The 120,718-nt window shown below is 43.5% G+C and overlaps 74 non-coding genes across 74 annotated transcripts; 30 read left to right on the forward strand and 44 right to left on the reverse strand.

The window, feature by feature from the left end:
* Positions 1–1,352: 1,352 nt before the first annotated feature.
* On the reverse strand, positions 1,353–1,424 carry TRNAA-AGC (transfer RNA alanine (anticodon AGC)). Its single transcript has one exon. It is a non-coding gene; the product is annotated as a tRNA-Ala (tRNA).
* Positions 1,425–3,490: 2,066 nt separating this feature from the next.
* Positions 3,491–3,562, reverse strand: TRNAA-AGC (transfer RNA alanine (anticodon AGC)). The gene has a single exon. It is a non-coding gene; the product is annotated as a tRNA-Ala (tRNA).
* Positions 3,563–4,236: 674 nt separating this feature from the next.
* TRNAM-CAU (transfer RNA methionine (anticodon CAU)) lies at positions 4,237–4,309 on the forward strand. Its single transcript has one exon. It is a non-coding gene; the product is annotated as a tRNA-Met (tRNA).
* A 1,317-nt stretch (positions 4,310–5,626) lies between these two features.
* TRNAA-AGC (transfer RNA alanine (anticodon AGC)) lies at positions 5,627–5,698 on the reverse strand. The gene has a single exon. It is a non-coding gene; the product is annotated as a tRNA-Ala (tRNA).
* Positions 5,699–6,372: 674 nt separating this feature from the next.
* Positions 6,373–6,445, forward strand: TRNAM-CAU (transfer RNA methionine (anticodon CAU)). The gene has a single exon. It is a non-coding gene; the product is annotated as a tRNA-Met (tRNA).
* A 1,317-nt stretch (positions 6,446–7,762) lies between these two features.
* Positions 7,763–7,834, reverse strand: TRNAA-AGC (transfer RNA alanine (anticodon AGC)). Its single transcript has one exon. It is a non-coding gene; the product is annotated as a tRNA-Ala (tRNA).
* A 674-nt stretch (positions 7,835–8,508) lies between these two features.
* TRNAM-CAU (transfer RNA methionine (anticodon CAU)) lies at positions 8,509–8,581 on the forward strand. Its single transcript has one exon. It is a non-coding gene; the product is annotated as a tRNA-Met (tRNA).
* A 1,317-nt stretch (positions 8,582–9,898) lies between these two features.
* Positions 9,899–9,970, reverse strand: TRNAA-AGC (transfer RNA alanine (anticodon AGC)). The gene has a single exon. It is a non-coding gene; the product is annotated as a tRNA-Ala (tRNA).
* Positions 9,971–12,036: 2,066 nt separating this feature from the next.
* On the reverse strand, positions 12,037–12,108 carry TRNAA-AGC (transfer RNA alanine (anticodon AGC)). The gene has a single exon. It is a non-coding gene; the product is annotated as a tRNA-Ala (tRNA).
* A 674-nt stretch (positions 12,109–12,782) lies between these two features.
* TRNAM-CAU (transfer RNA methionine (anticodon CAU)) lies at positions 12,783–12,855 on the forward strand. Its single transcript has one exon. It is a non-coding gene; the product is annotated as a tRNA-Met (tRNA).
* A 1,317-nt stretch (positions 12,856–14,172) lies between these two features.
* TRNAA-AGC (transfer RNA alanine (anticodon AGC)) lies at positions 14,173–14,244 on the reverse strand. Its single transcript has one exon. It is a non-coding gene; the product is annotated as a tRNA-Ala (tRNA).
* Positions 14,245–16,310: 2,066 nt separating this feature from the next.
* Positions 16,311–16,382, reverse strand: TRNAA-AGC (transfer RNA alanine (anticodon AGC)). The gene has a single exon. It is a non-coding gene; the product is annotated as a tRNA-Ala (tRNA).
* A 2,066-nt stretch (positions 16,383–18,448) lies between these two features.
* Positions 18,449–18,520, reverse strand: TRNAA-AGC (transfer RNA alanine (anticodon AGC)). The gene has a single exon. It is a non-coding gene; the product is annotated as a tRNA-Ala (tRNA).
* A 2,065-nt stretch (positions 18,521–20,585) lies between these two features.
* Positions 20,586–20,657, reverse strand: TRNAA-AGC (transfer RNA alanine (anticodon AGC)). Its single transcript has one exon. It is a non-coding gene; the product is annotated as a tRNA-Ala (tRNA).
* A 2,066-nt stretch (positions 20,658–22,723) lies between these two features.
* Positions 22,724–22,795, reverse strand: TRNAA-AGC (transfer RNA alanine (anticodon AGC)). The gene has a single exon. It is a non-coding gene; the product is annotated as a tRNA-Ala (tRNA).
* A 2,064-nt stretch (positions 22,796–24,859) lies between these two features.
* TRNAA-AGC (transfer RNA alanine (anticodon AGC)) lies at positions 24,860–24,931 on the reverse strand. Its single transcript has one exon. It is a non-coding gene; the product is annotated as a tRNA-Ala (tRNA).
* A 674-nt stretch (positions 24,932–25,605) lies between these two features.
* On the forward strand, positions 25,606–25,678 carry TRNAM-CAU (transfer RNA methionine (anticodon CAU)). Its single transcript has one exon. It is a non-coding gene; the product is annotated as a tRNA-Met (tRNA).
* Positions 25,679–27,741: 2,063 nt separating this feature from the next.
* On the forward strand, positions 27,742–27,814 carry TRNAM-CAU (transfer RNA methionine (anticodon CAU)). The gene has a single exon. It is a non-coding gene; the product is annotated as a tRNA-Met (tRNA).
* Positions 27,815–29,131: 1,317 nt separating this feature from the next.
* TRNAA-AGC (transfer RNA alanine (anticodon AGC)) lies at positions 29,132–29,203 on the reverse strand. Its single transcript has one exon. It is a non-coding gene; the product is annotated as a tRNA-Ala (tRNA).
* A 674-nt stretch (positions 29,204–29,877) lies between these two features.
* TRNAM-CAU (transfer RNA methionine (anticodon CAU)) lies at positions 29,878–29,950 on the forward strand. The gene has a single exon. It is a non-coding gene; the product is annotated as a tRNA-Met (tRNA).
* Positions 29,951–32,013: 2,063 nt separating this feature from the next.
* Positions 32,014–32,086, forward strand: TRNAM-CAU (transfer RNA methionine (anticodon CAU)). Its single transcript has one exon. It is a non-coding gene; the product is annotated as a tRNA-Met (tRNA).
* A 1,317-nt stretch (positions 32,087–33,403) lies between these two features.
* On the reverse strand, positions 33,404–33,475 carry TRNAA-AGC (transfer RNA alanine (anticodon AGC)). Its single transcript has one exon. It is a non-coding gene; the product is annotated as a tRNA-Ala (tRNA).
* Positions 33,476–34,149: 674 nt separating this feature from the next.
* On the forward strand, positions 34,150–34,222 carry TRNAM-CAU (transfer RNA methionine (anticodon CAU)). The gene has a single exon. It is a non-coding gene; the product is annotated as a tRNA-Met (tRNA).
* A 1,317-nt stretch (positions 34,223–35,539) lies between these two features.
* On the reverse strand, positions 35,540–35,611 carry TRNAA-AGC (transfer RNA alanine (anticodon AGC)). Its single transcript has one exon. It is a non-coding gene; the product is annotated as a tRNA-Ala (tRNA).
* Positions 35,612–36,285: 674 nt separating this feature from the next.
* TRNAM-CAU (transfer RNA methionine (anticodon CAU)) lies at positions 36,286–36,358 on the forward strand. The gene has a single exon. It is a non-coding gene; the product is annotated as a tRNA-Met (tRNA).
* A 1,317-nt stretch (positions 36,359–37,675) lies between these two features.
* On the reverse strand, positions 37,676–37,747 carry TRNAA-AGC (transfer RNA alanine (anticodon AGC)). Its single transcript has one exon. It is a non-coding gene; the product is annotated as a tRNA-Ala (tRNA).
* A 2,066-nt stretch (positions 37,748–39,813) lies between these two features.
* TRNAA-AGC (transfer RNA alanine (anticodon AGC)) lies at positions 39,814–39,885 on the reverse strand. Its single transcript has one exon. It is a non-coding gene; the product is annotated as a tRNA-Ala (tRNA).
* A 2,064-nt stretch (positions 39,886–41,949) lies between these two features.
* On the reverse strand, positions 41,950–42,021 carry TRNAA-AGC (transfer RNA alanine (anticodon AGC)). The gene has a single exon. It is a non-coding gene; the product is annotated as a tRNA-Ala (tRNA).
* A 2,064-nt stretch (positions 42,022–44,085) lies between these two features.
* Positions 44,086–44,157, reverse strand: TRNAA-AGC (transfer RNA alanine (anticodon AGC)). Its single transcript has one exon. It is a non-coding gene; the product is annotated as a tRNA-Ala (tRNA).
* Positions 44,158–44,831: 674 nt separating this feature from the next.
* Positions 44,832–44,904, forward strand: TRNAM-CAU (transfer RNA methionine (anticodon CAU)). Its single transcript has one exon. It is a non-coding gene; the product is annotated as a tRNA-Met (tRNA).
* Positions 44,905–46,967: 2,063 nt separating this feature from the next.
* On the forward strand, positions 46,968–47,040 carry TRNAM-CAU (transfer RNA methionine (anticodon CAU)). The gene has a single exon. It is a non-coding gene; the product is annotated as a tRNA-Met (tRNA).
* A 1,317-nt stretch (positions 47,041–48,357) lies between these two features.
* TRNAA-AGC (transfer RNA alanine (anticodon AGC)) lies at positions 48,358–48,429 on the reverse strand. Its single transcript has one exon. It is a non-coding gene; the product is annotated as a tRNA-Ala (tRNA).
* A 674-nt stretch (positions 48,430–49,103) lies between these two features.
* TRNAM-CAU (transfer RNA methionine (anticodon CAU)) lies at positions 49,104–49,176 on the forward strand. Its single transcript has one exon. It is a non-coding gene; the product is annotated as a tRNA-Met (tRNA).
* A 1,317-nt stretch (positions 49,177–50,493) lies between these two features.
* TRNAA-AGC (transfer RNA alanine (anticodon AGC)) lies at positions 50,494–50,565 on the reverse strand. Its single transcript has one exon. It is a non-coding gene; the product is annotated as a tRNA-Ala (tRNA).
* A 2,066-nt stretch (positions 50,566–52,631) lies between these two features.
* TRNAA-AGC (transfer RNA alanine (anticodon AGC)) lies at positions 52,632–52,703 on the reverse strand. The gene has a single exon. It is a non-coding gene; the product is annotated as a tRNA-Ala (tRNA).
* A 2,064-nt stretch (positions 52,704–54,767) lies between these two features.
* Positions 54,768–54,839, reverse strand: TRNAA-AGC (transfer RNA alanine (anticodon AGC)). Its single transcript has one exon. It is a non-coding gene; the product is annotated as a tRNA-Ala (tRNA).
* A 2,064-nt stretch (positions 54,840–56,903) lies between these two features.
* On the reverse strand, positions 56,904–56,975 carry TRNAA-AGC (transfer RNA alanine (anticodon AGC)). Its single transcript has one exon. It is a non-coding gene; the product is annotated as a tRNA-Ala (tRNA).
* Positions 56,976–57,649: 674 nt separating this feature from the next.
* TRNAM-CAU (transfer RNA methionine (anticodon CAU)) lies at positions 57,650–57,722 on the forward strand. Its single transcript has one exon. It is a non-coding gene; the product is annotated as a tRNA-Met (tRNA).
* A 1,317-nt stretch (positions 57,723–59,039) lies between these two features.
* Positions 59,040–59,111, reverse strand: TRNAA-AGC (transfer RNA alanine (anticodon AGC)). The gene has a single exon. It is a non-coding gene; the product is annotated as a tRNA-Ala (tRNA).
* A 2,064-nt stretch (positions 59,112–61,175) lies between these two features.
* Positions 61,176–61,247, reverse strand: TRNAA-AGC (transfer RNA alanine (anticodon AGC)). The gene has a single exon. It is a non-coding gene; the product is annotated as a tRNA-Ala (tRNA).
* Positions 61,248–63,311: 2,064 nt separating this feature from the next.
* Positions 63,312–63,383, reverse strand: TRNAA-AGC (transfer RNA alanine (anticodon AGC)). The gene has a single exon. It is a non-coding gene; the product is annotated as a tRNA-Ala (tRNA).
* Positions 63,384–64,057: 674 nt separating this feature from the next.
* Positions 64,058–64,130, forward strand: TRNAM-CAU (transfer RNA methionine (anticodon CAU)). Its single transcript has one exon. It is a non-coding gene; the product is annotated as a tRNA-Met (tRNA).
* A 3,453-nt stretch (positions 64,131–67,583) lies between these two features.
* TRNAA-AGC (transfer RNA alanine (anticodon AGC)) lies at positions 67,584–67,655 on the reverse strand. Its single transcript has one exon. It is a non-coding gene; the product is annotated as a tRNA-Ala (tRNA).
* Positions 67,656–69,719: 2,064 nt separating this feature from the next.
* Positions 69,720–69,791, reverse strand: TRNAA-AGC (transfer RNA alanine (anticodon AGC)). Its single transcript has one exon. It is a non-coding gene; the product is annotated as a tRNA-Ala (tRNA).
* Positions 69,792–70,465: 674 nt separating this feature from the next.
* On the forward strand, positions 70,466–70,538 carry TRNAM-CAU (transfer RNA methionine (anticodon CAU)). Its single transcript has one exon. It is a non-coding gene; the product is annotated as a tRNA-Met (tRNA).
* Positions 70,539–72,601: 2,063 nt separating this feature from the next.
* TRNAM-CAU (transfer RNA methionine (anticodon CAU)) lies at positions 72,602–72,674 on the forward strand. Its single transcript has one exon. It is a non-coding gene; the product is annotated as a tRNA-Met (tRNA).
* A 1,317-nt stretch (positions 72,675–73,991) lies between these two features.
* TRNAA-AGC (transfer RNA alanine (anticodon AGC)) lies at positions 73,992–74,063 on the reverse strand. The gene has a single exon. It is a non-coding gene; the product is annotated as a tRNA-Ala (tRNA).
* A 674-nt stretch (positions 74,064–74,737) lies between these two features.
* TRNAM-CAU (transfer RNA methionine (anticodon CAU)) lies at positions 74,738–74,810 on the forward strand. The gene has a single exon. It is a non-coding gene; the product is annotated as a tRNA-Met (tRNA).
* Positions 74,811–76,873: 2,063 nt separating this feature from the next.
* Positions 76,874–76,946, forward strand: TRNAM-CAU (transfer RNA methionine (anticodon CAU)). The gene has a single exon. It is a non-coding gene; the product is annotated as a tRNA-Met (tRNA).
* A 1,317-nt stretch (positions 76,947–78,263) lies between these two features.
* Positions 78,264–78,335, reverse strand: TRNAA-AGC (transfer RNA alanine (anticodon AGC)). Its single transcript has one exon. It is a non-coding gene; the product is annotated as a tRNA-Ala (tRNA).
* A 674-nt stretch (positions 78,336–79,009) lies between these two features.
* TRNAM-CAU (transfer RNA methionine (anticodon CAU)) lies at positions 79,010–79,082 on the forward strand. Its single transcript has one exon. It is a non-coding gene; the product is annotated as a tRNA-Met (tRNA).
* Positions 79,083–80,399: 1,317 nt separating this feature from the next.
* Positions 80,400–80,471, reverse strand: TRNAA-AGC (transfer RNA alanine (anticodon AGC)). The gene has a single exon. It is a non-coding gene; the product is annotated as a tRNA-Ala (tRNA).
* Positions 80,472–81,145: 674 nt separating this feature from the next.
* On the forward strand, positions 81,146–81,218 carry TRNAM-CAU (transfer RNA methionine (anticodon CAU)). Its single transcript has one exon. It is a non-coding gene; the product is annotated as a tRNA-Met (tRNA).
* A 1,317-nt stretch (positions 81,219–82,535) lies between these two features.
* Positions 82,536–82,607, reverse strand: TRNAA-AGC (transfer RNA alanine (anticodon AGC)). The gene has a single exon. It is a non-coding gene; the product is annotated as a tRNA-Ala (tRNA).
* Positions 82,608–83,281: 674 nt separating this feature from the next.
* TRNAM-CAU (transfer RNA methionine (anticodon CAU)) lies at positions 83,282–83,354 on the forward strand. The gene has a single exon. It is a non-coding gene; the product is annotated as a tRNA-Met (tRNA).
* Positions 83,355–85,417: 2,063 nt separating this feature from the next.
* On the forward strand, positions 85,418–85,490 carry TRNAM-CAU (transfer RNA methionine (anticodon CAU)). The gene has a single exon. It is a non-coding gene; the product is annotated as a tRNA-Met (tRNA).
* A 1,317-nt stretch (positions 85,491–86,807) lies between these two features.
* TRNAA-AGC (transfer RNA alanine (anticodon AGC)) lies at positions 86,808–86,879 on the reverse strand. The gene has a single exon. It is a non-coding gene; the product is annotated as a tRNA-Ala (tRNA).
* A 674-nt stretch (positions 86,880–87,553) lies between these two features.
* On the forward strand, positions 87,554–87,626 carry TRNAM-CAU (transfer RNA methionine (anticodon CAU)). Its single transcript has one exon. It is a non-coding gene; the product is annotated as a tRNA-Met (tRNA).
* Positions 87,627–89,689: 2,063 nt separating this feature from the next.
* TRNAM-CAU (transfer RNA methionine (anticodon CAU)) lies at positions 89,690–89,762 on the forward strand. Its single transcript has one exon. It is a non-coding gene; the product is annotated as a tRNA-Met (tRNA).
* A 1,317-nt stretch (positions 89,763–91,079) lies between these two features.
* Positions 91,080–91,151, reverse strand: TRNAA-AGC (transfer RNA alanine (anticodon AGC)). Its single transcript has one exon. It is a non-coding gene; the product is annotated as a tRNA-Ala (tRNA).
* A 674-nt stretch (positions 91,152–91,825) lies between these two features.
* Positions 91,826–91,898, forward strand: TRNAM-CAU (transfer RNA methionine (anticodon CAU)). Its single transcript has one exon. It is a non-coding gene; the product is annotated as a tRNA-Met (tRNA).
* Positions 91,899–93,215: 1,317 nt separating this feature from the next.
* On the reverse strand, positions 93,216–93,287 carry TRNAA-AGC (transfer RNA alanine (anticodon AGC)). The gene has a single exon. It is a non-coding gene; the product is annotated as a tRNA-Ala (tRNA).
* A 674-nt stretch (positions 93,288–93,961) lies between these two features.
* On the forward strand, positions 93,962–94,034 carry TRNAM-CAU (transfer RNA methionine (anticodon CAU)). The gene has a single exon. It is a non-coding gene; the product is annotated as a tRNA-Met (tRNA).
* Positions 94,035–95,351: 1,317 nt separating this feature from the next.
* Positions 95,352–95,423, reverse strand: TRNAA-AGC (transfer RNA alanine (anticodon AGC)). Its single transcript has one exon. It is a non-coding gene; the product is annotated as a tRNA-Ala (tRNA).
* Positions 95,424–96,097: 674 nt separating this feature from the next.
* Positions 96,098–96,170, forward strand: TRNAM-CAU (transfer RNA methionine (anticodon CAU)). Its single transcript has one exon. It is a non-coding gene; the product is annotated as a tRNA-Met (tRNA).
* A 1,317-nt stretch (positions 96,171–97,487) lies between these two features.
* On the reverse strand, positions 97,488–97,559 carry TRNAA-AGC (transfer RNA alanine (anticodon AGC)). Its single transcript has one exon. It is a non-coding gene; the product is annotated as a tRNA-Ala (tRNA).
* Positions 97,560–98,233: 674 nt separating this feature from the next.
* Positions 98,234–98,306, forward strand: TRNAM-CAU (transfer RNA methionine (anticodon CAU)). The gene has a single exon. It is a non-coding gene; the product is annotated as a tRNA-Met (tRNA).
* Positions 98,307–99,623: 1,317 nt separating this feature from the next.
* On the reverse strand, positions 99,624–99,695 carry TRNAA-AGC (transfer RNA alanine (anticodon AGC)). The gene has a single exon. It is a non-coding gene; the product is annotated as a tRNA-Ala (tRNA).
* A 674-nt stretch (positions 99,696–100,369) lies between these two features.
* Positions 100,370–100,442, forward strand: TRNAM-CAU (transfer RNA methionine (anticodon CAU)). The gene has a single exon. It is a non-coding gene; the product is annotated as a tRNA-Met (tRNA).
* Positions 100,443–101,758: 1,316 nt separating this feature from the next.
* On the reverse strand, positions 101,759–101,830 carry TRNAA-AGC (transfer RNA alanine (anticodon AGC)). Its single transcript has one exon. It is a non-coding gene; the product is annotated as a tRNA-Ala (tRNA).
* Positions 101,831–103,896: 2,066 nt separating this feature from the next.
* On the reverse strand, positions 103,897–103,968 carry TRNAA-AGC (transfer RNA alanine (anticodon AGC)). The gene has a single exon. It is a non-coding gene; the product is annotated as a tRNA-Ala (tRNA).
* Positions 103,969–106,033: 2,065 nt separating this feature from the next.
* On the reverse strand, positions 106,034–106,105 carry TRNAA-AGC (transfer RNA alanine (anticodon AGC)). The gene has a single exon. It is a non-coding gene; the product is annotated as a tRNA-Ala (tRNA).
* A 2,066-nt stretch (positions 106,106–108,171) lies between these two features.
* TRNAA-AGC (transfer RNA alanine (anticodon AGC)) lies at positions 108,172–108,243 on the reverse strand. Its single transcript has one exon. It is a non-coding gene; the product is annotated as a tRNA-Ala (tRNA).
* Positions 108,244–110,309: 2,066 nt separating this feature from the next.
* TRNAA-AGC (transfer RNA alanine (anticodon AGC)) lies at positions 110,310–110,381 on the reverse strand. The gene has a single exon. It is a non-coding gene; the product is annotated as a tRNA-Ala (tRNA).
* Positions 110,382–120,718: the final 10,337 nt, after the last annotated feature.

Genomic DNA, 120,718 nt, shown 5'->3' on the forward strand with positions numbered 1-120,718 from the left:
TCTGAAGGTCCTGAGTTCGATCCTCAGAGAGAGCATTGCAGTGTTTCTTTTGTCAAGAGAAACATCTCAGATTTTCTCCAAATCTGTAAACTATTCCTCCACATTGCATCTTGCTCAGTTTTAAGGAGTTGGTGTCTTTGTAGATTCCCTCTTTCATATCCATGGCCACTCATTGTAGGTGAGTTTTAGCTGGTTCGGCTGCCGAAACATCTACCTTGGTACAATGAAACTGGAAGTCTTCCAAGTGCCTTCATATATTTAGTCAAGGCTTTGGAATGAATTCTGATCTGCAGGTCCTTGTTTATTTCTCTTCCAACATCCCTCAGAAATGACTATGTGGTCAATTTCATTGGAAAGCAGAAGAAGTCTACCCTTCTGTCCTAGCATTTATTTGGAGCTAGGGAAATGTTTCTCAATCAGAGGGGCACATAATGTTTTAACAAGAGAGAAAGCAGCTATGGAAAACAAAAAAGGGGAAACTCCTCCGAGCCGGATTTGAACCAGCGACCTAAGGATTTCTGTTTCTCCACTACAGTCCTCCGCTCTCCCAACTGAGCTATCGGAGGATTGGGCAGTACAGCTTTCCATGCTGGTTTCATCTTTCTTTCAATAATGGTTGCGGCGGGAGTGGGCTGGGAGTACTGCAGTCTAATCTTGAAAATCATGAATATGACCTGCAGCTTGCTCTACAAATTGCCACTTCCTAGAGTGCATTCTCAGCTACATCTTATCACCATAAAGGGGGACTGCTTACCTACCTGAATGTGCTGTGCTGGCGTGAAGGAAAGCAGGGGACCTAGAATTAGAAATCCTACAGAAAGGAGTTTTCCTGAAAGGGCATGGGGCCGAGGAATCCACAGCCCTTTGGAAGCATTTCTGGCAAAAGGATGACAGCATGGGAACATGAAGGAAAGGACAGAAAGTTAGGAGAGTCATTACTCCGTACGGAGCATGAAGAACATGCATTTTTAATGCTTCTGTGAAAGGAACTGGAAAAGCAAAACCAGTAGATTAATGGACCATTCAGAAGGGATTAGGATGAAGAAAACATTTTGTTTTTCTTAAACCTTCTGGTAAGAGTCTCTGGTTTAGAGGAAGAATTCAAATAAATGACCAAGACAGCTGTGCCCGTTTTCTATACTAAGAATGCCAAGATAAATCACCACTTTGGTTTCTTATGGAAGCAAGATTATTTTTTTCTATAAACACGGGAAATGAGATAGCCCCATTTCAAAAGGTTTTGCAAGGCGAAGAAAGTGGTGTTCTGACACCAACTGCATGACATCTCACTTCCTTACTCATGATGCCAGCCTAGCTATCTGTCAAAAGGCAAGATTAGCATGGCGAAAAGCTGGAGATGCCGGGGATTGAACCCGGGGCCTCATACATGCTAAGCATGCGCTCTACCACTGAGCTACATCCCCACATCCTGTAGAGGGAGACCTTGCTCCACGCATGGAAACCTGGAATTCTATTGAATGTACATTCACCACATAGGACACTGGAATGGGAAGCGTCAGGTGTGGAATTCCATATGATTTACAGCTGGATTTTCTAGCACCGTTTTTTATGGAATAAGGTTGACTCTAGAATGAATAATTCCCCACACACAACAGCTAGATGCAATCGAAAAAAGCCAGAGTATTCAAGGCAACTGGTTCAGGATACATCAAAGAAGGATATGGTTGAGTGCTGTTTCCACATCTTGTGAGATGACTTAAGGTACCCCTGCTCTTTTTGCAGGACACACAGCTATGTTACATTAGCATGTAAAGTGTTGAGATCTAGATGCATCTACGGCTAGGGGCGGCATGTTAATTCTGGGTTTTAGTCCATTTCATTCTCAGTTATGAGGAGGAAAAAATGGCACGATCTTTCTTAGAGAGGTGAATGGTATGCCCTGATTTCTTTTGCATGGCTAAATGTATGGGGTGTGGGTTTAAGCACTGGGAAAGAGCAGTCTTCTGACCATTATAACTGCAGACGATTTTAATCCAGCGAGGCAACCGAAGTGTATTGATATTCCAACATGAGAACAGCATTTTTGCTACCTTCCCTCTTCATGGTGTGTAGACGCATTTGTTAGCGGTTTCAAGCAGCCTTCTTAGCGCAGTAGGCAGCGCGTCAGTCTCATAATCTGAAGGTCCTGAGTTCCATCCTCAGTAGAGGGCATTGCAGTGTTTCTTTTGTCAAGAGAAACATCTCAGATTTTCTCCAAATCTGTAAGCTATTACTCCACATCGCATCTTGCTCAGTTTTAAGGAGTTGGTGTCTTTCTAGATTCCCTCTTTCATATCCATGGCCACTCTCATTGTAGGTGAGTTTTAGCTGGGTCGGCTGCCGAAACATCTACCTTGGTACAATGAAACTGGAAGTCTTCCAAGTGCCTTCATATATTTAGTCAAGGCTTTGGAATGAATTCTGATCTGCAGGTCCTTGTTTACTTCTCTTCCAACATCCCTCCGAAATGACTATGTGGTCAATTTCATTGGAAAGCAGAAGAAGTCTTCCCTTCTGTCCTAGCATTTATTTGGAGCTAGGGAAATGTTTCTCAATCAGAGGGGCACATAATGTTTTAACAAGAGGTAAAGCAGCTATGGAAAACAAAAAAGGGGAAACTCCTCCAAGCTGGATTTGAACCAGCGACCTAAGGATTTCTGTTTCTCCACTACAGTCCTCCGCTCTCCCAACTGAGCTATCGGAGGATTGGGCAGTACAGCTTTCCATGCTGCAGTCATCTTTCTTTCAATAATGGTTGCGGCGGGAGTGGGGTGGGAGTACTGCAGTCTAATCTTGAAAATCATGAATATGACCTGCAGCTTGCTCTACAAATTGCCACTTCCTAGAGTGCATTCTCAGCTACATCTTATCACCATAAAGGGGGATTGCTTACCTACCTAAATGTGCTGTGCTGGCGTGAAGGAAAGCAGGGGACCTAGAATTAGAAATCCTACAGAAAGGAGTTTTCCTGAAAGGGCATGGGGCCGAAGAATCCACAGCCCTTTGGAGGCATTTCTGGCAAAAGGATGACAGCATGGGAACATGAAGGAAAGGACAGAAAGTTAGGAGAGTCATTACTCCGTACGGAGCATGAAGAACATGCATTTTTAATGCTTCTGTGAAAGGAACTGGAAAAGCAAAACCAGTAGATTAATGGACCATTCAGAAGTGATTAGGATGAAGAAAACATTCAGTTTTTCTTAAACCTTCTGGTAAGAGTCTCGGGTTTAGAGGAAGAATTCAAATAAATGACCAAGACAGCTGTGCCCGTTTTCTATACTAAGAATGCCAAGATAAATCACCACTTTGGTTTCTTATGGAAGCAAGATTATTTTTTTCTATAAACACGGGAAATGAGATAGCCCCATTTCAAAAGGTTTTGCAAGGCGAAGAAAGTGGTGTTCTGACACCAACTGCATGACATCTCACTTCCTTACTCATGATGCCAGCCTAGCTATCTGTCAAAGGCAAGATTAGCATGGCGAAAAGCTGGAGATGCCGGGGATTGAACCCGGGGCCTCATACATGCTAAGCATGCGCTCTACCACTGAGCTACATCCCCACATCCTGTAGAGGGAGACCTTGCTCCACGCATGGAAACCTGGAATTCTATTGAATGTACATTCACCACATAGGACACTGGAATGGGAAGCGTCAGGTGTGGAATTCCATATGATTTACAGCTGGATTTTCTAGCACCGTTTTTTATGGAATAAGGTTGACTCTAGAATGAATAATTCCCCACACACAACAGCTAGATGCAATCGAAAAAAGCCAGAGTATTCAAGGCAACTGGTTCAGGATACATCAAAGAAGGATATGGTTGAGTGCTGTTTCCACATCTTGTGAGATGACTTAAGGTACCCCTGCTCTTTTTGCAGGACACACAGCTATGTTACATTAGCATGTAAAGTGTTGAGATCTAGATGCATCTACGGCTAGGGGCGGCATGTTAATTCTGGGTTTTAGTCCATTTCATTCTCAGTTATGAGGAGGAAAAAATGGCACGATCTTTCTTAGAGAGGTGAATGGTATGCCCTGATTTCTTTTGCATGGCTAAATGTATGGGGTGTGGGTTTAAGCACTGGGAAAGAGCAGTCTTCTGACCATTATAACTGCAGACGATTTTAATCCAGCGAGGCAACCGAAGTGTATTGATATTCCAACATGAGAACAGCATTTTTGCTACCTTCCCTCTTCATGGTGTGTAGACGCATTTGTTAGCGGTTTCAAGCAGCCTTCTTAGCGCAGTAGGCAGCGCGTCAGTCTCATAATCTGAAGGTCCTGAGTTCGATCCTCAGAGAGAGCATTGCAGTGTTTCTTTTGTCAAGAGAAACATCTCAGATTTTCTCCAAATCTGTAAACTATTCCTCCACATTGCATCTTGCTCAGTTTTAAGGAGTTGGTGTCTTTGTAGATTCCCTCTTTCATATCCATGGCCACTCATTGTAGGTGAGTTTTAGCTGGTTCGGCTGCCGAAACATCTACCTTGGTACAATGAAACTGGAAGTCTTCCAAGTGCCTTCATATATTTAGTCAAGGCTTTGGAATGAATTCTGATCTGCAGGTCCTTGTTTATTTCTCTTCCAACATCCCTCAGAAATGACTATGTGGTCAATTTCATTGGAAAGCAGAAGAAGTCTACCCTTCTGTCCTAGCATTTATTTGGAGCTAGGGAAATGTTTCTCAATCAGAGGGGCACATAATGTTTTAACAAGAGAGAAAGCAGCTATGGAAAACAAAAAAGGGGAAACTCCTCCGAGCCGGATTTGAACCAGCGACCTAAGGATTTCTGTTTCTCCACTACAGTCCTCCGCTCTCCCAACTGAGCTATCGGAGGATTGGGCAGTACAGCTTTCCATGCTGCATTCATCTTTCTTTCAATAATGGTTGCGGCGGGAGTGGGCTGGGAGTACTGCAGTCTAATCTTGAAAATCATGAATATGACCTGCAGCTTGCTCTACAAATTGCCACTTCCTAGAGTGCATTCTCAGCTACATCTTATCACCATAAAGGGGGACTGCTTACCTACCTGAATGTGCTGTGCTGGCGTGAAGGAAAGCAGGGGACCTAGAATTAGAAATCCTACAGAAAGGAGTTTTCCTGAAAGGGCATGGGGCCGAGGAATCCACAGCCCTTTGGAAGCATTTCTGGCAAAAGGATGACAGCATGGGAACATGAAGGAAAGGACAGAAAGTTAGGAGAGTCATTACTCCGTACGGAGCATGAAGAACATGCATTTTTAATGCTTCTGTGAAAGGAACTGGAAAAGCAAAACCAGTAGATTAATGGACCATTCAGAAGGGATTAGGATGAAGAAAACATTTTGTTTTTCTTAAACCTTCTGGTAAGAGTCTCTGGTTTAGAGGAAGAATTCAAATAAATGACCAAGACAGCTGTGCCCGTTTTCTATACTAAGAATGCCAAGATAAATCACCACTTTGGTTTCTTATGGAAGCAAGATTATTTTTTTCTATAAACACGGGAAATGAGATAGCCCCATTTCAAAAGGTTTTGCAAGGCGAAGAAAGTGGGGTTCTGGCACCAGCTGCATGACATCTCACTTCCTTACTCATGATGCCAGCCTAGCTATCTGTCAAAAGGCAAGATTAGCATGGCGAAAAGCTGGAGATGCCGGGGATTGAACCCGGGGCCTCATACATGCTAAGCATGCGCTCTACCACTGAGCTACATCCCCACATCCTGTAGAGGGAGACCTTGCTCCACGCATGGAAACCTGGAATTCTATTGAATGTACATTCACCACATAGGACACTGGAATGGGAAGCGTCAGGTGTGGAATTCCATATGATTTACAGCTGGATTTTCTAGCACCGTTTTTTATGGAATAAGGTTGACTCTAGAATGAATAATTCCCCACACACAACAGCTAGATGCAATCGAAAAAAGCCAGAGTATTCAAGGCAACTGGTTCAGGATACATCAAAGAAGGATATGGTTGAGTGCTGTTTCCACATCTTGTGAGATGACTTAAGGTACCCCTGCTCTTTTTGCAGGACACACAGCTATGTTACATTAGCATGTAAAGTGTTGAGATCTAGATGCATCTACGGCTAGGGGCGGCATGTTAATTCTGGGTTTTAGTCCATTTCATTCTCAGTTATGAGGAGGAAAAAATGGCACGATCTTTCTTAGAGAGGTGAATGGTATGCCCTGATTTCTTTTGCATGGCTAAATGTATGGGGTGTGGGTTTAAGCACTGGGAAAGAGCAGTCTTCTGACCATTATAACTGCAGACGATTTTAATCCAGCGAGGCAACCGAAGTGTATTGATATTCCAACATGAGAACAGCATTTTTGCTACCTTCCCTCTTCATGGTGTGTAGACGCATTTGTTAGCGGTTTCAAGCAGCCTTCTTAGCGCAGTAGGCAGCGCGTCAGTCTCATAATCTGAAGGTCCTGAGTTCGATCCTCAGAGAGAGCATTGCAGTGTTTCTTTTGTCAAGAGAAACATCTCAGATTTTCTCCAAATCTGTAAACTATTCCTCCACATTGCATCTTGCTCAGTTTTAAGGAGTTGGTGTCTTTGTAGATTCCCTCTTTCATATCCATGGCCACTCATTGTAGGTGAGTTTTAGCTGGTTCGGCTGCCGAAACATCTACCTTGGTACAATGAAACTGGAAGTCTTCCAAGTGCCTTCATATATTTAGTCAAGGCTTTGGAATGAATTCTGATCTGCAGGTCCTTGTTTATTTCTCTTCCAACATCCCTCAGAAATGACTATGTGGTCAATTTCATTGGAAAGCAGAAGAAGTCTACCCTTCTGTCCTAGCATTTATTTGGAGCTAGGGAAATGTTTCTCAATCAGAGGGGCACATAATGTTTTAACAAGAGAGAAAGCAGCTATGGAAAACAAAAAAGGGGAAACTCCTCCGAGCCGGATTTGAACCAGCGACCTAAGGATTTCTGTTTCTCCACTACAGTCCTCCGCTCTCCCAACTGAGCTATCGGAGGATTGGGCAGTACAGCTTTCCATGCTGCATTCATCTTTCTTTCAATAATGGTTGCGGCGGGAGTGGGCTGGGAGTACTGCAGTCTAATCTTGAAAATCATGAATATGACCTGCAGCTTGCTCTACAAATTGCCACTTCCTAGAGTGCATTCTCAGCTACATCTTATCACCATAAAGGGGGACTGCTTACCTACCTGAATGTGCTGTGCTGGCGTGAAGGAAAGCAGGGGACCTAGAATTAGAAATCCTACAGAAAGGAGTTTTCCTGAAAGGGCATGGGGCCGAGGAATCCACAGCCCTTTGGAAGCATTTCTGGCAAAAGGATGACAGCATGGGAACATGAAGGAAAGGACAGAAAGTTAGGAGAGTCATTACTCCGTACGGAGCATGAAGAACATGCATTTTTAATGCTTCTGTGAAAGGAACTGGAAAAGCAAAACCAGTAGATTAATGGACCATTCAGAAGGGATTAGGATGAAGAAAACATTTTGTTTTTCTTAAACCTTCTGGTAAGAGTCTCTGGTTTAGAGGAAGAATTCAAATAAATGACCAAGACAGCTGTGCCCGTTTTCTATACTAAGAATGCCAAGATAAATCACCACTTTGGTTTCTTATGGAAGCAAGATTATTTTTTTCTATAAACACGGGAAATGAGATAGCCCCATTTCAAAAGGTTTTGCAAGGCGAAGAAAGTGGGGTTCTGGCACCAGCTGCATGACATCTCACTTCCTTACTCATGATGCCAGCCTAGCTATCTGTCAAAAGGCAAGATTAGCATGGCGAAAAGCTGGAGATGCCGGGGATTGAACCCGGGGCCTCATACATGCTAAGCATGCGCTCTACCACTGAGCTACATCCCCACATCCTGTAGAGGGAGACCTTGCTCCACGCATGGAAACCTGGAATTCTATTGAATGTACATTCACCACATAGGACACTGGAATGGGAAGCGTCAGGTGTGGAATTCCATATGATTTACAGCTGGATTTTCTAGCACCGTTTTTTATGGAATAAGGTTGACTCTAGAATGAATAATTCCCCACACACAACAGCTAGATGCAATCGAAAAAAGCCAGAGTATTCAAGGCAACTGGTTCAGGATACATCAAAGAAGGATATGGTTGAGTGCTGTTTCCACATCTTGTGAGATGACTTAAGGTACCCCTGCTCTTTTTGCAGGACACACAGCTATGTTACATTAGCATGTAAAGTGTTGAGATCTAGATGCATCTACGGCTAGGGGCGGCATGTTAATTCTGGGTTTTAGTCCATTTCATTCTCAGTTATGAGGAGGAAAAAATGGCACGATCTTTCTTAGAGAGGTGAATGGTATGCCCTGATTTCTTTTGCATGGCTAAATGTATGGGGTGTGGGTTTAAGCACTGGGAAAGAGCAGTCTTCTGACCATTATAACTGCAGACGATTTTAATCCAGCGAGGCAACCGAAGTGTATTGATATTCCAACATGAGAACAGCATTTTTGCTACCTTCCCTCTTCATGGTGTGTAGACGCATTTGTTAGCGGTTTCAAGCAGCCTTCTTAGCGCAGTAGGCAGCGCGTCAGTCTCATAATCTGAAGGTCCTGAGTTCGATCCTCAGAGAGAGCATTGCAGTGTTTCTTTTGTCAAGAGAAACATCTCAGATTTTCTCCAAATCTGTAAACTATTCCTCCACATTGCATCTTGCTCAGTTTTAAGGAGTTGGTGTCTTTGTAGATTCCCTCTTTCATATCCATGGCCACTCATTGTAGGTGAGTTTTAGCTGGTTCGGCTGCCGAAACATCTACCTTGGTACAATGAAACTGGAAGTCTTCCAAGTGCCTTCATATATTTAGTCAAGGCTTTGGAATGAATTCTGATCTGCAGGTCCTTGTTTATTTCTCTTCCAACATCCCTCAGAAATGACTATGTGGTCAATTTCATTGGAAAGCAGAAGAAGTCTACCCTTCTGTCCTAGCATTTATTTGGAGCTAGGGAAATGTTTCTCAATCAGAGGGGCACATAATGTTTTAACAAGAGAGAAAGCAGCTATGGAAAACAAAAAAGGGGAAACTCCTCCGAGCCGGATTTGAACCAGCGACCTAAGGATTTCTGTTTCTCCACTACAGTCCTCCGCTCTCCCAACTGAGCTATCGGAGGATTGGGCAGTACAGCTTTCCATGCTGGTTTCATCTTTCTTTCAATAATGGTTGCGGCGGGAGTGGGCTGGGAGTACTGCAGTCTAATCTTGAAAATCATGAATATGACCTGCAGCTTGCTCTACAAATTGCCACTTCCTAGAGTGCATTCTCAGCTACATCTTATCACCATAAAGGGGGACTGCTTACCTACCTGAATGTGCTGTGCTGGCGTGAAGGAAAGCAGGGGACCTAGAATTAGAAATCCTACAGAAAGGAGTTTTCCTGAAAGGGCATGGGGCCGAGGAATCCACAGCCCTTTGGAAGCATTTCTGGCAAAAGGATGACAGCATGGGAACATGAAGGAAAGGACAGAAAGTTAGGAGAGTCATTACTCCGTACGGAGCATGAAGAACATGCATTTTTAATGCTTCTGTGAAAGGAACTGGAAAAGCAAAACCAGTAGATTAATGGACCATTCAGAAGGGATTAGGATGAAGAAAACATTTTGTTTTTCTTAAACCTTCTGGTAAGAGTCTCTGGTTTAGAGGAAGAATTCAAATAAATGACCAAGACAGCTGTGCCCGTTTTCTATACTAAGAATGCCAAGATAAATCAACACTTTGGTTTCTTATGGAAGCAAGATTATTTTTTTCTATAAACACGGGAAATGAGATAGCCCCATTTCAAAAGGTTTTGCAAGGCGAAGAAAGTGGTGTTCTGACACCAACTGCATGACATCTCACTTCCTTACTCATGATGCCAGCCTAGCTATCTGTCAAAAGGCAAGATTAGCATGGCGAAAAGCTGGAGATGCCGGGGATTGAACCCGGGGCCTCATACATGCTAAGCATGCGCTCTACCACTGAGCTACATCCCCACATCCTGTAGAGGGAGACCTTGCTCCACGCATGGAAACCTGGAATTCTATTGAATGTACATTCACCACATAGGACACTGGAATGGGAAGCGTCAGGTGTGGAATTCCATATGATTTACAGCTGGATTTTCTAGCACCGTTTTTTATGGAATAAGGTTGACTCTAGAATGAATAATTCCCCACACACAACAGCTAGATGCAATCGAAAAAAGCCAGAGTATTCAAGGCAACTGGTTCAGGATACATCAAAGAAGGATATGGTTGAGTGCTGTTTCCACATCTTGTGAGATGACTTAAGGTACCCCTGCTCTTTTTGCAGGACACACAGCTATGTTACATTAGCATGTAAAGTGTTGAGATCTAGATGCATCTACGGCTAGGGGCGGCATGTTAATTCTGGGTTTTAGTCCATTTCATTCTCAGTTATGAGGAGGAAAAAATGGCACGATCTTTCTTAGAGAGGTGAATGGTATGCCCTGATTTCTTTTGCATGGCTAAATGTATGGGGTGTGGGTTTAAGCACTGGGAAAGAGCAGTCTTCTGACCATTATAACTGCAGACGATTTTAATCCAGCGAGGCAACCGAAGTGTATTGATATTCCAACATGAGAACAGCATTTTTGCTACCTTCCCTCTTCATGGTGTGTAGACGCATTTGTTAGCGGTTTCAAGCAGCCTTCTTAGCGCAGTAGGCAGCGCGTCAGTCTCATAATCTGAAGGTCCTGAGTTCCATCCTCAGAGAGGGCATTGCAGTGTTTCTTTTGTCAAGAGAAACATCTCAGATTTTCTCCAAATCTGTAAGCTATTACTCCACATCGCATCTTGCTCAGTTTTAAGGAGTTGGTGTCTTTCTAGATTCCCTCTTTCATATCCATGGCCACTCTCATTGTAGGTGAGTTTTAGCTGGGTCGGCTGCCGAAACATCTACCTTGGTACAATGAAACTGGAAGTCTTCCAAGTGCCTTCATATATTTAGTCAAGGCTTTGGTATGAATTCTGATCTGCAGGTCCTTGTTTACTTCTCTTCCAACATCCCTCCGAAATGACTATGTGGTCAATTTCATTGGAAAGCAGAAGAAGTCTTCCCTTCTGTCCTAGCATTTATTTGGAGCTAGGGAAATGTTTCTCAATCAGAGGGGCACATAATGTTTTAACAAGAGGTAAAGCAGCTATGGAAAACAAAAAAGGGGAAACTCCTCCAAGCTGGATTTGAACCAGCGACCTAAGGATTTCTGTTTCTCCACTACAGTCCTCCGCTCTCCCAACTGAGCTATCGGAGGATTGGGCAGTACAGCTTTCCATGCTGCAGTCATCTTTCTTTCAATAATGGTTGCGGCGGGAGTGGGGTGGGAGTACTGCAGTCTAATCTTGAAAATCATGAATATGACCTGCAGCTTGCTCTACAAATTGCCACTTCCTAGAGTGCATTCTCAGCTACATCTTATCACCATAAAGGGGGATTGCTTACCTACCTAAATGTGCTGTGCTGGCGTGAAGGAAAGCAGGGGACCTAGAATTAGAAATCCTACAGAAAGGAGTTTTCCTGAAAGGGCATGGGGCCGAAGAATCCACAGCCCTTTGGAGGCATTTCTGGCAAAAGGATGACAGCATGGGAACATGAAGGAAAGGACAGAAAGTTAGGAGAGTCATTACTCCGTACGGAGCATGAAGAACATGCATTTTTAATGCTTCTGTGAAAGGAACTGGAAAAGCAAAACCAGTAGATTAATGGACCATTCAGAAGGGATTAGGATGAAGAAAACATTTTGTTTTTCTTAAACCTTCTGGTAAGAGTCTCTGGTTTAGAGGAAGAATTCAAATAAATGACCAAGACAGCTGTGCCCGTTTTCTATACTAAGAATGCCAAGATAAATCACCACTTTGGTTTCTTATGGAAGCAAGATTATTTTTTTCTATAAACACGGGAAATGAGATAGCCCCATTTCAAAAGGTTTTGCAAGGCGAAGAAAGTGGGGTTCTGGCACCAGCTGCATGACATCTCACTTCCTTACTCATGATGCCAGCCTAGCTATCTGTCAAAAGGCAAGATTAGCATGGCGAAAAGCTGGAGATGCCGGGGATTGAACCCGGGGCCTCATACATGCTAAGCATGCGCTCTACCACTGAGCTACATCCCCACATCCTGTAGAGGGAGACCTTGCTCCACGCATGGAAACCTGGAATTCTATTGAATGTACATTCACCACATAGGACACTGGAATGGGAAGCGTCAGGTGTGGAATTCCATATGATTTACAGCTGGATTTTCTAGCACCGTTTTTTATGGAATAAGGTTGACTCTAGAATGAATAATTCCCCACACACAACAGCTAGATGCAATCGAAAAAAGCCAGAGTATTCAAGGCAACTGGTTCAGGATACATCAAAGAAGGATATGGTTGAGTGCTGTTTCCACATCTTGTGAGATGACTTAAGGTACCCCTGCTCTTTTTGCAGGACACACAGCTATGTTACATTAGCATGTAAAGTGTTGAGATCTAGATGCATCTACGGCTAGGGGCGGCATGTTAATTCTGGGTTTTAGTCCATTTCATTCTCAGTTATGAGGAGGAAAAAATGGCACGATCTTTCTTAGAGAGGTGAATGGTATGCCCTGATTTCTTTTGCATGGCTAAATGTATGGGGTGTGGGTTTAAGCACTGGGAAAGAGCAGTCTTCTGACCATTATAACTGCAGACGATTTTAATCCAGCGAGGCAACCGAAGTGTATTGATATTCCAACATGAGAACAGCATTTTTGCTACCTTCCCTCTTCATGGTGTGTAGACGCATTTGTTAGCGGTTTCAAGCAGCCTTCTTAGCGCAGTAGGCAGCGCGTCAGTCTCATAATCTGAAGGTCCTGAGTTCGATCCTCAGAGAGAGCATTGCAGTGTTTCTTTTGTCAAGAGAAACATCTCAGATTTTCTCCAAATCTGTAAACTATTCCTCCACATTGCATCTTGCTCAGTTTTAAGGAGTTGGTGTCTTTGTAGATTCCCTCTTTCATATCCATGGCCACTCATTGTAGGTGAGTTTTAGCTGGTTCGGCTGCCGAAACATCTACCTTGGTACAATGAAACTGGAAGTCTTCCAAGTGCCTTCATATATTTAGTCAAGGCTTTGGAATGAATTCTGATCTGCAGGTCCTTGTTTATTTCTCTTCCAACATCCCTCAGAAATGACTATGTGGTCAATTTCATTGGAAAGCAGAAGAAGTCTACCCTTCTGTCCTAGCATTTATTTGGAGCTAGGGAAATGTTTCTCAATCAGAGGGGCACATAATGTTTTAACAAGAGAGAAAGCAGCTATGGAAAACAAAAAAGGGGAAACTCCTCCGAGCCGGATTTGAACCAGCGACCTAAGGATTTCTGTTTCTCCACTACAGTCCTCCGCTCTCCCAACTGAGCTATCGGAGGATTGGGCAGTACAGCTTTCCATGCTGGTTTCATCTTTCTTTCAATAATGGTTGCGGCGGGAGTGGGCTGGGAGTACTGCAGTCTAATCTTGAAAATCATGAATATGACCTGCAGCTTGCTCTACAAATTGCCACTTCCTAGAGTGCATTCTCAGCTACATCTTATCACCATAAAGGGGGACTGCTTACCTACCTGAATGTGCTGTGCTGGCGTGAAGGAAAGCAGGGGACCTAGAATTAGAAATCCTACAGAAAGGAGTTTTCCTGAAAGGGCATGGGGCCGAGGAATCCACAGCCCTTTGGAAGCATTTCTGGCAAAAGGATGACAGCATGGGAACATGAAGGAAAGGACAGAAAGTTAGGAGAGTCATTACTCCGTACGGAGCATGAAGAACATGCATTTTTAATGCTTCTGTGAAAGGAACTGGAAAAGCAAAACCAGTAGATTAATGGACCATTCAGAAGGGATTAGGATGAAGAAAACATTTTGTTTTTCTTAAACCTTCTGGTAAGAGTCTCTGGTTTAGAGGAAGAATTCAAATAAATGACCAAGACAGCTGTGCCCGTTTTCTATACTAAGAATGCCAAGATAAATCACCACTTTGGTTTCTTATGGAAGCAAGATTATTTTTTTCTATAAACACGGGAAATGAGATAGCCCCATTTCAAAAGGTTTTGCAAGGCGAAGAAAGTGGTGTTCTGACACCAACTGCATGACATCTCACTTCCTTACTCATGATGCCAGCCTAGCTATCTGTCAAAAGGCAAGATTAGCATGGCGAAAAGCTGGAGATGCCGGGGATTGAACCCGGGGCCTCATACATGCTAAGCATGCGCTCTACCACTGAGCTACATCCCCACATCCTGTAGAGGGAGACCTTGCTCCACGCATGGAAACCTGGAATTCTATTGAATGTACATTCACCACATAGGACACTGGAATGGGAAGCGTCAGGTGTGGAATTCCATATGATTTACAGCTGGATTTTCTAGCACCGTTTTTTATGGAATAAGGTTGACTCTAGAATGAATAATTCCCCACACACAACAGCTAGATGCAATCGAAAAAAGCCAGAGTATTCAAGGCAACTGGTTCAGGATACATCAAAGAAGGATATGGTTGAGTGCTGTTTCCACATCTTGTGAGATGACTTAAGGTACCCCTGCTCTTTTTGCAGGACACACAGCTATGTTACATTAGCATGTAAAGTGTTGAGATCTAGATGCATCTACGGCTAGGGGCGGCATGTTAATTCTGGGTTTTAGTCCATTTCATTCTCAGTTATGAGGAGGAAAAAATGGCACGATCTTTCTTAGAGAGGTGAATGGTATGCCCTGATTTCTTTTGCATGGCTAAATGTATGGGGTGTGGGTTTAAGCACTGGGAAAGAGCAGTCTTCTGACCATTATAACTGCAGACGATTTTAATCCAGCGAGGCAACCGAAGTGTATTGATATTCCAACATGAGAACAGCATTTTTGCTACCTTCCCTCTTCATGGTGTGTAGACGCATTTGTTAGCGGTTTCAAGCAGCCTTCTTAGCGCAGTAGGCAGCGCGTCAGTCTCATAATCTGAAGGTCCTGAGTTCCATCCTCAGTAGAGGGCATTGCAGTGTTTCTTTTGTCAAGAGAAACATCTCAGATTTTCTCCAAATCTGTAAGCTATTACTCCACATCGCATCTTGCTCAGTTTTAAGGAGTTGGTGTCTTTCTAGATTCCCTCTTTCATATCCATGGCCACTCTCATTGTAGGTGAGTTTTAGCTGGGTCGGCTGCCGAAACATCTACCTTGGTACAATGAAACTGGAAGTCTTCCAAGTGCCTTCATATATTTAGTCAAGGCTTTGGAATGAATTCTGATCTGCAGGTCCTTGTTTACTTCTCTTCCAACATCCCTCCGAAATGACTATGTGGTCAATTTCATTGGAAAGCAGAAGAAGTCTTCCCTTCTGTCCTAGCATTTATTTGGAGCTAGGGAAATGTTTCTCAATCAGAGGGGCACATAATGTTTTAACAAGAGGTAAAGCAGCTATGGAAAACAAAAAAGGGGAAACTCCTCCAAGCTGGATTTGAACCAGCGACCTAAGGATTTCTGTTTCTCCACTACAGTCCTCCGCTCTCCCAACTGAGCTATCGGAGGATTGGGCAGTACAGCTTTCCATGCTGCAGTCATCTTTCTTTCAATAATGGTTGCGGCGGGAGTGGGGTGGGAGTACTGCAGTCTAATCTTGAAAATCATGAATATGACCTGCAGCTTGCTCTACAAATTGCCACTTCCTAGAGTGCATTCTCAGCTACATCTTATCACCATAAAGGGGGATTGCTTACCTACCTAAATGTGCTGTGCTGGCGTGAAGGAAAGCAGGGGACCTAGAATTAGAAATCCTACAGAAAGGAGTTTTCCTGAAAGGGCATGGGGCCGAAGAATCCACAGCCCTTTGGAGGCATTTCTGGCAAAAGGATGACAGCATGGGAACATGAAGGAAAGGACAGAAAGTTAGGAGAGTCATTACTCCGTACGGAGCATGAAGAACATGCATTTTTAATGCTTCTGTGAAAGGAACTGGAAAAGCAAAACCAGTAGATTAATGGACCATTCAGAAGTGATTAGGATGAAGAAAACATTCAGTTTTTCTTAAACCTTCTGGTAAGAGTCTCGGGTTTAGAGGAAGAATTCAAATAAATGACCAAGACAGCTGTGCCCGTTTTCTATACTAAGAATGCCAAGATAAATCACCACTTTGGTTTCTTATGGAAGCAAGATTATTTTTTTCTATAAACACGGGAAATGAGATAGCCCCATTTCAAAAGGTTTTGCAAGGCGAAGAAAGTGGTGTTCTGACACCAACTGCATGACATCTCACTTCCTTACTCATGATGCCAGCCTAGCTATCTGTCAAAGGCAAGATTAGCATGGCGAAAAGCTGGAGATGCCGGGGATTGAACCCGGGGCCTCATACATGCTAAGCATGCGCTCTACCACTGAGCTACATCCCCACATCCTGTAGAGGGAGACCTTGCTCCACGCATGGAAACCTGGAATTCTATTGAATGTACATTCACCACATAGGACACTGGAATGGGAAGCGTCAGGTGTGGAATTCCATATGATTTACAGCTGGATTTTCTAGCACCGTTTTTTATGGAATAAGGTTGACTCTAGAATGAATAATTCCCCACACACAACAGCTAGATGCAATCGAAAAAAGCCAGAGTATTCAAGGCAACTGGTTCAGGATACATCAAAGAAGGATATGGTTGAGTGCTGTTTCCACATCTTGTGAGATGACTTAAGGTACCCCTGCTCTTTTTGCAGGACACACAGCTATGTTACATTAGCATGTAAAGTGTTGAGATCTAGATGCATCTACGGCTAGGGGCGGCATGTTAATTCTGGGTTTTAGTCCATTTCATTCTCAGTTATGAGGAGGAAAAAATGGCACGATCTTTCTTAGAGAGGTGAATGGTATGCCCTGATTTCTTTTGCATGGCTAAATGTATGGGGTGTGGGTTTAAGCACTGGGAAAGAGCAGTCTTCTGACCATTATAACTGCAGACGATTTTAATCCAGCGAGGCAACCGAAGTGTATTGATATTCCAACATGAGAACAGCATTTTTGCTACCTTCCCTCTTCATGGTGTGTAGACGCATTTGTTAGCGGTTTCAAGCAGCCTTCTTAGCGCAGTAGGCAGCGCGTCAGTCTCATAATCTGAAGGTCCTGAGTTCCATCCTCAGAGAGGGCATTGCAGTGTTTCTTTTGTCAAGAGAAACATCTCAGATTTTCTCCAAATCTGTAAGCTATTACTCCACATCGCATCTTGCTCAGTTTTAAGGAGTTGGTGTCTTTCTAGATTCCCTCTTTCATATCCATGGCCACTCTCATTGTAGGTGAGTTTTAGCTGGGTCGGCTGCCGAAACATCTACCTTGGTACAATGAAACTGGAAGTCTTCCAAGTGCCTTCATATATTTAGTCAAGGCTTTGGAATGAATTCTGATCTGCAGGTCCTTGTTTACTTCTCTTCCAACATCCCTCAGAAATGACTATGTGGTCAATTTCATTGGAAAGCAGAAGAAGTCTACCCTTCTGTCCTAGCATTTATTTGGAGCTAGGGAAATGTTTCTCAATCAGAGGGGCACATAATGTTTTAACAAGAGGTAAAGCAGCTATGGAAAACAAAAAAGGGGAAACTCCTCCAAGCTGGATTTGAACCAGCGACCTAAGGATTTCTGTTTCTCCACTACAGTCCTCCGCTCTCCCAACTGAGCTATCGGAGGATTGGGCAGTACAGCTTTCCATGCTGCATTCATCTTTCTTTCAATAATGGTTGCGGCGGGAGTGGGGTGGGAGTACTGCAGTCTAATCTTGAAAATCATGAATATGACCTGCAGCTTGCTCTACAAATTGCCACTTCCTAGAGTGCATTCTCAGCTACATCTTATCACCATAAAGGGGGATTGCTTACCTACCTAAATGTGCTGTGCTGGCGTGAAGGAAAGCAGGGGACCTAGAATTAGAAATCCTACAGAAAGGAGTTTTCCTGAAAGGGCATGGGGCCGAAGAATCCACAGCCCTTTGGAGGCATTTCTGGCAAAAGGATGACAGCATGGGAACATGAAGGAAAGGACAGAAAGTTAGGAGAGTCATTACTCCGTACGGAGCATGAAGAACATGCATTTTTAATGCTTCTGTGAAAGGAACTGGAAAAGCAAAACCAGTAGATTAATGGACCATTCAGAAGTGATTAGGATGAAGAAAACATTCAGTTTTTCTTAAACCTTCTGGTAAGAGTCTCTGGTTTAGAGGAAGAATTCAAATAAATGACCAAGACAGCTGTGCCCGTTTTCTATACTAAGAATGCCAAGATAAATCACCACTTTGGTTTCTTATGGAAGCAAGATTATTTTTTTCTATAAACACGGGAAATGAGATAGCCCCATTTCAAAAGGTTTTGCAAGGCGAAGAAAGTGGTGTTCTGACACCAACTGCATGACATCTCACTTCCTTACTCATGATGCCAGCCTAGCTATCTGTCAAAAGGCAAGATTAGCATGGCGAAAAGCTGGAGATGCCGGGGATTGAACCCGGGTCCTCATACATGCTAAGCATGCGCTCTACCACTGAGCTACATCCCCACATCCTGTAGAGGGAGACCTTGCTCCACGCATGGAAACCTGGAATTCTATTGAATGTACATTCACTACATAGGACACTGGAATGGGAAGCGTCAGGTGTGGAATTCCATATGATTTACAGCTGGATTTTCTAGCACCGTTTTTTATGGAATAAGGTTGACTCTAGAATGAATAATTCCCCACACACAACAGCTAGATGCAATCGAAAAAAGCCAGAGTATTCAAGGCAACTGGTTCAGGATACATCAAAGAAGGATATGGTTGAGTGCTGTTTCCACATCTTGTGAGATGACTTAAGGTACCCCTGCTCTTTTTGCAGGACACACAGCTATGTTACATTAGCATGTAAAGTGTTGAGATCTAGATGCATCTACGGCTAGGGGCGGCATGTTAATTCTGGGTTTTAGTCCATTTCATTCTCAGTTATGAGGAGGAAAAAATGGCACGATCTTTCTTAGAGAGGTGAATGGTATGCCCTGATTTCTTTTGCATGGCTAAATGTATGGGGTGTGGGTTTAAGCACTGGGAAAGAGCAGTCTTCTGACCATTATAACTGCAGACGATTTTAATCCAGCGAGGCAACCGAAGTGTATTGATATTCCAACATGAGAACAGCATTTTTGCTACCTTCCCTCTTCATGGTGTGTAGACGCATTTGTTAGCGGTTTCAAGCAGCCTTCTTAGCGCAGTAGGCAGCGCGTCAGTCTCATAATCTGAAGGTCCTGAGTTCCATCCTCAGAGAGGGCATTGCAGTGTTTCTTTTGTCAAGAGAAACATCTCAGATTTTCTCCAAATCTGTAAGCTATTACTCCACATCGCATCTTGCTCAGTTTTAAGGAGTTGGTGTCTTTCTAGATTCCCTCTTTCATATCCATGGCCACTCTCATTGTAGGTGAGTTTTAGCTGGGTCGGCTGCCGAAACATCTACCTTGGTACAATGAAACTGGAAGTCTTCCAAGTGCCTTCATATATTTAGTCAAGGCTTTGGAATGAATTCTGATCTGCAGGTCCTTGTTTACTTCTCTTCCAACATCCCTCCGAAATGACTATGTGGTCAATTTCATTGGAAAGCAGAAGAAGTCTTCCCTTCTGTCCTAGCATTTATTTGGAGCTAGGGAAATGTTTCTCAATCAGAGGGGCACATAATGTTTTAACAAGAGGTAAAGCAGCTATGGAAAACAAAAAAGGGGAAACTCCTCCAAGCTGGATTTGAACCAGCGACCTAAGGATTTCTGTTTCTCCACTACAGTCCTCCGCTCTCCCAACTGAGCTATCGGAGGATTGGGCAGTACAGCTTTCCATGCTGCAGTCATCTTTCTTTCAATAATGGTTGCGGCGGGAGTGGGGTGGGAGTACTGCAGTCTAATCTTGAAAATCATGAATATGACCTGCAGCTTGCTCTACAAATTGCCACTTCCTAGAGTGCATTCTCAGCTACATCTTATCACCATAAAGGGGGATTGCTTACCTACCTAAATGTGCTGTGCTGGCGTGAAGGAAAGCAGGGGACCTAGAATTAGAAATCCTACAGAAAGGAGTTTTCCTGAAAGGGCATGGGGCCGAAGAATCCACAGCCCTTTGGAGGCATTTCTGGCAAAAGGATGACAGCATGGGAACATGAAGGAAAGGACAGAAAGTTAGGAGAGTCATTACTCCGTACGGAGCATGAAGAACATGCATTTTTAATGCTTCTGTGAAAGGAACTGGAAAAGCAAAACCAGTAGATTAATGGACCATTCAGAAGTGATTAGGATGAAGAAAACATTCAGTTTTTCTTAAACCTTCTGGTAAGAGTCTCGGGTTTAGAGGAAGAATTCAAATAAATGACCAAGACAGCTGTGCCCGTTTTCTATACTAAGAATGCCAAGATAAATCACCACTTTGGTTTCTTATGGAAGCAAGATTATTTTTTTCTATAAACACGGGAAATGAGATAGCCCCATTTCAAAAGGTTTTGCAAGGCGAAGAAAGTGGTGTTCTGACACCAACTGCATGACATCTCACTTCCTTACTCATGATGCCAGCCTAGCTATCTGTCAAAGGCAAGATTAGCATGGCGAAAAGCTGGAGATGCCGGGGATTGAACCCGGGGCCTCATACATGCTAAGCATGCGCTCTACCACTGAGCTACATCCCCACATCCTGTAGAGGGAGACCTTGCTCCACGCATGGAAACCTGGAATTCTATTGAATGTACATTCACCACATAGGACACTGGAATGGGAAGCGTCAGGTGTGGAATTCCATATGATTTACAGCTGGATTTTCTAGCACCGTTTTTTATGGAATAAGGATGACTCTAGAATGAATAATTCCCCACACACAACAGCTAGATGCAATCGAAAAAAGCCAGAGTATTCAAGGCAACTGGTTCAAAATACATCAAAGAAGGATATGGTTGAGTGCTGTTTCCACATCTTGTGAGATGACTTAAGGTACCCCTGCTCTTTTTGCAGGACACACAGCTATGTTACATTAGCATGTAAAGTGTTGAGATCTAGATGCATCTACGGCTAGGGGCGGCATGTTAATTCTGGGTTTTAGTCCATTTCATTCTCAGTTATGAGGAGGAAAAAATGGCACGATCTTTCTTAGAGAGGTGAATGGTATGCCCTGATTTCTTTTGCATGGCTAAATGTATGGGGTGTGGGTTTAAGCACTGGGAAAGAGCAGTCTTCTGACCATTATAACTGCAGACGATTTTAATCCAGCGAGGCAACCGAAGTGTATTGATATTCCAACATGAGAACAGCATTTTTGCTACCTTCCCTCTTCATGGTGTGTAGACGCATTTGTTAGCGGTTTCAAGCAGCCTTCTTAGCGCAGTAGGCAGCGCGTCAGTCTCATAATCTGAAGGTCCTGAGTTCCATCCTCAGAGAGGGCATTGCAGTGTTTCTTTTGTCAAGAGAAACATCTCAGATTTTCTCCAAATCTGTAAGCTATTACTCCACATCGCATCTTGCTCAGTTTTAAGGAGTTGGTGTCTTTCTAGATTCCCTCTTTCATATCCATGGCCACTCTCATTGTAGGTGAGTTTTAGCTGGGTCGGCTGCCGAAACATCTACCTTGGTACAATGAAACTGGAAGTCTTCCAAGTGCCTTCATATATTTAGTCAAGGCTTTGGAATGAATTCTGATCTGCAGGTCCTTGTTTACTTCTCTTCCAACATCCCTCAGAAATGACTATGTGGTCAATTTCATTGGAAAGCAGAAGAAGTCTACCCTTCTGTCCTAGCATTTATTTGGAGCTAGGGAAATGTTTCTCAATCAGAGGGGCACATAATGTTTTAACAAGAGGTAAAGCAGCTATGGAAAACAAAAAAGGGGAAACTCCTCCAAGCTGGATTTGAACCAGCGACCTAAGGATTTCTGTTTCTCCACTACAGTCCTCCGCTCTCCCAACTGAGCTATCGGAGGATTGGGCAGTACAGCTTTCCATGCTGCATTCATCTTTCTTTCAATAATGGTTGCGGCGGGAGTGGGGTGGGAGTACTGCAGTCTAATCTTGAAAATCATGAATATGACCTGCAGCTTGCTCTACAAATTGCCACTTCCTAGAGTGCATTCTCAGCTACATCTTATCACCATAAAGGGGGATTGCTTACCTACCTAAATGTGCTGTGCTGGCGTGAAGGAAAGCAGGGGACCTAGAATTAGAAATCCTACAGAAAGGAGTTTTCCTGAAAGGGCATGGGGCCGAAGAATCCACAGCCCTTTGGAGGCATTTCTGGCAAAAGGATGACAGCATGGGAACATGAAGGAAAGGACAGAAAGTTAGGAGAGTCATTACTCCGTACGGAGCATGAAGAACATGCATTTTTAATGCTTCTGTGAAAGGAACTGGAAAAGCAAAACCAGTAGATTAATGGACCATTCAGAAGTGATTAGGATGAAGAAAACATTCAGTTTTTCTTAAACCTTCTGGTAAGAGTCTCGGGTTTAGAGGAAGAATTCAAATAAATGACCAAGACAGCTGTGCCCGTTTTCTATACTAAGAATGCCAAGATAAATCACCACTTTGGTTTCTTATGGAAGCAAGATTATTTTTTTCTATAAACACGGGAAATGAGATGGCCCCATTTCAAAAGGTTTTGCAAGGCAAAGAAAGTGGGGTTCTGGCACCAGCTGCATGACATCTCACTTCCTTACTCATGATGCCAGCCTAGCTATCTGTCAAAAGGCAAGATTAGCATGGCGAAAAGCTGGAGATGCCGGGGATTGAACCCGGGGCCTCATACATGCTAAGCATGCGCTCTACCACTGAGCTACATCCCCACATCCTGTAGAGGGAGACCTTGCTCCACGCATGGAAACCTGGAATTCTATTGAATGTACATTCACCACATAGGACACTGGAATGGGAAGCGTCAGGTGTGGAATTCCATATGATTTACAGCTGGATTTTCTAGCACCGTTTTTTATGGAATAAGGTTGACTCTAGAATGAATAATTCCCCACACACAACAGCTAGATGCAATCGAAAAAAGCCAGAGTATTCAAGGCAACTGGTTCAGGATACATCAAAGAAGGATATGGTTGAGTGCTGTTTCCACATCTTGTGAGATGACTTAAGGTACCCCTGCTCTTTTTGCAGGACACACAGCTATGTTACATTAGCATGTAAAGTGTTGAGATCTAGATGCATCTACGGCTAGGGGCGGCATGTTAATTCTGGGTTTTAGTCCATTTCATTCTCAGTTATGAGGAGGAAAAAATGGCACGATCTTTCTTAGAGAGGTGAATGGTATGCCCTGATTTCTTTTGCATGGCTAAATGTATGGGGTGTGGGTTTAAGCACTGGGAAAGAGCAGTCTTCTGACCATTATAACTGCAGACGATTTTAATCCAGCGAGGCAACCGAAGTGTATTGATATTCCAACATGAGAACAGCATTTTTGCTACCTTCCCTCTTCATGGTGTGTAGACGCATTTGTTAGCGGTTTCAAGCAGCCTTCTTAGCGCAGTAGGCAGCGTGTCAGTCTCATAATCTGAAGGTCCTGAGTTCGATCCTCTGAGAGGGCATTGCAGTGTTTCTTTTGTCAAGAGAAACATCTCAGATTTTCTCCAAATCTGTAAACTATTCCTCCACATTGCATCTTGCTCAGTTTTAAGGAGTTGGTGTCTTTGTAGATTCCCTCTTTCATATCCATGGCCACTCATTGTAGGTGAGTTTTAGCTGGTTCGGCTGCCGAAACATCTACCTTGGTACAATGAAACTGGAAGTCTTCCAAGTGCCTTCATATATTTAGTCAAGGCTTTGGAATGAATTCTGATCTGCAGGTCCTTGTTTATTTCTCTTCCAACATCCCTCAGAAATGACTATGTGGTCAATTTCATTGGAAAGCAGAAGAAGTCTACCCTTCTGTCCTAGCATTTATTTGGAGCTAGGGAAATGTTTCTCAATCAGAGGGGCACATAATGTTTTAACAAGAGAGAAAGCAGCTATGGAAAACAAAAAAGGGGAAACTCCTCCGAGCCGGATTTGAACCAGCGACCTAAGGATTTCTGTTTCTCCACTACAGTCCTCCGCTCTCCCAACTGAGCTATCGGAGGATTGGGCAGTACAGCTTTCCATGCTGCATTCATCTTTCTTTCAATAATGGTTGCGGCGGGAGTGGGCTGGGAGTACTGCAGTCTAATCTTGAAAATCATGAATATGACCTGCAGCTTGCTCTACAAATTGCCACTTCCTAGAGTGCATTCTCAGCTACATCTTATCACCATAAAGGGGGACTGCTTACCTACCTGAATGTGCTGTGCTGGCGTGAAGGAAAGCAGGGGACCTAGAATTAGAAATCCTACAGAAAGGAGTTTTCCTGAAAGGGCATGGGGCCGAGGAATCCACAGCCCTTTGGAAGCATTTCTGGCAAAAGGATGACAGCATGGGAACATGAAGGAAAGGACAGAAAGTTAGGAGAGTCATTACTCCGTACGGAGCATGAAGAACATGCATTTTTAATGCTTCTGTGAAAGGAACTGGAAAAGCAAAACCAGTAGATTAATGGACCATTCAGAAGGGATTAGGATGAAGAAAACATTTTGTTTTTCTTAAACCTTCTGGTAAGAGTCTCTGGTTTAGAGGAAGAATTCAAATAAATGACCAAGACAGCTGTGCCCGTTTTCTATACTAAGAATGCCAAGATAAATCACCACTTTGGTTTCTTATGGAAGCAAGATTATTTTTTTCTATAAACACGGGAAATGAGATAGCCCCATTTCAAAAGGTTTTGCAAGGCAAAGAAAGTGGGGTTCTGGCACCAGCTGCATGACATCTCACTTCCTTACTCATGATGCCAGCCTAGCTATCTGTCAAAAGGCAAGATTAGCATGGCGAAAAGCTGGAGATGCCGGGGATTGAACCCGGGGCCTCATACATGCTAAGCATGCGCTCTACCACTGAGCTACATCCCCACATCCTGTAGAGGGAGACCTTGCTCCACGCATGGAAACCTGGAATTCTATTGAATGTACATTCACCACATAGGACACTGGAATGGGAAGCGTCAGGTGTGGAATTCCATATGATTTACAGCTGGATTTTCTAGCACCGTTTTTTATGGAATAAGGTTGACTCTAGAATGAATAATTCCCCACACACAACAGCTAGATGCAATCGAAAAAAGCCAGAGTATTCAAGGCAACTGGTTCAGGATACATCAAAGAAGGATATGGTTGAGTGCTGTTTCCACATCTTGTGAGATGACTTAAGGTACCCCTGCTCTTTTTGCAGGACACACAGCTATGTTACATTAGCATGTAAAGTGTTGAGATCTAGATGCATCTACGGCTAGGGGCGGCATGTTAATTCTGGGTTTTAGTCCATTTCATTCTCAGTTATGAGGAGGAAAAAATGGCACGATCTTTCTTAGAGAGGTGAATGGTATGCCCTGATTTCTTTTGCATGGCTAAATGTATGGGGTGTGGGTTTAAGCACTGGGAAAGAGCAGTCTTCTGACCATTATAACTGCAGACGATTTTAATCCAGCGAGGCAACCGAAGTGTATTGATATTCCAACATGAGAACAGCATTTTTGCTACCTTCCCTCTTCATGGTGTGTAGACGCATTTGTTAGCGGTTTCAAGCAGCCTTCTTAGCGCAGTAGGCAGCGCGTCAGTCTCATAATCTGAAGGTCCTGAGTTCGATCCTCTGAGAGGGCATTGCAGTGTTTCTTTTGTCAAGAGAAACATCTCAGATTTTCTCCAAATCTGTAAACTATTCCTCCACATTGCATCTTGCTCAGTTTTAAGGAGTTGGTGTCTTTGTAGATTCCCTCTTTCATATCCATGGCCACTCATTGTAGGTGAGTTTTAGCTGGTTCGGCTGCCGAAACATCTACCTTGGTACAATGAAACTGGAAGTCTTCCAAGTGCCTTCATATATTTAGTCAAGGCTTTGGAATGAATTCTGATCTGCAGGTCCTTGTTTATTTCTCTTCCAACATCCCTCAGAAATGACTATGTGGTCAATTTCATTGGAAAGCAGAAGAAGTCTACCCTTCTGTCCTAGCATTTATTTGGAGCTAGGGAAATGTTTCTCAATCAGAGGGGCACATAATGTTTTAACAAGAGAGAAAGCAGCTATGGAAAACAAAAAAGGGGAAACTCCTCCGAGCCGGATTTGAACCAGCGACCTAAGGATTTCTGTTTCTCCACTACAGTCCTCCGCTCTCCCAACTGAGCTATCGGAGGATTGGGCAGTACAGCTTTCCATGCTGCATTCATCTTTCTTTCAATAATGGTTGCGGCGGGAGTGGGCTGGGAGTACTGCAGTCTAATCTTGAAAATCATGAATATGACCTGCAGCTTGCTCTACAAATTGCCACTTCCTAGAGTGCATTCTCAGCTACATCTTATCACCATAAAGGGGGACTGCTTACCTACCTGAATGTGCTGTGCTGGCGTGAAGGAAAGCAGGGGACCTAGAATTAGAAATCCTACAGAAAGGAGTTTTCCTGAAAGGGCATGGGGCCGAGGAATCCACAGCCCTTTGGAAGCATTTCTGGCAAAAGGATGACAGCATGGGAACATGAAGGAAAGGACAGAAAGTTAGGAGAGTCATTACTCCGTACGGAGCATGAAGAACATGCATTTTTAATGCTTCTGTGAAAGGAACTGGAAAAGCAAAACCAGTAGATTAATGGACCATTCAGAAGGGATTAGGATGAAGAAAACATTTTGTTTTTCTTATACCTTCTGGTAAGAGTCTCTGGTTTAGAGGAAGAATTCAAATAAATGACCAAGACAGCTGTGCCCGTTTTCTATACTAAGAATGCCAAGATAAATCACCACTTTGGTTTCTTATGGAAGCAAGATTATTTTTTTCTATAAACACGGGAAATGAGATAGCCCCATTTCAAAAGGTTTTGCAAGGCAAAGAAAGTGGGGTTCTGGCACCAGCTGCATGACATCTCACTTCCTTACTCATGATGCCAGCCTAGCTATCTGTCAAAAGGCAAGATTAGCATGGCGAAAAGCTGGAGATGCCGGGGATTGAACCGGGGGCCTCATACATGCTAAGCATGCGCTCTACCACTGAGCTACATCCCCACATCCTGTAGAGGGAGACCTTGCTCCACGCATGGAAACCTGGAATTCTATTGAATGTACATTCACCACATAGGACACTGGAATGGGAAGCGTCAGGTGTGGAATTCCATATGATTTACAGCTGGATTTTCTAGCACCGTTTTTTATGGAATAAGGTTGACTCTAGAATGAATAATTCCCCACACACAACAGCTAGATGCAATCGAAAAAAGCCAGAGTATTCAAGGCAACTGGTTCAGGATACATCAAAGAAGGATATGGTTGAGTGCTGTTTCCACATCTTGTGAGATGACTTAAGGTACCCCTGCTCTTTTTGCAGGACACACAGCTATGTTACATTAGCATGTAAAGTGTTGAGATCTAGATGCATCTACGGCTAGGGGCGGCATGTTAATTCTGGGTTTTAGTCCATTTCATTCTCAGTTATGAGGAGGAAAAAATGGCACGATCTTTCTTAGAGAGGTGAATGGTATGCCCTGATTTCTTTTGCATGGCTAAATGTATGGGGTGTGGGTTTAAGCACTGGGAAAGAGCAGTCTTCTGACCATTATAACTGCAGACGATTTTAATCCAGCGAGGCAACCGAAGTGTATTGATATTCCAACATGAGAACAGCATTTTTGCTACCTTCCCTCTTCATGGTGTGTAGACGCATTTGTTAGCGGTTTCAAGCAGCCTTCTTAGCGCAGTAGGCAGCGCGTCAGTCTCATAATCTGAAGGTCCTGAGTTCGATCCTCAGAGAGGGCATTGCAGTGTTTCTTTTGTCAAGAGAAACATCTCAGATTTTCTCCAAATCTGTAAACTATTCCTCCACATTGCATCTTGCTCAGTTTTAAGGAGTTGGTGTCTTTGTAGATTCCCTCTTTCATATCCATGGCCACTCATTGTAGGTGAGTTTTAGCTGGTTCGGCTGCCGAAACATCTACCTTGGTACAATGAAACTGGAAGTCTTCCAAGTGCCTTCATATATTTAGTCAAGGCTTTGGAATGAATTCTGATCTGCAGGTCCTTGTTTATTTCTCTTCCAACATCCCTCAGAAATGACTATGTGGTCAATTTCATTGGAAAGCAGAAGAAGTCTACCCTTCTGTCCTAGCATTTATTTGGAGCTAGGGAAATGTTTCTCAATCAGAGGGGCACATGATGTTTTAACAAGAGAGAAAGCAGCTATGGAAAACAAAAAAGGGGAAACTCCTCCGAGCCGGATTTGAACCAGCGACCTAAGGATTTCTGTTTCTCCACTACAGTCCTCCGCTCTCCCAACTGAGCTATCGGAGGATTGGGCAGTACAGCTTTCCATGCTGCATTCATCTTTCTTTCAATAATGCTTGCGGCGGGAGTGGGCTGGGAGTACTGCAGTCTAATCTTGAAAATCATGAATATGACCTGCAGCTTGCTCTACAAATTGCCACTTCCTAGAGTGCATTCTCAGCTACATCTTATCACCATAAAGGGGGACTGCTTACCTACCTGAATGTGCTGTGCTGGCGTGAAGGAAAGCAGGGGACCTAGAATTAGAAATCCTACAGAAAGGAGTTTTCCTGAAAGGGCATGGGGCCGAGGAATCCACAGCCCTTTGGAAGCATTTCTGGCAAAAGGATGACAGCATGGGAACATGAAGGAAAGGACAGAAAGTTAGGAGAGTCATTACTCCGTACGGAGCATGAAGAACATGCATTTTTAATGCTTCTGTGAAAGGAACTGGAAAAGCAAAACCAGTAGATTAATGGACCATTCAGAAGGGATTAGGATGAAGAAAACATTTTGTTTTTCTTAAACCTTCTGGTAAGAGTCTCTGGTTTAGAGGAAGAATTCAAATAAATGACCAAGACAGCTGTGCCCGTTTTCTATACTAAGAATGCCAAGATAAATCACCACTTTGGTTTCTTATGGAAGCAAGATTATTTTTTTCTATAAACACGGGAAATGAGATAGCCCCATTTCAAAAGGTTTTGCAAGGCAAAGAAAGTGGGGTTCTGGCACCAGCTGCATGACATCTCACTTCCTTACTCATGATGCCAGCCTAGCTATCTGTCAAAAGGCAAGATTAGCATGGCGAAAAGCTGGAGATGCCGGGGATTGAACCCGGGGCCTCATACATGCTAAGCATGCGCTCTACCACTGAGCTACATCCCCACATCCTGTAGAGGGAGACCTTGCTCCACGCATGGAAACCTGGAATTCTATTGAATGTACATTCACCACATAGGACACTGGAATGGGAAGCGTCAGGTGTGGAATTCCATATGATTTACAGCTGGATTTTCTAGCACCGTTTTTTATGGAATAAGGTTGACTCTAGAATGAATAATTCCCCACACACAACAGCTAGATGCAATCGAAAAAAGCCAGAGTATTCAAGGCAACTGGTTCAGGATACATCAAAGAAGGATATGGTTGAGTGCTGTTTCCACATCTTGTGAGATGACTTAAGGTACCCCTGCTCTTTTTGCAGGACACACAGCTATGTTACATTAGCATGTAAAGTGTTGAGATCTAGATGCATCTACGGCTAGGGGCGGCATGTTAATTCTGGGTTTTAGTCCATTTCATTCTCAGTTATGAGGAGGAAAAAATGGCACGATCTTTCTTAGAGAGGTGAATGGTATGCCCTGATTTCTTTTGCATGGCTAAATGTATGGGGTGTGGGTTTAAGCACTGGGAAAGAGCAGTCTTCTGACCATTATAACTGCAGACGATTTTAATCCAGCGAGGCAACCGAAGTGTATTGATATTCCAACATGAGAACAGCATTTTTGCTACCTTCCCTCTTCATGGTGTGTAGACGCATTTGTTAGCGGTTTCAAGCAGCCTTCTTAGCGCAGTAGGCAGCGCGTCAGTCTCATAATCTGAAGGTCCTGAGTTCGATCCTCTGAGAGGGCATTGCAGTGTTTCTTTTGTCAAGAGAAACATCTCAGATTTTCTCCAAATCTGTAAACTATTCCTCCACATTGCATCTTGCTCAGTTTTAAGGAGTTGGTGTCTTTGTAGATTCCCTCTTTCATATCCATGGCCACTCATTGTAGGTGAGTTTTAGCTGGTTCGGCTGCCGAAACATCTACCTTGGTACAATGAAACTGGAAGTCTTCCAAGTGCCTTCATATATTTAGTCAAGGCTTTGGAATGAATTCTGATCTGCAGGTCCTTGTTTATTTCTCTTCCAACATCCCTCAGAAATGACTATGTGGTCAATTTCATTGGAAAGCAGAAGAAGTCTACCCTTCTGTCCTAGCATTTATTTGGAGCTAGGGAAATGTTTCTCAATCAGAGGGGCACATAATGTTTTAACAAGAGAGAAAGCAGCTATGGAAAACAAAAAAGGGGAAACTCCTCCGAGCCGGATTTGAACCAGCGACCTAAGGATTTCTGTTTCTCCACTACAGTCCTCCGCTCTCCCAACTGAGCTATCGGAGGATTGGGCAGTACAGCTTTCCATGCTGCATTCATCTTTCTTTCAATAATGGTTGCGGCGGGAGTGGGCTGGGAGTACTGCAGTCTAATCTTGAAAATCATGAATATGACCTGCAGCTTGCTCTACAAATTGCCACTTCCTAGAGTGCATTCTCAGCTACATCTTATCACCATAAAGGGGGACTGCTTACCTACCTGAATGTGCTGTGCTGGCGTGAAGGAAAGCAGGGGACCTAGAATTAGAAATCCTACAGAAAGGAGTTTTCCTGAAAGGGCATGGGGCCGAGGAATCCACAGCCCTTTGGAAGCATTTCTGGCAAAAGGATGACAGCATGGGAACATGAAGGAAAGGACAGAAAGTTAGGAGAGTCATTACTCCGTACGGAGCATGAAGAACATGCATTTTTAATGCTTCTGTGAAAGGAACTGGAAAAGCAAAACCAGTAGATTAATGGACCATTCAGAAGGGATTAGGATGAAGAAAACATTTTGTTTTTCTTATACCTTCTGGTAAGAGTCTCTGGTTTAGAGGAAGAATTCAAATAAATGACCAAGACAGCTGTGCCCGTTTTCTATACTAAGAATGCCAAGATAAATCACCACTTTGGTTTCTTATGGAAGCAAGATTATTTTTTTCTATAAACACGGGAAATGAGATAGCCCCATTTCAAAAGGTTTTGCAAGGCAAAGAAAGTGGGGTTCTGGCACCAGCTGCATGACATCTCACTTCCTTACTCATGATGCCAGCCTAGCTATCTGTCAAAAGGCAAGATTAGCATGGCGAAAAGCTGGAGATGCCGGGGATTGAACCGGGGGCCTCATACATGCTAAGCATGCGCTCTACCACTGAGCTACATCCCCACATCCTGTAGAGGGAGACCTTGCTCCACGCATGGAAACCTGGAATTCTATTGAATGTACATTCACCACATAGGACACTGGAATGGGAAGCGTCAGGTGTGGAATTCCATATGATTTACAGCTGGATTTTCTAGCACCGTTTTTTATGGAATAAGGTTGACTCTAGAATGAATAATTCCCCACACACAACAGCTAGATGCAATCGAAAAAAGCCAGAGTATTCAAGGCAACTGGTTCAGGATACATCAAAGAAGGATATGGTTGAGTGCTGTTTCCACATCTTGTGAGATGACTTAAGGTACCCCTGCTCTTTTTGCAGGACACACAGCTATGTTACATTAGCATGTAAAGTGTTGAGATCTAGATGCATCTACGGCTAGGGGCGGCATGTTAATTCTGGGTTTTAGTCCATTTCATTCTCAGTTATGAGGAGGAAAAAATGGCACGATCTTTCTTAGAGAGGTGAATGGTATGCCCTGATTTCTTTTGCATGGCTAAATGTATGGGGTGTGGGTTTAAGCACTGGGAAAGAGCAGTCTTCTGACCATTATAACTGCAGACGATTTTAATCCAGCGAGGCAACCGAAGTGTATTGATATTCCAACATGAGAACAGCATTTTTGCTACCTTCCCTCTTCATGGTGTGTAGACGCATTTGTTAGCGGTTTCAAGCAGCCTTCTTAGCGCAGTAGGCAGCGCGTCAGTCTCATAATCTGAAGGTCCTGAGTTCGATCCTCAGAGAGGGCATTGCAGTGTTTCTTTTGTCAAGAGAAACATCTCAGATTTTCTCCAAATCTGTAAACTATTCCTCCACATTGCATCTTGCTCAGTTTTAAGGAGTTGGTGTCTTTGTAGATTCCCTCTTTCATATCCATGGCCACTCATTGTAGGTGAGTTTTAGCTGGTTCGGCTGCCGAAACATCTACCTTGGTACAATGAAACTGGAAGTCTTCCAAGTGCCTTCATATATTTAGTCAAGGCTTTGGAATGAATTCTGATCTGCAGGTCCTTGTTTATTTCTCTTCCAACATCCCTCAGAAATGACTATGTGGTCAATTTCATTGGAAAGCAGAAGAAGTCTACCCTTCTGTCCTAGCATTTATTTGGAGCTAGGGAAATGTTTCTCAATCAGAGGGGCACATGATGTTTTAACAAGAGAGAAAGCAGCTATGGAAAACAAAAAAGGGGAAACTCCTCCGAGCCGGATTTGAACCAGCGACCTTAGGATTTCTGTTTCTCCACTACAGTCCTCCGCTCTCCCAACTGAGCTATCGGAGGATTGGGCAGTACAGCTTTCCATGCTGCATTCATCTTTCTTTCAATAATGCTTGCGGCGGGAGTGGGCTGGGAGTACTGCAGTCTAATCTTGAAAATCATGAATATGACCTGCAGCTTGCTCTACAAATTGCCACTTCCTAGAGTGCATTCTCAGCTACATCTTATCACCATAAAGGGGGACTGCTTACCTACCTGAATGTGCTGTGCTGGCGTGAAGGAAAGCAGGGGACCTAGAATTAGAAATCCTACAGAAAGGAGTTTTCCTGAAAGGGCATGGGGCCGAGGAATCCACAGCCCTTTGGAAGCATTTCTGGCAAAAGGATGACAGCATGGGAACATGAAGGAAAGGACAGAAAGTTAGGAGAGTCATTACTCCGTACGGAGCATGAAGAACATGCATTTTTAATGCTTCTGTGAAAGGAACTGGAAAAGCAAAACCAGTAGATTAATGGACCATTCAGAAGGGATTAGGATGAAGAAAACATTTTGTTTTTCTTAAACCTTCTGGTAAGAGTCTCTGGTTTAGAGGAAGAATTCAAATAAATGACCAAGACAGCTGTGCCCGTTTTCTATACTAAGAATGCCAAGATAAATCACCACTTTGGTTTCTTATGGAAGCAAGATTATTTTTTTCTATAAACACGGGAAATGAGATAGCCCCATTTCAAAAGGTTTTGCAAGGCGAAGAAAGTGGGGTTCTGGCACCAGCTGCATGACATCTCACTTCCTTACTCATGATGCCAGCCTAGCTATCTGTCAAAAGGCAAGATTAGCATGGCGAAAAGCTGGAGATGCCGGGGATTGAACCCGGGGCCTCATACATGCTAAGCATGCGCTCTACCACTGAGCTACATCCCCACATCCTGTAGAGGGAGACCTTGCTCCACGCATGGAAACCTGGAATTCTATTGAATGTACATTCACCACATAGGACACTGGAATGGGAAGCGTCAGGTGTGGAATTCCATATGATTTACAGCTGGATTTTCTAGCACCGTTTTTTATGGAATAAGGTTGACTCTAGAATGAATAATTCCCCACACACAACAGCTAGATGCAATCGAAAAAAGCCAGAGTATTCAAGGCAACTGGTTCAGGATACATCAAAGAAGGATATGGTTGAGTGCTGTTTCCACATCTTGTGAGATGACTTAAGGTACCCCTGCTCTTTTTGCAGGACACACAGCTATGTTACATTAGCATGTAAAGTGTTGAGATCTAGATGCATCTACGGCTAGGGGCGGCATGTTAATTCTGGGTTTTAGTCCATTTCATTCTCAGTTATGAGGAGGAAAAAATGGCACGATCTTTCTTAGAGAGGTGAATGGTATGCCCTGATTTCTTTTGCATGGCTAAATGTATGGGGTGTGGGTTTAAGCACTGGGAAAGAGCAGTCTTCTGACCATTATAACTGCAGACGATTTTAATCCAGCGAGGCAACCGAAGTGTATTGATATTCCAACATGAGAACAGCATTTTTGCTACCTTCCCTCTTCATGGTGTGTAGACGCATTTGTTAGCGGTTTCAAGCAGCCTTCTTAGCGCAGTAGGCAGCGCGTCAGTCTCATAATCTGAAGGTCCTGAGTTCGATCCTCAGAGAGAGCATTGCAGTGTTTCTTTTGTCAAGAGAAACATCTCAGATTTTCTCCAAATCTGTAAACTATTCCTCCACATTGCATCTTGCTCAGTTTTAAGGAGTTGGTGTCTTTGTAGATTCCCTCTTTCATATCCATGGCCACTCATTGTAGGTGAGTTTTAGCTGGTTCGGCTGCCGAAACATCTACCTTGGTACAATGAAACTGGAAGTCTTCCAAGTGCCTTCATATATTTAGTCAAGGCTTTGGAATGAATTCTGATCTGCAGGTCCTTGTTTATTTCTCTTCCAACATCCCTCAGAAATGACTATGTGGTCAATTTCATTGGAAAGCAGAAGAAGTCTACCCTTCTGTCCTAGCATTTATTTGGAGCTAGGGAAATGTTTCTCAATCAGAGGGGCACATAATGTTTTAACAAGAGAGAAAGCAGCTATGGAAAACAAAAAAGGGGAAACTCCTCCGAGCCGGATTTGAACCAGCGACCTAAGGATTTCTGTTTCTCCACTACAGTCCTCCGCTCTCCCAACTGAGCTATCGGAGGATTGGGCAGTACAGCTTTCCATGCTGCATTCATCTTTCTTTCAATAATGGTTGCGGCGGGAGTGGGCTGGGAGTACTGCAGTCTAATCTTGAAAATCATGAATATGACCTGCAGCTTGCTCTACAAATTGCCACTTCCTAGAGTGCATTCTCAGCTACATCTTATCACCATAAAGGGGGACTGCTTACCTACCTGAATGTGCTGTGCTGGCGTGAAGGAAAGCAGGGGACCTAGAATTAGAAATCCTACAGAAAGGAGTTTTCCTGAAAGGGCATGGGGCCGAGGAATCCACAGCCCTTTGGAAGCATTTCTGGCAAAAGGATGACAGCATGGGAACATGAAGGAAAGGACAGAAAGTTAGGAGAGTCATTACTCCGTACGGAGCATGAAGAACATGCATTTTTAATGCTTCTGTGAAAGGAACTGGAAAAGCAAAACCAGTAGATTAATGGACCATTCAGAAGGGATTAGGATGAAGAAAACATTTTGTTTTTCTTAAACCTTCTGGTAAGAGTCTCTGGTTTAGAGGAAGAATTCAAATAAATGACCAAGACAGCTGTGCCCGTTTTCTATACTAAGAATGCCAAGATAAATCACCACTTTGGTTTCTTATGGAAGCAAGATTATTTTTTTCTATAAACACGGGAAATGAGATAGCCCCATTTCAAAAGGTTTTGCAAGGCGAAGAAAGTGGGGTTCTGGCACCAGCTGCATGACATCTCACTTCCTTACTCATGATGCCAGCCTAGCTATCTGTCAAAAGGCAAGATTAGCATGGCGAAAAGCTGGAGATGCCGGGGATTGAACCCGGGGCCTCATACATGCTAAGCATGCGCTCTACCACTGAGCTACATCCCCACATCCTGTAGAGGGAGACCTTGCTCCACGCATGGAAACCTGGAATTCTATTGAATGTACATTCACCACATAGGACACTGGAATGGGAAGCGTCAGGTGTGGAATTCCATATGATTTACAGCTGGATTTTCTAGCACCGTTTTTTATGGAATAAGGTTGACTCTAGAATGAATAATTCCCCACACACAACAGCTAGATGCAATCGAAAAAAGCCAGAGTATTCAAGGCAACTGGTTCAGGATACATCAAAGAAGGATATGGTTGAGTGCTGTTTCCACATCTTGTGAGATGACTTAAGGTACCCCTGCTCTTTTTGCAGGACACACAGCTATGTTACATTAGCATGTAAAGTGTTGAGATCTAGATGCATCTACGGCTAGGGGCGGCATGTTAATTCTGGGTTTTAGTCCATTTCATTCTCAGTTATGAGGAGGAAAAAATGGCACGATCTTTCTTAGAGAGGTGAATGGTATGCCCTGATTTCTTTTGCATGGCTAAATGTATGGGGTGTGGGTTTAAGCACTGGGAAAGAGCAGTCTTCTGACCATTATAACTGCAGACGATTTTAATCCAGCGAGGCAACCGAAGTGTATTGATATTCCAACATGAGAACAGCATTTTTGCTACCTTCCCTCTTCATGGTGTGTAGACGCATTTGTTAGCGGTTTCAAGCAGCCTTCTTAGCGCAGTAGGCAGCGCGTCAGTCTCATAATCTGAAGGTCCTGAGTTCGATCCTCAGAGAGAGCATTGCAGTGTTTCTTTTGTCAAGAGAAACATCTCAGATTTTCTCCAAATCTGTAAACTATTCCTCCACATTGCATCTTGCTCAGTTTTAAGGAGTTGGTGTCTTTGTAGATTCCCTCTTTCATATCCATGGCCACTCATTGTAGGTGAGTTTTAGCTGGTTCGGCTGCCGAAACATCTACCTTGGTACAATGAAACTGGAAGTCTTCCAAGTGCCTTCATATATTTAGTCAAGGCTTTGGAATGAATTCTGATCTGCAGGTCCTTGTTTATTTCTCTTCCAACATCCCTCAGAAATGACTATGTGGTCAATTTCATTGGAAAGCAGAAGAAGTCTACCCTTCTGTCCTAGCATTTATTTGGAGCTAGGGAAATGTTTCTCAATCAGAGGGGCACATAATGTTTTAACAAGAGAGAAAGCAGCTATGGAAAACAAAAAAGGGGAAACTCCTCCGAGCCGGATTTGAACCAGCGACCTAAGGATTTCTGTTTCTCCACTACAGTCCTCCGCTCTCCCAACTGAGCTATCGGAGGATTGGGCAGTACAGCTTTCCATGCTGCATTCATCTTTCTTTCAATAATGGTTGCGGCGGGAGTGGGCTGGGAGTACTGCAGTCTAATCTTGAAAATCATGAATATGACCTGCAGCTTGCTCTACAAATTGCCACTTCCTAGAGTGCATTCTCAGCTACATCTTATCACCATAAAGGGGGACTGCTTACCTACCTGAATGTGCTGTGCTGGCGTGAAGGAAAGCAGGGGACCTAGAATTAGAAATCCTACAGAAAGGAGTTTTCCTGAAAGGGCATGGGGCCGAGGAATCCACAGCCCTTTGGAAGCATTTCTGGCAAAAGGATGACAGCATGGGAACATGAAGGAAAGGACAGAAAGTTAGGAGAGTCATTACTCCGTACGGAGCATGAAGAACATGCATTTTTAATGCTTCTGTGAAAGGAACTGGAAAAGCAAAACCAGTAGATTAATGGACCATTCAGAAGGGATTAGGATGAAGAAAACATTTTGTTTTTCTTAAACCTTCTGGTAAGAGTCTCTGGTTTAGAGGAAGAATTCAAATAAATGACCAAGACAGCTGTGCCCGTTTTCTATACTAAGAATGCCAAGATAAATCACCACTTTGGTTTCTTATGGAAGCAAGATTATTTTTTTCTATAAACACGGGAAATGAGATAGCCCCATTTCAAAAGGTTTTGCAAGGCGAAGAAAGTGGGGTTCTGGCACCAGCTGCATGACATCTCACTTCCTTACTCATGATGCCAGCCTAGCTATCTGTCAAAAGGCAAGATTAGCATGGCGAAAAGCTGGAGATGCCGGGGATTGAACCCGGGGCCTCATACATGCTAAGCATGCGCTCTACCACTGAGCTACATCCCCACATCCTGTAGAGGGAGACCTTGCTCCACGCATGGAAACCTGGAATTCTATTGAATGTACATTCACCACATAGGACACTGGAATGGGAAGCGTCAGGTGTGGAATTCCATATGATTTACAGCTGGATTTTCTAGCACCGTTTTTTATGGAATAAGGTTGACTCTAGAATGAATAATTCCCCACACACAACAGCTAGATGCAATCGAAAAAAGCCAGAGTATTCAAGGCAACTGGTTCAGGATACATCAAAGAAGGATATGGTTGAGTGCTGTTTCCACATCTTGTGAGATGACTTAAGGTACCCCTGCTCTTTTTGCAGGACACACAGCTATGTTACATTAGCATGTAAAGTGTTGAGATCTAGATGCATCTACGGCTAGGGGCGGCATGTTAATTCTGGGTTTTAGTCCATTTCATTCTCAGTTATGAGGAGGAAAAAATGGCACGATCTTTCTTAGAGAGGTGAATGGTATGCCCTGATTTCTTTTGCATGGCTAAATGTATGGGGTGTGGGTTTAAGCACTGGGAAAGAGCAGTCTTCTGACCATTATAACTGCAGACGATTTTAATCCAGCGAGGCAACCGAAGTGTATTGATATTCCAACATGAGAACAGCATTTTTGCTACCTTCCCTCTTCATGGTGTGTAGACGCATTTGTTAGCGGTTTCAAGCAGCCTTCTTAGCGCAGTAGGCAGCGCGTCAGTCTCATAATCTGAAGGTCCTGAGTTCCATCCTCAGAGAGGGCATTGCAGTGTTTCTTTTGTCAAGAGAAACATCTCAGATTTTCTCCAAATCTGTAAGCTATTACTCCACATCGCATCTTGCTCAGTTTTAAGGAGTTGGTGTCTTTCTAGATTCCCTCTTTCATATCCATGGCCACTCTCATTGTAGGTGAGTTTTAGCTGGGTCGGCTGCCGAAACATCTACCTTGGTACAATGAAACTGGAAGTCTTCCAAGTGCCTTCATATATTTAGTCAAGGCTTTGGAATGAATTCTGATCTGCAGGTCCTTGTTTACTTCTCTTCCAACATCCCTCAGAAATGACTATGTGGTCAATTTCATTGGAAAGCAGAAGAAGTCTACCCTTCTGTCCTAGCATTTATTTGGAGCTAGGGAAATGTTTCTCAATCAGAGGGGCACATAATGTTTTAACAAGAGGTAAAGCAGCTATGGAAAACAAAAAAGGGGAAACTCCTCCAAGCTGGATTTGAACCAGCGACCTAAGGATTTCTGTTTCTCCACTACAGTCCTCCGCTCTCCCAACTGAGCTATCGGAGGATTGGGCAGTACAGCTTTCCATGCTGCATTCATCTTTCTTTCAATAATGGTTGCGGCGGGAGTGGGGTGGGAGTACTGCAGTCTAATCTTGAAAATCATGAATATGACCTGCAGCTTGCTCTACAAATTGCCACTTCCTAGAGTGCATTCTCAGCTACATCTTATCACCATAAAGGGGGATTGCTTACCTACCTAAATGTGCTGTGCTGGCGTGAAGGAAAGCAGGGGACCTAGAATTAGAAATCCTACAGAAAGGAGTTTTCCTGAAAGGGCATGGGGCCGAAGAATCCACAGCCCTTTGGAGGCATTTCTGGCAAAAGGATGACAGCATGGGAACATGAAGGAAAGGACAGAAAGTTAGGAGAGTCATTACTCCGTACGGAGCATGAAGAACATGCATTTTTAATGCTTCTGTGAAAGGAACTGGAAAAGCAAAACCAGTAGATTAATGGACCATTCAGAAGTGATTAGGATGAAGAAAACATTCAGTTTTTCTTAAACCTTCTGGTAAGAGTCTCGGGTTTAGAGGAAGAATTCAAATAAATGACCAAGACAGCTGTGCCCGTTTTCTATACTAAGAATGCCAAGATAAATCACCACTTTGGTTTCTTATGGAAGCAAGATTATTTTTTTCTATAAACACGGGAAATGAGATGGCCCCATTTCAAAAGGTTTTGCAAGGCAAAGAAAGTGGGGTTCTGGCACCAGCTGCATGACATCTCACTTCCTTACTCATGATGCCAGCCTAGCTATCTGTCAAAAGGCAAGATTAGCATGGCGAAAAGCTGGAGATGCCGGGGATTGAACCCGGGGCCTCATACATGCTAAGCATGCGCTCTACCACTGAGCTACATCCCCACATCCTGTAGAGGGAGACCTTGCTCCACGCATGGAAACCTGGAATTCTATTGAATGTACATTCACCACATAGGACACTGGAATGGGAAGCGTCAGGTGTGGAATTCCATATGATTTACAGCTGGATTTTCTAGCACCGTTTTTTATGGAATAAGGTTGACTCTAGAATGAATAATTCCCCACACACAACAGCTAGATGCAATCGAAAAAAGCCAGAGTATTCAAGGCAACTGGTTCAGGATACATCAAAGAAGGATATGGTTGAGTGCTGTTTCCACATCTTGTGAGATGACTTAAGGTACCCCTGCTCTTTTTGCAGGACACACAGCTATGTTACATTAGCATGTAAAGTGTTGAGATCTAGATGCATCTACGGCTAGGGGCGGCATGTTAATTCTGGGTTTTAGTCCATTTCATTCTCAGTTATGAGGAGGAAAAAATGGCACGATCTTTCTTAGAGAGGTGAATGGTATGCCCTGATTTCTTTTGCATGGCTAAATGTATGGGGTGTGGGTTTAAGCACTGGGAAAGAGCAGTCTTCTGACCATTATAACTGCAGACGATTTTAATCCAGCGAGGCAACCGAAGTGTATTGATATTCCAACATGAGAACAGCATTTTTGCTACCTTCCCTCTTCATGGTGTGTAGACGCATTTGTTAGCGGTTTCAAGCAGCCTTCTTAGCGCAGTAGGCAGCGTGTCAGTCTCATAATCTGAAGGTCCTGAGTTCGATCCTCTGAGAGGGCATTGCAGTGTTTCTTTTGTCAAGAGAAACATCTCAGATTTTCTCCAAATCTGTAAACTATTCCTCCACATTGCATCTTGCTCAGTTTTAAGGAGTTGGTGTCTTTGTAGATTCCCTCTTTCATATCCATGGCCACTCATTGTAGGTGAGTTTTAGCTGGTTCGGCTGCCGAAACATCTACCTTGGTACAATGAAACTGGAAGTCTTCCAAGTGCCTTCATATATTTAGTCAAGGCTTTGGAATGAATTCTGATCTGCAGGTCCTTGTTTATTTCTCTTCCAACATCCCTCAGAAATGACTATGTGGTCAATTTCATTGGAAAGCAGAAGAAGTCTACCCTTCTGTCCTAGCATTTATTTGGAGCTAGGGAAATGTTTCTCAATCAGAGGGGCACATAATGTTTTAACAAGAGAGAAAGCAGCTATGGAAAACAAAAAAGGGGAAACTCCTCCGAGCCGGATTTGAACCAGCGACCTAAGGATTTCTGTTTCTCCACTACAGTCCTCCGCTCTCCCAACTGAGCTATCGGAGGATTGGGCAGTACAGCTTTCCATGCTGCATTCATCTTTCTTTCAATAATGGTTGCGGCGGGAGTGGGCTGGGAGTACTGCAGTCTAATCTTGAAAATCATGAATATGACCTGCAGCTTGCTCTACAAATTGCCACTTCCTAGAGTGCATTCTCAGCTACATCTTATCACCATAAAGGGGGACTGCTTACCTACCTGAATGTGCTGTGCTGGCGTGAAGGAAAGCAGGGGACCTAGAATTAGAAATCCTACAGAAAGGAGTTTTCCTGAAAGGGCATGGGGCCGAGGAATCCACAGCCCTTTGGAAGCATTTCTGGCAAAAGGATGACAGCATGGGAACATGAAGGAAAGGACAGAAAGTTAGGAGAGTCATTACTCCGTACGGAGCATGAAGAACATGCATTTTTAATGCTTCTGTGAAAGGAACTGGAAAAGCAAAACCAGTAGATTAATGGACCATTCAGAAGGGATTAGGATGAAGAAAACATTTTGTTTTTCTTAAACCTTCTGGTAAGAGTCTCTGGTTTAGAGGAAGAATTCAAATAAATGACCAAGACAGCTGTGCCCGTTTTCTATACTAAGAATGCCAAGATAAATCACCACTTTGGTTTCTTATGGAAGCAAGATTATTTTTTTCTATAAACACGGGAAATGAGATAGCCCCATTTCAAAAGGTTTTGCAAGGCAAAGAAAGTGGGGTTCTGGCACCAGCTGCATGACATCTCACTTCCTTACTCATGATGCCAGCCTAGCTATCTGTCAAAAGGCAAGATTAGCATGGCGAAAAGCTGGAGATGCCGGGGATTGAACCCGGGGCCTCATACATGCTAAGCATGCGCTCTACCACTGAGCTACATCCCCACATCCTGTAGAGGGAGACCTTGCTCCACGCATGGAAACCTGGAATTCTATTGAATGTACATTCACCACATAGGACACTGGAATGGGAAGCGTCAGGTGTGGAATTCCATATGATTTACAGCTGGATTTTCTAGCACCGTTTTTTATGGAATAAGGTTGACTCTAGAATGAATAATTCCCCACACACAACAGCTAGATGCAATCGAAAAAAGCCAGAGTATTCAAGGCAACTGGTTCAGGATACATCAAAGAAGGATATGGTTGAGTGCTGTTTCCACATCTTGTGAGATGACTTAAGGTACCCCTGCTCTTTTTGCAGGACACACAGCTATGTTACATTAGCATGTAAAGTGTTGAGATCTAGATGCATCTACGGCTAGGGGCGGCATGTTAATTCTGGGTTTTAGTCCATTTCATTCTCAGTTATGAGGAGGAAAAAATGGCACGATCTTTCTTAGAGAGGTGAATGGTATGCCCTGATTTCTTTTGCATGGCTAAATGTATGGGGTGTGGGTTTAAGCACTGGGAAAGAGCAGTCTTCTGACCATTATAACTGCAGACGATTTTAATCCAGCGAGGCAACCGAAGTGTATTGATATTCCAACATGAGAACAGCATTTTTGCTACCTTCCCTCTTCATGGTGTGTAGACGCATTTGTTAGCGGTTTCAAGCAGCCTTCTTAGCGCAGTAGGCAGCGTGTCAGTCTCATAATCTGAAGGTCCTGAGTTCGATCCTCTGAGAGGGCATTGCAGTGTTTCTTTTGTCAAGAGAAACATCTCAGATTTTCTCCAAATCTGTAAACTATTCCTCCACATTGCATCTTGCTCAGTTTTAAGGAGTTGGTGTCTTTGTAGATTCCCTCTTTCATATCCATGGCCACTCATTGTAGGTGAGTTTTAGCTGGTTCGGCTGCCGAAACATCTACCTTGGTACAATGAAACTGGAAGTCTTCCAAGTGCCTTCATATATTTAGTCAAGGCTTTGGAATGAATTCTGATCTGCAGGTCCTTGTTTATTTCTCTTCCAACATCCCTCAGAAATGACTATGTGGTCAATTTCATTGGAAAGCAGAAGAAGTCTACCCTTCTGTCCTAGCATTTATTTGGAGCTAGGGAAATGTTTCTCAATCAGAGGGGCACATAATGTTTTAACAAGAGAGAAAGCAGCTATGGAAAACAAAAAAGGGGAAACTCCTCCGAGCCGGATTTGAACCAGCGACCTAAGGATTTCTGTTTCTCCACTACAGTCCTCCGCTCTCCCAACTGAGCTATCGGAGGATTGGGCAGTACAGCTTTCCATGCTGCATTCATCTTTCTTTCAATAATGGTTGCGGCGGGAGTGGGCTGGGAGTACTGCAGTCTAATCTTGAAAATCATGAATATGACCTGCAGCTTGCTCTACAAATTGCCACTTCCTAGAGTGCATTCTCAGCTACATCTTATCACCATAAAGGGGGACTGCTTACCTACCTGAATGTGCTGTGCTGGCGTGAAGGAAAGCAGGGGACCTAGAATTAGAAATCCTACAGAAAGGAGTTTTCCTGAAAGGGCATGGGGCCGAGGAATCCACAGCCCTTTGGAAGCATTTCTGGCAAAAGGATGACAGCATGGGAACATGAAGGAAAGGACAGAAAGTTAGGAGAGTCATTACTCCGTACGGAGCATGAAGAACATGCATTTTTAATGCTTCTGTGAAAGGAACTGGAAAAGCAAAACCAGTAGATTAATGGACCATTCAGAAGGGATTAGGATGAAGAAAACATTTTGTTTTTCTTAAACCTTCTGGTAAGAGTCTCTGGTTTAGAGGAAGAATTCAAATAAATGACCAAGACAGCTGTGCCCGTTTTCTATACTAAGAATGCCAAGATAAATCACCACTTTGGTTTCTTATGGAAGCAAGATTATTTTTTTCTATAAACACGGGAAATGAGATAGCCCCATTTCAAAAGGTTTTGCAAGGCAAAGAAAGTGGGGTTCTGGCACCAGCTGCATGACATCTCACTTCCTTACTCATGATGCCAGCCTAGCTATCTGTCAAAAGGCAAGATTAGCATGGCGAAAAGCTGGAGATGCCGGGGATTGAACCCGGGGCCTCATACATGCTAAGCATGCGCTCTACCACTGAGCTACATCCCCACATCCTGTAGAGGGAGACCTTGCTCCACGCATGGAAACCTGGAATTCTATTGAATGTACATTCACCACATAGGACACTGGAATGGGAAGCGTCAGGTGTGGAATTCCATATGATTTACAGCTGGATTTTCTAGCACCGTTTTTTATGGAATAAGGTTGACTCTAGAATGAATAATTCCCCACACACAACAGCTAGATGCAATCGAAAAAAGCCAGAGTATTCAAGGCAACTGGTTCAGGATACATCAAAGAAGGATATGGTTGAGTGCTGTTTCCACATCTTGTGAGATGACTTAAGGTACCCCTGCTCTTTTTGCAGGACACACAGCTATGTTACATTAGCATGTAAAGTGTTGAGATCTAGATGCATCTACGGCTAGGGGCGGCATGTTAATTCTGGGTTTTAGTCCATTTCATTCTCAGTTATGAGGAGGAAAAAATGGCACGATCTTTCTTAGAGAGGTGAATGGTATGCCCTGATTTCTTTTGCATGGCTAAATGTATGGGGTGTGGGTTTAAGCACTGGGAAAGAGCAGTCTTCTGACCATTATAACTGCAGACGATTTTAATCCAGCGAGGCAACCGAAGTGTATTGATATTCCAACATGAGAACAGCATTTTTGCTACCTTCCCTCTTCATGGTGTGTAGACGCATTTGTTAGCGGTTTCAAGCAGCCTTCTTAGCGCAGTAGGCAGCGCGTCAGTCTCATAATCTGAAGGTCCTGAGTTCGATCCTCTGAGAGGGCATTGCAGTGTTTCTTTTGTCAAGAGAAACATCTCAGATTTTCTCCAAATCTGTAAACTATTCCTCCACATTGCATCTTGCTCAGTTTTAAGGAGTTGGTGTCTTTGTAGATTCCCTCTTTCATATCCATGGCCACTCATTGTAGGTGAGTTTTAGCTGGTTCGGCTGCCGAAACATCTACCTTGGTACAATGAAACTGGAAGTCTTCCAAGTGCCTTCATATATTTAGTCAAGGCTTTGGAATGAATTCTGATCTGCAGGTCCTTGTTTATTTCTCTTCCAACATCCCTCAGAAATGACTATGTGGTCAATTTCATTGGAAAGCAGAAGAAGTCTACCCTTCTGTCCTAGCATTTATTTGGAGCTAGGGAAATGTTTCTCAATCAGAGGGGCACATAATGTTTTAACAAGAGAGAAAGCAGCTATGGAAAACAAAAAAGGGGAAACTCCTCCGAGCCGGATTTGAACCAGCGACCTAAGGATTTCTGTTTCTCCACTACAGTCCTCCGCTCTCCCAACTGAGCTATCGGAGGATTGGGCAGTACAGCTTTCCATGCTGCATTCATCTTTCTTTCAATAATGGTTGCGGCGGGAGTGGGCTGGGAGTACTGCAGTCTAATCTTGAAAATCATGAATATGACCTGCAGCTTGCTCTACAAATTGCCACTTCCTAGAGTGCATTCTCAGCTACATCTTATCACCATAAAGGGGGACTGCTTACCTACCTGAATGTGCTGTGCTGGCGTGAAGGAAAGCAGGGGACCTAGAATTAGAAATCCTACAGAAAGGAGTTTTCCTGAAAGGGCATGGGGCCGAGGAATCCACAGCCCTTTGGAAGCATTTCTGGCAAAAGGATGACAGCATGGGAACATGAAGGAAAGGACAGAAAGTTAGGAGAGTCATTACTCCGTACGGAGCATGAAGAACATGCATTTTTAATGCTTCTGTGAAAGGAACTGGAAAAGCAAAACCAGTAGATTAATGGACCATTCAGAAGGGATTAGGATGAAGAAAACATTTTGTTTTTCTTATACCTTCTGGTAAGAGTCTCTGGTTTAGAGGAAGAATTCAAATAAATGACCAAGACAGCTGTGCCCGTTTTCTATACTAAGAATGCCAAGATAAATCACCACTTTGGTTTCTTATGGAAGCAAGATTATTTTTTTCTATAAACACGGGAAATGAGATAGCCCCATTTCAAAAGGTTTTGCAAGGCAAAGAAAGTGGGGTTCTGGCACCAGCTGCATGACATCTCACTTCCTTACTCATGATGCCAGCCTAGCTATCTGTCAAAAGGCAAGATTAGCATGGCGAAAAGCTGGAGATGCCGGGGATTGAACCGGGGGCCTCATACATGCTAAGCATGCGCTCTACCACTGAGCTACATCCCCACATCCTGTAGAGGGAGACCTTGCTCCACGCATGGAAACCTGGAATTCTATTGAATGTACATTCACCACATAGGACACTGGAATGGGAAGCGTCAGGTGTGGAATTCCATATGATTTACAGCTGGATTTTCTAGCACCGTTTTTTATGGAATAAGGTTGACTCTAGAATGAATAATTCCCCACACACAACAGCTAGATGCAATCGAAAAAAGCCAGAGTATTCAAGGCAACTGGTTCAGGATACATCAAAGAAGGATATGGTTGAGTGCTGTTTCCACATCTTGTGAGATGACTTAAGGTACCCCTGCTCTTTTTGCAGGACACACAGCTATGTTACATTAGCATGTAAAGTGTTGAGATCTAGATGCATCTACGGCTAGGGGCGGCATGTTAATTCTGGGTTTTAGTCCATTTCATTCTCAGTTATGAGGAGGAAAAAATGGCACGATCTTTCTTAGAGAGGTGAATGGTATGCCCTGATTTCTTTTGCATGGCTAAATGTATGGGGTGTGGGTTTAAGCACTGGGAAAGAGCAGTCTTCTGACCATTATAACTGCAGACGATTTTAATCCAGCGAGGCAACCGAAGTGTATTGATATTCCAACATGAGAACAGCATTTTTGCTACCTTCCCTCTTCATGGTGTGTAGACGCATTTGTTAGCGGTTTCAAGCAGCCTTCTTAGCGCAGTAGGCAGCGCGTCAGTCTCATAATCTGAAGGTCCTGAGTTCGATCCTCAGAGAGGGCATTGCAGTGTTTCTTTTGTCAAGAGAAACATCTCAGATTTTCTCCAAATCTGTAAACTATTCCTCCACATTGCATCTTGCTCAGTTTTAAGGAGTTGGTGTCTTTGTAGATTCCCTCTTTCATATCCATGGCCACTCATTGTAGGTGAGTTTTAGCTGGTTCGGCTGCCGAAACATCTACCTTGGTACAATGAAACTGGAAGTCTTCCAAGTGCCTTCATATATTTAGTCAAGGCTTTGGAATGAATTCTGATCTGCAGGTCCTTGTTTATTTCTCTTCCAACATCCCTCAGAAATGACTATGTGGTCAATTTCATTGGAAAGCAGAAGAAGTCTACCCTTCTGTCCTAGCATTTATTTGGAGCTAGGGAAATGTTTCTCAATCAGAGGGGCACATGATGTTTTAACAAGAGAGAAAGCAGCTATGGAAAACAAAAAAGGGGAAACTCCTCCGAGCCGGATTTGAACCAGCGACCTAAGGATTTCTGTTTCTCCACTACAGTCCTCCGCTCTCCCAACTGAGCTATCGGAGGATTGGGCAGTACAGCTTTCCATGCTGCATTCATCTTTCTTTCAATAATGCTTGCGGCGGGAGTGGGCTGGGAGTACTGCAGTCTAATCTTGAAAATCATGAAAATGACCTGCAGCTTGCTCTACAAATTGCCACTTCCTAGAGTGCATTCTCAGCTACATCTTATCACCATAAAGGGGGACTGCTTACCTACCTGAATGTGCTGTGCTGGCGTGAAGGAAAGCAGGGGACCTAGAATTAGAAATCCTACAGAAAGGAGTTTTCCTGAAAGGGCATGGGGCCGAGGAATCCACAGCCCTTTGGAAGCATTTCTGGCAAAAGGATGACAGCATGGGAACATGAAGGAAAGGACAGAAAGTTAGGAGAGTCATTACTCCGTACGGAGCATGAAGAACATGCATTTTTAATGCTTCTGTGAAAGGAACTGGAAAAGCAAAACCAGTAGATTAATGGACCATTCAGAAGGGATTAGGATGAAGAAAACATTTTGTTTTTCTTAAACCTTCTGGTAAGAGTCTCTGGTTTAGAGGAAGAATTCAAATAAATGACCAAGACAGCTGTGCCCGTTTTCTATACTAAGAATGCCAAGATAAATCACCACTTTGGTTTCTTATGGAAGCAAGATTATTTTTTTCTATAAACACGGGAAATGAGATAGCCCCATTTCAAAAGGTTTTGCAAGGCGAAGAAAGTGGGGTTCTGGCACCAGCTGCATGACATCTCACTTCCTTACTCATGATGCCAGCCTAGCTATCTGTCAAAAGGCAAGATTAGCATGGCGAAAAGCTGGAGATGCCGGGGATTGAACCCGGGGCCTCATACATGCTAAGCATGCGCTCTACCACTGAGCTACATCCCCACATCCTGTAGAGGGAGACCTTGCTCCACGCATGGAAACCTGGAATTCTATTGAATGTACATTCACCACATAGGACACTGGAATGGGAAGCGTCAGGTGTGGAATTCCATATGATTTACAGCTGGATTTTCTAGCACCGTTTTTTATGGAATAAGGTTGACTCTAGAATGAATAATTCCCCACACACAACAGCTAGATGCAATCGAAAAAAGCCAGAGTATTCAAGGCAACTGGTTCAGGATACATCAAAGAAGGATATGGTTGAGTGCTGTTTCCACATCTTGTGAGATGACTTAAGGTACCCCTGCTCTTTTTGCAGGACACACAGCTATGTTACATTAGCATGTAAAGTGTTGAGATCTAGATGCATCTACGGCTAGGGGCGGCATGTTAATTCTGGGTTTTAGTCCATTTCATTCTCAGTTATGAGGAGGAAAAAATGGCACGATCTTTCTTAGAGAGGTGAATGGTATGCCCTGATTTCTTTTGCATGGCTAAATGTATGGGGTGTGGGTTTAAGCACTGGGAAAGAGCAGTCTTCTGACCATTATAACTGCAGACGATTTTAATCCAGCGAGGCAACCGAAGTGTATTGATATTCCAACATGAGAACAGCATTTTTGCTACCTTCCCTCTTCATGGTGTGTAGACGCATTTGTTAGCGGTTTCAAGCAGCCTTCTTAGCGCAGTAGGCAGCGCGTCAGTCTCATAATCTGAAGGTCCTGAGTTCGATCCTCAGAGAGAGCATTGCAGTGTTTCTTTTGTCAAGAGAAACATCTCAGATTTTCTCCAAATCTGTAAACTATTCCTCCACATTGCATCTTGCTCAGTTTTAAGGAGTTGGTGTCTTTGTAGATTCCCTCTTTCATATCCATGGCCACTCATTGTAGGTGAGTTTTAGCTGGTTCGGCTGCCGAAACATCTACCTTGGTACAATGAAACTGGAAGTCTTCCAAGTGCCTTCATATATTTAGTCAAGGCTTTGGAATGAATTCTGATCTGCAGGTCCTTGTTTATTTCTCTTCCAACATCCCTCAGAAATGACTATGTGGTCAATTTCATTGGAAAGCAGAAGAAGTCTACCCTTCTGTCCTAGCATTTATTTGGAGCTAGGGAAATGTTTCTCAATCAGAGGGGCACATAATGTTTTAACAAGAGAGAAAGCAGCTATGGAAAACAAAAAAGGGGAAACTCCTCCGAGCCGGATTTGAACCAGCGACCTAAGGATTTCTGTTTCTCCACTACAGTCCTCCGCTCTCCCAACTGAGCTATCGGAGGATTGGGCAGTACAGCTTTCCATGCTGCATTCATCTTTCTTTCAATAATGGTTGCGGCGGGAGTGGGCTGGGAGTACTGCAGTCTAATCTTGAAAATCATGAATATGACCTGCAGCTTGCTCTACAAATTGCCACTTCCTAGAGTGCATTCTCAGCTACATCTTATCACCATAAAGGGGGACTGCTTACCTACCTGAATGTGCTGTGCTGGCGTGAAGGAAAGCAGGGGACCTAGAATTAGAAATCCTACAGAAAGGAGTTTTCCTGAAAGGGCATGGGGCCGAGGAATCCACAGCCCTTTGGAAGCATTTCTGGCAAAAGGATGACAGCATGGGAACATGAAGGAAAGGACAGAAAGTTAGGAGAGTCATTACTCCGTACGGAGCATGAAGAACATGCATTTTTAATGCTTCTGTGAAAGGAACTGGAAAAGCAAAACCAGTAGATTAATGGACCATTCAGAAGGGATTAGGATGAAGAAAACATTTTGTTTTTCTTATACCTTCTGGTAAGAGTCTCTGGTTTAGAGGAAGAATTCAAATAAATGACCAAGACAGCTGTGCCCGTTTTCTATACTAAGAATGCCAAGATAAATCACCACTTTGGTTTCTTATGGAAGCAAGATTATTTTTTTCTATAAACACGGGAAATGAGATAGCCCCATTTCAAAAGGTTTTGCAAGGCGAAGAAAGTGGGGTTCTGGCACCAGCTGCATGACATCTCACTTCCTTACTCATGATGCCAGCCTAGCTATCTGTCAAAAGGCAAGATTAGCATGGCGAAAAGCTGGAGATGCCGGGGATTGAACCCGGGGCCTCATACATGCTAAGCATGCGCTCTACCACTGAGCTACATCCCCACATCCTGTAGAGGGAGACCTTGCTCCACGCATGGAAACCTGGAATTCTATTGAATGTACATTCACCACATAGGACACTGGAATGGGAAGCGTCAGGTGTGGAATTCCATATGATTTACAGCTGGATTTTCTAGCACCGTTTTTTATGGAATAAGGTTGACTCTAGAATGAATAATTCCCCACACACAACAGCTAGATGCAATCGAAAAAAGCCAGAGTATTCAAGGCAACTGGTTCAGGATACATCAAAGAAGGATATGGTTGAGTGCTGTTTCCACATCTTGTGAGATGACTTAAGGTACCCCTGCTCTTTTTGCAGGACACACAGCTATGTTACATTAGCATGTAAAGTGTTGAGATCTAGATGCATCTACGGCTAGGGGCGGCATGTTAATTCTGGGTTTTAGTCCATTTCATTCTCAGTTATGAGGAGGAAAAAATGGCACGATCTTTCTTAGAGAGGTGAATGGTATGCCCTGATTTCTTTTGCATGGCTAAATGTATGGGGTGTGGGTTTAAGCACTGGGAAAGAGCAGTCTTCTGACCATTATAACTGCAGACGATTTTAATCCAGCGAGGCAACCGAAGTGTATTGATATTCCAACATGAGAACAGCATTTTTGCTACCTTCCCTCTTCATGGTGTGTAGACGCATTTGTTAGCGGTTTCAAGCAGCCTTCTTAGCGCAGTAGGCAGCGCGTCAGTCTCATAATCTGAAGGTCCTGAGTTCCATCCTCAGAGAGGGCATTGCAGTGTTTCTTTTGTCAAGAGAAACATCTCAGATTTTCTCCAAATCTGTAAGCTATTACTCCACATCGCATCTTGCTCAGTTTTAAGGAGTTGGTGTCTTTCTAGATTCCCTCTTTCATATCCATGGCCACTCTCATTGTAGGTGAGTTTTAGCTGGGTCGGCTGCCGAAACATCTACCTTGGTACAATGAAACTGGAAGTCTTCCAAGTGCCTTCATATATTTAGTCAAGGCTTTGGAATGAATTCTGATCTGCAGGTCCTTGTTTACTTCTCTTCCAACATCCCTCAGAAATGACTATGTGGTCAATTTCATTGGAAAGCAGAAGAAGTCTACCCTTCTGTCCTAGCATTTATTTGGAGCTAGGGAAATGTTTCTCAATCAGAGGGGCACATAATGTTTTAACAAGAGGTAAAGCAGCTATGGAAAACAAAAAAGGGGAAACTCCTCCAAGCTGGATTTGAACCAGCGACCTAAGGATTTCTGTTTCTCCACTACAGTCCTCCGCTCTCCCAACTGAGCTATCGGAGGATTGGGCAGTACAGCTTTCCATGCTGCATTCATCTTTCTTTCAATAATGGTTGCGGCGGGAGTGGGGTGGGAGTACTGCAGTCTAATCTTGAAAATCATGAATATGACCTGCAGCTTGCTCTACAAATTGCCACTTCCTAGAGTGCATTCTCAGCTACATCTTATCACCATAAAGGGGGATTGCTTACCTACCTAAATGTGCTGTGCTGGCGTGAAGGAAAGCAGGGGACCTAGAATTAGAAATCCTACAGAAAGGAGTTTTCCTGAAAGGGCATGGGGCCGAAGAATCCACAGCCCTTTGGAGGCATTTCTGGCAAAAGGATGACAGCATGGGAACATGAAGGAAAGGACAGAAAGTTAGGAGAGTCATTACTCCGTACGGAGCATGAAGAACATGCATTTTTAATGCTTCTGTGAAAGGAACTGGAAAAGCAAAACCAGTAGATTAATGGACCATTCAGAAGTGATTAGGATGAAGAAAACATTCAGTTTTTCTTAAACCTTCTGGTAAGAGTCTCGGGTTTAGAGGAAGAATTCAAATAAATGACCAAGACAGCTGTGCCCGTTTTCTATACTAAGAATGCCAAGATAAATCACCACTTTGGTTTCTTATGGAAGCAAGATTATTTTTTTCTATAAACACGGGAAATGAGATGGCCCCATTTCAAAAGGTTTTGCAAGGCAAAGAAAGTGGGGTTCTGGCACCAGCTGCATGACATCTCACTTCCTTACTCATGATGCCAGCCTAGCTATCTGTCAAAAGGCAAGATTAGCATGGCGAAAAGCTGGAGATGCCGGGGATTGAACCCGGGGCCTCATACATGCTAAGCATGCGCTCTACCACTGAGCTACATCCCCACATCCTGTAGAGGGAGACCTTGCTCCACGCATGGAAACCTGGAATTCTATTGAATGTACATTCACCACATAGGACACTGGAATGGGAAGCGTCAGGTGTGGAATTCCATATGATTTACAGCTGGATTTTCTAGCACCGTTTTTTATGGAATAAGGTTGACTCTAGAATGAATAATTCCCCACACACAACAGCTAGATGCAATCGAAAAAAGCCAGAGTATTCAAGGCAACTGGTTCAGGATACATCAAAGAAGGATATGGTTGAGTGCTGTTTCCACATCTTGTGAGATGACTTAAGGTACCCCTGCTCTTTTTGCAGGACACACAGCTATGTTACATTAGCATGTAAAGTGTTGAGATCTAGATGCATCTACGGCTAGGGGCGGCATGTTAATTCTGGGTTTTAGTCCATTTCATTCTCAGTTATGAGGAGGAAAAAATGGCACGATCTTTCTTAGAGAGGTGAATGGTATGCCCTGATTTCTTTTGCATGGCTAAATGTATGGGGTGTGGGTTTAAGCACTGGGAAAGAGCAGTCTTCTGACCATTATAACTGCAGACGATTTTAATCCAGCGAGGCAACCGAAGTGTATTGATATTCCAACATGAGAACAGCATTTTTGCTACCTTCCCTCTTCATGGTGTGTAGACGCATTTGTTAGCGGTTTCAAGCAGCCTTCTTAGCGCAGTAGGCAGCGTGTCAGTCTCATAATCTGAAGGTCCTGAGTTCGATCCTCTGAGAGGGCATTGCAGTGTTTCTTTTGTCAAGAGAAACATCTCAGATTTTCTCCAAATCTGTAAACTATTCCTCCACATTGCATCTTGCTCAGTTTTAAGGAGTTGGTGTCTTTGTAGATTCCCTCTTTCATATCCATGGCCACTCATTGTAGGTGAGTTTTAGCTGGTTCGGCTGCCGAAACATCTACCTTGGTACAATGAAACTGGAAGTCTTCCAAGTGCCTTCATATATTTAGTCAAGGCTTTGGAATGAATTCTGATCTGCAGGTCCTTGTTTATTTCTCTTCCAACATCCCTCAGAAATGACTATGTGGTCAATTTCATTGGAAAGCAGAAGAAGTCTACCCTTCTGTCCTAGCATTTATTTGGAGCTAGGGAAATGTTTCTCAATCAGAGGGGCACATAATGTTTTAACAAGAGAGAAAGCAGCTATGGAAAACAAAAAAGGGGAAACTCCTCCGAGCCGGATTTGAACCAGCGACCTAAGGATTTCTGTTTCTCCACTACAGTCCTCCGCTCTCCCAACTGAGCTATCGGAGGATTGGGCAGTACAGCTTTCCATGCTGCATTCATCTTTCTTTCAATAATGGTTGCGGCGGGAGTGGGCTGGGAGTACTGCAGTCTAATCTTGAAAATCATGAATATGACCTGCAGCTTGCTCTACAAATTGCCACTTCCTAGAGTGCATTCTCAGCTACATCTTATCACCATAAAGGGGGACTGCTTACCTACCTGAATGTGCTGTGCTGGCGTGAAGGAAAGCAGGGGACCTAGAATTAGAAATCCTACAGAAAGGAGTTTTCCTGAAAGGGCATGGGGCCGAGGAATCCACAGCCCTTTGGAAGCATTTCTGGCAAAAGGATGACAGCATGGGAACATGAAGGAAAGGACAGAAAGTTAGGAGAGTCATTACTCCGTACGGAGCATGAAGAACATGCATTTTTAATGCTTCTGTGAAAGGAACTGGAAAAGCAAAACCAGTAGATTAATGGACCATTCAGAAGGGATTAGGATGAAGAAAACATTTTGTTTTTCTTAAACCTTCTGGTAAGAGTCTCTGGTTTAGAGGAAGAATTCAAATAAATGACCAAGACAGCTGTGCCCGTTTTCTATACTAAGAATGCCAAGATAAATCACCACTTTGGTTTCTTATGGAAGCAAGATTATTTTTTTCTATAAACACGGGAAATGAGATAGCCCCATTTCAAAAGGTTTTGCAAGGCAAAGAAAGTGGGGTTCTGGCACCAGCTGCATGACATCTCACTTCCTTACTCATGATGCCAGCCTAGCTATCTGTCAAAAGGCAAGATTAGCATGGCGAAAAGCTGGAGATGCCGGGGATTGAACCCGGGGCCTCATACATGCTAAGCATGCGCTCTACCACTGAGCTACATCCCCACATCCTGTAGAGGGAGACCTTGCTCCACGCATGGAAACCTGGAATTCTATTGAATGTACATTCACCACATAGGACACTGGAATGGGAAGCGTCAGGTGTGGAATTCCATATGATTTACAGCTGGATTTTCTAGCACCGTTTTTTATGGAATAAGGTTGACTCTAGAATGAATAATTCCCCACACACAACAGCTAGATGCAATCGAAAAAAGCCAGAGTATTCAAGGCAACTGGTTCAGGATACATCAAAGAAGGATATGGTTGAGTGCTGTTTCCACATCTTGTGAGATGACTTAAGGTACCCCTGCTCTTTTTGCAGGACACACAGCTATGTTACATTAGCATGTAAAGTGTTGAGATCTAGATGCATCTACGGCTAGGGGCGGCATGTTAATTCTGGGTTTTAGTCCATTTCATTCTCAGTTATGAGGAGGAAAAAATGGCACGATCTTTCTTAGAGAGGTGAATGGTATGCCCTGATTTCTTTTGCATGGCTAAATGTATGGGGTGTGGGTTTAAGCACTGGGAAAGAGCAGTCTTCTGACCATTATAACTGCAGACGATTTTAATCCAGCGAGGCAACCGAAGTGTATTGATATTCCAACATGAGAACAGCATTTTTGCTACCTTCCCTCTTCATGGTGTGTAGACGCATTTGTTAGCGGTTTCAAGCAGCCTTCTTAGCGCAGTAGGCAGCGTGTCAGTCTCATAATCTGAAGGTCCTGAGTTCGATCCTCTGAGAGGGCATTGCAGTGTTTCTTTTGTCAAGAGAAACATCTCAGATTTTCTCCAAATCTGTAAACTATTCCTCCACATTGCATCTTGCTCAGTTTTAAGGAGTTGGTGTCTTTGTAGATTCCCTCTTTCATATCCATGGCCACTCATTGTAGGTGAGTTTTAGCTGGTTCGGCTGCCGAAACATCTACCTTGGTACAATGAAACTGGAAGTCTTCCAAGTGCCTTCATATATTTAGTCAAGGCTTTGGAATGAATTCTGATCTGCAGGTCCTTGTTTATTTCTCTTCCAACATCCCTCAGAAATGACTATGTGGTCAATTTCATTGGAAAGCAGAAGAAGTCTACCCTTCTGTCCTAGCATTTATTTGGAGCTAGGGAAATGTTTCTCAATCAGAGGGGCACATAATGTTTTAACAAGAGAGAAAGCAGCTATGGAAAACAAAAAAGGGGAAACTCCTCCGAGCCGGATTTGAACCAGCGACCTAAGGATTTCTGTTTCTCCACTACAGTCCTCCGCTCTCCCAACTGAGCTATCGGAGGATTGGGCAGTACAGCTTTCCATGCTGCATTCATCTTTCTTTCAATAATGGTTGCGGCGGGAGTGGGCTGGGAGTACTGCAGTCTAATCTTGAAAATCATGAATATGACCTGCAGCTTGCTCTACAAATTGCCACTTCCTAGAGTGCATTCTCAGCTACATCTTATCACCATAAAGGGGGACTGCTTACCTACCTGAATGTGCTGTGCTGGCGTGAAGGAAAGCAGGGGACCTAGAATTAGAAATCCTACAGAAAGGAGTTTTCCTGAAAGGGCATGGGGCCGAGGAATCCACAGCCCTTTGGAAGCATTTCTGGCAAAAGGATGACAGCATGGGAACATGAAGGAAAGGACAGAAAGTTAGGAGAGTCATTACTCCGTACGGAGCATGAAGAACATGCATTTTTAATGCTTCTGTGAAAGGAACTGGAAAAGCAAAACCAGTAGATTAATGGACCATTCAGAAGGGATTAGGATGAAGAAAACATTTTGTTTTTCTTAAACCTTCTGGTAAGAGTCTCTGGTTTAGAGGAAGAATTCAAATAAATGACCAAGACAGCTGTGCCCGTTTTCTATACTAAGAATGCCAAGATAAATCACCACTTTGGTTTCTTATGGAAGCAAGATTATTTTTTTCTATAAACACGGGAAATGAGATAGCCCCATTTCAAAAGGTTTTGCAAGGCAAAGAAAGTGGGGTTCTGGCACCAGCTGCATGACATCTCACTTCCTTACTCATGATGCCAGCCTAGCTATCTGTCAAAAGGCAAGATTAGCATGGCGAAAAGCTGGAGATGCCGGGGATTGAACCCGGGGCCTCATACATGCTAAGCATGCGCTCTACCACTGAGCTACATCCCCACATCCTGTAGAGGGAGACCTTGCTCCACGCATGGAAACCTGGAATTCTATTGAATGTACATTCACCACATAGGACACTGGAATGGGAAGCGTCAGGTGTGGAATTCCATATGATTTACAGCTGGATTTTCTAGCACCGTTTTTTATGGAATAAGGTTGACTCTAGAATGAATAATTCCCCACACACAACAGCTAGATGCAATCGAAAAAAGCCAGAGTATTCAAGGCAACTGGTTCAGGATACATCAAAGAAGGATATGGTTGAGTGCTGTTTCCACATCTTGTGAGATGACTTAAGGTACCCCTGCTCTTTTTGCAGGACACACAGCTATGTTACATTAGCATGTAAAGTGTTGAGATCTAGATGCATCTACGGCTAGGGGCGGCATGTTAATTCTGGGTTTTAGTCCATTTCATTCTCAGTTATGAGGAGGAAAAAATGGCACGATCTTTCTTAGAGAGGTGAATGGTATGCCCTGATTTCTTTTGCATGGCTAAATGTATGGGGTGTGGGTTTAAGCACTGGGAAAGAGCAGTCTTCTGACCATTATAACTGCAGACGATTTTAATCCAGCGAGGCAACCGAAGTGTATTGATATTCCAACATGAGAACAGCATTTTTGCTACCTTCCCTCTTCATGGTGTGTAGACGCATTTGTTAGCGGTTTCAAGCAGCCTTCTTAGCGCAGTAGGCAGCGCGTCAGTCTCATAATCTGAAGGTCCTGAGTTCGATCCTCTGAGAGGGCATTGCAGTGTTTCTTTTGTCAAGAGAAACATCTCAGATTTTCTCCAAATCTGTAAACTATTCCTCCACATTGCATCTTGCTCAGTTTTAAGGAGTTGGTGTCTTTGTAGATTCCCTCTTTCATATCCATGGCCACTCATTGTAGGTGAGTTTTAGCTGGTTCGGCTGCCGAAACATCTACCTTGGTACAATGAAACTGGAAGTCTTCCAAGTGCCTTCATATATTTAGTCAAGGCTTTGGAATGAATTCTGATCTGCAGGTCCTTGTTTATTTCTCTTCCAACATCCCTCAGAAATGACTATGTGGTCAATTTCATTGGAAAGCAGAAGAAGTCTACCCTTCTGTCCTAGCATTTATTTGGAGCTAGGGAAATGTTTCTCAATCAGAGGGGCACATAATGTTTTAACAAGAGAGAAAGCAGCTATGGAAAACAAAAAAGGGGAAACTCCTCCGAGCCGGATTTGAACCAGCGACCTAAGGATTTCTGTTTCTCCACTACAGTCCTCCGCTCTCCCAACTGAGCTATCGGAGGATTGGGCAGTACAGCTTTCCATGCTGCATTCATCTTTCTTTCAATAATGGTTGCGGCGGGAGTGGGCTGGGAGTACTGCAGTCTAATCTTGAAAATCATGAATATGACCTGCAGCTTGCTCTACAAATTGCCACTTCCTAGAGTGCATTCTCAGCTACATCTTATCACCATAAAGGGGGACTGCTTACCTACCTGAATGTGCTGTGCTGGCGTGAAGGAAAGCAGGGGACCTAGAATTAGAAATCCTACAGAAAGGAGTTTTCCTGAAAGGGCATGGGGCCGAGGAATCCACAGCCCTTTGGAAGCATTTCTGGCAAAAGGATGACAGCATGGGAACATGAAGGAAAGGACAGAAAGTTAGGAGAGTCATTACTCCGTACGGAGCATGAAGAACATGCATTTTTAATGCTTCTGTGAAAGGAACTGGAAAAGCAAAACCAGTAGATTAATGGACCATTCAGAAGGGATTAGGATGAAGAAAACATTTTGTTTTTCTTATACCTTCTGGTAAGAGTCTCTGGTTTAGAGGAAGAATTCAAATAAATGACCAAGACAGCTGTGCCCGTTTTCTATACTAAGAATGCCAAGATAAATCACCACTTTGGTTTCTTATGGAAGCAAGATTATTTTTTTCTATAAACACGGGAAATGAGATAGCCCCATTTCAAAAGGTTTTGCAAGGCGAAGAAAGTGGGGTTCTGGCACCAGCTGCATGACATCTCACTTCCTTACTCATGATGCCAGCCTAGCTATCTGTCAAAAGGCAAGATTAGCATGGCGAAAAGCTGGAGATGCCGGGGATTGAACCCGGGGCCTCATACATGCTAAGCATGCGCTCTACCACTGAGCTACATCCCCACATCCTGTAGAGGGAGACCTTGCTCCACGCATGGAAACCTGGAATTCTATTGAATGTACATTCACCACATAGGACACTGGAATGGGAAGCGTCAGGTGTGGAATTCCATATGATTTACAGCTGGATTTTCTAGCACCGTTTTTTATGGAATAAGGTTGACTCTAGAATGAATAATTCCCCACACACAACAGCTAGATGCAATCGAAAAAAGCCAGAGTATTCAAGGCAACTGGTTCAGGATACATCAAAGAAGGATATGGTTGAGTGCTGTTTCCACATCTTGTGAGATGACTTAAGGTACCCCTGCTCTTTTTGCAGGACACACAGCTATGTTACATTAGCATGTAAAGTGTTGAGATCTAGATGCATCTACGGCTAGGGGCGGCATGTTAATTCTGGGTTTTAGTCCATTTCATTCTCAGTTATGAGGAGGAAAAAATGGCACGATCTTTCTTAGAGAGGTGAATGGTATGCCCTGATTTCTTTTGCATGGCTAAATGTATGGGGTGTGGGTTTAAGCACTGGGAAAGAGCAGTCTTCTGACCATTATAACTGCAGACGATTTTAATCCAGCGAGGCAACCGAAGTGTATTGATATTCCAACATGAGAACAGCATTTTTGCTACCTTCCCTCTTCATGGTGTGTAGACGCATTTGTTAGCGGTTTCAAGCAGCCTTCTTAGCGCAGTAGGCAGCGTGTCAGTCTCATAATCTGAAGGTCCTGAGTTCGATCCTCTGAGAGGGCATTGCAGTGTTTCTTTTGTCAAGAGAAACATCTCAGATTTTCTCCAAATCTGTAAACTATTCCTCCACATTGCATCTTGCTCAGTTTTAAGGAGTTGGTGTCTTTGTAGATTCCCTCTTTCATATCCATGGCCACTCATTGTAGGTGAGTTTTAGCTGGTTCGGCTGCCGAAACATCTACCTTGGTACAATGAAACTGGAAGTCTTCCAAGTGCCTTCATATATTTAGTCAAGGCTTTGGAATGAATTCTGATCTGCAGGTCCTTGTTTATTTCTCTTCCAACATCCCTCAGAAATGACTATGTGGTCAATTTCATTGGAAAGCAGAAGAAGTCTACCCTTCTGTCCTAGCATTTATTTGGAGCTAGGGAAATGTTTCTCAATCAGAGGGGCACATAATGTTTTAACAAGAGAGAAAGCAGCTATGGAAAACAAAAAAGGGGAAACTCCTCCGAGCCGGATTTGAACCAGCGACCTAAGGATTTCTGTTTCTCCACTACAGTCCTCCGCTCTCCCAACTGAGCTATCGGAGGATTGGGCAGTACAGCTTTCCATGCTGCATTCATCTTTCTTTCAATAATGGTTGCGGCGGGAGTGGGCTGGGAGTACTGCAGTCTAATCTTGAAAATCATGAATATGACCTGCAGCTTGCTCTACAAATTGCCACTTCCTAGAGTGCATTCTCAGCTACATCTTATCACCATAAAGGGGGACTGCTTACCTACCTGAATGTGCTGTGCTGGCGTGAAGGAAAGCAGGGGACCTAGAATTAGAAATCCTACAGAAAGGAGTTTTCCTGAAAGGGCATGGGGCCGAGGAATCCACAGCCCTTTGGAAGCATTTCTGGCAAAAGGATGACAGCATGGGAACATGAAGGAAAGGACAGAAAGTTAGGAGAGTCATTACTCCGTACGGAGCATGAAGAACATGCATTTTTAATGCTTCTGTGAAAGGAACTGGAAAAGCAAAACCAGTAGATTAATGGACCATTCAGAAGGGATTAGGATGAAGAAAACATTTTGTTTTTCTTAAACCTTCTGGTAAGAGTCTCTGGTTTAGAGGAAGAATTCAAATAAATGACCAAGACAGCTGTGCCCGTTTTCTATACTAAGAATGCCAAGATAAATCACCACTTTGGTTTCTTATGGAAGCAAGATTATTTTTTTCTATAAACACGGGAAATGAGATAGCCCCATTTCAAAAGGTTTTGCAAGGCAAAGAAAGTGGGGTTCTGGCACCAGCTGCATGACATCTCACTTCCTTACTCATGATGCCAGCCTAGCTATCTGTCAAAAGGCAAGATTAGCATGGCGAAAAGCTGGAGATGCCGGGGATTGAACCCGGGGCCTCATACATGCTAAGCATGCGCTCTACCACTGAGCTACATCCCCACATCCTGTAGAGGGAGACCTTGCTCCACGCATGGAAACCTGGAATTCTATTGAATGTACATTCACCACATAGGACACTGGAATGGGAAGCGTCAGGTGTGGAATTCCATATGATTTACAGCTGGATTTTCTAGCACCGTTTTTTATGGAATAAGGTTGACTCTAGAATGAATAATTCCCCACACACAACAGCTAGATGCAATCGAAAAAAGCCAGAGTATTCAAGGCAACTGGTTCAGGATACATCAAAGAAGGATATGGTTGAGTGCTGTTTCCACATCTTGTGAGATGACTTAAGGTACCCCTGCTCTTTTTGCAGGACACACAGCTATGTTACATTAGCATGTAAAGTGTTGAGATCTAGATGCATCTACGGCTAGGGGCGGCATGTTAATTCTGGGTTTTAGTCCATTTCATTCTCAGTTATGAGGAGGAAAAAATGGCACGATCTTTCTTAGAGAGGTGAATGGTATGCCCTGATTTCTTTTGCATGGCTAAATGTATGGGGTGTGGGTTTAAGCACTGGGAAAGAGCAGTCTTCTGACCATTATAACTGCAGACGATTTTAATCCAGCGAGGCAACCGAAGTGTATTGATATTCCAACATGAGAACAGCATTTTTGCTACCTTCCCTCTTCATGGTGTGTAGACGCATTTGTTAGCGGTTTCAAGCAGCCTTCTTAGCGCAGTAGGCAGCGTGTCAGTCTCATAATCTGAAGGTCCTGAGTTCGATCCTCTGAGAGGGCATTGCAGTGTTTCTTTTGTCAAGAGAAACATCTCAGATTTTCTCCAAATCTGTAAACTATTCCTCCACATTGCATCTTGCTCAGTTTTAAGGAGTTGGTGTCTTTGTAGATTCCCTCTTTCATATCCATGGCCACTCATTGTAGGTGAGTTTTAGCTGGTTCGGCTGCCGAAACATCTACCTTGGTACAATGAAACTGGAAGTCTTCCAAGTGCCTTCATATATTTAGTCAAGGCTTTGGAATGAATTCTGATCTGCAGGTCCTTGTTTATTTCTCTTCCAACATCCCTCAGAAATGACTATGTGGTCAATTTCATTGGAAAGCAGAAGAAGTCTACCCTTCTGTCCTAGCATTTATTTGGAGCTAGGGAAATGTTTCTCAATCAGAGGGGCACATAATGTTTTAACAAGAGAGAAAGCAGCTATGGAAAACAAAAAAGGGGAAACTCCTCCGAGCCGGATTTGAACCAGCGACCTAAGGATTTCTGTTTCTCCACTACAGTCCTCCGCTCTCCCAACTGAGCTATCGGAGGATTGGGCAGTACAGCTTTCCATGCTGCATTCATCTTTCTTTCAATAATGGTTGCGGCGGGAGTGGGCTGGGAGTACTGCAGTCTAATCTTGAAAATCATGAATATGACCTGCAGCTTGCTCTACAAATTGCCACTTCCTAGAGTGCATTCTCAGCTACATCTTATCACCATAAAGGGGGACTGCTTACCTACCTGAATGTGCTGTGCTGGCGTGAAGGAAAGCAGGGGACCTAGAATTAGAAATCCTACAGAAAGGAGTTTTCCTGAAAGGGCATGGGGCCGAGGAATCCACAGCCCTTTGGAAGCATTTCTGGCAAAAGGATGACAGCATGGGAACATGAAGGAAAGGACAGAAAGTTAGGAGAGTCATTACTCCGTACGGAGCATGAAGAACATGCATTTTTAATGCTTCTGTGAAAGGAACTGGAAAAGCAAAACCAGTAGATTAATGGACCATTCAGAAGGGATTAGGATGAAGAAAACATTTTGTTTTTCTTAAACCTTCTGGTAAGAGTCTCTGGTTTAGAGGAAGAATTCAAATAAATGACCAAGACAGCTGTGCCCGTTTTCTATACTAAGAATGCCAAGATAAATCACCACTTTGGTTTCTTATGGAAGCAAGATTATTTTTTTCTATAAACACGGGAAATGAGATAGCCCCATTTCAAAAGGTTTTGCAAGGCAAAGAAAGTGGGGTTCTGGCACCAGCTGCATGACATCTCACTTCCTTACTCATGATGCCAGCCTAGCTATCTGTCAAAAGGCAAGATTAGCATGGCGAAAAGCTGGAGATGCCGGGGATTGAACCCGGGGCCTCATACATGCTAAGCATGCGCTCTACCACTGAGCTACATCCCCACATCCTGTAGAGGGAGACCTTGCTCCACGCATGGAAACCTGGAATTCTATTGAATGTACATTCACCACATAGGACACTGGAATGGGAAGCGTCAGGTGTGGAATTCCATATGATTTACAGCTGGATTTTCTAGCACCGTTTTTTATGGAATAAGGTTGACTCTAGAATGAATAATTCCCCACACACAACAGCTAGATGCAATCGAAAAAAGCCAGAGTATTCAAGGCAACTGGTTCAGGATACATCAAAGAAGGATATGGTTGAGTGCTGTTTCCACATCTTGTGAGATGACTTAAGGTACCCCTGCTCTTTTTGCAGGACACACAGCTATGTTACATTAGCATGTAAAGTGTTGAGATCTAGATGCATCTACGGCTAGGGGCGGCATGTTAATTCTGGGTTTTAGTCCATTTCATTCTCAGTTATGAGGAGGAAAAAATGGCACGATCTTTCTTAGAGAGGTGAATGGTATGCCCTGATTTCTTTTGCATGGCTAAATGTATGGGGTGTGGGTTTAAGCACTGGGAAAGAGCAGTCTTCTGACCATTATAACTGCAGACGATTTTAATCCAGCGAGGCAACCGAAGTGTATTGATATTCCAACATGAGAACAGCATTTTTGCTACCTTCCCTCTTCATGGTGTGTAGACGCATTTGTTAGCGGTTTCAAGCAGCCTTCTTAGCGCAGTAGGCAGCGCGTCAGTCTCATAATCTGAAGGTCCTGAGTTCGATCCTCTGAGAGGGCATTGCAGTGTTTCTTTTGTCAAGAGAAACATCTCAGATTTTCTCCAAATCTGTAAACTATTCCTCCACATTGCATCTTGCTCAGTTTTAAGGAGTTGGTGTCTTTGTAGATTCCCTCTTTCATATCCATGGCCACTCATTGTAGGTGAGTTTTAGCTGGTTCGGCTGCCGAAACATCTACCTTGGTACAATGAAACTGGAAGTCTTCCAAGTGCCTTCATATATTTAGTCAAGGCTTTGGAATGAATTCTGATCTGCAGGTCCTTGTTTATTTCTCTTCCAACATCCCTCAGAAATGACTATGTGGTCAATTTCATTGGAAAGCAGAAGAAGTCTACCCTTCTGTCCTAGCATTTATTTGGAGCTAGGGAAATGTTTCTCAATCAGAGGGGCACATAATGTTTTAACAAGAGAGAAAGCAGCTATGGAAAACAAAAAAGGGGAAACTCCTCCGAGCCGGATTTGAACCAGCGACCTAAGGATTTCTGTTTCTCCACTACAGTCCTCCGCTCTCCCAACTGAGCTATCGGAGGATTGGGCAGTACAGCTTTCCATGCTGCATTCATCTTTCTTTCAATAATGGTTGCGGCGGGAGTGGGCTGGGAGTACTGCAGTCTAATCTTGAAAATCATGAATATGACCTGCAGCTTGCTCTACAAATTGCCACTTCCTAGAGTGCATTCTCAGCTACATCTTATCACCATAAAGGGGGACTGCTTACCTACCTGAATGTGCTGTGCTGGCGTGAAGGAAAGCAGGGGACCTAGAATTAGAAATCCTACAGAAAGGAGTTTTCCTGAAAGGGCATGGGGCCGAGGAATCCACAGCCCTTTGGAAGCATTTCTGGCAAAAGGATGACAGCATGGGAACATGAAGGAAAGGACAGAAAGTTAGGAGAGTCATTACTCCGTACGGAGCATGAAGAACATGCATTTTTAATGCTTCTGTGAAAGGAACTGGAAAAGCAAAACCAGTAGATTAATGGACCATTCAGAAGGGATTAGGATGAAGAAAACATTTTGTTTTTCTTATACCTTCTGGTAAGAGTCTCTGGTTTAGAGGAAGAATTCAAATAAATGACCAAGACAGCTGTGCCCGTTTTCTATACTAAGAATGCCAAGATAAATCACCACTTTGGTTTCTTATGGAAGCAAGATTATTTTTTTCTATAAACACGGGAAATGAGATAGCCCCATTTCAAAAGGTTTTGCAAGGCAAAGAAAGTGGGGTTCTGGCACCAGCTGCATGACATCTCACTTCCTTACTCATGATGCCAGCCTAGCTATCTGTCAAAAGGCAAGATTAGCATGGCGAAAAGCTGGAGATGCCGGGGATTGAACCGGGGGCCTCATACATGCTAAGCATGCGCTCTACCACTGAGCTACATCCCCACATCCTGTAGAGGGAGACCTTGCTCCACGCATGGAAACCTGGAATTCTATTGAATGTACATTCACCACATAGGACACTGGAATGGGAAGCGTCAGGTGTGGAATTCCATATGATTTACAGCTGGATTTTCTAGCACCGTTTTTTATGGAATAAGGTTGACTCTAGAATGAATAATTCCCCACACACAACAGCTAGATGCAATCGAAAAAAGCCAGAGTATTCAAGGCAACTGGTTCAGGATACATCAAAGAAGGATATGGTTGAGTGCTGTTTCCACATCTTGTGAGATGACTTAAGGTACCCCTGCTCTTTTTGCAGGACACACAGCTATGTTACATTAGCATGTAAAGTGTTGAGATCTAGATGCATCTACGGCTAGGGGCGGCATGTTAATTCTGGGTTTTAGTCCATTTCATTCTCAGTTATGAGGAGGAAAAAATGGCACGATCTTTCTTAGAGAGGTGAATGGTATGCCCTGATTTCTTTTGCATGGCTAAATGTATGGGGTGTGGGTTTAAGCACTGGGAAAGAGCAGTCTTCTGACCATTATAACTGCAGACGATTTTAATCCAGCGAGGCAACCGAAGTGTATTGATATTCCAACATGAGAACAGCATTTTTGCTACCTTCCCTCTTCATGGTGTGTAGACGCATTTGTTAGCGGTTTCAAGCAGCCTTCTTAGCGCAGTAGGCAGCGTGTCAGTCTCATAATCTGAAGGTCCTGAGTTCGATCCTCTGAGAGGGCATTGCAGTGTTTCTTTTGTCAAGAGAAACATCTCAGATTTTCTCCAAATCTGTAAACTATTCCTCCACATTGCATCTTGCTCAGTTTTAAGGAGTTGGTGTCTTTGTAGATTCCCTCTTTCATATCCATGGCCACTCATTGTAGGTGAGTTTTAGCTGGTTCGGCTGCCGAAACATCTACCTTGGTACAATGAAACTGGAAGTCTTCCAAGTGCCTTCATATATTTAGTCAAGGCTTTGGAATGAATTCTGATCTGCAGGTCCTTGTTTATTTCTCTTCCAACATCCCTCAGAAATGACTATGTGGTCAATTTCATTGGAAAGCAGAAGAAGTCTACCCTTCTGTCCTAGCATTTATTTGGAGCTAGGGAAATGTTTCTCAATCAGAGGGGCACATAATGTTTTAACAAGAGAGAAAGCAGCTATGGAAAACAAAAAAGGGGAAACTCCTCCGAGCCGGATTTGAACCAGCGACCTAAGGATTTCTGTTTCTCCACTACAGTCCTCCGCTCTCCCAACTGAGCTATCGGAGGATTGGGCAGTACAGCTTTCCATGCTGCATTCATCTTTCTTTCAATAATGGTTGCGGCGGGAGTGGGCTGGGAGTACTGCAGTCTAATCTTGAAAATCATGAATATGACCTGCAGCTTGCTCTACAAATTGCCACTTCCTAGAGTGCATTCTCAGCTACATCTTATCACCATAAAGGGGGACTGCTTACCTACCTGAATGTGCTGTGCTGGCGTGAAGGAAAGCAGGGGACCTAGAATTAGAAATCCTACAGAAAGGAGTTTTCCTGAAAGGGCATGGGGCCGAGGAATCCACAGCCCTTTGGAAGCATTTCTGGCAAAAGGATGACAGCATGGGAACATGAAGGAAAGGACAGAAAGTTAGGAGAGTCATTACTCCGTACGGAGCATGAAGAACATGCATTTTTAATGCTTCTGTGAAAGGAACTGGAAAAGCAAAACCAGTAGATTAATGGACCATTCAGAAGGGATTAGGATGAAGAAAACATTTTGTTTTTCTTAAACCTTCTGGTAAGAGTCTCTGGTTTAGAGGAAGAATTCAAATAAATGACCAAGACAGCTGTGCCCGTTTTCTATACTAAGAATGCCAAGATAAATCACCACTTTGGTTTCTTATGGAAGCAAGATTATTTTTTTCTATAAACACGGGAAATGAGATAGCCCCATTTCAAAAGGTTTTGCAAGGCAAAGAAAGTGGGGTTCTGGCACCAGCTGCATGACATCTCACTTCCTTACTCATGATGCCAGCCTAGCTATCTGTCAAAAGGCAAGATTAGCATGGCGAAAAGCTGGAGATGCCGGGGATTGAACCCGGGGCCTCATACATGCTAAGCATGCGCTCTACCACTGAGCTACATCCCCACATCCTGTAGAGGGAGACCTTGCTCCACGCATGGAAACCTGGAATTCTATTGAATGTACATTCACCACATAGGACACTGGAATGGGAAGCGTCAGGTGTGGAATTCCATATGATTTACAGCTGGATTTTCTAGCACCGTTTTTTATGGAATAAGGTTGACTCTAGAATGAATAATTCCCCACACACAACAGCTAGATGCAATCGAAAAAAGCCAGAGTATTCAAGGCAACTGGTTCAGGATACATCAAAGAAGGATATGGTTGAGTGCTGTTTCCACATCTTGTGAGATGACTTAAGGTACCCCTGCTCTTTTTGCAGGACACACAGCTATGTTACATTAGCATGTAAAGTGTTGAGATCTAGATGCATCTACGGCTAGGGGCGGCATGTTAATTCTGGGTTTTAGTCCATTTCATTCTCAGTTATGAGGAGGAAAAAATGGCACGATCTTTCTTAGAGAGGTGAATGGTATGCCCTGATTTCTTTTGCATGGCTAAATGTATGGGGTGTGGGTTTAAGCACTGGGAAAGAGCAGTCTTCTGACCATTATAACTGCAGACGATTTTAATCCAGCGAGGCAACCGAAGTGTATTGATATTCCAACATGAGAACAGCATTTTTGCTACCTTCCCTCTTCATGGTGTGTAGACGCATTTGTTAGCGGTTTCAAGCAGCCTTCTTAGCGCAGTAGGCAGCGTGTCAGTCTCATAATCTGAAGGTCCTGAGTTCGATCCTCTGAGAGGGCATTGCAGTGTTTCTTTTGTCAAGAGAAACATCTCAGATTTTCTCCAAATCTGTAAACTATTCCTCCACATTGCATCTTGCTCAGTTTTAAGGAGTTGGTGTCTTTGTAGATTCCCTCTTTCATATCCATGGCCACTCATTGTAGGTGAGTTTTAGCTGGTTCGGCTGCCGAAACATCTACCTTGGTACAATGAAACTGGAAGTCTTCCAAGTGCCTTCATATATTTAGTCAAGGCTTTGGAATGAATTCTGATCTGCAGGTCCTTGTTTATTTCTCTTCCAACATCCCTCAGAAATGACTATGTGGTCAATTTCATTGGAAAGCAGAAGAAGTCTACCCTTCTGTCCTAGCATTTATTTGGAGCTAGGGAAATGTTTCTCAATCAGAGGGGCACATAATGTTTTAACAAGAGAGAAAGCAGCTATGGAAAACAAAAAAGGGGAAACTCCTCCGAGCCGGATTTGAACCAGCGACCTAAGGATTTCTGTTTCTCCACTACAGTCCTCCGCTCTCCCAACTGAGCTATCGGAGGATTGGGCAGTACAGCTTTCCATGCTGCATTCATCTTTCTTTCAATAATGGTTGCGGCGGGAGTGGGCTGGGAGTACTGCAGTCTAATCTTGAAAATCATGAATATGACCTGCAGCTTGCTCTACAAATTGCCACTTCCTAGAGTGCATTCTCAGCTACATCTTATCACCATAAAGGGGGACTGCTTACCTACCTGAATGTGCTGTGCTGGCGTGAAGGAAAGCAGGGGACCTAGAATTAGAAATCCTACAGAAAGGAGTTTTCCTGAAAGGGCATGGGGCCGAGGAATCCACAGCCCTTTGGAAGCATTTCTGGCAAAAGGATGACAGCATGGGAACATGAAGGAAAGGACAGAAAGTTAGGAGAGTCATTACTCCGTACGGAGCATGAAGAACATGCATTTTTAATGCTTCTGTGAAAGGAACTGGAAAAGCAAAACCAGTAGATTAATGGACCATTCAGAAGGGATTAGGATGAAGAAAACATTTTGTTTTTCTTAAACCTTCTGGTAAGAGTCTCTGGTTTAGAGGAAGAATTCAAATAAATGACCAAGACAGCTGTGCCCGTTTTCTATACTAAGAATGCCAAGATAAATCACCACTTTGGTTTCTTATGGAAGCAAGATTATTTTTTTCTATAAACACGGGAAATGAGATAGCCCCATTTCAAAAGGTTTTGCAAGGCAAAGAAAGTGGGGTTCTGGCACCAGCTGCATGACATCTCACTTCCTTACTCATGATGCCAGCCTAGCTATCTGTCAAAAGGCAAGATTAGCATGGCGAAAAGCTGGAGATGCCGGGGATTGAACCCGGGGCCTCATACATGCTAAGCATGCGCTCTACCACTGAGCTACATCCCCACATCCTGTAGAGGGAGACCTTGCTCCACGCATGGAAACCTGGAATTCTATTGAATGTACATTCACCACATAGGACACTGGAATGGGAAGCGTCAGGTGTGGAATTCCATATGATTTACAGCTGGATTTTCTAGCACCGTTTTTTATGGAATAAGGTTGACTCTAGAATGAATAATTCCCCACACACAACAGCTAGATGCAATCGAAAAAAGCCAGAGTATTCAAGGCAACTGGTTCAGGATACATCAAAGAAGGATATGGTTGAGTGCTGTTTCCACATCTTGTGAGATGACTTAAGGTACCCCTGCTCTTTTTGCAGGACACACAGCTATGTTACATTAGCATGTAAAGTGTTGAGATCTAGATGCATCTACGGCTAGGGGCGGCATGTTAATTCTGGGTTTTAGTCCATTTCATTCTCAGTTATGAGGAGGAAAAAATGGCACGATCTTTCTTAGAGAGGTGAATGGTATGCCCTGATTTCTTTTGCATGGCTAAATGTATGGGGTGTGGGTTTAAGCACTGGGAAAGAGCAGTCTTCTGACCATTATAACTGCAGACGATTTTAATCCAGCGAGGCAACCGAAGTGTATTGATATTCCAACATGAGAACAGCATTTTTGCTACCTTCCCTCTTCATGGTGTGTAGACGCATTTGTTAGCGGTTTCAAGCAGCCTTCTTAGCGCAGTAGGCAGCGCGTCAGTCTCATAATCTGAAGGTCCTGAGTTCGATCCTCTGAGAGGGCATTGCAGTGTTTCTTTTGTCAAGAGAAACATCTCAGATTTTCTCCAAATCTGTAAACTATTCCTCCACATTGCATCTTGCTCAGTTTTAAGGAGTTGGTGTCTTTGTAGATTCCCTCTTTCATATCCATGGCCACTCATTGTAGGTGAGTTTTAGCTGGTTCGGCTGCCGAAACATCTACCTTGGTACAATGAAACTGGAAGTCTTCCAAGTGCCTTCATATATTTAGTCAAGGCTTTGGAATGAATTCTGATCTGCAGGTCCTTGTTTATTTCTCTTCCAACATCCCTCAGAAATGACTATGTGGTCAATTTCATTGGAAAGCAGAAGAAGTCTACCCTTCTGTCCTAGCATTTATTTGGAGCTAGGGAAATGTTTCTCAATCAGAGGGGCACATAATGTTTTAACAAGAGAGAAAGCAGCTATGGAAAACAAAAAAGGGGAAACTCCTCCGAGCCGGATTTGAACCAGCGACCTAAGGATTTCTGTTTCTCCACTACAGTCCTCCGCTCTCCCAACTGAGCTATCGGAGGATTGGGCAGTACAGCTTTCCATGCTGCATTCATCTTTCTTTCAATAATGGTTGCGGCGGGAGTGGGCTGGGAGTACTGCAGTCTAATCTTGAAAATCATGAATATGACCTGCAGCTTGCTCTACAAATTGCCACTTCCTAGAGTGCATTCTCAGCTACATCTTATCACCATAAAGGGGGACTGCTTACCTACCTGAATGTGCTGTGCTGGCGTGAAGGAAAGCAGGGGACCTAGAATTAGAAATCCTACAGAAAGGAGTTTTCCTGAAAGGGCATGGGGCCGAGGAATCCACAGCCCTTTGGAAGCATTTCTGGCAAAAGGATGACAGCATGGGAACATGAAGGAAAGGACAGAAAGTTAGGAGAGTCATTACTCCGTACGGAGCATGAAGAACATGCATTTTTAATGCTTCTGTGAAAGGAACTGGAAAAGCAAAACCAGTAGATTAATGGACCATTCAGAAGGGATTAGGATGAAGAAAACATTTTGTTTTTCTTATACCTTCTGGTAAGAGTCTCTGGTTTAGAGGAAGAATTCAAATAAATGACCAAGACAGCTGTGCCCGTTTTCTATACTAAGAATGCCAAGATAAATCACCACTTTGGTTTCTTATGGAAGCAAGATTATTTTTTTCTATAAACACGGGAAATGAGATAGCCCCATTTCAAAAGGTTTTGCAAGGCAAAGAAAGTGGGGTTCTGGCACCAGCTGCATGACATCTCACTTCCTTACTCATGATGCCAGCCTAGCTATCTGTCAAAAGGCAAGATTAGCATGGCGAAAAGCTGGAGATGCCGGGGATTGAACCGGGGGCCTCATACATGCTAAGCATGCGCTCTACCACTGAGCTACATCCCCACATCCTGTAGAGGGAGACCTTGCTCCACGCATGGAAACCTGGAATTCTATTGAATGTACATTCACCACATAGGACACTGGAATGGGAAGCGTCAGGTGTGGAATTCCATATGATTTACAGCTGGATTTTCTAGCACCGTTTTTTATGGAATAAGGTTGACTCTAGAATGAATAATTCCCCACACACAACAGCTAGATGCAATCGAAAAAAGCCAGAGTATTCAAGGCAACTGGTTCAGGATACATCAAAGAAGGATATGGTTGAGTGCTGTTTCCACATCTTGTGAGATGACTTAAGGTACCCCTGCTCTTTTTGCAGGACACACAGCTATGTTACATTAGCATGTAAAGTGTTGAGATCTAGATGCATCTACGGCTAGGGGCGGCATGTTAATTCTGGGTTTTAGTCCATTTCATTCTCAGTTATGAGGAGGAAAAAATGGCACGATCTTTCTTAGAGAGGTGAATGGTATGCCCTGATTTCTTTTGCATGGCTAAATGTATGGGGTGTGGGTTTAAGCACTGGGAAAGAGCAGTCTTCTGACCATTATAACTGCAGACGATTTTAATCCAGCGAGGCAACCGAAGTGTATTGATATTCCAACATGAGAACAGCATTTTTGCTACCTTCCCTCTTCATGGTGTGTAGACGCATTTGTTAGCGGTTTCAAGCAGCCTTCTTAGCGCAGTAGGCAGCGCGTCAGTCTCATAATCTGAAGGTCCTGAGTTCGATCCTCAGAGAGGGCATTGCAGTGTTTCTTTTGTCAAGAGAAACATCTCAGATTTTCTCCAAATCTGTAAACTATTCCTCCACATTGCATCTTGCTCAGTTTTAAGGAGTTGGTGTCTTTGTAGATTCCCTCTTTCATATCCATGGCCACTCATTGTAGGTGAGTTTTAGCTGGTTCGGCTGCCGAAACATCTACCTTGGTACAATGAAACTGGAAGTCTTCCAAGTGCCTTCATATATTTAGTCAAGGCTTTGGAATGAATTCTGATCTGCAGGTCCTTGTTTATTTCTCTTCCAACATCCCTCAGAAATGACTATGTGGTCAATTTCATTGGAAAGCAGAAGAAGTCTACCCTTCTGTCCTAGCATTTATTTGGAGCTAGGGAAATGTTTCTCAATCAGAGGGGCACATGATGTTTTAACAAGAGAGAAAGCAGCTATGGAAAACAAAAAAGGGGAAACTCCTCCGAGCCGGATTTGAACCAGCGACCTAAGGATTTCTGTTTCTCCACTACAGTCCTCCGCTCTCCCAACTGAGCTATCGGAGGATTGGGCAGTACAGCTTTCCATGCTGCATTCATCTTTCTTTCAATAATGCTTGCGGCGGGAGTGGGCTGGGAGTACTGCAGTCTAATCTTGAAAATCATGAATATGACCTGCAGCTTGCTCTACAAATTGCCACTTCCTAGAGTGCATTCTCAGCTACATCTTATCACCATAAAGGGGGACTGCTTACCTACCTGAATGTGCTGTGCTGGCGTGAAGGAAAGCAGGGGACCTAGAATTAGAAATCCTACAGAAAGGAGTTTTCCTGAAAGGGCATGGGGCCGAGGAATCCACAGCCCTTTGGAAGCATTTCTGGCAAAAGGATGACAGCATGGGAACATGAAGGAAAGGACAGAAAGTTAGGAGAGTCATTACTCCGTACGGAGCATGAAGAACATGCATTTTTAATGCTTCTGTGAAAGGAACTGGAAAAGCAAAACCAGTAGATTAATGGACCATTCAGAAGGGATTAGGATGAAGAAAACATTTTGTTTTTCTTAAACCTTCTGGTAAGAGTCTCTGGTTTAGAGGAAGAATTCAAATAAATGACCAAGACAGCTGTGCCCGTTTTCTATACTAAGAATGCCAAGATAAATCACCACTTTGGTTTCTTATGGAAGCAAGATTATTTTTTTCTATAAACACGGGAAATGAGATAGCCCCATTTCAAAAGGTTTTGCAAGGCGAAGAAAGTGGGGTTCTGGCACCAGCTGCATGACATCTCACTTCCTTACTCATGATGCCAGCCTAGCTATCTGTCAAAAGGCAAGATTAGCATGGCGAAAAGCTGGAGATGCCGGGGATTGAACCCGGGGCCTCATACATGCTAAGCATGCGCTCTACCACTGAGCTACATCCCCACATCCTGTAGAGGGAGACCTTGCTCCACGCATGGAAACCTGGAATTCTATTGAATGTACATTCACCACATAGGACACTGGAATGGGAAGCGTCAGGTGTGGAATTCCATATGATTTACAGCTGGATTTTCTAGCACCGTTTTTTATGGAATAAGGTTGACTCTAGAATGAATAATTCCCCACACACAACAGCTAGATGCAATCGAAAAAAGCCAGAGTATTCAAGGCAACTGGTTCAGGATACATCAAAGAAGGATATGGTTGAGTGCTGTTTCCACATCTTGTGAGATGACTTAAGGTACCCCTGCTCTTTTTGCAGGACACACAGCTATGTTACATTAGCATGTAAAGTGTTGAGATCTAGATGCATCTACGGCTAGGGGCGGCATGTTAATTCTGGGTTTTAGTCCATTTCATTCTCAGTTATGAGGAGGAAAAAATGGCACGATCTTTCTTAGAGAGGTGAATGGTATGCCCTGATTTCTTTTGCATGGCTAAATGTATGGGGTGTGGGTTTAAGCACTGGGAAAGAGCAGTCTTCTGACCATTATAACTGCAGACGATTTTAATCCAGCGAGGCAACCGAAGTGTATTGATATTCCAACATGAGAACAGCATTTTTGCTACCTTCCCTCTTCATGGTGTGTAGACGCATTTGTTAGCGGTTTCAAGCAGCCTTCTTAGCGCAGTAGGCAGCGCGTCAGTCTCATAATCTGAAGGTCCTGAGTTCGATCCTCAGAGAGAGCATTGCAGTGTTTCTTTTGTCAAGAGAAACATCTCAGATTTTCTCCAAATCTGTAAACTATTCCTCCACATTGCATCTTGCTCAGTTTTAAGGAGTTGGTGTCTTTGTAGATTCCCTCTTTCATATCCATGGCCACTCATTGTAGGTGAGTTTTAGCTGGTTCGGCTGCCGAAACATCTACCTTGGTACAATGAAACTGGAAGTCTTCCAAGTGCCTTCATATATTTAGTCAAGGCTTTGGAATGAATTCTGATCTGCAGGTCCTTGTTTATTTCTCTTCCAACATCCCTCAGAAATGACTATGTGGTCAATTTCATTGGAAAGCAGAAGAAGTCTACCCTTCTGTCCTAGCATTTATTTGGAGCTAGGGAAATGTTTCTCAATCAGAGGGGCACATAATGTTTTAACAAGAGAGAAAGCAGCTATGGAAAACAAAAAAGGGGAAACTCCTCCGAGCCGGATTTGAACCAGCGACCTAAGGATTTCTGTTTCTCCACTACAGTCCTCCGCTCTCCCAACTGAGCTATCGGAGGATTGGGCAGTATAGCTTTCCATGCTGCATTCATCTTTCTTTCAATAATGGTTGCGGCGGGAGTGGGCTGGGAGTACTGCAGTCTAATCTTGAAAATCATGAATATGACCTGCAGCTTGCTCTACAAATTGCCACTTCCTAGAGTGCATTCTCAGCTACATCTTATCACCATAAAGGGGGACTGCTTACCTACCTGAATGTGCTGTGCTGGCGTGAAGGAAAGCAGGGGACCTAGAATTAGAAATCCTACAGAAAGGAGTTTTCCTGAAAGGGCATGGGGCCGAGGAATCCACAGCCCTTTGGAAGCATTTCTGGCAAAAGGATGACAGCATGGGAACATGAAGGAAAGGACAGAAAGTTAGGAGAGTCATTACTCCGTACGGAGCATGAAGAACATGCATTTTTAATGCTTCTGTGAAAGGAACTGGAAAAGCAAAACCAGTAGATTAATGGACCATTCAGAAGGGATTAGGATGAAGAAAACATTTTGTTTTTCTTATACCTTCTGGTAAGAGTCTCTGGTTTAGAGGAAGAATTCAAATAAATGACCAAGACAGCTGTGCCCGTTTTCTATACTAAGAATGCCAAGATAAATCACCACTTTGGTTTCTTATGGAAGCAAGATTATTTTTTTCTATAAACACGGGAAATGAGATAGCCCCATTTCAAAAGGTTTTGCAAGGCAAAGAAAGTGGGGTTCTGGCACCAGCTGCATGACATCTCACTTCCTTACTCATGATGCCAGCCTAGCTATCTGTCAAAAGGCAAGATTAGCATGGCGAAAAGCTGGAGATGCCGGGGATTGAACCGGGGGCCTCATACATGCTAAGCATGCGCTCTACCACTGAGCTACATCCCCACATCCTGTAGAGGGAGACCTTGCTCCACGCATGGAAACCTGGAATTCTATTGAATGTACATTCACCACATAGGACACTGGAATGGGAAGCGTCAGGTGTGGAATTCCATATGATTTACAGCTGGATTTTCTAGCACCGTTTTTTATGGAATAAGGTTGACTCTAGAATGAATAATTCCCCACACACAACAGCTAGATGCAATCGAAAAAAGCCAGAGTATTCAAGGCAACTGGTTCAGGATACATCAAAGAAGGATATGGTTGAGTGCTGTTTCCACATCTTGTGAGATGACTTAAGGTACCCCTGCTCTTTTTGCAGGACACACAGCTATGTTACATTAGCATGTAAAGTGTTGAGATCTAGATGCATCTACGGCTAGGGGCGGCATGTTAATTCTGGGTTTTAGTCCATTTCATTCTCAGTTATGAGGAGGAAAAAATGGCACGATCTTTCTTAGAGAGGTGAATGGTATGCCCTGATTTCTTTTGCATGGCTAAATGTATGGGGTGTGGGTTTAAGCACTGGGAAAGAGCAGTCTTCTGACCATTATAACTGCAGACGATTTTAATCCAGCGAGGCAACCGAAGTGTATTGATATTCCAACATGAGAACAGCATTTTTGCTACCTTCCCTCTTCATGGTGTGTAGACGCATTTGTTAGCGGTTTCAAGCAGCCTTCTTAGCGCAGTAGGCAGCGCGTCAGTCTCATAATCTGAAGGTCCTGAGTTCGATCCTCAGAGAGGGCATTGCAGTGTTTCTTTTGTCAAGAGAAACATCTCAGATTTTCTCCAAATCTGTAAACTATTCCTCCACATTGCATCTTGCTCAGTTTTAAGGAGTTGGTGTCTTTGTAGATTCCCTCTTTCATATCCATGGCCACTCATTGTAGGTGAGTTTTAGCTGGTTCGGCTGCCGAAACATCTACCTTGGTACAATGAAACTGGAAGTCTTCCAAGTGCCTTCATATATTTAGTCAAGGCTTTGGAATGAATTCTGATCTGCAGGTCCTTGTTTATTTCTCTTCCAACATCCCTCAGAAATGACTATGTGGTCAATTTCATTGGAAAGCAGAAGAAGTCTACCCTTCTGTCCTAGCATTTATTTGGAGCTAGGGAAATGTTTCTCAATCAGAGGGGCACATGATGTTTTAACAAGAGAGAAAGCAGCTATGGAAAACAAAAAAGGGGAAACTCCTCCGAGCCGGATTTGAACCAGCGACCTAAGGATTTCTGTTTCTCCACTACAGTCCTCCGCTCTCCCAACTGAGCTATCGGAGGATTGGGCAGTACAGCTTTCCATGCTGCATTCATCTTTCTTTCAATAATGCTTGCGGCGGGAGTGGGCTGGGAGTACTGCAGTCTAATCTTGAAAATCATGAATATGACCTGCAGCTTGCTCTACAAATTGCCACTTCCTAGAGTGCATTCTCAGCTACATCTTATCACCATAAAGGGGGACTGCTTACCTACCTGAATGTGCTGTGCTGGCGTGAAGGAAAGCAGGGGACCTAGAATTAGAAATCCTACAGAAAGGAGTTTTCCTGAAAGGGCATGGGGCCGAGGAATCCACAGCCCTTTGGAAGCATTTCTGGCAAAAGGATGACAGCATGGGAACATGAAGGAAAGGACAGAAAGTTAGGAGAGTCATTACTCCGTACGGAGCATGAAGAACATGCATTTTTAATGCTTCTGTGAAAGGAACTGGAAAAGCAAAACCAGTAGATTAATGGACCATTCAGAAGGGATTAGGATGAAGAAAACATTTTGTTTTTCTTAAACCTTCTGGTAAGAGTCTCTGGTTTAGAGGAAGAATTCAAATAAATGACCAAGACAGCTGTGCCCGTTTTCTATACTAAGAATGCCAAGATAAATCACCACTTTGGTTTCTTATGGAAGCAAGATTATTTTTTTCTATAAACACGGGAAATGAGATAGCCCCATTTCAAAAGGTTTTGCAAGGCGAAGAAAGTGGGGTTCTGGCACCAGCTGCATGACATCTCACTTCCTTACTCATGATGCCAGCCTAGCTATCTGTCAAAAGGCAAGATTAGCATGGCGAAAAGCTGGAGATGCCGGGGATTGAACCCGGGGCCTCATACATGCTAAGCATGCGCTCTACCACTGAGCTACATCCCCACATCCTGTAGAGGGAGACCTTGCTCCACGCATGGAAACCTGGAATTCTATTGAATGTACATTCACCACATAGGACACTGGAATGGGAAGCGTCAGGTGTGGAATTCCATATGATTTACAGCTGGATTTTCTAGCACCGTTTTTTATGGAATAAGGTTGACTCTAGAATGAATAATTCCCCACACACAACAGCTAGATGCAATCGAAAAAAGCCAGAGTATTCAAGGCAACTGGTTCAGGATACATCAAAGAAGGATATGGTTGAGTGCTGTTTCCACATCTTGTGAGATGACTTAAGGTACCCCTGCTCTTTTTGCAGGACACACAGCTATGTTACATTAGCATGTAAAGTGTTGAGATCTAGATGCATCTACGGCTAGGGGCGGCATGTTAATTCTGGGTTTTAGTCCATTTCATTCTCAGTTATGAGGAGGAAAAAATGGCACGATCTTTCTTAGAGAGGTGAATGGTATGCCCTGATTTCTTTTGCATGGCTAAATGTATGGGGTGTGGGTTTAAGCACTGGGAAAGAGCAGTCTTCTGACCATTATAACTGCAGACGATTTTAATCCAGCGAGGCAACCGAAGTGTATTGATATTCCAACATGAGAACAGCATTTTTGCTACCTTCCCTCTTCATGGTGTGTAGACGCATTTGTTAGCGGTTTCAAGCAGCCTTCTTAGCGCAGTAGGCAGCGCGTCAGTCTCATAATCTGAAGGTCCTGAGTTCGATCCTCAGAGAGAGCATTGCAGTGTTTCTTTTGTCAAGAGAAACATCTCAGATTTTCTCCAAATCTGTAAACTATTCCTCCACATTGCATCTTGCTCAGTTTTAAGGAGTTGGTGTCTTTGTAGATTCCCTCTTTCATATCCATGGCCACTCATTGTAGGTGAGTTTTAGCTGGTTCGGCTGCCGAAACATCTACCTTGGTACAATGAAACTGGAAGTCTTCCAAGTGCCTTCATATATTTAGTCAAGGCTTTGGAATGAATTCTGATCTGCAGGTCCTTGTTTATTTCTCTTCCAACATCCCTCAGAAATGACTATGTGGTCAATTTCATTGGAAAGCAGAAGAAGTCTACCCTTCTGTCCTAGCATTTATTTGGAGCTAGGGAAATGTTTCTCAATCAGAGGGGCACATAATGTTTTAACAAGAGAGAAAGCAGCTATGGAAAACAAAAAAGGGGAAACTCCTCCGAGCCGGATTTGAACCAGCGACCTAAGGATTTCTGTTTCTCCACTACAGTCCTCCGCTCTCCCAACTGAGCTATCGGAGGATTGGGCAGTACAGCTTTCCATGCTGCATTCATCTTTCTTTCAATAATGGTTGCGGCGGGAGTGGGCTGGGAGTACTGCAGTCTAATCTTGAAAATCATGAATATGACCTGCAGCTTGCTCTACAAATTGCCACTTCCTAGAGTGCATTCTCAGCTACATCTTATCACCATAAAGGGGGACTGCTTACCTACCTGAATGTGCTGTGCTGGCGTGAAGGAAAGCAGGGGACCTAGAATTAGAAATCCTACAGAAAGGAGTTTTCCTGAAAGGGCATGGGGCCGAGGAATCCACAGCCCTTTGGAAGCATTTCTGGCAAAAGGATGACAGCATGGGAACATGAAGGAAAGGACAGAAAGTTAGGAGAGTCATTACTCCGTACGGAGCATGAAGAACATGCATTTTTAATGCTTCTGTGAAAGGAACTGGAAAAGCAAAACCAGTAGATTAATGGACCATTCAGAAGGGATTAGGATGAAGAAAACATTTTGTTTTTCTTAAACCTTCTGGTAAGAGTCTCTGGTTTAGAGGAAGAATTCAAATAAATGACCAAGACAGCTGTGCCCGTTTTCTATACTAAGAATGCCAAGATAAATCACCACTTTGGTTTCTTATGGAAGCAAGATTATTTTTTTCTATAAACACGGGAAATGAGATAGCCCCATTTCAAAAGGTTTTGCAAGGCGAAGAAAGTGGGGTTCTGGCACCAGCTGCATGACATCTCACTTCCTTACTCATGATGCCAGCCTAGCTATCTGTCAAAAGGCAAGATTAGCATGGCGAAAAGCTGGAGATGCCGGGGATTGAACCCGGGGCCTCATACATGCTAAGCATGCGCTCTACCACTGAGCTACATCCCCACATCCTGTAGAGGGAGACCTTGCTCCACGCATGGAAACCTGGAATTCTATTGAATGTACATTCACCACATAGGACACTGGAATGGGAAGCGTCAGGTGTGGAATTCCATATGATTTACAGCTGGATTTTCTAGCACCGTTTTTTATGGAATAAGGTTGACTCTAGAATGAATAATTCCCCACACACAACAGCTAGATGCAATCGAAAAAAGCCAGAGTATTCAAGGCAACTGGTTCAGGATACATCAAAGAAGGATATGGTTGAGTGCTGTTTCCACATCTTGTGAGATGACTTAAGGTACCCCTGCTCTTTTTGCAGGACACACAGCTATGTTACATTAGCATGTAAAGTGTTGAGATCTAGATGCATCTACGGCTAGGGGCGGCATGTTAATTCTGGGTTTTAGTCCATTTCATTCTCAGTTATGAGGAGGAAAAAATGGCACGATCTTTCTTAGAGAGGTGAATGGTATGCCCTGATTTCTTTTGCATGGCTAAATGTATGGGGTGTGGGTTTAAGCACTGGGAAAGAGCAGTCTTCTGACCATTATAACTGCAGACGATTTTAATCCAGCGAGGCAACCGAAGTGTATTGATATTCCAACATGAGAACAGCATTTTTGCTACCTTCCCTCTTCATGGTGTGTAGACGCATTTGTTAGCGGTTTCAAGCAGCCTTCTTAGCGCAGTAGGCAGCGCGTCAGTCTCATAATCTGAAGGTCCTGAGTTCGATCCTCAGAGAGAGCATTGCAGTGTTTCTTTTGTCAAGAGAAACATCTCAGATTTTCTCCAAATCTGTAAACTATTCCTCCACATTGCATCTTGCTCAGTTTTAAGGAGTTGGTGTCTTTGTAGATTCCCTCTTTCATATCCATGGCCACTCATTGTAGGTGAGTTTTAGCTGGTTCGGCTGCCGAAACATCTACCTTGGTACAATGAAACTGGAAGTCTTCCAAGTGCCTTCATATATTTAGTCAAGGCTTTGGAATGAATTCTGATCTGCAGGTCCTTGTTTATTTCTCTTCCAACATCCCTCAGAAATGACTATGTGGTCAATTTCATTGGAAAGCAGAAGAAGTCTACCCTTCTGTCCTAGCATTTATTTGGAGCTAGGGAAATGTTTCTCAATCAGAGGGGCACATAATGTTTTAACAAGAGAGAAAGCAGCTATGGAAAACAAAAAAGGGGAAACTCCTCCGAGCCGGATTTGAACCAGCGACCTAAGGATTTCTGTTTCTCCACTACAGTCCTCCGCTCTCCCAACTGAGCTATCGGAGGATTGGGCAGTACAGCTTTCCATGCTGCATTCATCTTTCTTTCAATAATGGTTGCGGCGGGAGTGGGCTGGGAGTACTGCAGTCTAATCTTGAAAATCATGAATATGACCTGCAGCTTGCTCTACAAATTGCCACTTCCTAGAGTGCATTCTCAGCTACATCTTATCACCATAAAGGGGGACTGCTTACCTACCTGAATGTGCTGTGCTGGCGTGAAGGAAAGCAGGGGACCTAGAATTAGAAATCCTACAGAAAGGAGTTTTCCTGAAAGGGCATGGGGCCGAGGAATCCACAGCCCTTTGGAAGCATTTCTGGCAAAAGGATGACAGCATGGGAACATGAAGGAAAGGACAGAAAGTTAGGAGAGTCATTACTCCGTACGGAGCATGAAGAACATGCATTTTTAATGCTTCTGTGAAAGGAACTGGAAAAGCAAAACCAGTAGATTAATGGACCATTCAGAAGGGATTAGGATGAAGAAAACATTTTGTTTTTCTTAAACCTTCTGGTAAGAGTCTCTGGTTTAGAGGAAGAATTCAAATAAATGACCAAGACAGCTGTGCCCGTTTTCTATACTAAGAATGCCAAGATAAATCACCACTTTGGTTTCTTATGGAAGCAAGATTATTTTTTTCTATAAACACGGGAAATGAGATAGCCCCATTTCAAAAGGTTTTGCAAGGCAAAGAAAGTGGGGTTCTGGCACCAGCTGCATGACATCTCACTTCCTTACTCATGATGCCAGCCTAGCTATCTGTCAAAAGGCAAGATTAGCATGGCGAAAAGCTGGAGATGCCGGGGATTGAACCCGGGGCCTCATACATGCTAAGCATGCGCTCTACCACTGAGCTACATCCCCACATCCTGTAGAGGGAGACCTTGCTCCACGCATGGAAACCTGGAATTCTATTGAATGTACATTCACCACATAGGACACTGGAATGGGAAGCGTCAGGTGTGGAATTCCATATGATTTACAGCTGGATTTTCTAGCACCGTTTTTTATGGAATAAGGTTGACTCTAGAATGAATAATTCCCCACACACAACAGCTAGATGCAATCGAAAAAAGCCAGAGTATTCAAGGCAACTGGTTCAGGATACATCAAAGAAGGATATGGTTGAGTGCTGTTTCCACATCTTGTGAGATGACTTAAGGTACCCCTGCTCTTTTTGCAGGACACACAGCTATGTTACATTAGCATGTAAAGTGTTGAGATCTAGATGCATCTACGGCTAGGGGCGGCATGTTAATTCTGGGTTTTAGTCCATTTCATTCTCAGTTATGAGGAGGAAAAAATGGCACGATCTTTCTTAGAGAGGTGAATGGTATGCCCTGATTTCTTTTGCATGGCTAAATGTATGGGGTGTGGGTTTAAGCACTGGGAAAGAGCAGTCTTCTGACCATTATAACTGCAGACGATTTTAATCCAGCGAGGCAACCGAAGTGTATTGATATTCCAACATGAGAACAGCATTTTTGCTACCTTCCCTCTTCATGGTGTGTAGACGCATTTGTTAGCGGTTTCAAGCAGCCTTCTTAGCGCAGTAGGCAGCGCGTCAGTCTCATAATCTGAAGGTCCTGAGTTCGATCCTCTGAGAGGGCATTGCAGTGTTTCTTTTGTCAAGAGAAACATCTCAGATTTTCTCCAAATCTGTAAACTATTCCTCCACATTGCATCTTGCTCAGTTTTAAGGAGTTGGTGTCTTTGTAGATTCCCTCTTTCATATCCATGGCCACTCATTGTAGGTGAGTTTTAGCTGGTTCGGCTGCCGAAACATCTACCTTGGTACAATGAAACTGGAAGTCTTCCAAGTGCCTTCATATATTTAGTCAAGGCTTTGGAATGAATTCTGATCTGCAGGTCCTTGTTTATTTCTCTTCCAACATCCCTCAGAAATGACTATGTGGTCAATTTCATTGGAAAGCAGAAGAAGTCTACCCTTCTGTCCTAGCATTTATTTGGAGCTAGGGAAATGTTTCTCAATCAGAGGGGCACATAATGTTTTAACAAGAGAGAAAGCAGCTATGGAAAACAAAAAAGGGGAAACTCCTCCGAGCCGGATTTGAACCAGCGACCTAAGGATTTCTGTTTCTCCACTACAGTCCTCCGCTCTCCCAACTGAGCTATCGGAGGATTGGGCAGTACAGCTTTCCATGCTGCATTCATCTTTCTTTCAATAATGGTTGCGGCGGGAGTGGGCTGGGAGTACTGCAGTCTAATCTTGAAAATCATGAATATGACCTGCAGCTTGCTCTACAAATTGCCACTTCCTAGAGTGCATTCTCAGCTACATCTTATCACCATAAAGGGGGACTGCTTACCTACCTGAATGTGCTGTGCTGGCGTGAAGGAAAGCAGGGGACCTAGAATTAGAAATCCTACAGAAAGGAGTTTTCCTGAAAGGGCATGGGGCCGAGGAATCCACAGCCCTTTGGAAGCATTTCTGGCAAAAGGATGACAGCATGGGAACATGAAGGAAAGGACAGAAAGTTAGGAGAGTCATTACTCCGTACGGAGCATGAAGAACATGCATTTTTAATGCTTCTGTGAAAGGAACTGGAAAAGCAAAACCAGTAGATTAATGGACCATTCAGAAGGGATTAGGATGAAGAAAACATTTTGTTTTTCTTATACCTTCTGGTAAGAGTCTCTGGTTTAGAGGAAGAATTCAAATAAATGACCAAGACAGCTGTGCCCGTTTTCTATACTAAGAATGCCAAGATAAATCACCACTTTGGTTTCTTATGGAAGCAAGATTATTTTTTTCTATAAACACGGGAAATGAGATAGCCCCATTTCAAAAGGTTTTGCAAGGCAAAGAAAGTGGGGTTCTGGCACCAGCTGCATGACATCTCACTTCCTTACTCATGATGCCAGCCTAGCTATCTGTCAAAAGGCAAGATTAGCATGGCGAAAAGCTGGAGATGCCGGGGATTGAACCGGGGGCCTCATACATGCTAAGCATGCGCTCTACCACTGAGCTACATCCCCACATCCTGTAGAGGGAGACCTTGCTCCACGCATGGAAACCTGGAATTCTATTGAATGTACATTCACCACATAGGACACTGGAATGGGAAGCGTCAGGTGTGGAATTCCATATGATTTACAGCTGGATTTTCTAGCACCGTTTTTTATGGAATAAGGTTGACTCTAGAATGAATAATTCCCCACACACAACAGCTAGATGCAATCGAAAAAAGCCAGAGTATTCAAGGCAACTGGTTCAGGATACATCAAAGAAGGATATGGTTGAGTGCTGTTTCCACATCTTGTGAGATGACTTAAGGTACCCCTGCTCTTTTTGCAGGACACACAGCTATGTTACATTAGCATGTAAAGTGTTGAGATCTAGATGCATCTACGGCTAGGGGCGGCATGTTAATTCTGGGTTTTAGTCCATTTCATTCTCAGTTATGAGGAGGAAAAAATGGCACGATCTTTCTTAGAGAGGTGAATGGTATGCCCTGATTTCTTTTGCATGGCTAAATGTATGGGGTGTGGGTTTAAGCACTGGGAAAGAGCAGTCTTCTGACCATTATAACTGCAGACGATTTTAATCCAGCGAGGCAACCGAAGTGTATTGATATTCCAACATGAGAACAGCATTTTTGCTACCTTCCCTCTTCATGGTGTGTAGACGCATTTGTTAGCGGTTTCAAGCAGCCTTCTTAGCGCAGTAGGCAGCGCGTCAGTCTCATAATCTGAAGGTCCTGAGTTCGATCCTCAGAGAGGGCATTGCAGTGTTTCTTTTGTCAAGAGAAACATCTCAGATTTTCTCCAAATCTGTAAACTATTCCTCCACATTGCATCTTGCTCAGTTTTAAGGAGTTGGTGTCTTTGTAGATTCCCTCTTTCATATCCATGGCCACTCATTGTAGGTGAGTTTTAGCTGGTTCGGCTGCCGAAACATCTACCTTGGTACAATGAAACTGGAAGTCTTCCAAGTGCCTTCATATATTTAGTCAAGGCTTTGGAATGAATTCTGATCTGCAGGTCCTTGTTTATTTCTCTTCCAACATCCCTCAGAAATGACTATGTGGTCAATTTCATTGGAAAGCAGAAGAAGTCTACCCTTCTGTCCTAGCATTTATTTGGAGCTAGGGAAATGTTTCTCAATCAGAGGGGCACATGATGTTTTAACAAGAGAGAAAGCAGCTATGGAAAACAAAAAAGGGGAAACTCCTCCGAGCCGGATTTGAACCAGCGACCTAAGGATTTCTGTTTCTCCACTACAGTCCTCCGCTCTCCCAACTGAGCTATCGGAGGATTGGGCAGTACAGCTTTCCATGCTGCATTCATCTTTCTTTCAATAATGCTTGCGGCGGGAGTGGGCTGGGAGTACTGCAGTCTAATCTTGAAAATCATGAATATGACCTGCAGCTTGCTCTACAAATTGCCACTTCCTAGAGTGCATTCTCAGCTACATCTTATCACCATAAAGGGGGACTGCTTACCTACCTGAATGTGCTGTGCTGGCGTGAAGGAAAGCAGGGGACCTAGAATTAGAAATCCTACAGAAAGGAGTTTTCCTGAAAGGGCATGGGGCCGAGGAATCCACAGCCCTTTGGAAGCATTTCTGGCAAAAGGATGACAGCATGGGAACATGAAGGAAAGGACAGAAAGTTAGGAGAGTCATTACTCCGTACGGAGCATGAAGAACATGCATTTTTAATGCTTCTGTGAAAGGAACTGGAAAAGCAAAACCAGTAGATTAATGGACCATTCAGAAGGGATTAGGATGAAGAAAACATTTTGTTTTTCTTAAACCTTCTGGTAAGAGTCTCTGGTTTAGAGGAAGAATTCAAATAAATGACCAAGACAGCTGTGCCCGTTTTCTATACTAAGAATGCCAAGATAAATCACCACTTTGGTTTCTTATGGAAGCAAGATTATTTTTTTCTATAAACACGGGAAATGAGATAGCCCCATTTCAAAAGGTTTTGCAAGGCGAAGAAAGTGGGGTTCTGGCACCAGCTGCATGACATCTCACTTCCTTACTCATGATGCCAGCCTAGCTATCTGTCAAAAGGCAAGATTAGCATGGCGAAAAGCTGGAGATGCCGGGGATTGAACCCGGGGCCTCATACATGCTAAGCATGCGCTCTACCACTGAGCTACATCCCCACATCCTGTAGAGGGAGACCTTGCTCCACGCATGGAAACCTGGAATTCTATTGAATGTACATTCACCACATAGGACACTGGAATGGGAAGCGTCAGGTGTGGAATTCCATATGATTTACAGCTGGATTTTCTAGCACCGTTTTTTATGGAATAAGGTTGACTCTAGAATGAATAATTCCCCACACACAACAGCTAGATGCAATCGAAAAAAGCCAGAGTATTCAAGGCAACTGGTTCAGGATACATCAAAGAAGGATATGGTTGAGTGCTGTTTCCACATCTTGTGAGATGACTTAAGGTACCCCTGCTCTTTTTGCAGGACACACAGCTATGTTACATTAGCATGTAAAGTGTTGAGATCTAGATGCATCTACGGCTAGGGGCGGCATGTTAATTCTGGGTTTTAGTCCATTTCATTCTCAGTTATGAGGAGGAAAAAATGGCACGATCTTTCTTAGAGAGGTGAATGGTATGCCCTGATTTCTTTTGCATGGCTAAATGTATGGGGTGTGGGTTTAAGCACTGGGAAAGAGCAGTCTTCTGACCATTATAACTGCAGACGATTTTAATCCAGCGAGGCAACCGAAGTGTATTGATATTCCAACATGAGAACAGCATTTTTGCTACCTTCCCTCTTCATGGTGTGTAGACGCATTTGTTAGCGGTTTCAAGCAGCCTTCTTAGCGCAGTAGGCAGCGCGTCAGTCTCATAATCTGAAGGTCCTGAGTTCGATCCTCAGAGAGAGCATTGCAGTGTTTCTTTTGTCAAGAGAAACATCTCAGATTTTCTCCAAATCTGTAAACTATTCCTCCACATTGCATCTTGCTCAGTTTTAAGGAGTTGGTGTCTTTGTAGATTCCCTCTTTCATATCCATGGCCACTCATTGTAGGTGAGTTTTAGCTGGTTCGGCTGCCGAAACATCTACCTTGGTACAATGAAACTGGAAGTCTTCCAAGTGCCTTCATATATTTAGTCAAGGCTTTGGAATGAATTCTGATCTGCAGGTCCTTGTTTATTTCTCTTCCAACATCCCTCAGAAATGACTATGTGGTCAATTTCATTGGAAAGCAGAAGAAGTCTACCCTTCTGTCCTAGCATTTATTTGGAGCTAGGGAAATGTTTCTCAATCAGAGGGGCACATAATGTTTTAACAAGAGAGAAAGCAGCTATGGAAAACAAAAAAGGGGAAACTCCTCCGAGCCGGATTTGAACCAGCGACCTAAGGATTTCTGTTTCTCCACTACAGTCCTCCGCTCTCCCAACTGAGCTATCGGAGGATTGGGCAGTATAGCTTTCCATGCTGCATTCATCTTTCTTTCAATAATGGTTGCGGCGGGAGTGGGCTGGGAGTACTGCAGTCTAATCTTGAAAATCATGAATATGACCTGCAGCTTGCTCTACAAATTGCCACTTCCTAGAGTGCATTCTCAGCTACATCTTATCACCATAAAGGGGGACTGCTTACCTACCTGAATGTGCTGTGCTGGCGTGAAGGAAAGCAGGGGACCTAGAATTAGAAATCCTACAGAAAGGAGTTTTCCTGAAAGGGCATGGGGCCGAGGAATCCACAGCCCTTTGGAAGCATTTCTGGCAAAAGGATGACAGCATGGGAACATGAAGGAAAGGACAGAAAGTTAGGAGAGTCATTACTCCGTACGGAGCATGAAGAACATGCATTTTTAATGCTTCTGTGAAAGGAACTGGAAAAGCAAAACCAGTAGATTAATGGACCATTCAGAAGGGATTAGGATGAAGAAAACATTTTGTTTTTCTTATACCTTCTGGTAAGAGTCTCTGGTTTAGAGGAAGAATTCAAATAAATGACCAAGACAGCTGTGCCCGTTTTCTATACTAAGAATGCCAAGATAAATCACCACTTTGGTTTCTTATGGAAGCAAGATTATTTTTTTCTATAAACACGGGAAATGAGATAGCCCCATTTCAAAAGGTTTTGCAAGGCAAAGAAAGTGGGGTTCTGGCACCAGCTGCATGACATCTCACTTCCTTACTCATGATGCCAGCCTAGCTATCTGTCAAAAGGCAAGATTAGCATGGCGAAAAGCTGGAGATGCCGGGGATTGAACCGGGGGCCTCATACATGCTAAGCATGCGCTCTACCACTGAGCTACATCCCCACATCCTGTAGAGGGAGACCTTGCTCCACGCATGGAAACCTGGAATTCTATTGAATGTACATTCACCACATAGGACACTGGAATGGGAAGCGTCAGGTGTGGAATTCCATATGATTTACAGCTGGATTTTCTAGCACCGTTTTTTATGGAATAAGGTTGACTCTAGAATGAATAATTCCCCACACACAACAGCTAGATGCAATCGAAAAAAGCCAGAGTATTCAAGGCAACTGGTTCAGGATACATCAAAGAAGGATATGGTTGAGTGCTGTTTCCACATCTTGTGAGATGACTTAAGGTACCCCTGCTCTTTTTGCAGGACACACAGCTATGTTACATTAGCATGTAAAGTGTTGAGATCTAGATGCATCTACGGCTAGGGGCGGCATGTTAATTCTGGGTTTTAGTCCATTTCATTCTCAGTTATGAGGAGGAAAAAATGGCACGATCTTTCTTAGAGAGGTGAATGGTATGCCCTGATTTCTTTTGCATGGCTAAATGTATGGGGTGTGGGTTTAAGCACTGGGAAAGAGCAGTCTTCTGACCATTATAACTGCAGACGATTTTAATCCAGCGAGGCAACCGAAGTGTATTGATATTCCAACATGAGAACAGCATTTTTGCTACCTTCCCTCTTCATGGTGTGTAGACGCATTTGTTAGCGGTTTCAAGCAGCCTTCTTAGCGCAGTAGGCAGCGCGTCAGTCTCATAATCTGAAGGTCCTGAGTTCGATCCTCAGAGAGGGCATTGCAGTGTTTCTTTTGTCAAGAGAAACATCTCAGATTTTCTCCAAATCTGTAAACTATTCCTCCACATTGCATCTTGCTCAGTTTTAAGGAGTTGGTGTCTTTGTAGATTCCCTCTTTCATATCCATGGCCACTCATTGTAGGTGAGTTTTAGCTGGTTCGGCTGCCGAAACATCTACCTTGGTACAATGAAACTGGAAGTCTTCCAAGTGCCTTCATATATTTAGTCAAGGCTTTGGAATGAATTCTGATCTGCAGGTCCTTGTTTATTTCTCTTCCAACATCCCTCAGAAATGACTATGTGGTCAATTTCATTGGAAAGCAGAAGAAGTCTACCCTTCTGTCCTAGCATTTATTTGGAGCTAGGGAAATGTTTCTCAATCAGAGGGGCACATGATGTTTTAACAAGAGAGAAAGCAGCTATGGAAAACAAAAAAGGGGAAACTCCTCCGAGCCGGATTTGAACCAGCGACCTAAGGATTTCTGTTTCTCCACTACAGTCCTCCGCTCTCCCAACTGAGCTATCGGAGGATTGGGCAGTACAGCTTTCCATGCTGCATTCATCTTTCTTTCAATAATGCTTGCGGCGGGAGTGGGCTGGGAGTACTGCAGTCTAATCTTGAAAATCATGAATATGACCTGCAGCTTGCTCTACAAATTGCCACTTCCTAGAGTGCATTCTCAGCTACATCTTATCACCATAAAGGGGGACTGCTTACCTACCTGAATGTGCTGTGCTGGCGTGAAGGAAAGCAGGGGACCTAGAATTAGAAATCCTACAGAAAGGAGTTTTCCTGAAAGGGCATGGGGCCGAGGAATCCACAGCCCTTTGGAAGCATTTCTGGCAAAAGGATGACAGCATGGGAACATGAAGGAAAGGACAGAAAGTTAGGAGAGTCATTACTCCGTACGGAGCATGAAGAACATGCATTTTTAATGCTTCTGTGAAAGGAACTGGAAAAGCAAAACCAGTAGATTAATGGACCATTCAGAAGGGATTAGGATGAAGAAAACATTTTGTTTTTCTTAAACCTTCTGGTAAGAGTCTCTGGTTTAGAGGAAGAATTCAAATAAATGACCAAGACAGCTGTGCCCGTTTTCTATACTAAGAATGCCAAGATAAATCACCACTTTGGTTTCTTATGGAAGCAAGATTATTTTTTTCTATAAACACGGGAAATGAGATAGCCCCATTTCAAAAGGTTTTGCAAGGCGAAGAAAGTGGGGTTCTGGCACCAGCTGCATGACATCTCACTTCCTTACTCATGATGCCAGCCTAGCTATCTGTCAAAAGGCAAGATTAGCATGGCGAAAAGCTGGAGATGCCGGGGATTGAACCCGGGGCCTCATACATGCTAAGCATGCGCTCTACCACTGAGCTACATCCCCACATCCTGTAGAGGGAGACCTTGCTCCACGCATGGAAACCTGGAATTCTATTGAATGTACATTCACCACATAGGACACTGGAATGGGAAGCGTCAGGTGTGGAATTCCATATGATTTACAGCTGGATTTTCTAGCACCGTTTTTTATGGAATAAGGTTGACTCTAGAATGAATAATTCCCCACACACAACAGCTAGATGCAATCGAAAAAAGCCAGAGTATTCAAGGCAACTGGTTCAGGATACATCAAAGAAGGATATGGTTGAGTGCTGTTTCCACATCTTGTGAGATGACTTAAGGTACCCCTGCTCTTTTTGCAGGACACACAGCTATGTTACATTAGCATGTAAAGTGTTGAGATCTAGATGCATCTACGGCTAGGGGCGGCATGTTAATTCTGGGTTTTAGTCCATTTCATTCTCAGTTATGAGGAGGAAAAAATGGCACGATCTTTCTTAGAGAGGTGAATGGTATGCCCTGATTTCTTTTGCATGGCTAAATGTATGGGGTGTGGGTTTAAGCACTGGGAAAGAGCAGTCTTCTGACCATTATAACTGCAGACGATTTTAATCCAGCGAGGCAACCGAAGTGTATTGATATTCCAACATGAGAACAGCATTTTTGCTACCTTCCCTCTTCATGGTGTGTAGACGCATTTGTTAGCGGTTTCAAGCAGCCTTCTTAGCGCAGTAGGCAGCGCGTCAGTCTCATAATCTGAAGGTCCTGAGTTCGATCCTCAGAGAGAGCATTGCAGTGTTTCTTTTGTCAAGAGAAACATCTCAGATTTTCTCCAAATCTGTAAACTATTCCTCCACATTGCATCTTGCTCAGTTTTAAGGAGTTGGTGTCTTTGTAGATTCCCTCTTTCATATCCATGGCCACTCATTGTAGGTGAGTTTTAGCTGGTTCGGCTGCCGAAACATCTACCTTGGTACAATGAAACTGGAAGTCTTCCAAGTGCCTTCATATATTTAGTCAAGGCTTTGGAATGAATTCTGATCTGCAGGTCCTTGTTTATTTCTCTTCCAACATCCCTCAGAAATGACTATGTGGTCAATTTCATTGGAAAGCAGAAGAAGTCTACCCTTCTGTCCTAGCATTTATTTGGAGCTAGGGAAATGTTTCTCAATCAGAGGGGCACATAATGTTTTAACAAGAGAGAAAGCAGCTATGGAAAACAAAAAAGGGGAAACTCCTCCGAGCCGGATTTGAACCAGCGACCTAAGGATTTCTGTTTCTCCACTACAGTCCTCCGCTCTCCCAACTGAGCTATCGGAGGATTGGGCAGTACAGCTTTCCATGCTGCATTCATCTTTCTTTCAATAATGGTTGCGGCGGGAGTGGGCTGGGAGTACTGCAGTCTAATCTTGAAAATCATGAATATGACCTGCAGCTTGCTCTACAAATTGCCACTTCCTAGAGTGCATTCTCAGCTACATCTTATCACCATAAAGGGGGACTGCTTACCTACCTGAATGTGCTGTGCTGGCGTGAAGGAAAGCAGGGGACCTAGAATTAGAAATCCTACAGAAAGGAGTTTTCCTGAAAGGGCATGGGGCCGAGGAATCCACAGCCCTTTGGAAGCATTTCTGGCAAAAGGATGACAGCATGGGAACATGAAGGAAAGGACAGAAAGTTAGGAGAGTCATTACTCCGTACGGAGCATGAAGAACATGCATTTTTAATGCTTCTGTGAAAGGAACTGGAAAAGCAAAACCAGTAGATTAATGGACCATTCAGAAGGGATTAGGATGAAGAAAACATTTTGTTTTTCTTAAACCTTCTGGTAAGAGTCTCTGGTTTAGAGGAAGAATTCAAATAAATGACCAAGACAGCTGTGCCCGTTTTCTATACTAAGAATGCCAAGATAAATCACCACTTTGGTTTCTTATGGAAGCAAGATTATTTTTTTCTATAAACACGGGAAATGAGATAGCCCCATTTCAAAAGGTTTTGCAAGGCGAAGAAAGTGGGGTTCTGGCACCAGCTGCATGACATCTCACTTCCTTACTCATGATGCCAGCCTAGCTATCTGTCAAAAGGCAAGATTAGCATGGCGAAAAGCTGGAGATGCCGGGGATTGAACCCGGGGCCTCATACATGCTAAGCATGCGCTCTACCACTGAGCTACATCCCCACATCCTGTAGAGGGAGACCTTGCTCCACGCATGGAAACCTGGAATTCTATTGAATGTACATTCACCACATAGGACACTGGAATGGGAAGCGTCAGGTGTGGAATTCCATATGATTTACAGCTGGATTTTCTAGCACCGTTTTTTATGGAATAAGGTTGACTCTAGAATGAATAATTCCCCACACACAACAGCTAGATGCAATCGAAAAAAGCCAGAGTATTCAAGGCAACTGGTTCAGGATACATCAAAGAAGGATATGGTTGAGTGCTGTTTCCACATCTTGTGAGATGACTTAAGGTACCCCTGCTCTTTTTGCAGGACACACAGCTATGTTACATTAGCATGTAAAGTGTTGAGATCTAGATGCATCTACGGCTAGGGGCGGCATGTTAATTCTGGGTTTTAGTCCATTTCATTCTCAGTTATGAGGAGGAAAAAATGGCACGATCTTTCTTAGAGAGGTGAATGGTATGCCCTGATTTCTTTTGCATGGCTAAATGTATGGGGTGTGGGTTTAAGCACTGGGAAAGAGCAGTCTTCTGACCATTATAACTGCAGACGATTTTAATCCAGCGAGGCAACCGAAGTGTATTGATATTCCAACATGAGAACAGCATTTTTGCTACCTTCCCTCTTCATGGTGTGTAGACGCATTTGTTAGCGGTTTCAAGCAGCCTTCTTAGCGCAGTAGGCAGCGCGTCAGTCTCATAATCTGAAGGTCCTGAGTTCGATCCTCAGAGAGAGCATTGCAGTGTTTCTTTTGTCAAGAGAAACATCTCAGATTTTCTCCAAATCTGTAAACTATTCCTCCACATTGCATCTTGCTCAGTTTTAAGGAGTTGGTGTCTTTGTAGATTCCCTCTTTCATATCCATGGCCACTCATTGTAGGTGAGTTTTAGCTGGTTCGGCTGCCGAAACATCTACCTTGGTACAATGAAACTGGAAGTCTTCCAAGTGCCTTCATATATTTAGTCAAGGCTTTGGAATGAATTCTGATCTGCAGGTCCTTGTTTATTTCTCTTCCAACATCCCTCAGAAATGACTATGTGGTCAATTTCATTGGAAAGCAGAAGAAGTCTACCCTTCTGTCCTAGCATTTATTTGGAGCTAGGGAAATGTTTCTCAATCAGAGGGGCACATAATGTTTTAACAAGAGAGAAAGCAGCTATGGAAAACAAAAAAGGGGAAACTCCTCCGAGCCGGATTTGAACCAGCGACCTAAGGATTTCTGTTTCTCCACTACAGTCCTCCGCTCTCCCAACTGAGCTATCGGAGGATTGGGCAGTACAGCTTTCCATGCTGCATTCATCTTTCTTTCAATAATGGTTGCGGCGGGAGTGGGCTGGGAGTACTGCAGTCTAATCTTGAAAATCATGAATATGACCTGCAGCTTGCTCTACAAATTGCCACTTCCTAGAGTGCATTCTCAGCTACATCTTATCACCATAAAGGGGGACTGCTTACCTACCTGAATGTGCTGTGCTGGCGTGAAGGAAAGCAGGGGACCTAGAATTAGAAATCCTACAGAAAGGAGTTTTCCTGAAAGGGCATGGGGCCGAGGAATCCACAGCCCTTTGGAAGCATTTCTGGCAAAAGGATGACAGCATGGGAACATGAAGGAAAGGACAGAAAGTTAGGAGAGTCATTACTCCGTACGGAGCATGAAGAACATGCATTTTTAATGCTTCTGTGAAAGGAACTGGAAAAGCAAAACCAGTAGATTAATGGACCATTCAGAAGGGATTAGGATGAAGAAAACATTTTGTTTTTCTTAAACCTTCTGGTAAGAGTCTCTGGTTTAGAGGAAGAATTCAAATAAATGACCAAGACAGCTGTGCCCGTTTTCTATACTAAGAATGCCAAGATAAATCACCACTTTGGTTTCTTATGGAAGCAAGATTATTTTTTTCTATAAACACGGGAAATGAGATAGCCCCATTTCAAAAGGTTTTGCAAGGCAAAGAAAGTGGGGTTCTGGCACCAGCTGCATGACATCTCACTTCCTTACTCATGATGCCAGCCTAGCTATCTGTCAAAAGGCAAGATTAGCATGGCGAAAAGCTGGAGATGCCGGGGATTGAACCCGGGGCCTCATACATGCTAAGCATGCGCTCTACCACTGAGCTACATCCCCACATCCTGTAGAGGGAGACCTTGCTCCACGCATGGAAACCTGGAATTCTATTGAATGTACATTCACCACATAGGACACTGGAATGGGAAGCGTCAGGTGTGGAATTCCATATGATTTACAGCTGGATTTTCTAGCACCGTTTTTTATGGAATAAGGTTGACTCTAGAATGAATAATTCCCCACACACAACAGCTAGATGCAATCGAAAAAAGCCAGAGTATTCAAGGCAACTGGTTCAGGATACATCAAAGAAGGATATGGTTGAGTGCTGTTTCCACATCTTGTGAGATGACTTAAGGTACCCCTGCTCTTTTTGCAGGACACACAGCTATGTTACATTAGCATGTAAAGTGTTGAGATCTAGATGCATCTACGGCTAGGGGCGGCATGTTAATTCTGGGTTTTAGTCCATTTCATTCTCAGTTATGAGGAGGAAAAAATGGCACGATCTTTCTTAGAGAGGTGAATGGTATGCCCTGATTTCTTTTGCATGGCTAAATGTATGGGGTGTGGGTTTAAGCACTGGGAAAGAGCAGTCTTCTGACCATTATAACTGCAGACGATTTTAATCCAGCGAGGCAACCGAAGTGTATTGATATTCCAACATGAGAACAGCATTTTTGCTACCTTCCCTCTTCATGGTGTGTAGACGCATTTGTTAGCGGTTTCAAGCAGCCTTCTTAGCGCAGTAGGCAGCGCGTCAGTCTCATAATCTGAAGGTCCTGAGTTCGATCCTCAGAGAGAGCATTGCAGTGTTTCTTTTGTCAAGAGAAACATCTCAGATTTTCTCCAAATCTGTAAACTATTCCTCCACATTGCATCTTGCTCAGTTTTAAGGAGTTGGTGTCTTTGTAGATTCCCTCTTTCATATCCATGGCCACTCATTGTAGGTGAGTTTTAGCTGGTTCGGCTGCCGAAACATCTACCTTGGTACAATGAAACTGGAAGTCTTCCAAGTGCCTTCATATATTTAGTCAAGGCTTTGGAATGAATTCTGATCTGCAGGTCCTTGTTTATTTCTCTTCCAACATCCCTCAGAAATGACTATGTGGTCAATTTCATTGGAAAGCAGAAGAAGTCTACCCTTCTGTCCTAGCATTTATTTGGAGCTAGGGAAATGTTTCTCAATCAGAGGGGCACATAATGTTTTAACAAGAGAGAAAGCAGCTATGGAAAACAAAAAAGGGGAAACTCCTCCGAGCCGGATTTGAACCAGCGACCTAAGGATTTCTGTTTCTCCACTACAGTCCTCCGCTCTCCCAACTGAGCTATCGGAGGATTGGGCAGTACAGCTTTCCATGCTGCATTCATCTTTCTTTCAATAATGGTTGCGGCGGGAGTGGGCTGGGAGTACTGCAGTCTAATCTTGAAAATCATGAATATGACCTGCAGCTTGCTCTACAAATTGCCACTTCCTAGAGTGCATTCTCAGCTACATCTTATCACCATAAAGGGGGACTGCTTACCTACCTGAATGTGCTGTGCTGGCGTGAAGGAAAGCAGGGGACCTAGAATTAGAAATCCTACAGAAAGGAGTTTTCCTGAAAGGGCATGGGGCCGAGGAATCCACAGCCCTTTGGAAGCATTTCTGGCAAAAGGATGACAGCATGGGAACATGAAGGAAAGGACAGAAAGTTAGGAGAGTCATTACTCCGTACGGAGCATGAAGAACATGCATTTTTAATGCTTCTGTGAAAGGAACTGGAAAAGCAAAACCAGTAGATTAATGGACCATTCAGAAGGGATTAGGATGAAGAAAACATTTTGTTTTTCTTAAACCTTCTGGTAAGAGTCTCTGGTTTAGAGGAAGAATTCAAATAAATGACCAAGACAGCTGTGCCCGTTTTCTATACTAAGAATGCCAAGATAAATCACCACTTTGGTTTCTTATGGAAGCAAGATTATTTTTTTCTATAAACACGGGAAATGAGATAGCCCCATTTCAAAAGGTTTTGCAAGGCAAAGAAAGTGGGGTTCTGGCACCAGCTGCATGACATCTCACTTCCTTACTCATGATGCCAGCCTAGCTATCTGTCAAAAGGCAAGATTAGCATGGCGAAAAGCTGGAGATGCCGGGGATTGAACCCGGGGCCTCATACATGCTAAGCATGCGCTCTACCACTGAGCTACATCCCCACATCCTGTAGAGGGAGACCTTGCTCCACGCATGGAAACCTGGAATTCTATTGAATGTACATTCACCACATAGGACACTGGAATGGGAAGCGTCAGGTGTGGAATTCCATATGATTTACAGCTGGATTTTCTAGCACCGTTTTTTATGGAATAAGGTTGACTCTAGAATGAATAATTCCCCACACACAACAGCTAGATGCAATCGAAAAAAGCCAGAGTATTCAAGGCAACTGGTTCAGGATACATCAAAGAAGGATATGGTTGAGTGCTGTTTCCACATCTTGTGAGATGACTTAAGGTACCCCTGCTCTTTTTGCAGGACACACAGCTATGTTACATTAGCATGTAAAGTGTTGAGATCTAGATGCATCTACGGCTAGGGGCGGCATGTTAATTCTGGGTTTTAGTCCATTTCATTCTCAGTTATGAGGAGGAAAAAATGGCACGATCTTTCTTAGAGAGGTGAATGGTATGCCCTGATTTCTTTTGCATGGCTAAATGTATGGGGTGTGGGTTTAAGCACTGGGAAAGAGCAGTCTTCTGACCATTATAACTGCAGACGATTTTAATCCAGCGAGGCAACCGAAGTGTATTGATATTCCAACATGAGAACAGCATTTTTGCTACCTTCCCTCTTCATGGTGTGTAGACGCATTTGTTAGTGGTTTCAAGCAGCCTTCTTAGCGCAGTAGGCAGCGCGTCAGTCTCATAATCTGAAGGTCCTGAGTTCGATCCTCAGAGAGAGCATTGCAGTGTTTCTTTTGTCAAGAGAAACATCTCAGATTTTCTCCAAATCTGTAAACTATTCCTCCACATTGCATCTTGCTCAGTTTTAAGGAGTTGGTGTCTTTGTAGATTCCCTCTTTCATATCCATGGCCACTCATTGTAGGTGAGTTTTAGCTGGTTCGGCTGCCGAAACATCTACCTTGGTACAATGAAACTGGAAGTCTTCCAAGTGCCTTCATATATTTAGTCAAGGCTTTGGAATGAATTCTGATCTGCAGGTCCTTGTTTATTTCTCTTCCAACATCCCTCAGAAATGACTATGTGGTCAATTTCATTGGAAAGCAGAAGAAGTCTACCCTTCTGTCCTAGCATTTATTTGGAGCTAGGGAAATGTTTCTCAATCAGAGGGGCACATAATGTTTTAACAAGAGAGAAAGCAGCTATGGAAAACAAAAAAGGGGAAACTCCTCCGAGCCGGATTTGAACCAGCGACCTAAGGATTTCTGTTTCTCCACTACAGTCCTCCGCTCTCCCAACTGAGCTATCGGAGGATTGGGCAGTACAGCTTTCCATGCTGCATTCATCTTTCTTTCAATAATGGTTGCGGCGGGAGTGGGCTGGGAGTACTGCAGTCTAATCTTGAAAATCATGAATATGACCTGCAGCTTGCTCTACAAATTGCCACTTCCTAGAGTGCATTCTCAGCTACATCTTATCACCATAAAGGGGGACTGCTTACCTACCTGAATGTGCTGTGCTGGCGTGAAGGAAAGCAGGGGACCTAGAATTAGAAATCCTACAGAAAGGAGTTTTCCTGAAAGGGCATGGGGCCGAGGAATCCACAGCCCTTTGGAAGCATTTCTGGCAAAAGGATGACAGCATGGGAACATGAAGGAAAGGACAGAAAGTTAGGAGAGTCATTACTCCGTACGGAGCATGAAGAACATGCATTTTTAATGCTTCTGTGAAAGGAACTGGAAAAGCAAAACCAGTAGATTAATGGACCATTCAGAAGGGATTAGGATGAAGAAAACATTTTGTTTTTCTTAAACCTTCTGGTAAGAGTCTCTGGTTTAGAGGAAGAATTCAAATAAATGACCAAGACAGCTGTGCCCGTTTTCTATACTAAGAATGCCAAGATAAATCACCACTTTGGTTTCTTATGGAAGCAAGATTATTTTTTTCTATAAACACGGGAAATGAGATAGCCCCATTTCAAAAGGTTTTGCAAGGCGAAGAAAGTGGGGTTCTGGCACCAGCTGCATGACATCTCACTTCCTTACTCATGATGCCAGCCTAGCTATCTGTCAAAAGGCAAGATTAGCATGGCGAAAAGCTGGAGATGCCGGGGATTGAACCCGGGGCCTCATACATGCTAAGCATGCGCTCTACCACTGAGCTACATCCCCACATCCTGTAGAGGGAGACCTTGCTCCACGCATGGAAACCTGGAATTCTATTGAATGTACATTCACCACATAGGACACTGGAATGGGAAGCGTCAGGTGTGGAATTCCATATGATTTACAGCTGGATTTTCTAGCACCGTTTTTTATGGAATAAGGTTGACTCTAGAATGAATAATTCCCCACACACAACAGCTAGATGCAATCGAAAAAAGCCAGAGTATTCAAGGCAACTGGTTCAGGATACATCAAAGAAGGATATGGTTGAGTGCTGTTTCCACATCTTGTGAGATGACTTAAGGTACCCCTGCTCTTTTTGCAGGACACACAGCTATGTTACATTAGCATGTAAAGTGTTGAGATCTAGATGCATCTACGGCTAGGGGCGGCATGTTAATTCTGGGTTTTAGTCCATTTCATTCTCAGTTATGAGGAGGAAAAAATGGCACGATCTTTCTTAGAGAGGTGAATGGTATGCCCTGATTTCTTTTGCATGGCTAAATGTATGGGGTGTGGGTTTAAGCACTGGGAAAGAGCAGTCTTCTGACCATTATAACTGCAGACGATTTTAATCCAGCGAGGCAACCGAAGTGTATTGATATTCCAACATGAGAACAGCATTTTTGCTACCTTCCCTCTTCATGGTGTGTAGACGCATTTGTTAGCGGTTTCAAGCAGCCTTCTTAGCGCAGTAGGCAGCGCGTCAGTCTCATAATCTGAAGGTCCTGAGTTCGATCCTCAGAGAGAGCATTGCAGTGTTTCTTTTGTCAAGAGAAACATCTCAGATTTTCTCCAAATCTGTAAACTATTCCTCCACATTGCATCTTGCTCAGTTTTAAGGAGTTGGTGTCTTTGTAGATTCCCTCTTTCATATCCATGGCCACTCATTGTAGGTGAGTTTTAGCTGGTTCGGCTGCCGAAACATCTACCTTGGTACAATGAAACTGGAAGTCTTCCAAGTGCCTTCATATATTTAGTCAAGGCTTTGGAATGAATTCTGATCTGCAGGTCCTTGTTTATTTCTCTTCCAACATCCCTCAGAAATGACTATGTGGTCAATTTCATTGGAAAGCAGAAGAAGTCTACCCTTCTGTCCTAGCATTTATTTGGAGCTAGGGAAATGTTTCTCAATCAGAGGGGCACATAATGTTTTAACAAGAGAGAAAGCAGCTATGGAAAACAAAAAAGGGGAAACTCCTCCGAGCCGGATTTGAACCAGCGACCTAAGGATTTCTGTTTCTCCACTACAGTCCTCCGCTCTCCCAACTGAGCTATCGGAGGATTGGGCAGTACAGCTTTCCATGCTGGTTTCATCTTTCTTTCAATAATGGTTGCGGCGGGAGTGGGCTGGGAGTACTGCAGTCTAATCTTGAAAATCATGAATATGACCTGCAGCTTGCTCTACAAATTGCCACTTCCTAGAGTGCATTCTCAGCTACATCTTATCACCATAAAGGGGGACTGCTTACCTACCTGAATGTGCTGTGCTGGCGTGAAGGAAAGCAGGGGACCTAGAATTAGAAATCCTACAGAAAGGAGTTTTCCTGAAAGGGCATGGGGCCGAAGAATCCACAGCCCTTTGGAGGCATTTCTGGCAAAAGGATGACAGCATGGGAACATGAAGGAAAGGACAGAAAGTTAGGAGAGTCATTACTCCGTACGGAGCATGAAGAACATGCATTTTTAATGCTTCTGTGAAAGGAACTGGAAAAGCAAAACCAGTAGATTAATGGACCATTCAGAAGTGATTAGGATGAAGAAAACATTCAGTTTTTCTTAAACCTTCTGGTAAGAGTCTCGGGTTTAGAGGAAGAATTCAAATAAATGACCAAGACAGCTGTGCCCGTTTTCTATACTAAGAATGCCAAGATAAATCACCACTTTGGTTTCTTATGGAAGCAAGATTATTTTTTTCTATAAACACGGGAAATGAGATAGCCCCATTTCAAAAGGTTTTGCAAGGCGAAGAAAGTGGTGTTCTGACACCAACTGCATGACATCTCACTTCCTTACTCATGATGCCAGCCTAGCTATCTGTCAAAGGCAAGATTAGCATGGCGAAAAGCTGGAGATGCCGGGGATTGAACCCGGGGCCTCATACATGCTAAGCATGCGCTCTACCACTGAGCTACATCCCCACATCCTGTAGAGGGAGACCTTGCTCCACGCATGGAAACCTGGAATTCTATTGAATGTACATTCACCACATAGGACACTGGAATGGGAAGCGTCAGGTGTGGAATTCCATATGATTTACAGCTGGATTTTCTAGCACCGTTTTTTATGGAATAAGGTTGACTCTAGAATGAATAATTCCCCACACACAACAGCTAGATGCAATCGAAAAAAGCCAGAGTATTCAAGGCAACTGGTTCAGGATACATCAAAGAAGGATATGGTTGAGTGCTGTTTCCACATCTTGTGAGATGACTTAAGGTACCCCTGCTCTTTTTGCAGGACACACAGCTATGTTACATTAGCATGTAAAGTGTTGAGATCTAGATGCATCTACGGCTAGGGGCGGCATGTTAATTCTGGGTTTTAGTCCATTTCATTCTCAGTTATGAGGAGGAAAAAATGGCACGATCTTTCTTAGAGAGGTGAATGGTATGCCCTGATTTCTTTTGCATGGCTAAATGTATGGGGTGTGGGTTTAAGCACTGGGAAAGAGCAGTCTTCTGACCATTATAACTGCAGACGATTTTAATCCAGCGAGGCAACCGAAGTGTATTGATATTCCAACATGAGAACAGCATTTTTGCTACCTTCCCTCTTCATGGTGTGTAGACGCATTTGTTAGCGGTTTCAAGCAGCCTTCTTAGCGCAGTAGGCAGCGCGTCAGTCTCATAATCTGAAGGTCCTGAGTTCCATCCTCAGAGAGGGCATTGCAGTGTTTCTTTTGTCAAGAGAAACATCTCAGATTTTCTCCAAATCTGTAAGCTATTACTCCACATCGCATCTTGCTCAGTTTTAAGGAGTTGGTGTCTTTCTAGATTCCCTCTTTCATATCCATGGCCACTCTCATTGTAGGTGAGTTTTAGCTGGGTCGGCTGCCGAAACATCTACCTTGGTACAATGAAACTGGAAGTCTTCCAAGTGCCTTCATATATTTAGTCAAGGCTTTGGAATGAATTCTGATCTGCAGGTCCTTGTTTACTTCTCTTCCAACATCCCTCAGAAATGACTATGTGGTCAATTTCATTGGAAAGCAGAAGAAGTCTACCCTTCTGTCCTAGCATTTATTTGGAGCTAGGGAAATGTTTCTCAATCAGAGGGGCACATAATGTTTTAACAAGAGGTAAAGCAGCTATGGAAAACAAAAAAGGGGAAACTCCTCCAAGCTGGATTTGAACCAGCGACCTAAGGATTTCTGTTTCTCCACTACAGTCCTCCGCTCTCCCAACTGAGCTATCGGAGGATTGGGCAGTACAGCTTTCCATGCTGCATTCATCTTTCTTTCAATAATGGTTGCGGCGGGAGTGGGGTGGGAGTACTGCAGTCTAATCTTGAAAATCATGAATATGACCTGCAGCTTGCTCTACAAATTGCCACTTCCTAGAGTGCATTCTCAGCTACATCTTATCACCATAAAGGGGGATTGCTTACCTACCTAAATGTGCTGTGCTGGCGTGAAGGAAAGCAGGGGACCTAGAATTAGAAATCCTACAGAAAGGAGTTTTCCTGAAAGGGCATGGGGCCGAAGAATCCACAGCCCTTTGGAGGCATTTCTGGCAAAAGGATGACAGCATGGGAACATGAAGGAAAGGACAGAAAGTTAGGAGAGTCATTACTCCGTACGGAGCATGAAGAACATGCATTTTTAATGCTTCTGTGAAAGGAACTGGAAAAGCAAAACCAGTAGATTAATGGACCATTCAGAAGTGATTAGGATGAAGAAAACATTCAGTTTTTCTTAAACCTTCTGGTAAGAGTCTCTGGTTTAGAGGAAGAATTCAAATAAATGACCAAGACAGCTGTGCCCGTTTTCTATACTAAGAATGCCAAGATAAATCACCACTTTGGTTTCTTATGGAAGCAAGATTATTTTTTTCTATAAACACGGGAAATGAGATAGCCCCATTTCAAAAGGTTTTGCAAGGCGAAGAAAGTGGTGTTCTGACACCAACTGCATGACATCTCACTTCCTTACTCATGATGCCAGCCTAGCTATCTGTCAAAAGGCAAGATTAGCATGGCGAAAAGCTGGAGATGCCGGGGATTGAACCCGGGGCCTCATACATGCTAAGCATGCGCTCTACCACTGAGCTACATCCCCACATCCTGTAGAGGGAGACCTTGCTCCACGCATGGAAACCTGGAATTCTATTGAATGTACATTCACCACATAGGACACTGGAATGGGAAGCGTCAGGTGTGGAATTCCATATGATTTACAGCTGGATTTTCTAGCACCGTTTTTTATGGAATAAGGTTGACTCTAGAATGAATAATTCCCCACACACAACAGCTAGATGCAATCGAAAAAAGCCAGAGTATTCAAGGCAACTGGTTCAGGATACATCAAAGAAGGATATGGTTGAGTGCTGTTTCCACATCTTGTGAGATGACTTAAGGTACCCCTGCTCTTTTTGCAGGACACACAGCTATGTTACATTAGCATGTAAAGTGTTGAGATCTAGATGCATCTACGGCTAGGGGCGGCATGTTAATTCTGGGTTTTAGTCCATTTCATTCTCAGTTATGAGGAGGAAAAAATGGCACGATCTTTCTTAGAGAGGTGAATGGTATGCCCTGATTTCTTTTGCATGGCTAAATGTATGGGGTGTGGGTTTAAGCACTGGGAAAGAGCAGTCTTCTGACCATTATAACTGCAGACGATTTTAATCCAGCGAGGCAACCGAAGTGTATTGATATTCCAACATGAGAACAGCATTTTTGCTACCTTCCCTCTTCATGGTGTGTAGACGCATTTGTTAGCGGTTTCAAGCAGCCTTCTTAGCGCAGTAGGCAGCGCGTCAGTCTCATAATCTGAAGGTCCTGAGTTCCATCCTCAGAGAGGGCATTGCAGTGTTTCTTTTGTCAAGAGAAACATCTCAGATTTTCTCCAAATCTGTAAGCTATTACTCCACATCGCATCTTGCTCAGTTTTAAGGAGTTGGTGTCTTTCTAGATTCCCTCTTTCATATCCATGGCCACTCTCATTGTAGGTGAGTTTTAGCTGGGTCGGCTGCCGAAACATCTACCTTGGTACAATGAAACTGGAAGTCTTCCAAGTGCCTTCATATATTTAGTCAAGGCTTTGGAATGAATTCTGATCTGCAGGTCCTTGTTTACTTCTCTTCCAACATCCCTCCGAAATGACTATGTGGTCAATTTCATTGGAAAGCAGAAGAAGTCTTCCCTTCTGTCCTAGCATTTATTTGGAGCTAGGGAAATGTTTCTCAATCAGAGGGGCACATAATGTTTTAACAAGAGGTAAAGCAGCTATGGAAAACAAAAAAGGGGAAACTCCTCCAAGCTGGATTTGAACCAGCGACCTAAGGATTTCTGTTTCTCCACTACAGTCCTCCGCTCTCCCAACTGAGCTATCGGAGGATTGGGCAGTACAGCTTTCCATGCTGCAGTCATCTTTCTTTCAATAATGGTTGCGGCGGGAGTGGGGTGGGAGTACTGCAGTCTAATCTTGAAAATCATGAATATGACCTGCAGCTTGCTCTACAAATTGCCACTTCCTAGAGTGCATTCTCAGCTACATCTTATCACCATAAAGGGGGATTGCTTACCTACCTAAATGTGCTGTGCTGGCGTGAAGGAAAGCAGGGGACCTAGAATTAGAAATCCTACAGAAAGGAGTTTTCCTGAAAGGGCATGGGGCCGAAGAATCCACAGCCCTTTGGAGGCATTTCTGGCAAAAGGATGACAGCATGGGAACATGAAGGAAAGGACAGAAAGTTAGGAGAGTCATTACTCCGTACGGAGCATGAAGAACATGCATTTTTAATGCTTCTGTGAAAGGAACTGGAAAAGCAAAACCAGTAGATTAATGGACCATTCAGAAGTGATTAGGATGAAGAAAACATTCAGTTTTTCTTAAACCTTCTGGTAAGAGTCTCGGGTTTAGAGGAAGAATTCAAATAAATGACCAAGACAGCTGTGCCCGTTTTCTATACTAAGAATGCCAAGATAAATCACCACTTTGGTTTCTTATGGAAGCAAGATTATTTTTTTCTATAAACACGGGAAATGAGATAGCCCCATTTCAAAAGGTTTTGCAAGGCGAAGAAAGTGGTGTTCTGACACCAACTGCATGACATCTCACTTCCTTACTCATGATGCCAGCCTAGCTATCTGTCAAAGGCAAGATTAGCATGGCGAAAAGCTGGAGATGCCGGGGATTGAACCCGGGGCCTCATACATGCTAAGCATGCGCTCTACCACTGAGCTACATCCCCACATCCTGTAGAGGGAGACCTTGCTCCACGCATGGAAACCTGGAATTCTATTGAATGTACATTCACCACATAGGACACTGGAATGGGAAGCGTCAGGTGTGGAATTCCATATGATTTACAGCTGGATTTTCTAGCACCGTTTTTTATGGAATAAGGTTGACTCTAGAATGAATAATTCCCCACACACAACAGCTAGATGCAATCGAAAAAAGCCAGAGTATTCAAGGCAACTGGTTCAGGATACATCAAAGAAGGATATGGTTGAGTGCTGTTTCCACATCTTGTGAGATGACTTAAGGTACCCCTGCTCTTTTTGCAGGACACACAGCTATGTTACATTAGCATGTAAAGTGTTGAGATCTAGATGCATCTACGGCTAGGGGCGGCATGTTAATTCTGGGTTTTAGTCCATTTCATTCTCAGTTATGAGGAGGAAAAAATGGCACGATCTTTCTTAGAGAGGTGAATGGTATGCCCTGATTTCTTTTGCATGGCTAAATGTATGGGGTGTGGGTTTAAGCACTGGGAAAGAGCAGTCTTCTGACCATTATAACTGCAGACGATTTTAATCCAGCGAGGCAACCGAAGTGTATTGATATTCCAACATGAGAACAGCATTTTTGCTACCTTCCCTCTTCATGGTGTGTAGACGCATTTGTTAGCGGTTTCAAGCAGCCTTCTTAGCGCAGTAGGCAGCGCGTCAGTCTCATAATCTGAAGGTCCTGAGTTCCATCCTCAGAGAGGGCATTGCAGTGTTTCTTTTGTCAAGAGAAACATCTCAGATTTTCTCCAAATCTGTAAGCTATTACTCCACATCGCATCTTGCTCAGTTTTAAGGAGTTGGTGTCTTTCTAGATTCCCTCTTTCATATCCATGGCCACTCTCATTGTAGGTGAGTTTTAGCTGGGTCGGCTGCCGAAACATCTACCTTGGTACAATGAAACTGGAAGTCTTCCAAGTGCCTTCATATATTTAGTCAAGGCTTTGGAATGAATTCTGATCTGCAGGTCCTTGTTTACTTCTCTTCCAACATCCCTCAGAAATGACTATGTGGTCAATTTCATTGGAAAGCAGAAGAAGTCTACCCTTCTGTCCTAGCATTTATTTGGAGCTAGGGAAATGTTTCTCAATCAGAGGGGCACATAATGTTTTAACAAGAGGTAAAGCAGCTATGGAAAACAAAAAAGGGGAAACTCCTCCAAGCTGGATTTGAACCAGCGACCTAAGGATTTCTGTTTCTCCACTACAGTCCTCCGCTCTCCCAACTGAGCTATCGGAGGATTGGGCAGTACAGCTTTCCATGCTGCATTCATCTTTCTTTCAATAATGGTTGCGGCGGGAGTGGGGTGGGAGTACTGCAGTCTAATCTTGAAAATCATGAATATGACCTGCAGCTTGCTCTACAAATTGCCACTTCCTAGAGTGCATTCTCAGCTACATCTTATCACCATAAAGGGGGATTGCTTACCTACCTAAATGTGCTGTGCTGGCGTGAAGGAAAGCAGGGGACCTAGAATTAGAAATCCTACAGAAAGGAGTTTTCCTGAAAGGGCATGGGGCCGAAGAATCCACAGCCCTTTGGAGGCATTTCTGGCAAAAGGATGACAGCATGGGAACATGAAGGAAAGGACAGAAAGTTAGGAGAGTCATTACTCCGTACGGAGCATGAAGAACATGCATTTTTAATGCTTCTGTGAAAGGAACTGGAAAAGCAAAACCAGTAGATTAATGGACCATTCAGAAGTGATTAGGATGAAGAAAACATTCAGTTTTTCTTAAACCTTCTGGTAAGAGTCTCTGGTTTAGAGGAAGAATTCAAATAAATGACCAAGACAGCTGTGCCCGTTTTCTATACTAAGAATGCCAAGATAAATCACCACTTTGGTTTCTTATGGAAGCAAGATTATTTTTTTCTATAAACACGGGAAATGAGATAGCCCCATTTCAAAAGGTTTTGCAAGGCGAAGAAAGTGGTGTTCTGACACCAACTGCATGACATCTCACTTCCTTACTCATGATGCCAGCCTAGCTATCTGTCAAAAGGCAAGATTAGCATGGCGAAAAGCTGGAGATGCCGGGGATTGAACCCGGGGCCTCATACATGCTAAGCATGCGCTCTACCACTGAGCTACATCCCCACATCCTGTAGAGGGAGACCTTGCTCCACGCATGGAAACCTGGAATTCTATTGAATGTACATTCACCACATAGGACACTGGAATGGGAAGCGTCAGGTGTGGAATTCCATATGATTTACAGCTGGATTTTCTAGCACCATTTTTTATGGAATAAGGTTGACTCTAGAATGAATAATTCCCCACACACAACAGCTAGATGCAATCGAAAAAAGCCAGAGTATTCAAGGCAACTGGTTCAGGATACATCAAAGAAGGATATGGTTGAGTGCTGTTTCCACATCTTGTGAGATGACTTAAGGTACCCCTGCTCTTTTTGCAGGACACACAGCTATGTTACATTAGCATGTAAAGTGTTGAGATCTAGATGCATCTACGGCTAGGGGCGGCATGTTAATTCTGGGTTTTAGTCCATTTCATTCTCAGTTATGAGGAGGAAAAAATGGCACGATCTTTCTTAGAGAGGTGAATGGTATGCCCTGATTTCTTTTGCATGGCTAAATGTATGGGGTGTGGGTTTAAGCACTGGGAAAGAGCAGTCTTCTGACCATTATAACTGCAGACGATTTTAATCCAGCGAGGCAACCGAAGTGTATTGATATTCCAACATGAGAACAGCATTTTTGCTACCTTCCCTCTTCATGGTGTGTAGACGCATTTGTTAGCGGTTTCAAGCAGCCTTCTTAGCGCAGTAGGCAGCGCGTCAGTCTCATAATCTGAAGGTCCTGAGTTCCATCCTCAGAGAGGGCATTGCAGTGTTTCTTTTGTCAAGAGAAACATCTCAGATTTTCTCCAAATCTGTAAGCTATTACTCCACATCGCATCTTGCTCAGTTTTAAGGAGTTGGTGTCTTTCTAGATTCCCTCTTTCATATCCATGGCCACTCTCATTGTAGGTGAGTTTTAGCTGGGTCGGCTGCCGAAACATCTACCTTGGTACAATGAAACTGGAAGTCTTCCAAGTGCCTTCATATATTTAGTCAAGGCTTTGGAATGAATTCTGATCTGCAGGTCCTTGTTTACTTCTCTTCCAACATCCCTCCGAAATGACTATGTGGTCAATTTCATTGGAAAGCAGAAGAAGTCTTCCCTTCTGTCCTAGCATTTATTTGGAGCTAGGGAAATGTTTCTCAATCAGAGGGGCACATAATGTTTTAACAAGAGGTAAAGCAGCTATGGAAAACAAAAAAGGGGAAACTCCTCCAAGCTGGATTTGAACCAGCGACCTAAGGATTTCTGTTTCTCCACTACAGTCCTCCGCTCTCCCAACTGAGCTATCGGAGGATTGGGCAGTACAGCTTTCCATGCTGCAGTCATCTTTCTTTCAATAATGGTTGCGGCGGGAGTGGGGTGGGAGTACTGCAGTCTAATCTTGAAAATCATGAATATGACCTGCAGCTTGCTCTACAAATTGCCACTTCCTAGAGTGCATTCTCAGCTACATCTTATCACCATAAAGGGGGATTGCTTACCTACCTAAATGTGCTGTGCTGGCGTGAAGGAAAGCAGGGGACCTAGAATTAGAAATCCTACAGAAAGGAGTTTTCCTGAAAGGGCATGGGGCCGAAGAATCCACAGCCCTTTGGAGGCATTTCTGGCAAAAGGATGACAGCATGGGAACATGAAGGAAAGGACAGAAAGTTAGGAGAGTCATTACTCCGTACGGAGCATGAAGAACATGCATTTTTAATGCTTCTGTGAAAGGAACTGGAAAAGCAAAACCAGTAGATTAATGGACCATTCAGAAGTGATTAGGATGAAGAAAACATTCAGTTTTTCTTAAACCTTCTGGTAAGAGTCTCGGGTTTAGAGGAAGAATTCAAATAAATGACCAAGACAGCTGTGCCCGTTTTCTATACTAAGAATGCCAAGATAAATCACCACTTTGGTTTCTTATGGAAGCAAGATTATTTTTTTCTATAAACACGGGAAATGAGATAGCCCCATTTCAAAAGGTTTTGCAAGGCGAAGAAAGTGGGGTTCTGGCACCAGCTGCATGACATCTCACTTCCTTACTCATGATGCCAGCCTAGCTATCTGTCAAAAGGCAAGATTAGCATGGCGAAAAGCTGGAGATGCCGGGGATTGAACCCGGGGCCTCATACATGCTAAGCATGCGCTCTACCACTGAGCTACATCCCCACATCCTGTAGAGGGAGACCTTGCTCCACGCATGGAAACCTGGAATTCTATTGAATGTACATTCACCACATAGGACACTGGAATGGGAAGCGTCAGGTGTGGAATTCCATATGATTTACAGCTGGATTTTCTAGCACCGTTTTTTATGGAATAAGGTTGACTCTAGAATGAATAATTCCCCACACACAACAGCTAGATGCAATCGAAAAAAGCCAGAGTATTCAAGGCAACTGGTTCAGGATACATCAAAGAAGGATATGGTTGAGTGCTGTTTCCACATCTTGTGAGATGACTTAAGGTACCCCTGCTCTTTTTGCAGGACACACAGCTATGTTACATTAGCATGTAAAGTGTTGAGATCTAGATGCATCTACGGCTAGGGGCGGCATGTTAATTCTGGGTTTTAGTCCATTTCATTCTCAGTTATGAGGAGGAAAAAATGGCACGATCTTTCTTAGAGAGGTGAATGGTATGCCCTGATTTCTTTTGCATGGCTAAATGTATGGGGTGTGGGTTTAAGCACTGGGAAAGAGCAGTCTTCTGACCATTATAACTGCAGACGATTTTAATCCAGCGAGGCAACCGAAGTGTATTGATATTCCAACATGAGAACAGCATTTTTGCTACCTTCCCTCTTCATGGTGTGTAGACGCATTTGTTAGCGGTTTCAAGCAGCCTTCTTAGCGCAGTAGGCAGCGCGTCAGTCTCATAATCTGAAGGTCCTGAGTTCCATCCTCAGAGAGGGCATTGCAGTGTTTCTTTTGTCAAGAGAAACATCTCAGATTTTCTCCAAATCTGTAAGCTATTACTCCACATCGCATCTTGCTCAGTTTTAAGGAGTTGGTGTCTTTCTAGATTCCCTCTTTCATATCCATGGCCACTCTCATTGTAGGTGAGTTTTAGCTGGGTCGGCTGCCGAAACATCTACCTTGGTACAATGAAACTGGAAGTCTTCCAAGTGCCTTCATATATTTAGTCAAGGCTTTGGAATGAATTCTGATCTGCAGGTCCTTGTTTACTTCTCTTCCAACATCCCTCAGAAATGACTATGTGGTCAATTTCATTGGAAAGCAGAAGAAGTCTACCCTTCTGTCCTAGCATTTATTTGGAGCTAGGGAAATGTTTCTCAATCAGAGGGGCACATAATGTTTTAACAAGAGGTAAAGCAGCTATGGAAAACAAAAAAGGGGAAACTCCTCCAAGCTGGATTTGAACCAGCGACCTAAGGATTTCTGTTTCTCCACTACAGTCCTCCGCTCTCCCAACTGAGCTATCGGAGGATTGGGCAGTACAGCTTTCCATGCTGCATTCATCTTTCTTTCAATAATGGTTGCGGCGGGAGTGGGGTGGGAGTACTGCAGTCTAATCTTGAAAATCATGAATATGACCTGCAGCTTGCTCTACAAATTGCCACTTCCTAGAGTGCATTCTCAGCTACATCTTATCACCATAAAGGGGGATTGCTTACCTACCTAAATGTGCTGTGCTGGCGTGAAGGAAAGCAGGGGACCTAGAATTAGAAATCCTACAGAAAGGAGTTTTCCTGAAAGGGCATGGGGCCGAAGAATCCACAGCCCTTTGGAGGCATTTCTGGCAAAAGGATGACAGCATGGGAACATGAAGGAAAGGACAGAAAGTTAGGAGAGTCATTACTCCGTACGGAGCATGAAGAACATGCATTTTTAATGCTTCTGTGAAAGGAACTGGAAAAGCAAAACCAGTAGATTAATGGACCATTCAGAAGTGATTAGGATGAAGAAAACATTCAGTTTTTCTTAAACCTTCTGGTAAGAGTCTCGGGTTTAGAGGAAGAATTCAAATAAATGACCAAGACAGCTGTGCCCGTTTTCTATACTAAGAATGCCAAGATAAATCACCACTTTGGTTTCTTATGGAATCAAGATTATTTTTTTCTATAAACACGGGAAATGAGATAGCCCCATTTCAAAAGGTTTTGCAAGGCGAAGAAAGTGGGGTTCTGGCACCAGCTGCATGACATCTCACTTCCTTACTCATGATGCCAGCCTAGCTATCTGTCAAAAGGCAAGATTAGCATGGCAAAAAGCTGGAGATGCCGGGGATTGAACCTGGGGCCTCATACATGCGAAGCATGCGCTCTACCACTGAGCTACATCCCGTAGGGGGTGGTTTTGCTCTACGCATGGAAACCTGGAATTCTATTGAATGTACATTCACCACATATGACACTGGAATGGGAAGCGTCAGGTGTGGAATTCCACATGACTTACAGCTGGATTTTCTAGCACCGTTTTTTATGGAATAAGGTTGACTCTAGAATGAATAATTCCCCACACACAACAGCTAGATGCAATCTGAAAAAGCCAGAGTATTCAAGGCAACTGGTTCAGGATACATCAAAGAAGGATATGGTTGAGTGCTGCTTCCACATCTTGTGAGATGACTTAAGGTAGCCCTGCTCTTTTTGCAGGACACACAGCTATGTTACATTAGCAAGTAAAGCGTTGAGATCTAGATGCATCTACGGCTAGGGGCGGCATGTTAATTCTGGCTTTTAGTCCATTTCATTCTCAGTTATGTGGGAGAAAAAATGGCACGATCTTTCTTAGAGAGGTGAATGGTATGCCCTGATTTCTTTTGCATCTCTAAATGTATGGGGTGTGGGTTTAATCACTGGGAAAGAGCAGTCTTCTGACCATTATAACTGCAGACGATTTTAATCCAGCGAGGCAACCGTACTGAATTGATATTCCAACATGAGAACAGCATTTTTGCTACCTTCCCTCTTCATGGTGTGTAGACGCATTTGTTAGCGGTTTCAAGCAGCCTTCTTAGCGCAGTAGGCAGCGCGTCAGTCTCATAATCTGAAGGTCCTGAGTTCCATCCTCAGAGAGGGCATTGCAGTGTTTCTTTTGTCAAGAGAAACATCTCAGATTTTCTCCAAATCTGTAAGCTATTACTCCACATCGCATCTTGCTCAGTTTTAAGGAGTTGGTGTCTTTCTAGATTCCCTCTTTCATATCCATGGCCACTCTCATTGTAGGTGAGTTTTAGCAGGATTTCTGTTTCTCCACTACAGTCCTCCGCTCTCCCAACTGAGCTATCGGAGGATTGGGCAGTACAGCTTTCCATGCTGCATTCATCTTTCTTTCAATAATGGTTGCGGCGGGAGTGGGGTGGGAGTACTGCAGTCTAATCTTGAAAATCATGAATATGACCTGCAGCTTGCTCTACAAATTGCCACTTCCTATAGTGCATTCTCAGCTACATCTTATCACCATAAAGGGGGATTGCTTACCTACCTAAATGTGCTGTGCTGGCGTGAAGGAAAGCAGGGGACCTAGAATTAGAAATCCTACAGAAAGGAGTTTTCCTGAAAGGGCATGGGGCCGAAGAATCCACAGCCCTTTGGAGGCATTTCTGGCAAAAGGATGACAGCATGGGAACATGAAGGAAAGGACAGAAAGTTAGGAGAGTCATTACTCCGTACGGAGCATGAAGAACATGCATTTTTAATGCTTCTGTGAAAGGAACTGGAAAAGCAAAACCAGTAGATTAATGGACCATTCAGAAGTGATTAGGATGAAGAAAACATTCAGTTTTTCTTAAACCTTCTGGTAAGAGTCTCGGGTTTAGAGGAAGAATTCAAATAAATGACCAAGACAGCTGTGCCCGTTTTCTATACTAAGAATGCCAAGATAAATCACCACTTTGGTTTCTTATGGAATCAAGATTATTTTTTTCTATAAACACGGGAAATGAGATAGCCCCATTTCAAAAGGTTTTGCAAGGCGAAGAAAGTGGGGTTCTGGCACCAGCTGCATGACATCTCACTTCCTTACTCATGATGCCAGCCTAGCTATCTGTCAAAAGGCAAGATTAGCATGGCAAAAAGCTGGAGATGCCGGGGATTGAACCTGGGGCCTCATACATGCGAAGCATGCGCTCTACCACTGAGCTACATCCCGTAGGGGGTGGTTTTGCTCTACGCATGGAAACCTGGAATTCTATTGAATGTACATTCACCACATATGACACTGGAATGGGAAGCGTCAGGTGTGGAATTCCACATGACTTACAGCTGGATTTTCTAGCACCGTTTTTTATGGAATAAGGTTGACTCTAGAATGAATAATTCCCCACACACAACAGCTAGATGCAATCTGAAAAAGCCAGAGTATTCAAGGCAACTGGTTCAGGATACATCAAAGAAGGATATGGTTGAGTGCTGCTTCCACATCTTGTGAGATGACTTAAGGTAGCCCTGCTCTTTTTGCAGGACAAACAGCTATGTTACATTAGCAAGTAAAGCGTTGAGATCTAGATGCATCTACGGCTAGGGGCGGCATGTTAATTCTGGCTTTTAGTCCATTTCATTCTCAGTTATGTGGGGGAAAAAATGGCACGATCTTTCTTAGAGAGGTGAATGGTATGCCCTGATTTCTTTTGCATCTCTAAATGTATGGGGTGTGGGTTTAATCACTGGGAAAGAGCAGTCTTCTGACCATTATAACTGCAGACGATTTTAATCCAGCGAGGCAACCGTACTGTATTGATATTCCAACATGAGAACAGCATTTTTGCTACCTTCCCTCTTCATGGTGTGTAGACGCATTTGTTAGCGGTTTCAAGCAGCCTTCTTAGCGCAGTAGGCAGCGCGTCAGTCTCATAATCTGAAGGTCCTGAGTTCCATCCTCAGAGAGGGCATTGCAGTGTTTCTTTTGTCAAGAGAAACATCTCAGATTTTCTCCAAATCTGTAAGCTATTACTCCACATCGCATCTTGCTCAGTTTTAAGGAGTTGGTGTCTTTCTAGATTCCCTCTTTCATATCCATGGCCACTCTCATTGTAGGTGAGTTTTAGCAGGATTTCTGTTTCTCCACTACAGTCCTCCGCTCTCCCAACTGAGCTATCGGAGGATTGGGCAGTACAGCTTTCCATGCTGCATTCATCTTTCTTTCAATAATGGTTGCGGCGGGAGTGGGGTGGGAGTACTGCAGTCTAATCTTGAAAATCATGAATATGACCTGCAGCTTGCTCTACAAATTGCCACTTCCTATAGTGCATTCTCAGCTACATCTTATCACCATAAAGGGGGATTGCTTACCTACCTAAATGTGCTGTGCTGGCGTGAAGGAAAGCAGGGGACCTAGAATTAGAAATCCTACAGAAAGGAGTTTTCCTGAAAGGGCATGGGGCCGAAGAATCCACAGCCCTTTGGAGGCATTTCTGGCAAAAGGATGACAGCATGGGAACATGAAGGAAAGGACAGAAAGTTAGGAGAGTCATTACTCCGTACGGAGCATGAAGAACATGCATTTTTAATGCTTCTGTGAAAGGAACTGGAAAAGCAAAACCAGTAGATTAATGGACCATTCAGAAGTGATTAGGATGAAGAAAACATTCAGTTTTTCTTAAACCTTCTGGTAAGAGTCTCGGGTTTAGAGGAAGAATTCAAATAAATGACCAAGACAGCTGTGCCCGTTTTCTATACTAAGAATGCCAAGATAAATCACCACTTTGGTTTCTTATGGAATCAAGATTATTTTTTTCTATAAACACGGGAAATGAGATAGCCCCATTTCAAAAGGTTTTGCAAGGCGAAGAAAGTGGGGTTCTGGCACCAGCTGCATGACATCTCACTTCCTTACTCATGATGCCAGCCTAGCTATCTGTCAAAAGGCAAGATTAGCATGGCAAAAAGCTGGAGATGCCGGGGATTGAACCTGGGGCCTCATACATGCGAAGCATGCGCTCTACCACTGAGCTACATCCCGTAGGGGGTGGTTTTGCTCTACGCATGGAAACCTGGAATTCTATTGAATGTACATTCACCACATATGACACTGGAATGGGAAGCGTCAGGTGTGGAATTCCACATGACTTACAGCTGGATTTTCTAGCACCGTTTTTTATGGAATAAGGTTGACTCTAGAATGAATAATTCCCCACACACAACAGCTAGATGCAATCTGAAAAAGCCAGAGTATTCAAGGCAACTGGTTCAGGATACATCAAAGAAGGATATGGTTGAGTGCTGCTTCCACATCTTGTGAGATGACTTAAGGTAGCCCTGCTCTTTTTGCAGGACAAACAGCTATGTTACATTAGCAAGTAAAGCGTTGAGATCTAGATGCATCTACGGCTAGGGGCGGCATGTTAATTCTGGCTTTTAGTCCATTTCATTCTCAGTTATGTGGGGGAAAAAATGGCACGATCTTTCTTAGAGAGGTGAATGGTATGCCCTGATTTCTTTTGCATCTCTAAATGTATGGGGTGTGGGTTTAATCACTGGGAAAGAGCAGTCTTCTGACCATTATAACTGCAGACGATTTTAATCCAGCGAGGCAACCGTACTGTATTGATATTCCAACATGAGAACAGCATTTTTGCTACCTTCCCTCTTCATGGTGTGTAGACGCATTTGTTAGCGGTTTCAAGCAGCCTTCTTAGCGCAGTAGGCAGCGCGTCAGTCTCATAATCTGAAGGTCCTGAGTTCCATCCTCAGAGAGGGCATTGCAGTGTTTCTTTTGTCAAGAGAAACATCTCAGATTTTCTCCAAATCTGTAAGCTATTACTCCACATCGCATCTTGCTCAGTTTTAAGGAGTTGGTGTCTTTCTAGATTCCCTCTTTCATATCCATGGCCACTCTCATTGTAGGTGAGTTTTAGCAGGATTTCTGTTTCTCCACTACAGTCCTCCGCTCTCCCAACTGAGCTATCGGAGGATTGGGCAGTACAGCTTTCCATGCTGCATTCATCTTTCTTTCAATAATGGTTGCGGCGGGAGTGGGGTGGGAGTACTGCAGTCTAATCTTGAAAATCATGAATATGACCTGCAGCTTGCTCTACAAATTGCCACTTCCTATAGTGCATTCTCAGCTACATCTTATCACCATAAAGGGGGATTGCTTACCTACCTAAATGTGCTGTGCTGGCGTGAAGGAAAGCAGGGGACCTAGAATTAGAAATCCTACAGAAAGGAGTTTTCCTGAAAGGGCATGGGGCCGAAGAATCCACAGCCCTTTGGAGGCATTTCTGGCAAAAGGATGACAGCATGGGAACATGAAGGAAAGGACAGAAAGTTAGGAGAGTCATTACTCCGTACGGAGCATGAAGAACATGCATTTTTAATGCTTCTGTGAAAGGAACTGGAAAAGCAAAACCAGTAGATTAATGGACCATTCAGAAGTGATTAGGATGAAGAAAACATTCAGTTTTTCTTAAACCTTCTGGTAAGAGTCTCGGGTTTAGAGGAAGAATTCAAATAAATGACCAAGACAGCTGTGCCCGTTTTCTATACTAAGAATGCCAAGATAAATCACCACTTTGGTTTCTTATGGAATCAAGATTATTTTTTTCTATAAACACGGGAAATGAGATAGCCCCATTTCAAAAGGTTTTGCAAGGCGAAGAAAGTGGGGTTCTGGCACCAGCTGCATGACATCTCACTTCCTTACTCATGATGCCAGCCTAGCTATCTGTCAAAAGGCAAGATTAGCATGGCAAAAAGCTGGAGATGCCGGGGATTGAACCTGGGGCCTCATACATGCGAAGCATGCGCTCTACCACTGAGCTACATCCCGTAGGGGGTGGTTTTGCTCTACGCATGGAAACCTGGAATTCTATTGAATGTACATTCACCACATATGACACTGGAATGGGAAGCGTCAGGTGTGGAATTCCACATGACTTACAGCTGGATTTTCTAGCACCGTTTTTTATGGAATAAGGTTGACTCTAGAATGAATAATTCCCCACACACAACAGCTAGATGCAATCTGAAAAAGCCAGAGTATTCAAGGCAACTGGTTCAGGATACATCAAAGAAGGATATGGTTGAGTGCTGCTTCCACATCTTGTGAGATGACTTAAGGTAGCCCTGCTCTTTTTGCAGGACAAACAGCTATGTTACATTAGCAAGTAAAGCGTTGAGATCTAGATGCATCTACGGCTAGGGGCGGCATGTTAATTCTGGCTTTTAGTCCATTTCATTCTCAGTTATGTGGGGGAAAAAATGGCACGATCTTTCTTAGAGAGGTGAATGGTATGCCCTGATTTCTTTTGCATCTCTAAATGTATGGGGTGTGGGTTTAATCACTGGGAAAGAGCAGTCTTCTGACCATTATAACTGCAGACGATTTTAATCCAGCGAGGCAACCGTACTGTATTGATATTCCAACATGAGAACAGCATTTTTGCTACCTTCCCTCTTCATGGTGTGTAGACGCATTTGTTAGCGGTTTCAAGCAGCCTTCTTAGCGCAGTAGGCAGCGCGTCAGTCTCATAATCTGAAGGTCCTGAGTTCCATCCTCAGAGAGGGCATTGCAGTGTTTCTTTTGTCAAGAGAAACATCTCAGATTTTCTCCAAATCTGTAAGCTATTACTCCACATCGCATCTTGCTCAGTTTTAAGGAGTTGGTGTCTTTCTAGATTCCCTCTTTCATATCCATGGCCACTCTCATTGTAGGTGAGTTTTAGCAGGATTTCTGTTTCTCCACTACAGTCCTCCGCTCTCCCAACTGAGCTATCGGAGGATTGGGCAGTACAGCTTTCCATGCTGCATTCATCTTTCTTTCAATAATGGTTGCGGCGGGAGTGGGGTGGGAGTACTGCAGTCTAATCTTGAAAATCATGAATATGACCTGCAGCTTGCTCTACAAATTGCCACTTCCTATAGTGCATTCTCAGCTACATCTTATCACCATAAAGGGGGATTGCTTACCTACCTAAATGTGCTGTGCTGGCGTGAAGGAAAGCAGGGGACCTAGAATTAGAAATCCTACAGAAAGGAGTTTTCCTGAAAGGGCATGGGGCCGAAGAATCCACAGCCCTTTGGAGGCATTTCTGGCAAAAGGATGACAGCATGGGAACATGAAGGAAAGGACAGAAAGTTAGGAGAGTCATTACTCCGTACGGAGCATGAAGAACATGCATTTTTAATGCTTCTGTGAAAGGAACTGGAAAAGCAAAACCAGTAGATTAATGGACCATTCAGAAGTGATTAGGATGAAGAAAACATTCAGTTTTTCTTAAACCTTCTGGTAAGAGTCTCGGGTTTAGAGGAAGAATTCAAATAAATGACCAAGACAGCTGTGCCCGTTTTCTATACTAAGAATGCCAAGATAAATCACCACTTTGGTTTCTTATGGAATCAAGATTATTTTTTTCTATAAACACGGGAAATGAGATAGCCCCATTTCAAAAGGTTTTGCAAGGCGAAGAAAGTGGGGTTCTGGCACCAGCTGCATGACATCTCACTTCCTTACTCATGATGCCAGCCTAGCTATCTGTCAAAAGGCAAGATTAGCATGGCAAAAAGCTGGAGATGCCAGGGATTGAACCTGGGGCCTCATACATGCGAAGCATGCGCTCTACCACTGAGCTACATCCCGTAGGGGGTGGTTTTGCTCTACGCATGGAAACCTGGAATTCTATTGAATGTACATTCACCACATATGACACTGGAATGGGAAGCGTCAGGTGTGGAATTCCACATGACTTACAGCTGGATTTTCTAGCACCGTTTTTTATGGAATAAGGTTGACTCTAGAATGAATAATTCCCCACACACAACAGCTAGATGCAATCTGAAAAAGCCAGAGTATTCAAGGCAACTGGTTCAGGATACATCAAAGAAGGATATGGTTGAGTGCTGCTTCCACATCTTGTGAGATGACTTAAGGTAGCCCTGCTCTTTTTGCAGGACACACAGCTATGTTACATTAGCAAGTAAAGCGTTGAGATCTAGATGCATCTACGGCTAGGGGCGGCATGTTAATTCTGGCTTTTAGTCCATTTCATTCTCAGTTATGTGGGAGAAAAAATGGCACGATCTTTCTTAGAGAGGTGAATGGTATGCCCTGATTTCTTTTGCATCTCTAAATGTATGGGGTGTGGGTTTAATCACTGGGAAAGAGCAGTCTTCTGACCATTATAACTGCAGACGATTTTAATCCAGCGAGGCAACCGTACTGAATTGATATTCCAACATGAGAACAGCATTTTTGCTACCTTCCCTCTTCATGGTGTGTAGACGCATTTGTTAGCGGTTTCAAGCAGCCTTCTTAGCGCAGTAGGCAGCGCGTCAGTCTCATAATCTGAAGGTCCTGAGTTCCATCCTCAGAGAGGGCATTGCAGTGTTTCTTTTGTCAAGAGAAACATCTCAGATTTTCTCCAAATCTGTAAGCTATTACTCCACATCGCATCTTGCTCAGTTTTAAGGAGTTGGTGTCTTTCTAGATTCCCTCTTTCATATCCATGGCCACTCTCATTGTAGGTGAGTTTTAGCAGGATTTCTGTTTCTCCACTACAGTCCTCCGCTCTCCCAACTGAGCTATCGGAGGATTGGGCAGTAC

Source organism: Pleurodeles waltl, unplaced genomic scaffold (assembly GCF_031143425.1).
Source record: "Pleurodeles waltl isolate 20211129_DDA unplaced genomic scaffold, aPleWal1.hap1.20221129 scaffold_247, whole genome shotgun sequence".
Lineage (NCBI taxonomy): Eukaryota > Metazoa > Chordata > Amphibia > Caudata > Salamandridae > Pleurodeles > Pleurodeles waltl.